The sequence below is a fragment of the Heteronotia binoei genome, chromosome 15, assembly GCF_032191835.1.
Source record: "Heteronotia binoei isolate CCM8104 ecotype False Entrance Well chromosome 15, APGP_CSIRO_Hbin_v1, whole genome shotgun sequence".
Classification (NCBI taxonomy): domain Eukaryota; kingdom Metazoa; phylum Chordata; class Lepidosauria; order Squamata; family Gekkonidae; genus Heteronotia; species Heteronotia binoei.
Genome location: NC_083237.1, coordinates 40,241,332 through 40,385,054, shown reverse-complemented (window position 1 = coordinate 40,385,054; position 143,723 = coordinate 40,241,332). Strand labels below are relative to the sequence as shown.

The following is a 143,723-nucleotide window of genomic DNA, read 5'->3' as shown; positions in this document are numbered from 1 at the left end:
TGAAACATGCGAAAGCGAGTAGCATTAACATCGTCCTCCAATGGGTTGGTAAACATATAGGAGCGGTTTAAATCCTGTAATTGGGCTAATACTATTTCTGGAGCTTGAAAGGGGGCGGGCAGGAAAGACATAGAGGAAACAGACATGGGGGGTTCATATACAAGTGTAACATTAGTACCATGATGCCAAAACATATACGCAGCGTGTCGAACCCACAAATTCTGAGGAGGAGACTGATTAACTAGTTCTGCATTGACTGGAACCAACAACAAACAATAAAAAGGTTTTGTGCTCAGAGCATGTCACAGGAAACAGCGGAGGGGGATTCTCCCCCTTTCTGTTTTTCAAGAACAGCCAGGGCAGCGTTCAAGGTACGGTTGGCACGCTCCACAACAGCTTGACCTGTGGAATTAAAGGGAATACCGTAGAGATGCCGAACGTGCCAGTGGCCACAAAATTCAGCAAAGGCGGAGCAACAGGAAGCAGGGCCATTGTCTGTGTTGAGGGTGGCAGGACGACCCATAACAGCCATGGCGCGGACAAAATGAGAAATAACCCGTTTCACGTTCTCCCCTCGTTGATAAGCTTCTTATACTGGGGTTGGAAGAGGATCTTCTGCCATGGACCTATTGGGTATGTGAAAGGCCTAGGGGAGGGTGAACTAAAGAGCCTGCCCACCCCCCCTAGCACCCAATGAAATGTGTCTGTATGGTTGCCAAAAGGGAATTCTTCCTGTAACCCAGCATAGAATTGGCAACGGTGCTGTCCTGCCGGTATCACCGATGGTCCATACAGCAACAGGGGGCTTGAGGAAAAAAACCAAAAAGGAACCAAAAACATTCACACATGACAACATGGAGATGACTCCGTACCAGTGTAGGGAGCAGTGAAAGCAGATCAAAAATGCATACATTCAACCATGAAGAAAGGAGTCTTAAAAAGTTATTAGTGAAGCGTCTTCCTGTCCAGAGTATGGTGACCAGTGAGCTTTGACGTCACAAGCGTACATATGTCACGTTAGGGGCCTGCATTGGGCAGGTTTGCCTAGTACACTAAGCATTCAGGACTTCAGGAGGCTTCTTCCTTGTCAAGGGAGGAAAGTAACATACACAATACAGAAAACACAACCCAAAATATTCTTTGTTGCAACATAAAACTTAAAATAAAACATTGTGCACAATCCAGGAAAATGACCATAGTTTGGGGCGTCCCCCATATGATGAAAATAGTTCCATAAAAAAGAGACAAAAGAAAACCTTTGCTATAGCCTTGGAATATAATAAATTGTCAAAACAATATAAAAACTTCAAAAACAAAAACTGAGGCCTCAATAGAACAATGCTAGCTAGCTTTATATGATAGGTGAGCTAGATCAGAGAAATTAAAAACCTGGACATAAGTGAGGTGATCAGGTCCCACTAAATCCAGTGTTTCTCTGGGCTAGGTCAGCTAAAACGATCTTGGCATGGGGGTCTCACATGTGAGCATAGAGTTCAACAAAAACTTAACAAAACAAGGATTCTGAAAAGGAACATAATGGTTACACATACATAAAACAATTCTTAACAGGACTATCAACAACCTTTAGAACTACTGAGCATGCATTAGACTTGATTTGCAGGTCCAGATTCCCTGCACATCTATATTGAAAGAAAAGATGAGCAAACTTAACAAAAACAGTCACAAAATCCTAGAAATCAAATTATGGTTAATACCTTGATAGACACACTAAAACAATGCATAAAAAGAGAAAAGATGTGTCAAGGCATCTGTAGGACCAAGATTAAAATGCTGAGTTGTTGCAAGGACAAGTCAAAAGAAAGACTAGAAGCACGAAAGCATATCCCTTTAAGAAGAGACCTTTTATGGAGTAAAAGGTAGAACTAGGATGATGGCACAATGCTCCAGGTGTAAGGCTTGTGCCAGAGAATGAGTTTCCTCTGTGCATACACAGAGTGCAAAGAATGTGTTGCTGGAAGGCAACACGCTGTCAGTAATACCAAGGAGACCAAAAGTTGAGCATAAGACAACAAGACTTAAATTAAATTTTTGCCTTTATTGAGGCAAAAATAACACAAAAGGACATTTAGTAGCAAGAAGAAAATCATGATCAGAAATGAACCCTGAGGGATCTACATTAAGAATCTAACAGGTTATGGCTCATTTCCTTGAGAACATGGAAAATAGAAAAGGGTGTTCACTCAGAAAAGTCTGACTCTAACAAGATATACTGAGCCCACAAGGTGGGGCCTTTTAAGAACATGTGGATACCTCTTTCCACAGGCAGACTGGATTAAACAACAATTAAAACTCAAGCTGCACCAAATAGCTAGAAAGGGGAAGATTGATCATAGATGGAACATAACTACAAATGACATGCAGAGGGCAAATGAAGATATCAATAGTTGAAATACATTTGAGGAATCCAGATTTCTAATGGAGACCAAGAACTTTCAGGAATTCTGCCAAAAAACAAGAGTATGAGGTCTGGAAGCTTAAGAGAGAAAAAGCACAGGGAGAGGGTAAGTTTACCCCAAGGAAATGTACAGATGTCCTATACTGCTTGTAGGAACCAAAATTTGTGAGGTAAAGTTTAAAACATTGCCCTGTATAAGAAAACTACTAGAAATAACAAAAAGGATTCTCTATGAGGTGCACCATTTCCTTAGAACAATGGAAATCATAGGCGGACTATTTTAAAAGGGTTTACCAGTCACTAGAAAATTATTAACCTAGGAGAACTCCTGGTATTAGGGCAGTTTACAGGCAGAGGAGTCTCTCCAGCGGAGAAGGATTAGCTGTAAGTAGAACTTTGGGATGCCAGCTCCAGGCTGGAGATTCCTGAAATATTGAATCAGATGTGAGAATCACAAGGCGTGCAGTTCATTTCCTTGGACACCTATTCCCTCCAGAGGCTTTAGCCTCAATGTATTGGGGAAAAGGCTATGATTTCGGGAGAGACCTCCAGGTCCCACCTGGAGACTGGCGACCTTACAAAAACAAAGTAGTATGCACATCTTCCATCCAGGTATTTCTCTGGCTGGGGAGAGGCTGTCTGTGAGAGACTGCAATATTAGGAAAAGGTTTGGTAATGAAAGACTTTTGAAATTATGTCTTTTAGACCCAAAATCAGGAGATGAGAATTCAAAATAGCACAAAAATATTTCCACACTATTTCCACCCTCGCGCCCCCTTATGGGGAGCGCATGAACAACAGGAGTATCAGAAGGAAACGAAAAAGGGAGTTGGCTCCATGCCTGCACAAGGAGCGGCACCCCTGGGGGGGGGCCTCCTCGCAGGCAGGGATGATGAACACTCCCTGCTCCCCCATTTCCCGTAAGGGTAAGATCAACACTGCCTCAGCAGGAAATTCAGAGGGCAGAAGGACGGGCAAGGTGACTACCTCTCCTGGCAAGGGTTGCTTAACAGCAGACGCAGTCACCAAGGTCCAGAGGAGCGACTCTCCCTTTGGGCTTGGGCTAGGAGAGGGCCCGCCTAAGAGTTTTTTCGCTCCGTATTGCTTGATGGGACAGAGCGGCATTGATTGGCCCAATGATATCCTTTACCACATTTTGGGCACTTCTTGGAAGGTCTGTTAGCTGCAGTACCTCCTTGTACAGTGCGGGAGCGACACTGAGCTTTGTAGTGGCCGGGTTTCCCACATTGGAAACAATTGCCAGTGGGTAATTGCCAGTGGGTTTCTTGGGTCGCCCCCCACCTCGGAGGGCAGCTGCCAGTAAGGCCATCTCGTGCTGCTTAGACCCAACCTCTGCACACGCGGTTAGCATGTCAGCCAATGTATACCCAGGGCGGCTTATAACTGAACTTAGCACCCGCTTGCAATCAGTGTTAGCATTTTCATAGCCTAATTTAACCAGCAGTTCGCTCTGCGCCTCGATGTTGTCGAGCTGCCGCTGAATAGCCTCTCGGGCTCGAGCCAAGGAGCATTCTAAGGGACTGAGAAGGATGGCGGGAGAGGACTGGGGCACTGGGAGGACTGAGCCCAGCGGCTCACTGGGTGACACAACCGTCTGGGGAGCTCCTGCGGGAGCTGAGGCCTCTGACCAAGGGGCCAGGGCCGGGTAGAGATAAGGAGGGGGTTCCCCCGACGTCTCAAGGGGCTTACAGAGGATGTTATCAGTCGGGGTGAACTGGCAAATAGCATGATGAATCTGCTGCCAGGTTATGAGCAGAGACATAGGAGCGCGGGGTTCCTGTTTTAATTCCGCTCCGATTTTCCCCCAGTCACTGGGTTTCATGGAACCACATTGTGGATACCATGGACACTGGCAGTCTATCTCCCGCAGGAGCTCAAGGATCTCCTTCCCTGACGGGCATCTGTCTGGCTGCTGTGACTGACATAATTTCCTTAGTTCATCTGCATGCACTACCTGTTCCTTAGACAACGTTTCCCCCATACTCACCTGAAAGGAGGTGCACCGTGGAGACCGAAGGGTCGGGTGAGTAGAGGCCGGGAGCTGATCTGCTGTGGGAGCTGATCACGTCGGGGTCACCAGCTGTGGGAGCCAAGAAGCTGTGGGAGTCAAGATGCTGTGGGAGTCAAGAAATCAGACGAGACGACCATGGGGTAAAGAGCTGCTCCTTGAGCCAGGAGCGCTCGCTTTATTTATCCTCGGAAACCAGGCGTTGGCTCAGGTAATGATTGATGACCTTTTTTGCAACAGTGCAGTGACGGGGCAAAGTTCATGCATACGAAGCAGTTTCGGTTGGGGCTCTGCAGGGTACAGGCAGCACAGGGACCATGTGGTTTGCCAGCATGGCCTCTGATGCTCCTCCTGTACCCCTACATTGTATCATATGGTTACATTGTTGCCACCATTTTACACATACCTTCAGGCAAAGGAAGACACAAAGCTTTCTCAACATGTACTTCCCATTTGATGGCAGTAAGCTTGTTCTTAGGGACAGGTTTTTTCATGTATGCCCAACCTGGAGCCATTTCCTCTCCCGATCAGGGGAAAGTAGTGTCAGTCTTTTACACAGTTGTCATTCCCATGTTGAATCCCATCATCTACAGCCTAAGGAATGTTGAGGTGAAAGAGGCTGTCATCAGACAATTCACAAAGAAACTTTTTTTCCTATTGAAACACATGTTTTAATGATCAAATATGGTCTCAATCATTTCCTGGCTACCTTAGTGAGAATTAGATGCAATCCATACAGTTAGGCTTCTAAATCCCTCTGTAGTTGATGGGATATTCTAAACATGATTAGGACTGCAGCCAATGTGATGCATATGCTTTATTAGACAATGGTTAAATATAATCTTCCTATTTACCATTTTGCATCAGCATTTCTGACAAAGCTATCTGATGTAGCATTTTAATGTCAGTTTCCATACTGCATGCAAAGTTCAGTTCATGTGACCTCTATATCTCCATTGTGTCCAAGAATGTTATATATTTAATTCAATCCATGTGCTTAGAACTCACTTGTATTGTCCTTCTTTGAATAAAAGGGAAACATAACTTGAATTCCAGAATGTAATGTCACTGATAAATCAAATTTATGAGTGTTTCCTTGAGAAAGGATGTGGGAACCTATGAAGCTTATAGGGGGCAGGGATTCCAATAATCCCCCTCCTGCAGTGCTACCATCTCCACCATGCATCCCTCCCTTCACACAGATTTAGAATACAGGGCATCTGTTGGGAGACGTATTGGGTTGAATGGCATGGAGAAATGTGACTGTCAGGCCAGCCATGGCAAATCTTTAGATGCATGTCCACTCCACAGTAGTCCTCCCTACACACAGGAAGAGTCCTAGAAGTTCCTGGTGATTAGAAAGCCTCCATGCCCTGAGCTGCTATCCAGGGACTCAGCTGAGTGTTCTGTCATTGGTCAGCACTCATGGCAGTTTGCCACCTCTCTTGCCACTGCATTCAGCAATGGCAAGTGGTCACAACTATGATGCACAGCTGGTCACTTACCAGGGAGAAGTTGGCAGTCTACACATGTAGGAGCTGTATTCTGCTCCCAGAAGGGTGTCTGGCAGCAGGACCAGCCAAGCCAACACATTGCACAGCTGGGCTTAACTGCTTCTGGCAGCTGACAGGCCACCAGAAGCACAGAGACCCTTCCCTTCTCATTCTCCCCTCCTGCCTTGTGAGTAAGAGGAGAGAAACTGGGCTGACAAGCCCAGTCTTCCTATTTCTTGCAGCCAGCTGAAGACATCTGCAGTCAGCTGTGAGAAGCAGCCAGATCCTTCTGCGCTCATCTTCCCCTCCTGCCTTGTGAGCAAGAGGAGAGAGAGAGAGGGTCAGCAAGCCCCGTCTTCCTGTTTCTCACAGCTAGCGGAGGAATCTCCTGCAAAAAACAGAGAGACACTTCCCCTCTTGGTCTCCCCTTATGCTCTGCGAGCAAGAGGAGAGAGAGAGATGGGGCAGCAGGTCAAGTCTTTCTGCTTCTTGCAGCCAGCCAGAGAACTATCTGGCCACCTGTAAGAATCAGGGAGACAACCCAATGCCTGGCTTTTCATCCTCGCCTCCATTTGTGGGCAGCCCTCTCCCTCCTAGTGATTAAAATTGCATGGGGAGGATGGCAGCTGGCATCCCCACACAATTTAAATGGCCTGCTGATCAGCTGGTCAGTGGGCCCTTTAAAAAGGCTGCTTCAGCACACCCCTCCTACACAATTTGAATTGCTGGGAAGGGAGTAGGCCATGGCAGAGGCCACAGTGAAGGCGGGGAGTGTAGGCTGTATATTGGGGGCCCTGCCCAGAAACTGGGGAACAGGGTTCCCTCAGACCCCACCCCCCAGCCCCATGGCTACAGGCCTGGGTATTTCTATGTAATAATGCTAAGCATTTCAACTGCTGTGTTTTATATATTGAGAAACAAATGGGAAACCAAAGTATTCTAATGACTCATGACTTTGTTTTCCTGAAACAACTCTTATACGAATATAAGTTGCAAGCTCTTCAGCAGTCAATGTATGTCAAGAAAGAATAAATTTAACATATAGTTCAGACTTGGAAAATTACTTCCTACTTGTTTCTACTTTTAATTGCTTATAAAGGCGGTAATTAAAATTAATATTTTATCCAGATTGACCCTTAAAACTCTAATACTTCATTGTTATACTGGTCTTTTTTGACATATCTAGAACTGAATCCAGTAGTACTTTAGAGATAATCAAGAGTTTTCGGGATATAACCTTTCAAAACTCAAGGCTCTCTTCATCTAACATCAGTGGGATACTCTTATTCTCCACTCAAGTCAATAAGTAAGTGAAATGTAGCCCAGTTTGGAGACTGGGATAGAAGTCACCCCTTTACTCCCCAACTTTTCCATCATACAAGATTTTAGAACCTCCCAACCTCTTCCTTTTCTCTGACCCCCTTCCTTTGGTTGCTGCCAACAGTTAAAGTGACTAAGGATTATGATTTTGTAGTATGGGCATGTAGTCAAGGCTCTGGGTAGGAATCCAGGAAATATATCTTAATTAAAACAATGTACACTTCTGGAGTAAATGCAGTTCCAGGACAAGGATGTAGACTAAACAAGGCAAGAAACCATAGAAAGATTGCTGAGTTATGAGCATCTGCTGTCTGCTCTCTCTTGGAGTCTACAGATGAGTGGGCGCATAGAGTGGATGCAGTCCTTCTGCATAGTTTCACACACAGTTCCACACATGCTCTCTCTCTCTCTCTCTCTCTCTCTCTCTCATACAAACATATAGAAGGGACAGTATTCTTTCTGGACTCCCTCCCACGTAAAAAGGACTAATCTGTGCCTTTGGAGACCACGCCTGCCAGGCCCAGCTAATAAGTGCTATAAAGAGATAAGTGCTATAAATGTATCAAATAAGTGCTGTAAAGTCAAGCCTATATAGTTTGGTTAGGCTTTTCCCAGCTTGGGAGTCTCTTCAGAGCTATTCAATAACTTTCTTTCTTTCTTTCTTTCTTTCTTTCTTTCTTTCTTTCTTTCTTTCTTTCTTTCTTTCTTTCTTTCTTAATGAGCATAATTATATAGAATCAGTCCCTCAAGAGCTAGGAGATAAGTTATATCTTAATAGACTGAAATATCTGAAGCTAATTCGGCCCCGCTCAGGCCGCGCCGCAAAGCGGCTGCAGCCGTGGGGCCGCTCTTCGCTCCCCTGGAAGGATGGGAGGCTGCTGGGTAAGCTTCTCGCCCATCCGGGTGTTTCGGGCGGGCGGAGCATTGGGGCTATTTGTAGACTCGACCCCGCCCTCCCAGCGCAGTCTAGATGCCGCTCTCGGCCCTCCCACCCACCCTGTGTAGTACAGGTTTGACCGGTCGCCTTATTAGGGGCCAGGTAGGAATTTTTCATCTCACCTGATTGGCCTGAGGTGGGGTGTTTTTTTGCCTACCTTGTACTGCTGACAGTGGTGTGGAAGTTAGGTAGTGTAGTTTTTAATTTTGGACACTTGGCAGAAGGTGCAAGGGGTTTATACCTTGCAGGTGAGCACCCAGGCATCTGCACATGTTAGTGCAGTCGATACGCAAGAGCAGCAGATGGGCTTTACGGCTCAGTGCTGTATAATGCGGATCGTAGTCATGCTTCCTCCTAAATCCGCCTCCTTCTGGGTATCGGAGCAGAAGTTTAGGGAAGGGTTTTGGCCTGGCCGGCCCGGCATTAGCCATAATCTTATGGCTCGTGCTGGGGGCAGGGTGACTCGCCCTTCGTTGGACTTGGCAGGGTCTGAGGAAGACCCCAGGGCTTGTTCCACTGCAGGTGCCCTTGCCGTGTTTGTTGTGTTAATTAAATAAAGTGGCCCATTTCCCAATATTCTGTGTCAGCCTCTTTATTCCAACTGGGGGGGGGGGGCAATTGTGGTCACCATCATTGTATACTAGATTGTGATTTTAAATTCTGATAAATTTTATATATACTTATATGCATATTTTATTGATATGGCTGTGCTGTACCTCGCCCTGAACCCATTCACAGGAAGGGTGGGCTAAATTCCAATAAATCAAAAATCAATCAATCAATCAAAGTGGTTTACATATTCTCCCCTTTTCCATTTCATTCTCACAACAATGCTGTGAGATAAATTTGTTGAGAGGCTGTGACTGGCCCAAGGTTGTTCAGTGTATTTCTATGGCATGAGTGGGTTTTTGAATAAGGGTCTCCAGAGTCCAGGTCCATAGCTACAGTGGGGCCCAGGTCCAGGCTTTCAAAAAACTTCTTCCAACTGTATGGCCGCTCCATTGGAGGGCTCCTAATCTGTCTCCATTGCTCACCACCACTCTGAACAAGTAGTAGCATTGCTGCTGGTCTTTTCACTTTTTTCTCTCCCCTTCCCTAACACAGTGTGCAGAGCAAAAGGGGAGGAGGGAGTCAAGAGGTCTCTGTCTTTCTGAGAGAGGGGCACATAAGAGAGGGGTGGGGGGAGCAGAGCTGCTGTGACTGCCCAGGTGAAGGGAAGGCTAGCTTGTGGATCTCAAGGCACCTAACAGTGCTGAGAGCCCAGGGCAACCAAACCGGGTGCTCCCCCTCACAACAACAAGTCCTGCTGTGGACCCCACCAAACATGAAATCATGGCTACAGCCCTGCCAGAATCCCAGATACTAGTCCAGCACTCTTAAGCACTATACCACACTGGCAATGGGAGTAATCAAGTATACAGGGAGATCGGATTCAAGAAATCCCAACAATGCCCCATAAATCTTGTTCTTGGGGAGTAAGGAACTGATGAACAGGATTGGGTGGGGGCATTTCAGGCTGCAGCAGGAAGTGAGAAAATTGTGTTCTCTGTGTGAAAAACCTTCTTGCCTGTGAAAAACTTCAGGGTGAGGTATAATCCACTCTCTAGAGCTTTCTCAGAATTATAATTTACAATATACAAGGTGATGACTACTTCAAACTACTGCTTAGTTTTATGGATGGCCCTGGAGCGGGAATGTAAAATGCATTCTGACCTTCAGATTTCCTTCTCACCTTTAGACTTAAGTATTCAATTTTAGGAACTATGGGTCAGATTCTAACAACGTTTATGCTTGGTCTTAGCCATTTCATCTTCTCATTACATTCCCCAACCTGCAAGTCCCACAGAATCCAACCTAACTTTTGTTGGTTTTGCTTCCTAGTTTTCATTCACTAATGAAAAAGCTGGAGAGTCTAATCCCATACCACCACTACTGCCATCTCACCTACTTCTTGGAGTTCTGACAGAATTTCTGTACATGTGCCTGAGGGACTGAGGGAAGGTGACTGGGGAAAAAATTACAGTGGTCACCCTCCCAAGCTGATCCTGACCAGTTCTTCACAAACCTACACTCTAAAACTTTCTCAGAATTAGAGTATACAATTAATAAGGTGATGACCAGTTCAAAGCCTGTCTAAGTTTATGGGTATCCCTGGATGGGGGAGATAAAAGATTAACTCTGGCTTTAGGGTTTCCTTCCTACCTTGAAGCATAAATATTCAGTTTTAGGAACTATGGGTCAGATCCTACAAGCTTTTATGTTTTGTTTTGGCCATTTCATCTTCTCATTACATTCCCATCCTATGTCATTTTTGTTTGTGTAAATCCTACAAAACCCAGCATCACTTTTTTTTTTGCTTCCTAGTTTTCAATCGTTAATGAAAAAGCTTGTTGGTCTAATCCTGTATCACCACCAGTGCCATCTCACTACTTTTACTGTTTCCTTGGCTAAGCAGAAGAACATTTCAAATTTAATAAGGTGTGATTGCATAAGAAGGGGGATAAAATCAATTATGATGACAAGAAAGTCTGTTACATTTTCAATCTTGGAAGAGGGGAAAGAACAGCAAGAAATTGTTCTCTTTAGGAGCTATTGCATTATGTTTCTCCAGAGACTGTATGTTCTCCTTTGAGAATATGTAGCTTCTACAAATGCACAGATGAGGTAAAGAATATTGCCACAGCTAATTTGTTTCCCAGTAAGCATACATTAACTTTACTTGGAGGAACTGCACAATCTTACAATTTCAAACCCTTTTCTAGAGTCTACTGTTGTTGACCAGATAATGCAGTATACACTGATATGGAGAGGGATCCTGGAACAGCATTTTACTACAGAAGAGACAACTAGAGTTTAGAACTCCGATTTAATGGTGGTGGGGGGGTAGATTTAATATACAGGTTTTGTACATGCAGTCAAATAGAAAAAGATCTGCTATGGGAAAGGACCAAGGGGTTCACTGGCTGTAAGAGCCGGTATATAATGTGATTTGAATCCCAACTCCATAGCAATTTTGTTGAAACTGTAAACAAAACAGAGTTGTCCATGTAATACACAATTTGGTTTAAAGACTTCCTTCCTGCAAAACTGTGACCAACTATAGAAGGAATTTGACAACTGATAAGAAATGTAGACTGCTGGGGAAATTTGAAAGGATATATGTGCCCCTGTGGTTTCCTCCATTAGAACAAGACCATAGTGACTGAGGGTTACAACTATGGAGTCTTTTTACATGCATGTTATCTGTGATCATTGTAACATGTTCCATTTAAACCACTGTGGTAAGTTATTGTAATAAAGATACTAATAGGTCACCACCCAGTATTCATCAGGGTTATCTGTTTGTTTGTTTTAGGGCAAACTATTATAGCATCCCAGTTACAAAGTCACAGAGATGTGTCCTCCTCTCAAGAAGTGCAAGTGCAAGTCTTGCTCCAGCACAACCAGCTTTCTTCTAGAGGAAGAATCTGTTCACCAGCAGAAGATTCTACAGTTGGGTGAGTAAAGTGGTAGGAGAAAACAAGTTGGATCCCACTAATTTATAGAGTTATCAATTTACCTCCTTACCACAATCCCTGTCCCATATGGCTTTTGTCTGTGCAGATTCTTTGATTCCCAAATAAGACTTTCCCTCCTTTTCTCATCACAACCCTCCCTTCCCCTCAAAAAACAAAAACCTTGTGTATTCTGCCTTTACTGCATGCATTGTAGGACATCACTAGATTGGAGCAAATCTGAATTTGAATAGGAAAAATGCAACTGAATGATAATCTACACACTACTACCAGTTGCTTGGGGTGGGAGTGGGGGATAGGTTTTATGTTTTTTTGTTTGTAAAAGATGGGAAACTTTCTGAATGTCTTTGGTTAATGAAAGATGGATTTATTACTGGATTTTTGTTTCAGATTTGGACATTTTGATCCATTAAAATCACCATATCTCTCTCTCTCTGATTGTTTCACTAAAAGATAGCCTCTCCCAGTTCTGGAGTGCAGTTTGCATACTGGTGAATCTAGAATTTGACAAGAGAGAGTAGACTGCAATCCCAGGAACAATTTTTGGGGAGTGAGATCAACTGAAAATACCGAAGTAGAATTCTGAGTACACTCATTTAGGGTTCCTCTCTTAAACCCTTGTGAACATGGAACTATAACAAAGCTAGTTGATTTGTTTTTTAGCATAGCTTTTTAAATGACATCTAAAAGGTGTTCATTTCTATGCTCCAGTCACACTTAATGGCTTGTTTTTTTTTAATATATTCTTATACTGACTATTGCAAACGGTGATGAATCTAAATGGAATTGTGCAAAGGGTGATAAGAACAAAAGAACATAAGAGAAGCCATGTTGGATCAGGCCAATAGCCTATCCAGTCCAACACAGTGGTAAAAAAAAAAAGGAGGTTCACAAGTGGGGCTAGAAGCCCTTCCACTTTGCCCCCCACAAGCACCAAGAATACAGAGCATCACTGCCCCAGACAGTTCCAATAATATGCTGTGGCTAATAGCCACTGGTAGACCTCTGCTCCATATTTTTATTCAACCCCCTCTAGAAGCTGGCTATGCTTGCAGCCGCCACCACATCCTGTGGCAGTGAATTCCACATGTTAATCACCCTTTGGGTGAAGAAGTACTTCCTTTTATCCATTCTAACCCTTACTGATCAACAATTTCATTGAATGCTCACAAGTTCTTGTACTGTGAGAAAGGGAGAAAAGTACTTCTTTCTCTGCTTTCTCCATCCCATGCATAATCTTGCAAACCTCTATCATGTCACCCTGCAGTCGACGTTTCTCCAAGATTAAGAGTCCCAAGTGTTTTAACCTTTCTTCATAGGGAAAGTGTTCCAAATCTTTAATCATTCTAGTTGCCCTTTTCGGGACTTTTTCCAATGCTATAATATCCTTTTTGAGGTGCGGTGACCAGAATTGTACACAGTATTCCAAATGAGACCACACCATCAATTTATACAGGGGCATTATGATACTGGCTGATTTGTTTTCAATTCCCCTAATAATTCCCAGCATGGCATTGGCCTTTTTTATTGCAATCACACACTGTTTTGACATTTTCAGTGAGTTATCTACAACGACCCCAAGATCTCTTTCTTGGTCAGTCTCTGCCAGTTCACACCCCATCAACTTGTATTTGTAGCTGGGATTTTTGGCCCCAATGTGCATTACTTTGCACTTGGCCACATTGAATCTCATCTGCCACGTTGACGCCCACTCACCCAGTCTCAACAGATCCCTTTGGAGTGCCTCACAATCCTCTCTGGTTCTTACCACCCAGATTATCTAAAGGAATGGTACTTAGTGGTTCTGGAGCCATATGTGGCTCTTCTAAGAACTGTACTCCAATGTGGGACATGTCCCTTGTTTCAGGGACATGGGAAAGTCCATTAGGCTGTGGGGCTTAAGGTTGACATGGCAAGTGGTTCCCTCCCTGAAACAATTGCAACCAGAGGAACATGGAAGCTGCAAGCCTCCCTGAAATTCAGTTCTGGATGTAACGATGGCCATTTTGGTTGATGGTAACTTCAAATGTGATTTTGTGACCCATGGAGTGAGTACCACTTATCTAAAGTGTCCTTTACCTTTGTATAATATTAGCATGATTATAATTTCATTTAATAGAATTTTAATATTGCCTTTTTCACTTTTTTAGTTACATCATATTTCTGACAGCACGATTTCACGAGCAACTGTACTTCTCATCCAAGACAACATTGGATTGCATAGCAGGATTATTTCCTTTGCTTTTGGCATGTGATGTTTTTTGGTAGCCTACTTAGTACTCATGAAATAACTTGTGAAATATGTTTGTGGGCAAGAGAATCTTAAAAACATGACACACACACCCCTTGCTTAAAGTTATGGAAAACCACACTGTGGTCACAGAATTCATCTTGGTAGGATTTATGGGAAAGTCAGAAATGCAATCAGTTCTGTTTGTTCTCTTCCTGACAATGTACCTTATCACAATGATGGGTAACATTGGCATGATTCTTATAATTAATGCAGACTCCAAACTTCATACCCCTATGTATTTCTTTCTAAAGAACTTATCTTTCTTGGACATCTGCTATTCATCAGTCATCACTCCCAAGGCTATCCTTAGTTTTGCAACGGGGAACAAGACCATTTCCTACAATGGGTGTGCAACCCAGATGTTCTTCTTCTCTCTTTTTGGGACCACTGAGGCTTTCTTTCTGGCTGTGATGGCATACGATCGGTTCATTGCTGTCTGCAACCCACTGCTTTACCATGTCATTATGTCCAAAAAGACCCGTTATCTCCTGGTAGCAGTATCATACTTTTTTGGTTGTGTCAATTGCTGTACTCAGACTGGCTTTACATTCACATTGTCATTTTGTGCACCCACTGAAATAAATCACTTCTTTTGTGATGTCCCAGCTATCATGAAGGCTTCCTGTTCGGTTACTTTTGTGAATGAAATTGTGCTGCTAGTGGTATGTGGATTAATCATTGTGACCACAGCCATAATTGTTCTTGTATCGTATGGTTACATTGTTGCCACCATCTTACTCATACCCTCAGGCAAAGGAAGACACAAAGCTTTCTCAACATGTACTTCCCATCTGATTGCAGTAAGCTTGTTCTTTGGGACAGTTTTTTTCATGTATGCCCAACCTGGAGCCATTTCCTCTCTCAACCAGGGGAAAGTAGTGTCAGTCTTTTACACAGTTGTTATTCCCATGTTGAATCCCATTATCTATAGCCTAAGAAACATAGAGGTGAAAAAGGCTGTCATCAGACAATTCAGAAATAAAGTCTTTTCCTATTGAAGGAAGGATCAAATTATTTTCAATCATTTTCTGGCTAGCTCCATGAAAATTAGATGCAATCTACACAGTTAAACTGCTAAATCCCACTGAAGTCAACAGGCTATTCTAAACATGGTTAGGATTTCAGCCAATGTGACACAAATGCTTTATTAGACAATGGTTAAATATAACCTTCCTATTTACCATTTTTCATCTTCAAAATTCTGTTCAGCATTGGGTGAATGTGTTTCTGACAAAACTATCTGGTGTAGCATTTCAGTGTTAGCTTCCATCCTGCTTGCAAAGTTCAGTTCATAAGTTTTATATTTCTCCATTGCGCTCAAATAAATTATATATTTAATTCAATCCATAGGATTAGAATTTGTTTGCATTGTCTTTCTTTGAATAAAAGGGAAACACAATATGAATTCCGGGATGTAATGTCATTGATAATTAAATTTATGAGTGCATTTACTAGAAAGGACAAATGGGAACCAGTGAAACTTACAGAGGTAGGGATTCCCATACTACCCCTCCTGCAGGGCCACCACCTCCAGCAAACATACCTGGGTACAGGGCATCTGTTCAGAGACCTATTGGTGGCTTGGATGGCATGAAGGTGGCTGGCAGACTAGCCATGTCAGCTCTTCAGATGCATGTCCACCTCACCGTAGTCCTGCCTACACCCAGGAGTAGCCCCAGAAGCTCTTGGTGATTGGAAAGCTTTCATTTCCAGGCACTCAGCTGAGTGTTCCCTCATTGGTCAGCACTCATGGCAGTTTGCCAACTCTTTTGCCATGAATTCTGTAGTGCAGACTGTAGTGTAGAGCAGAGGACACATTAGGGACAGGTTGGCTTTGTACACATGCAGGAGTTGTATGCTGCTCCCAGGAGAGCGGCTGGCAGCAGGGCCAGCAAAGCCAACACAATGTACAGCTTCTGCACTTTAATAGCCCTTGTGGTGGTGGTGACTGTTCCCTGGTGAGCCTTGGATGTTGGCCAGCCAGATTTCATCAAAAGGAGGCCTACCCATCTGCCCAACTTTCCATTTCTCTGTTTTGGTCAATTCCCACTGCTATTTTGTCCACCCACCTGTCTTTCTGCTTGCTGCTTTGGAAACAGTGACTGGCAGTGGGAAAGTTATTCTTCCTCTTCAGACTTTACCCTCATGTAGCAAGAAGCGTGGATATCACTGGTGGTCAGATCAGAGGCGTCACTAGGGTGGGTTGCACCCTGGGGTGTAACTGATTCAAGTCACCCCCCCATTGGGCATCACCCCTTTTGGAGGACTGCATCACCCCCTCCGCACACAACCCCGCCCACTTCACATGGCCCCTCCCTCATCCACCCTCTGGTCACATGACCAGCCCCCGTAATCCAAGATACCAGTTTTGCAGCATTTAAGTTTCCCCCACTCACCCACACGCTTTTAGCTGAGCCGGCGGCAGCGCGGCCCCGGTTTCAGAATCCCGGCCAGCCCACACACAGCAGCAGCGTTCTAGTCCCAGGGCCAGCCCCTTCCTGTTGGGGGGGGTCATGGGTCAGTGCCTGGGGCCAATGAGAATGCTCTGGGGGAGCCCCCTTGGCCCCGCCCTAGTGACGCCGCTGGGTCAGATGACAGTTCCTCAGCAGTTATTCTTCCTCTTCAGACTTTACCCCCATGTAGCAAGAAGGGTGGATATCACTGGTGGTCAGATGACATTGTGTAATTGTTGTTATGCTGCTGTGGGGGGGGGGATATAACTCCCCATTTTTTTTAAAAAAAGTTTTCTTTTCTTTTTTTTGCAAACCTGGAGTGTCCCTCAAGTTTGTAAAACTATCTGTTGCCCCAAGGCTATTCCTTTATTCTTCACTTTGCTTGAGTATAGTGGTGCCTTCTCAGCACCTTGCTGACCTGTGGTAATAAAAAAGACCCTCTTATGCTATTTGTGTGGGCACCGGCATGCAACAGGGGGGACAATAAATCACTAAATCCTCCAAACCATATGAGTGTTGAAAAAACAAACAAATAATTTTCATAGCTCACTACAGCACCAAGAATGGAGGTACAGCTCTCAAAATGGAAAAGGGCTATGTTTTCTAAGACAGCGGTCCCCAACCTTTTTGGCACCATGGACCAGTTTTGTGGAAGACAGTTTTTCCATGGACCAGGGTGTGTGGGGGGGTGCCGATAGTTTCGGAGTGATACAATTGTGCACTTTATTTCTATTAGTTTGGTGCGGTAGTTAAGTGTGCGGACTCTTTTCTGGGAGAACTGGGTCAGCCATAGCTCTTGCAAGAGTTGTCCTTGTAAGTGCAGCTTCTGTCAGAGCTCTCTCAGCCCCACCCAACCCCAGGCCCCCAGATACCCCCAGAATGATTCTCTATTATACCCTGTGGGGACTATTGACTATAATGGTTCCTATAGGGTATAATGGAGCTGAAAAAATTGGGATTTCTGAAAAATCCCAAATCTGAATATCAATACTGATATTGGGATTCAGGAATATCAGAAAATACTGATTTTGGGGGGTTCAAAATACCCAACCCCCCAAAATAGTTATGGTGGTTTTTTTTGCACACCCCTACTGCCAGCTCAGTGTGGATGCTTCTAAGTTTTTTTCAAGAGTGAAAGGTGATTAAAAAAAAACCCTAGATAAATTATGTTCAAGAAACTTTTTAGTAATGGAGTCATTATTTTTTGACAACTGCTGGGTCCCCAAGGAAGTAGGACAAAGTTTAGACAAACTCTTCTGTAACTTTATGACTGACATATCTTGGAAGTAACATTAAACTCCAATTACCCAGCATATATGTATCTCCAGAAAGCTCTACGTTTTTGGCACATGCAACAATCCAGTCTTGACAAAGCTACTCACCCAGAGGAACTTTATTTCTCTACATTTTGGAACAACAGGAGCGTTCTTTGTTAAGATGTTGTTTTACTCATTCTCCATCCATTGTCTTTGAAAAATGATTTTTAGGGAAGTTTGTACAATGTAAGCAACGTAAGTAAACATTTGTGAATGTCTCATGCTGTTGTAATGCAAGATGTGGAATTATATGCCAGTCTCCTTTTCTAAAGATACCCTTTGATTTTTGTGTCATGCAGTGTTTGCATTTATAATTCCACATCAACATGTGTGCGAGAGCAATTGTGGTGGACTTTGGTGCATAATATTTGGTATGGTATTTAATTATATTTGTTTATGCATTCATTTATTTGACATTCTGGCCTTTTTAAAAGGGAAATAATGAAGCCCCCTGCTAAATTTATCCCTCCCCATAGTTTTGTGTATTGCTCTGTGTCCTTTTCTTCTAACTTCTATTTTCCTGATGGGAATCCATTTACACAATGCCAGCTTCTGGGAACAGACTGATTTATGCTCTTCCTTTTCATGTAGTCATATTAAAAATAACCGCTTCCTTCCACAATGAAACAATGGTCCACTGCTTCTGGTTCCATTTAGGTTTTGCAGCTTGTTTTTAATGGTAAATCCTGTCCTCCATGAATTTGTCAGATCTGCTTTCAATGCTTTCTAAACCTGACTGCATCTTTTGGCAACAGCATCACAACCAATTAAAGTTATATTTCTCATCCTTTCAATCTACATTTTAAAATCTTAAAGCAATCATTCTAAACACTGATTCATGATTTCAGTATTCCAGCTTTCATAATTATTTTGTAACAAGAGGCCTTTTAAAGCAAGTCTTGTTATCTTGAAGTCAAATTCTTCTAAAGTACAAGTTTTTCAAGTGACAGCAGCATGTTAAAACTGAATTGGACAGTGCTAATAGTAGTGAGTAAAAACATGAGGAAATAAATGCTGTGAAATATGTTTAGCTGAGGCTAAATAAACAGGAAAACAAACAAAGATCCGAGGATAACTATAGAAAAGTCAGGTTGCTTTCTGCCACAGCAGCAAGTTGGATGGGGATATAAAGTGATACCTCAGTATACAGAAGAATTTTTGATTACTACACTCCACTATACTTATTACCAAAATTACTGATTCTCCTGTCATCACATGTCCCTCACATGTCCCTCACAGTTCCAAACGGCAGCAAGATATAGACCTCAAACTTAGTTCCCTGTATAATTGCATTTTGGGCATGAAGGGATATGGGAATTGACTATTCTTGATTCTCCAAATTGAGAATTCACCTTTGTTTCAGTTTCCTGAAATGGGAAGCCCAAGCAAAGTAGAGCTGAAATCCTAGGAACACTTTCCTGAGAGAAAGCCCCACTGAATAAAATGGGATTTACATTTGAAACACCCTGTTTAGAATTGCTCCCCAAGAAATATAATGGTCATTTTTTTAATATAATTTGTGTGTGTGTGATTTTTTTTCCTGAGGTTTTTTCAGTTATTTCAATAAAATTTAGAAATTTTCAGGAATATTGGGGGGGACGGGGCAGATCCTGGGGAGGAAGGAATTCTCTTTTGGAATGAGTGTATTTTAAAAAAATAAGGTCAAAACTCAGAATGTGTAGCATCAAGGTTTTATCTAAGATAGTCTACAGTCTACACACTAATGGCAATTTTTCTGTGTACAAGACACATGCAACATATTTTCAAATGTATGTTTATTGTTTAAAGTTGAATAATTTGGAGTTAGAACCCTCAGAGTTTTCTCCCAGTCTTGCCCAGTTTCTCTCTTTTTAACAGGCATTGTCACATATGGCTTTTGTATACCCAGGTCCCTCAATCCCAGTATAACCTTTTTTTGGCATGATCAAAAGGAGTCTTGTCTTTTTTCATCAGCAGAAATACTGGCTTTAACTATTGTAAATAGTTAATCTACTATAATAGATATGATGACAGCACATTCTTGAATTGTTTAACTTTTCAGTGTCAAAAAGTTAACTTGATATTCAGATATGCTGCAAGTTCCACTTTAACTGTATGAGACCCTCTACAAATACCACACTGATTCTTCTTTACTGCAACATTTATTTTTTCCTGCCTCTTGGATGGCACACATTGGCTGATAGCAGATGGCTGGTTTGGGGCAGCTTGAAGCCACCCCAAAAAGCCAGCTGGAAATAGAGCACCCCAGAGCTTCCGGATGGCACTCAGAAAAGGGGTGGGCCGTGGGTGCCTGGGGAGCACCTGGAATGCTCATGTGTCCTGTCTGTGACTTTCTGGGCACTTCCTGGCCTTCCAGATGGCCAGGGAAGTGCCTTGGAGGCAAGCCAGGGGTGGGACATGAGCAGGATGTGGATGGGAGACAGATATGTGCATGTGGGCATCCTTTTTTGGTCCGCCTGCCTCTGCCCCTGGCAGCTTTAAATGCACATCGGTTCTCAGTCATCAAGAACCTTTCTGCTAAGTTAACATAGGGTATAGTAGTTTGCAGCCCTCCATCCCTGCAGTATTGGGTTATTTGCAGAACAAAGTTTGAATCCAGTGGCACCTTTAAGACCAACAAATTTTCATTCAAGGCATAAGCTTTCATATGCAAGCACACTTCTTCAGACACAGTGTGTATCAGTTCTGATACAGATACTGTTTCTGAAGAAATATGCTTGCACATAAAAGCTGATACCTTGGATGAAACTTAGCTGGTCTTAAAGGTGCCACTAGATTCAAACTTTGTTCTTTTGCTTCAGACCAACACAGCTACCCACCTGAGTTATTTGCAGTTTGCTTGAAGAAAACTAAGTGCTATCCTAAGGAAGTCTATTCAGGATCCTTCTCAGGTTTATTTAGTTGGGCTCAATCCCAGGAATGGCTTCTTAAAATTGCATTGCAATTTATTTCAAAATATGCCAAATAGTATGATCATATATTTATATACCATTCTAAATGATGCAATTTATGTCATTAAAGCAGTAAAACAAGTATTGACTGGATTTAAAAAAAATACATGAAAACATAATATATACTTCAATTTCACCAACATTATCACCTCCCCAAAAATATGGGGAAAATGGGTTTTCTCCCCATCATTCCCCAATTTCTGGAATTTTTACATTTCTAGTGGGTTAAAAAAAAGAGTTTGTTTTGTTTTGTAACTAGCACTATAATTCTAATTTCTCTCTCAGCATTAGAAGGGAAGGCAAGATTCAGAAGAGAACTCAAACTGCATATTAAGATTTTAACAGAAATCACATCTCATATCCTAAGTAGAAAATCCACCCCATCAAGGTAGCCAACTTCCTAAGGAAAAAAAAAGTTCCTTCCCTTTAGTAGAAGCTTATCTTCTTTCCCTCTCTCTTTTTTCCCCATAAAGCCACAACTGACTTATGGCAACACCATAAAGGTATCAAGGCAACAGAAGTTCAAAGGAGGTTTGCCATTGCCTGCCTTTGTGTAATGATCCTGGTATTTTCCTGGTGGTCTTCCATCCAAATACTAACGCAAGGTTGCACCTGCTTAGCTTCCAAGATCTGGAGACAGAAGGCTAGACTGGGCTATCCAGTTCAGGGCAAGTTGTCTGTTAGGTGATGTTATTTATCTGATTCCACTGAAAGCTTCAGCTGAGATCAGGCATTAGGTCTTGTTTTGCAGCCCAGTGTCTATGGTACCCTGACTTTAAAACCATACTCCCTTATCAGGACAAATTATCACTGGCAATGTCTCCATCCTATCTTCTTATCGCTCTGGCCTGTTTTGGATTTGCCCAGCTAAACTAATATTTCATACTCGTATTTCAGACTCTCTTCCATTGTTGACAGTGTCCTTCAGAAGTTGGAATGTTCATGAAAATCCATTATCACAGGTAGCATAAAATGTCTTCTCTGTTACAATTTGAGATCAAGCTGCTATGGATCACGGCTGGGCTGCATAACAATTTCATTGGTTTGTGTATCGAATTGGAAAAGCTTTAAACCGTTGGGTTTTGGCTCTGCTTAAGAAAATCAGTGGGCGTTTTCGCACTTAGCGTTTGCTACCGGTATTTCGCGGAGGAAATATGTCCGGATCATTTTCCTCGTTTTCGCACATTGCCTCTTTTGCGCATCGACTTGAGTTCGATGCCCTGTCAATCATTTTTTTTTAAGCGCAAGTCTGGTTGCGTTACTACGTAACAACGTAACAATGAGCGGTCACAGCGGTTCCTTCCCCTTCTTTTCGTGGGCAAACCACATCACGTGTGCTGCTTCTGCTTATGGATTGGCTGCAGCTGTAGCATCCTCCACAGCCCTTTATGTATTGACAGAAGCATTCACAGTGGAGAATCTGGATAACGAGACTATGGCATGTCTTTATTCCAGAGTGGAGGTTTTGCTTTTGTGTCTGTACGTCGGATGCCAACTGATTAATGCATATGCAAGGAGTCTCACTTCCATGAGAAGCCTCCCAGCACTAGATTTCCCCCCCCCCAACACTTATGTCCGCAGGGATCGACCCTGATTTCATAGTTCCGTATGACCAAATTCCGAAGTTGTGAAATATCGCAATAACGCTGACAGCCTGAAGAGAGAGAGAGAAATCGAGGGGTAATCGAGAGAGAGAGAGGGTGTTTGTGTGTGTGGCAGCTTCTTCCCTTCCCAGCCTCGCTCCCTCCCAGCCTTTCCACAAGACGCGTCTGTTGAACACATGCGAAGGTTGGGCTTGGAGAACCCTCTTTGGCTCCCCCTTTCCCCGTCCCGGTCTCAGAGTCGTCATGGGAGGGAGGTATAAAATTTCAAGGCAGAGGAGTAGAGAGAGGCAGTGTGTGCTGTAAGCCAGCGATTAGCGATTAGGAGCTGTGCAGCAGGAGCGGCAGCGGAGCCCAGGCGAGCGAGCAGGGGGCCAGGGTCCGCCTCGAGCTGCGCGACCCTGTAAAACTACAGGAACAGCATAAAACTACAGGAACAGTGAAGTGGCAATTGAGGCTATTCCAGGTTTTTTATTATTATTATTTGTTTATTTCAAAATATCGCTATTACGCAAGAAATATGAAGTTTTTTTAAAAAAAATGGCCGTGCGGGCACTTTTGGGAATGCCGTGAACGGCTGATGATTGGCCAAGGATGTGGATGGAGTGGGAGGACAGAAAGGCAGAGGGTGCCGCCCACAAAGCAGTCGATGCGGGGTGGATGGATTTCCCACAGCAAACTCCGCGGAGTGGATCCGGTGTGGATCCGCAGGTTTTCGGAAACTCCGGAAGCATGTGGATCAAGATACTCCGGGGTGAAACCCCTGAAGCCCCGGAGCAAACCGCAGCCGCGGAGCAACATGTGCGAAATCCAGGAAAAGATCCGGAGGTAAATGGGATGCCACCCCGGAGTAAACGCTAGTGCGAAAACGACCAGTGTGAAAAGTTATCAATATAACTACTTCAAATATTATTCTGTGCTTGATGTAATATGACTGTAAAGAATTCATGTGCAAGAAAGCATGACATAGAGCTTTATTCTGAATTTTTTTTTCCAGCTCTACAACAATATAATCCAGGATGCAATGGACAAACAAGACACAAGTAACTGTATTTATCCTAATAGGTTTCCCTGGAAGCCTTCGACTACAGTTAACACTATTTACCATCTTCATGATTGTGTATGCATTGACAGTTATAGAAAATGTGGTAATAATAACACTAATCCGGGTGAATGTCAGCCTTCATAAACCTATGTACCTTTTCCTGAGTAATCTTTCTTTTCTGGAGATCTGGTATGTCTCTGTCACTGTTCCTAAGATGCTTATAGGGTTTGTGTCAGAGAAGAAGGCTATTTCTTTCCCTGGTTGCATGGCCCAGCTCTACTTCTTCCTGGGTCTCGCATGTACAGAATGTGTACTCCTAGCCGTTATGGCCTATGACCGCTATGTTGCTATATGTAACCCACTGCGTTATCCAGCTATAATGAGTCAAGAGCTCTGTATCCGCTTGGCAGCTGGTTCATGGCTGAGTGGTTTTTTCATAGCTATGGGGAAAGTCTTCTTCATCTCCCGCTTGAGCTACTGTGGACCCAACACTGTCAACCACTTCTTCTGCGATGTCTCCCCACTTCTCAACTTGGCCTGCACTGACATGTCATTGGCCGAACTTATTGACTTCTTGCTGGCCTTGCTCATCCTCCTTGCTCCACTCTCTGTGACAATTGCATCCTACTTCTGCATCATATCCACAATTCTTCGCATCCCTTCAGCCAAAGGGAAGCAAAAAGCTTTTTCCACCTGTACCTCACACCTTCTAGTAGTCACCATTTTCTATGCTGCCTCCCTATTCATTTATGCCCGGCCAAAGGCCCTCACAGCATTTGATTGCAACAAGCTAGTGTCTGTTGTCTACACAGTCTTAACACCACTGCTGAATCCCATCATCTACTGCTTAAGGAACCAGGAGTTCAAGGAGGCTCTCAAAAAGGCAGCTCATAGACTCTCTTCTGAGCACTAAGGGTTAAAGGCTTATCAATAAATGATTTAATGCAATGGTGGTGTATTAAAAGAAAAAAATGTCTCTGCATGTGAGAATCTGCTTCAAAAATCGCTATACTGATGAAATACCTCAAAAGTGAAAGCAGTGTTCTTTCACAAATTCACAGTGCTAACTAAGTGTACAAAAGTGGAACAAGTAATCTGTGGATGGGGCAGGATAACTGTGCACATCTACCTCTCTCATAGTCTTTTGCATAAAATAAATGCAGCCTCTCTCTACATAACCTTGAAAAAATACATCTTGAAAAAATAAAGAGCTGATGACACAGGACACCTATAGTTTGTACTCATTTAGGACTTCCAGTTGTTTGGTCATTTTTTGACCCTAACCTGTGAGCTGCTCTAAGCCCGCCTTCGGTGGGGAGGGTGGGATATAAATAAAATAAAATAAATAAATAGTTGCTCTATGAAGGGATTGTTTACTGTTGTAGCTTAGTCTTACCTGTTTTTGTTCCTCTTCTCTCCTATTTGATATTTCTTAGTAACCTCATATTTATTACAGCCTAGAAAACAACAACTAATGTACACTGTGAAAGCCTTCGATAACATATAACCTCATATTTAGTTTTTGTTTGAAAGTGGGTGATCTTAGTTACCTTGAGCAGTTCATCTTATCCTGTCTTCTGAAGTGCTAGGTCTAACTTTGTTTGAGTCTAAACTCAAGTGATTTATTATTAATAAATGTGTGAACAGCAAAGAAAAGGGGGAATGCTGATGGGGGATATCCAGTTATTCTCATTTCACAAGTTGTTGGAGAGAGGCACAACCCTCAGCAGGAAAGAACACCTCAATTGTCCAACGACAGTAAAACTGAACCAAGCTCACCCTCAAAGAAAAGTTTCAGCTTTGTTCTACTTTTGGGTTATGGGCAGCAAATCCTGGGAGAAGATTATTATACTTCTGATGCACCTGGGGATTGACAACCCTAGCAAGCGCTAAAATCACAATTTGCTCGAATAAACGCTTGCTTTTTATCCTAGACCCTGGATTGCTAGTTTATAGTATCTCTTAGCCTTTATGCAGCTAAGCAATTGGGATGGTTTCCTATGAAGACTCCACACTCTGCAGCTACTTTACTCACATGCCCATCCAAAAAGTCCGGGGAGAGGGAGGGTCTCTCTGGATGCTTCCTCCGGCCACCTCTTCCTCTTCCACTCCCGTGCAAATGTCCCCTCGCCTCTTCCCACAAACCGATTTGAAGAATTCCTGAGCTCACCTGTTCTCCTGCTGCTGCAAAGGTGAACAAGCCAAATTCTTCTTCCAGCCCGGGAAAAAGAGGAAGCAGAGAGGCGCCACTGCAGGACTCCATGTTCCCCCCAGTCCCCCTCCAGATCTCTGGTGGGGGCCTTCCCTGCTCCCTCCCTCCCCGGCACCCTCCAAGGGAGAGGGAAGGTCAGAGGAGGCTGCACTGCTGAGAGAGGAGAGGCTCCTGGAGGCGCCAGGAAACAAAGGCCAGGCAGTCCAGGCAGGCGTCTGGCCAGCGCCCCCTCCTCTCCCCTTTCCACTTTGCTTCGCTTCTCTTCTCCTCTCCTCTCCTTGCGCATCGGCGCCGCCGCCTCCTCCCACCTGGCCGCTCGGTGGTGGGCTTCCAAGTGTGGGAAGGGGGGGGGACGAGGCTCCGCACTGCTCCCGCCGCTGTGGGTTGGGGCTGGTGGGCCTCGGCCGGCGGTGGCCGGCCTCTTCCTTCGCCGGGGCCTGGTGGGACGGAGGGAGAGGAGACCCTCTGCCGCCCTCCTCAGGCAGCCTGTAGCTCGGGCTGCAGCAGCGGCGATGGCGGCAGTGGGTGGCAGGGGCGGGCAGTGGCTGCTGCCTGTGCCCAGGCCGGCGGCGCTGGTGGTGGTGGTGCTGGTGTTGCTGTGGCGGCGGCCGGGCACTGTGAGGGGGAAGCACCGTTCCCCTCCCGCTTCTGGATTTTTGGAGAGTGGGGGAAGAGGCTGCAAATTCGGGGGTCCCCCGCCAGAGTGGGGGGGGTGGGAAGCCTACATGGATCCCCTGCCCCCAACTGCGAATTGGCAACCCTAACGCATGCTGTGTGCCTGGGTTAAGATTTAACCTTATACACCTGGAGCTAGAAGCACCTCAATGTCACTTCTCCACTAGAATCAGGATGGAGGGATTCAGGAGGAAGGGAATCATGTTAATAAGGTGCAACAAGTCTAGACCTAGGAACTGATCTCTCTTCTTAGAAATTAAGCTTTTGGTTCTATTGTTTGCTTGTCCATTTTTAAAACAGTTCCACCTAGAGATACAAGGATGCAATAAGGAATTCAGAGAGGGGCAATTCACAAGAAATCTAGAGATGTCCCAGTTCCCCTGAAGGTTTCTGCTCTTGACATACTCACCCAGGCTTTGCAACTGGCCTGCAGGATAACAGTGGATAAGGGTAGGAACAGTTAACACTGGTGTTCTTGTGAATGTGGAATGAAAAAACAGGTTCTGGTGTGAGTTCTACATTTAATTCATGAAAATACTTTCTATTTCGGTGTGGCTCGGTAGCTTGGATTGAGGCCTATATATTTCTCTGCACTCCAAACCCTCCATTTTTCTTCAAAGAAACTGGAGATCAGTTGTAATTCTAGGAGATCTCCAGGTCTAGGGTTGCCAATCCCCAGGTGGGGGCAGGGGATCCCCCGGCTTGGAGGCCCTCCCCCCACTTCAGGGTCATCAGAAAGAGAGGGGAGGGGAAGGAAACGTCTGCAGGAACTGTATTATTCCCTATGGAGACCTTCCCATAGGAAATAATGGAGAATTGATCCGTGGGTATCTGGGGCTCTGAGAGGGCTATTTTTTGAGGTAGAGGCACCAAATTTTCAGTATAGCACCCAGTGCCTCTCCCCAAAATACCCCCCAAGTTTCAAAAATATTGGAGCAGGGGGTCCAATTCTATAAGCCCCCAAAGAAGGTGCCTCTATCCTTCATTATTTCCTATGGAAGGAAGGCATTTAAAAAGGTGTGTGGTCCTTTTAAATGTGATGGCCAGAACTCCCTTGGAGTTCAATTATGTTTGTCACACCCTTGCTCCTTGCTCCACCTCCAATGTCTCCTGGCTCCACCCCCAAAGTCCCCAGATATTTCTTGAATTGGACTTGGCAACCCTATCCAGGTCCCACCTGGTGGTTGGTAACCCTAAAGTTGTTACAGATGTGAGTTAACAACTTCAGTGAGAACTGGGCTTTTTGAGAAGTCATGACCTCACTTGACCTTTTTCAGCAGCCACAGAAGCATTTTTAACGATTGTACAGACTACATTTCTGACTCACAAAATAGTGTGGACACATGATAATAGGCTTATATGTTCATGGGGCACTTAGATGTTGTCAGAGCTGGCTATCCTACAGAGCACAGCTGTGTCTGAGTCAGGTAGATACAAGGTTTGTCATTATAAGAGATGTATGAAGTGAAGCTAGCCTGAAATAGAGAAGATATACTAATGGACTGCTGTGACTTGCAGGTCAGCGTAAGAAAAATGTGGTCTTTATTTAGTAGACAAATGGTTCAAGCTGAGACTGGTCAAAGTAGGGTTACATGGCCAAGTGAAACCTCATTAAATAATTGCTGAGTAAATGCACTAGGACACTTTTTTCTGACCACTTGTGGCCAAATTTGCTTAACATGAGAGCCACAAAGAATAAATGTCAGATGTTTGAGAGCCACAAGATATGAATGCCAGATGTTTGTGAGCGGCAAGGCAGGAAGGAAGGCAGGCAGGAAGGAAGGAAATAGATGGGGGAGGGGAGGAAGGTGGAGGTGGAAACAAAGCAACTTTAACTTTAAATGCATTCTCCTAGTCGCTTATTAAAGAGAGAAATACCTTCTCCAAGCTGGCCGACAGGGCAGTAGGGGCTTTGAGAGCCTCACAATATGTATGAAAGAGCCACACGTGGCTTCTGAGCCACAGTTTGGCCACTCCTGATCTGTATTATGGAGTGCAAAATGTGGTAGGCATCATATCCCTTTGGGTGAGCCAACACAGGGGCTGTGCAATCTTATCCAAAGGTAGTCCAGTCCAAATAAATTGATTTAAATTGATTTAGACTGAAGTAAATCTGCACAGGATTATGCTGTGGATCTGGTGGACAGGATTCCCAGTTTGAGACTCCTTGCTTCTGGTTGTTGCTCATTTTGTTTGCTATGGGTGTGTATGTCACATTGATCCCCCTTCTTTCTATATGAATTAGCAGTAAACACATATATTGAACATATGAACATATGAAGCTGCCTTATACTGAATCAGACCTTTGGTCCCTCAAAGTCAGTAGTCTTAGACTGGCAGCAGCTCTCTAGGGTCTCAAGCTGAGGTTTTTCCACACCTATTTGCCTGGACCCTTTTTTGGAGAGGCCAGGGATTGAACCTGGGACCTTCTGCTTCCCAAGCAGATGCTCTACCACTGAGCCGCTGTCCCTCCGCAATATGAATTGTTCCCCTATTGAGAGCAGTAGGGGAACAATTCCTATTCATTTAAATATATAGTTGGCTAAGATTGCAGAATAATTTTCAGTACAAGTTCTGGTTGTAGTAGAAACTTGATTCAGTGGATGTAAGCCAAAAGAAGTGGGAGAAAAGAAGTAGAGGCCAAGAAAAGTTCATGAAAAAACATTCCTACCCTTGTGTAATTAACATCTCTTTGAAAGCAAGGATGTGATGCATAGCCATATATATCCATTTCTGCTGTTCAACCATACACCCATACAACTTCAACAACAATCCTCATCCCAAGTAAAGATGTTATTCTCCATCTGTGGCATATATAATTTCTCTCTTTTTGTCTTTGTTTTTCTGTCCATACTTTGTCACCTTTCTCCTTCTGAGTCAAGTTTTGAAAATGAGCGATCTTTTATGGTTTCATCACCTAGGTAAGTAAACTGCAATCTTTGTATCACGAAAGGTTTATAGCACAGATAATTATGGATTATTTACTTAGTTCCTGTTCTCATTGTACCCAACTTACTATACCACTGGTTCCATTATTTTTTTCCCTTCCTGCCCCCTGATTGGCAACCAGTTATGTGATTGGCAATTATGTGATGGGCAACCATAATTTTCAGAATATATGACTGGAATATTATGATACTCTGTTCCCAGAATATAAAAATTATTTACTCCAAATGTAGGTAGAATTTTTAAATTGACCCCTGCGAAAGAAAGTGTGTTTCTCTTTTGTGTGTGGTGAGCATTTTGCAGTAAATACAGTGAGAGAAGACGGTTCCCAGATAATAGATTTTGTAAATATTTCAGACAATAGTCTTTTCAATATGATCACCACTTTTACACCCCTGACATTTTTAGATAAGCAATATTGAAATATCATGTATCTAATCAGACATCAAAATTGGTTATATAGTAGACACTCTGAAAGAATCTCAATATTATAACATGTTAGAATTTATTTATGTTCCCTAATACTCAATAAACTGCCATATGATTCTTTCCTATTTTTTTAAATTTCTATTTTGGCTCAATAAATGTCTACTTACTCATGTTTTAAAATCCACATTTTAATGTCACTCTGGTTTCTTTTACAAAGCTTCTACTATTCCATTCCAATGAAGTGTAGCTTGAGAATCCTTTGTTTCTTCGCTTTTGATACTTTCCCACCTTTAAAAAAAATCTTGCTTCTAATTAACAGCCTCAAATACTGTTAAACTTTCTGTCTTTACTTCTCTAGGAAATGCCACTTCATCAGTCAATTTTCAAGAGAGTTTCCATCCCTTCCATTTTATATTTTTTACATATTTTTGTTATAGCATTGTGTCTTGTATAGAGATGTGAGGGCCCGGAAAAAAATTGAAACATTTGGGAAATAACCAGTTTTTTTTTTCCTGAAGCCTTTTTTGTTTTGTTTTTTCCTCGAAAAATTGGAAAAATGGAAAAAAAAGAAAAGAAATTGATTATGGAATGTTTTATTTTAACATGATGAATAAAATATTTTAAGACAAGGTGTTCATATGTTTTCCAAATCATTTCTAAAAAAATATGTATGGTATCAGATAATTCTAATGTCTGTGCACTGCGGACAAGCAAGTTCTAGGTGATGGCCATTCATTGAAACTCAGTCCTACACTCCCTTCTATACACTTCCCCTCTCTATGAGAATGAGATTTTAATTTTTATTTAATAGTGGAGAGGAAATATGAATAATTGTTACTTCTGGATTTTTAAAAATTGTTTTGTGGAGGTTTTTTTTTCTGTTCCACATAAACTAGTAAACAGTTCAGGAGATTGTTGCTCCATTTGTTATAATTGCAAATAAATATTATTTTAAAAGTAAATTCTGTTTGTAGTAATTGTTTGGATGCACTATATTGTTAATATGCTAGCTGCGATAATTTCACACCAAGTAAAATTGTCATATTTTATGTTCCTAAAGTAACAGAATGACTTTTCATCTGGAAAAGAAAAAAAATAAGTGCTAATGTAGCTTTTTTTTTTCAAATTTTCAGAAAATTTCTGTTTTTTTAAAAAAAAATGGAAAAAAACTGGGTTTTTTTCCGAGCTTCAAAATTTCCAGAAATTTTACATCTCTAGTCTTGTGTCTTCCTTGATGAATTGGTGTTCCTGTCAGACACTGGAATATAACTACAGTAAATGCTTAGCATCACTGACTCCATTTTCTTAGCATTGATACTAACCATGAGAAAGCTTGCTGCATATCAAAGTAGAGGTATCAGAATGTTACTAACAGTAGATGTGAACATTCCTTTCCCTACAAACGAACCAAAGATACTTTCCTTTGAAGATAAGTGCCTCAGGGCTGGCAATTTGGCCATCTCTGTGAAGAAGAAGAAGAAGAAGAAGAAGAAGAAGAAGAAGAAGAAGAAGAAGAAGAAGAAGAAGAAGAAGAAATTGGATTTATATCCCGCCCTCCACTTCGAAGAGCCTCAGAGCGGCTCACAATCTCCTTTACCTTCCTCCCCCACAACAGACACCCTGTGAGGTGGGTGGGGCTGCAGAGGGCTCTCACAGCAGCTGCCCTTTCAAGGACAACCTTTGCCAGAGCTATGGCTGACCCAAGGCCATGCTAGCAGGTGCAAGTGGAGGAGTGGGGAATCAAACCCGGTTCTCCCAGATAAGAGTCCGCACACTTAACCACTACACCAAACTGGCAATAACAAAGAGATAAAGGGAAGTACACATGTGAAACCTAGCACCCTGACCTAGCAATGTTTAGATGTGTGGGTTTTTTGCATAGCAAACTTTGATGTAGAATTCTTTAAGATATGTGCTTATATGCAACACTGTATCAGTTCCAATCTTTCTTCGTTCAGATGCTATGGATTCTCTAATAAAGCCTATACTTTGTATCAAATCGAAGTCTGGTTGATTTGAAGTTCCATTGTCTGACATTTTGGAACTGATCCACGTTTTGAAGAGTTTATCTGTGCCAGCTACTTTTAAGCCAGATGGCTGCAAAATTTCCAGATAACAGAGAACCTACTGAAGCAGCGGAGGAGCCGAAGACCCCCCACACACACGTTACTGGGACTAGGGACACAGGGGGATCCCCGCTGCATTTCCAGATGATCTTCCTCACTCCAAAGCAGTGGAAGCCCCGCACCTCGACCACCTTAATGGATGAGGTGCCGAGTCGATACGAGAAGCTACTTGCGTGGCCAGACCAGGGTGAGAACCTGGGAGGTGACAATAACCCGAAACGAGGGGCGACGGAGGAGGGTTGAGGCCGGGGGGTCAAGTCGGATGGAAAGGATGGGAACCCCCCAAAAGGAGAGGAAATCCTTGAGCAGATACGAAAGGAGATGAGAGGCTGGGCCAAAGACCTCCAGAACGAAATCCAGGCCAACACAGTGCACATTGCTAGAGAGGTGCAATGGCGGCTTGACCAGCAAGGCAGCCAGTGGGGCCGTCCACCCCACGAACCGTTGGGCCCGGGCCCTGGGACGGGGGAAGAGGCAGAGGGATGGATGTCACTTTTGACAAAGACCCCGAAGAAGTTGAATTCTTTACGATCCAGGGCAATAGCTACATGCACTACTGGGAGAATACTTTCCCTGACGAACCCAGCAGGGTGGACTATCTTGCCTCGAAACTGAAAGGGGCAGCTCGGAGATGGTACGTGAGCCTGTACGAGAGTCGGGCCCCTGAGCTGACCAGTGTAGGAGGGTTCCTGCAAGTGATGCTACGCCAGTACCAAGACCCTCTCCAAGAAACCCGAGCCCTGGCCGCACTGCACGAAATGCAACAAGGGTCAAAAATTGTGAGAGAGTACACTGCAGATTTCAGGGCCCACTGCACGAGGGTCAGAGGCTGGAGCGAATCGATGAAGATCAAAGCCCACCAGAGAGGCCTCAACGCAAGCCTGCTGGACCAAGCCTTTCACCAAGCCCGCCCGACCACGCTGGTGGGGTGGATGCAGCTAGCCGGGGAAGTGGAAACCAATATGAAGCACATAGCCCTGCAACGCCAATAGCAGAAAGGGGCGAAGGGGGGAAGAGAGACTCAGCTGGGAGCAAAGCCAGAGGTAAAGAAGACCCAAACCCTGGGAGGGATCCCCAAACCACCAGGGGGCCGAAAGTATTACTGCTGTGGAGACCCGGGGCACCTGGCCGTAAATTGCCCGGAAAAGCCTCGAGCCCCTCCCCCTGAACCCAAAGCCGACGGCGGCCGGCCCAAAGAAGACACCAGGAAAGCCCAAGGAACCCAGTCGGGGCAACGCCGCCATGTTGATGGCGATTGACGAGGATAGTATAATTACTGAGGATCTGAGCAACGAGCCGGTGAAAAACGAGAACGACCTGCACTGATGGGTGCCAGGTGGCAGGTCGCGGAACTAACGGCACCATTACAGGTGAGAATAACTGGGTCCCTACTTTTCGTTCCCCTGACTCTATTAAATCCGAGACAAGAGATTCATGCAGGCCTGGGCCTTGGTCGATTCAGAGTGCACCCGAGAGATCATAACCCGATGGTTGGCGGATGCCCTGGGATTGGCATGGAACACCCTCCCCCACCCGATCCAATTTGAACAAATGGATGGGTCGGCCATGAGGGGAGAGCCATGCATGGAGGAGATCCAGGGGCTACCGGTGGGGATCGAGGAACATTGGGAGGTAGAAGTATTCGTCATCGCCCCATCGTCCTCTTTCAACATGGTGTTGGGGGTGGGCTGGCTGGCGAGGCAGCAGCCGGATATACAGTGGGGGGTGCAAGCTATAGACTTCACGGATCGACAGTGTGTGCACCACCACTGGCTGGGAAAGTGGGGGCCCGCCCCACCCCCTAAGAATGAGACTATGTGTGTGTCAGTAGAGGAGATCAGGTCGATACCTAAAGAGTATCGGGACCTGCTGAGGGTGTTTAGCAAGGAGGAAGCCAACGAGCTGCCACCCCACCGCCATACCGACTGCGCAATTGAACTGATCCCGGGGCAGGAACTCGCAAAAGCAAAACTGTACTCCATGAGGTGGGCAGACAAGGCAGAACTGAGAAAGTTTATTGACAAAAACCTCAAAAGAGGATTCATTAGACCCGCCACAGCCCCTCACGCTGCCCCAGTCCTCTTCCAGAAGAAGAAGGACGGGAGTCTTAGACTTTGCACGGACTTTCGCGGGATAAATGGGATCTCAATGTCAAATGCCTACCCCATCCCGTTAATTAAAGACTTGCTAAGTACAGTGTCAGAGGGGTCCATTTTCACTAAACTGGACCTAAGGGATGCCTTCTTCAGAGTAAGGATTAAAAAGGGGGACAAGTGGAAGACGGCGTTCAACACATCGATGGGGCAGTTTGAATACTTAGTGATGCCATTTGGCCTTCAAGGGGCCCCAGGGGTGTTTATGAACTGTATTAACGAAGTGCTCAGAGAATACCTGTACAAGGGGGTGGTGGTGTACCTGGATGACATCATTATCTATTCCAAAGATCTGCCATCCCATGTGCAGCTGGTTAGAAAAGTGCTCTCCACACTGTATGAGCACAAACTGTGCGCAAAGTTGTCAAAATGTGAATTCCATCAGACGGAGCTGGATTGCCTGGGGTTCCGGGTGTCGGGGAAGGGATTGGCTATGGACCCAGCCAAAATACAAGCCGTGCTGGACTGGGAACCCCCGAGGACACGTAGACAGCTACAATCTTTCCTCGGCTTCGCAAATTTCTATAGGGGGTTCATCCAAGGGTTCACCCAGGTGTTGCTGCCCCTGACTGACCTACTTAAGACTAAGGGAAGGGGGCCGGAGGCTAAGAAACCCGGGGCAAAACTCTGATGGTCGCCGGAGTGCCAGAGGGCATTTGAGGAACTTAAGAGACTATTCATGAGTGAGCCCATCTTGGCCCACCCAAATGAACTTAAGCCCTTCGTGCTTCCGATATAGCCGTCAGAGCAATATTAATGCAGAAAGACGAGGAGGGGCGGTTAAGACCGTGCGCCTATATCTCCTGGAAATTCTCCCCAGAACAATGGAACTGGTCGGTGTGGGACAAAGAGGCGTTTGCAGTAATGTTTGCCCTAAAGACTTGGTGGTTGTGGTTGGAGGGGGCGAGAATCCCGTTTGAGATATGGACTCACCATAAAAACCTAGAGGCCCTGACCGGCTGGCAGAAGTTAACCGCTAAGCATATCCGATGGGCTGGCTTCTTTGCCAGATTTGATTTCATCTTAAGACACATCCCGGGGGCAAAGAACTTTCTGGCCGATGCACTATCCCGGCTTCCCCAGCACGAAAGTCAGAAGGAGGAGGTCATAGACTCTCTGATTCCCCCGGGGCGGTGACTACTCGCTCCAGGAGAAACCTAAAGACTCCAGAGCCGGGGGGGGGGGCAATAGACTAATCGAGGAGATAGAGAAAGAGGGCGAACAAAGACCAGATGGGATTGTAAAGGGTGAAGGGGGGGGTTGGTATCACGAGGAAAAACTGTATGTGCCCCAAACCCTCCGCTCCGAGGTCCTGCAACATTGCCACTGCAGCAAAATAGCAGGGCATTTTGGGTATGTGAAGACGCTGCATTTGGTAAATCGGCAGTTCTGGTGGCCAAAGATGAAGAAAGACCTTTCTGAGTTTGTGAATTCCTGCCCGATTTGTATCATGGCAAAAAAGAGAGGAGGTAAAACAGCTGGCCTCCTCCAGCTGACCCCCACAGCCGCGAGACCGTGGTTGGTGGTGTCCATGGACTTTATAGTAGAACTCCCAGTATCTCAGGGCAAAACTGTGATCTTGGTAGTGGTGGACACTTTTTCTAAACAGGCGCATTTCATTCCTTGCAAGCAACTCCCCACTTCCAAAAAGCTAGCCTAATTATTTTTCCAACACGTTGTTAGATTACACTCATTTCCGGACAAGGTCATCAGTGACCACGGGCCACAGTTCATTGCCAACTACTGGCGGGAGTTTTGCAAGCTGGTGGTCATAGAACAGGGTTTGAGTTCTGCGTACCACCCGCAGACGGACGGACAGACGGAACGCGTGAACGCCCTTCTGGAGCAGTACCTAAGGTGCTACGTAAGCTATCAACAAACTAATTGGGTCAAACTACTGCCTTTTGCCGAATATGGGTACAATAATAGCTTGCACAGTTCAACCAAAGCAACACCTTTCCAGATAGTCCATGGCTACGAAGGGAAACCGTTCCCGCTGCTGCCCAGCCAAAAGGAAACAGCGCCACCTACCTCTTGCCAACAATGGTGGGGAGAAATAAAAAAGGGGTGGGCAGTCATCCAAGAAAATCTAGAGACAGCCAAAAGAGGCTATAAAGCTCATTTTGACAAAAAGCATTCCCCAGAATGGGACTTTAAAGTAGGGGAGACGGTGTTCCTATCTACCAAGAACCTGCCTTTGCCGCAGACCTGTCGGAAGCTGGCCTACAAATATCTGGGGCTCTTCAAGATCAAACGGGTGATCAATAAAGTGACTGTTGAATTGGAGCTACCTAAAATGTTTAGTAAAGTTCACCCTGTGTTTCATTGCAGCCTTCTTCGTCGAGACCCTGGCGGCTCGTTGTGGCACCCCTGCCCTCCAGAGCCTCCACCTATTCAAGTGAAGGGCCAGAGTCACCATGAGGTGCAGGAATTGTTAGACGCCAAAATAAAAAGGGGGGGGGGTATTGCACTACTTGGTGCGCTGGAAATATTTTCCTCCCAGCTGCAATAAGTGGGTCAAGTCATCCAACCTCCGTGCTCCTATGCTTCTCAAGAAATTTTACCTACTGCATCCAGACAAACCCCGAGCAAGAGCTTGGGGCGGGGGGCAATATGTCAAACACTGGAATATAACTACAGTAAATGCTTAGCATCACTGACTCCATTTTCTTAGCATTGATACTAACCATGAGAAAGCTTGCTGCATATCAAAGTAGAGGTCACAGAATGTTACTAACAGTTGATGTGAACATTCCTTTCCCTGCAAACTAACAAAAGATACTTTCCTTTGAAGATAAGTGCCTCAGGGCTGGCAATTTGGCCATCTCTGTGAAGCAGCAATAACGAAGAGATAAGGGGAAGTACCCGTGTGAAACCTAGCACCCCGACCTAGCAATGTTTAGATGTGTGGGTTTTTTGCATAGCAAGCTTTGATGTAGAATTATTTAAGATATGTGCTCATATGCAACACTATCAGTTCCAATCTTTCTTCGTTCAGATGCTATGGATTCTCTAATAAAGCCTATACTTTGTATCAAATCGAAGTCTGGTTGATTTGAAGTTCCATTGTCTGACAGTTCCATCCACAACTGTCCTTGTTCTCTGTTTCTGAAACAATTTTAGTTACATTTTACATACATATTTCCTCTGTCTGTTTTTAATCAAAATTTTAGAGTGCTTTCTTATACCCCGTTGTTTCAGTTTTTTTCTCTTTTTAAAAAGGGCATATATTTTCAAATGCATTCTTAATCTGTTTTACAAACGTTTTTTGCACTTTCATATCAGTTTTGATCTATCTCATAGGAAGGCCAAGTACTGAATTTAAAGTTTATGCTGTGTTGTTGTTGTTTTCTTTTCCAGTCAGTAGTGTGGCATTAAATATTACTTTGAGGTCAGTATGTGCATATTCTTATTTCTTTTTAATACCCTAAGTATTATTTTCTTTCATGGAGTTCATGCTAAGTAACTTCTAAATAGTTGGGTGCTCCATTTCTTTGTAACAAATATGGTTCTCAGCCCTCTCCAATGATTTCTATTTGTGCATTCATCTGTCCACCCAAGGTCATTCCCCCCCCCAGGTGTATGTCCAAAATATCAGGGGGCGAACCATGCCTCCCATGAAATAAGAGAGGCAGCAGGCCGGGCCAATGAAGCCCACAGTGACCCTGCCACACAACTGTGGCCCCCTCACTGAGGCCCAATTGCAAACCAACTGAAGACCTCCAAGCAAAGTGGGCTGCCCAGAAAACAAAACTGTGCCTGTAGATGAGGATACGCAGCCTCTCCTGGCGAACCTGGAAGGAAAAAACAGTCAACCAAGAACCAAACATGCCTGTCACGGCCAAACCTTGTTAAGAAAAGGTTAGCCGAGCCTAAACTGGAGGGAGCAAAGGGTGCACATATGAGCAGTAGGCCGCAGAACGCCACCTACTGACCCTCTGTATTTCAGGGCCTGGGTACCCCATCGCTGCCACAGTGGAGGCCGCCCCGATTCTAAACAAATGGGTTCTAAATTTGACCCCCTTTAGCCCCAGCTTATCCAACACCCGAGCAGTTACCGCCCAAAATTGGAATTTGGTAAGTGGAGACCCATCATGATGACAAAATAACGGACCCTCTGCCTCCCCCCTTATCGAAACATACTTCTGCAACGCACTAACCGGGCACAATTCGGACTCACTACACGGTCCGAGTATAACAGCTGCACCCTTGCCCCCTTGGTCCATCTTGGACTGCCTGACCATTAACACCACCTACTCCCCTTTAAAAGTGATGTCACTGGTCCTCAAGGCACAGTTAGACTGATCCTTACGGGACTGAGCCACCAGCTCACTAACTCTCAAAGCCCCGAAAAAGGCTGTTAGTGCTGCTGCATGAAACAAGGCAACTTCAAAGGGGGAGACACAAACCTTTGGCCAAATCTGACCCAACCCCTTAAGCATGGCAGGTGAAATAGGCTGACGCTGGTCAGCCCTAGACCCTTTTTCCCTGGACCAACCCTCCAGCATCTTCTTGACTCTGAAGTCACCGGTGTTTTCCATAATTCCACGGGCCTTACTAACAAATGCAATTGCCACCAGCTGCCCTCTTATAGACTTAACTGCCAAGCCCCTCTCTTTTTGATATACTAGGAACTGCATCAAGTGGGGCACCGACACCGGCCAACTGTCCTGTAGTCCTGCTTTGGTTCTAAACCCTTGGAATTGCTGTATGGCTCACTCATATGCCCTTCGGGTACTTGGCGCCAAGGCTAAACTGATTGCCCTACCAGCTTCGACCCTCCAAGCTGCCACAGGTCTTGAGGCATCCTGACCGGCAATGGGTCAGCTTCTGGCTCCAGCTGGCAAAAACTCTCCATCTGTTGGCGAGACAGAGCGTCCGCCACACTATTACTAACACCCGGAACGTGCCTGGCCATAAACAGCAAATTCAATTGAAGGCAGCACAGTGTGAAGGCTTGGACCAGGCTCATTACTGGGGCAGATCTGGAGGACAATGAGTTAATCACCTGAACCACTGCCAAATTGTCACACCAAAAATTCACCATATGGTTGGCTAATTGCTACCACAATAGGAAAAAATTCCAAAAATGTTAAGTCTCTGCAGAGCTGTCCAGCCAACCATTCCCTGGGCCACCTTTCGGCACACCAATGCCAATGGAGCCAGCAGCATCAGAATTTATCTGGAGGTCAGCTTCAATACGCATGTCCTCCCTCCAAAAGGAAACCACATTGAACGATTCCAAAAACCTATCCCAGACCTCAAGGTCCCTGCGCATTCCTGTGGTTATCCTCATTTTGTGATGAGGTAAGTGGAGGGAACCCATTGCATCGCATAGTCGCCTAAGGAACGCCCTCCCCGGGGCGACCACCCTACATGCAAAATGCCCAACAAGCTACTATAGCTCGAGCAAAGACACCTTCTTCTGCCCCCTAAATGCTGCAATTCGTGCCCGCAAATTCTGGACCTTGTCTTCCGGAAGCCGTGACGTTTGCCTACAGGTGTTGATGCCCAAAAATGTTAAAACTGATGACAGGCCTTCAGTCTTTTCGTGCACCAGTGGAACCCCAAGCTCAGCTGCCAGCTGAACGAATGCCTCCATTAATCTGGTGCATTGACCAGAGTCCACTGGGCCCACGAAAAGAAAGTCGTCAAGGTAATGAACCGTCTCGGTCAGCCCCGCCTTAACCTGGAGTGCCCATTCCAAAAAGGAACTGAAACGCTCAAATGTGGTGCAAGAAATTGAACAACCCATCGGCAAGGCCCGGTCTATAAAATATTTACCGTCGAACATAAACCCCAACAACTCAAAATCCCTAGGGTGGACAGGTAACAAGTGAAATGCCGACTTAATGTCGCATTTTGCCATTTCAGCACCCGGACCACACCCACGCACCACTTTAACCACCTGGTCAAAGGAAGTGTATCGCACTGAACAAAGTTGGTCAGGGATGGCATCATTCACCGATTCACCTTTAAGGTATGACAAGTGATGAATAAGGCGATACTCCCCGGGTGCCTTTTTCAGCACCACCCCTAGAGGGGACACCATCAGGTTAGGCACCAGAGGTGAATCGAAGGGGCCAATCACCCGACCTTCCCTGCATTCCTTAGCAATTTTTTCCCGGACAACCTCCTCCATTCCCTTAACAGAACAAAGATTGGATGCCATACTCGGTGCCCTAGTACCCTGAAATGGGTTCTGGAACCCATGGGTAAAACCCTCCAACAAAAAGGTACTGTCCGCCACTAAAGGATACCCCTTCAATAACTCCCTAAGTACTTTCACCCGAGTGGGGCTGGGACCCTTTACCAGGTTGTGAAAAGTTACCCCCACCCCCAGTTCGCTTGGCACCGCTTCTGGTTTTGGCTTTTGTGCAGGATGAAAATGTGTGTGACCCCCCGCACAACGGGCACTCATGCTTGAACTTACACGCTTTCCTCGAACAAATCCCTTGGGACGTAAACTCCCAACATAACAGCCGGGGTTCAACCGACTGGCCCACCACATTGCGGGCTACTGGTGTGCTCTGCAATTTCTGTACAATGTGACCGCTGTCTGCCCGATCGCCCGCATTGGGTTTTGCGGGGGACATCAGCTGGAGCCACAACTGTTGGTTAATTTGGTTCCATGGAAGAGTCAGGTTAATTGCCGCCCTCATACGAAAGGCTTCGTCGTACTGCAACCACGCGGCCCCCACAAAGTCAGTGTAGGCCCGATAAATGATATTGCAGTACTAAAATAGGGGTGCTGCCCTAAACGGCTGTGCCAGCACAATAACCCCAGCATAAATCAGGAAACCAGTTGGCTCAGGTCCTGTCCACCTTCCTGCGCTTCAGCTTTTCTTTCTCTTTCTCATTGAGATCATCCTTTTCCTTCTTCTCAAGCTCCCTAAATAATAAACTAAATATATCCACATATTCCCCTCTTAAAATTTTTTCACGTGTAGCAGGGGTCAAATGGTCCCCCAAAGGCATTGCAGTATCACCAAAGGGAATGGCCTGAAACGGGACTGACCCATAAGGATTGGGGAAATAGCCCCAGGTGGTCCACTGATCACTGGGCCATCCCCCTGTCTGATGAGGCATCATCTGTCCACCCCATGAAAGGACCCCAGTAGCCGACTGACCTAACACACCCTGTGAAACTGCAGGTGCCGTAAACGCCCCCCCCCCCGAGGCAGGGGACACCCGCTTAGGCCCACTTGACCCATGCTCTGCTGAGAAGGCCCGGGCACGGCCCAAGATGGACCAGGTTGCTTGGGATACGACCACAGCGCCCCCTGCCCTACTGGGGGGGAAACCCCGCTGACATAGCCCCCCTTGAGGTGTTGTAGGGGGGGCCCAAGGCCATGTTTCACTTGTTGTTGTTGTTGTTGTTGTTGTTTTTTACATTTTAAACCATGTTTATTACACCCAAGTGCAAAAACAAATACAACAAGTAGGAACACAAATACTTACAAATACATACAATACATATACAAACACATTCCATACATCCTCCAGCTAAATCCAAACTCCCTCCACCCCACAAACATACTCCCAAACATCCCGGGTACGAACAGAGATTTATTTATAATGTTTCTATTATTCCAGTATTAGTCCTTTACTTTTTACCCGACAATATATTGGTTCCCAGCTCTCTTTACATTTTTGTAAGTTGCCTTCACGTAATCTTGTAGTCATTAAATCCGACTCCGCAGCTTCCATAAGTTTAACAATAAATTCTTCCCTAGAAGGAATTTGAGGCGTCTTCCAGTATTTAGCAAATAATATTCTTGCAACAGTAACAATATACATTAGTACCTTAATCATTTTAGGTGGGAAATTCTCTCTACAGATATTCAGAAGAAATAGTTCTGGAGAATGGTGTAACTTAATTTTTAAAAAATTTTGGGTCCAAATATTAATTGACACCCAATATTTTTTAGCAAACTCACATTTCCACCAGACATGGAATAATGATCCTTTGGTCTTTTTACATTTCCAACATTTGTTGGAGTAGTTGGGATATATTTTCGCTAGGCGGTCTGGTGTTAAGTACCAACGGTAGATCATTTTGTATAGATTTTCCTTGAACAAAGCCGACGTAGTTAATTTTACATTTCGTTTCCATATTTTCTCCCAGTCATCCAAACTAATATTAAACCCAAAATCTCCTAACCATTTTATCCAAGATTCTTTAACTACCTCCCCCTGCATTTTCTCTCGTAGTAACCATTCATAGATTTTAGAAATTAATTTCTGATCTATCAGGATAATTTGGTCAAGGTCGTTTAATTTCTTAGGAAACCCTCTTTCTTTATCATTTTGATAGCTTGCTTGTACTTGACATTTCAGCCACCAGTCTAATTGGGCCATTTCTCCCGTTCGCAAGTTGTTCTGTTTGTCTAATAAGTTTTGGTAGTCACTTAAATTATTCCAGTCATAAAGATTGGGGTGGGTATGAGCCTCCACTGGTGATATCCATAATGGAGTGTAGGAATAGAACTTTCTAATATCCATCCAAGCCCTATAGAGGGATTTTCTTATTTCATGCCTCCAAAACAAACTGTTTGGTGGAGGGTTTTGGTACCAAAGATATCCGTGCCATCCTCTCCCCAAACCTGCCCCCTCCATGGTCAACATTCTTTTATTTCTCAATGTAATCCACTCTATTAGCCAAACTATACGACTAGCCTTATGATACAAGTTCCATTCTGGTAAGGCCAACCCACCTCTCAGTTTACTGTCTTGCAGTACTTTCAATCTAATTCTGGGCTTTTTGTTCTGCCAAATAAATGATAGAATTATTTTATTCATCTGTTGGGAAAATTTCTTCGGGAGCATAATAGGAATCATCTGGAAAAGGAACAATACTCTTGGCAACACATTCATTTTAATAGTTGCAATCCTGCCCAGAAGTGAAATATGCAAATCTTCCCATCTGCTTAAGTCCTCTTGAATTTCTTTTATTAATTTCTCATAATTGTCCCGATACAAGTCTTTAAGGTCATTAGTCATTTGAATTCCTAAATATCTCACTTTTTTTCCCATATGCAAATTCTGACTGGGTTTCAAATTGATTAATTTGTTCTTTATTCATATTTTTTGTGAAAAATTTCGTTTTCTGTACATTAATCTTGAGTCCCGATACATATCCATATTGTTTAAATGTTTCTTTCAATTGTTCAATAGATGAGTTTGGGTCTTCTAAAGTACACAACAGATCATCTGCAAAGGCTTGAATCTTCAGCTCCTCTCCCCTAATTTTAGTACCTCTTATTCTATCTTCGTTCCTTATTCTTTGCATTAAAAGCTCTAACGTTAGTATAAATAATAGTGGCGATAGGGGACAACCTTGTCTTGTACCCTGCGCTATCGCAATCAAGTCTGTTTTGGTATTGTTAAAGCTGATCCTTGCGTTTTGTTCTGTGTATATAGTTTCCACCAGTCTACGAAAGTTTCCTCCGCAACCTACTGCCTCCAACGATTTCAATATAAAATTCCAATTAACATTGTCGAAGGCTTTTTCTGCGTCCACAAATATTAGTGCCACCTGCTTCTCAGGATGTTCCTTATAGTATTCAATAACATTCATTAGAAATCTTACATTCTGTTTCATTTGTCTACCTGGCACGAAGCCTGTTTGGTCTTCATGGACAACCGCATTTATGACTTTTTAAAGTCTGTTTGCCAGCACAGTAGCAAAAACTTTATAATCACTGTTTAGCAGGGAAATAGGTCTATAGTTCTTTACTTCCGCTGGATCTGTACCTTCTTTGTGTATCAAGGTAATAAGTGCTTCCTTCCAAGATGCTGGTATTCCATAATTTTTTTGTGTGTCTTCAATTACGTTTTTGTACGGGATAAGCAGTTCTTCTTCAAACACTTTATAAAATTCAATGGGGAGGCCATCCGGTCCTGGTGCTTTATTCGACTTTTGTTGGTTAATCGCTTCCCCAATCTCATGCATGGTTATTGGTGCTTCTAATTTTTCTTTTTGTTCTTGTGTCAGCTGTTTTAATTTAGTCTTTGCTATATATTCTTCTTGTAACTGGTTAGGGATTTCTTGACCTTTATATAATTTTTGGTAAAACTTTTGAATTATTGTTTTCATCTGATTGATTTGTGTTGTCTCTTTCCCTTCTTCATCTTTAAGTAATTTTATGATTTTTTTTACTTCTTTCCTTTTTTAGCTTGTATGCTAGCCATCGGCTGGCTTTATTTGCACTTTCAAAGTGAGTTTGTCTCATCCATTTCATCTTCTTTTCTACTTCTTCCATTAATATTAAGTTAATTTGGTGTTGAATAGCCGAAATCTTTAATCTTATTTCTTCTATATTCTTTATCTTTAGCTGCTTCTCTTGTTCACTTAATTTTTGAACCAGTTCCTTATAGGTCTTCAAACGTTCTCTTTTCCTTCCTGCTGTATATTTTATTGCAATCCCACGAAAGAAGGCCTTAAATGTATCCCAAATGATGTGCATGCTGGTATCCTTGGTTAAGTTGTGCCGGAAGAATTCCTTTATTTCTTTCTTTGTTGCCTCCAGAAATTTTGTTTCTTTAAGAATTTGCAAATTAAGAGTCCACCGTGAGTTCTTCAAAGTTCCTAATAAATTGATCTGGATTGGATTGTGATCAGCGTACGTACTAGGTAGGATATCCGCTTGTCGAACTGATAACATTAAGTCGGCCGACAGCCAACACATATCGATTCTCGACCAGCACTTGTGGGCAGATGAATAGTAAGTATAATCCTTGGTTGATGGATTCTTAGTTCTCCACGCATCTAATAAATTAAATTCATCAGCTAATTTTAAGAAATCTTTTGGCAAACTACTTCGCAGCTTCCTTTTTTTTTGTTCTTCAAATTTTTTATCTTTTTCTGTGTCGAAGACTGCGTTATAATCGCCTATAATGCAACAATTCTTAGGTTCGAATTCCATCAATTTTTTATGCAGGGTTTTGTAAAATTTTGCGAGGTTTTCATTAGGGGCATAAATGTTAACTAGTATCAATTTATTTCCGCAATACTCTATCTCTACCATCACTATTCTTCCCTTATTATCCGTATATAAACAACTAGATTGGATAGACTTGGATACATATATAGCTACCCCTTTCTTTTTTCTTTCTGGATCAGATGAATGGTAGAGCATACCTAATTTCTCATTTCGCAGATATTTTGTATCTTTTTCTTGAATATGCGTCTCCTGTAGACAAATTATTGAAGAAGATGTTTTTTTAAGTTGTTGGAATATCCTTCTTCTTTTTCCTGGGTCATTTAGGCCGTTAACGTTAACTGATATAATTTGCATTTCAGTCCTGGTATTCATTTTAACAAGTCTATACTATCAGATACTACTTTCTGAACTTTTTTAGTTTGGGTCCTTGTCTTTATTCCTCCTTTCCACAACTTCTGCACAGCACCCTGTTCTGATTTACTCCGACAGTCTTGTTCTTCTTGTTCTTCTTGTTCATCTCCCGTCTCAGATTCATGGCTACTTAGATCCACATATTGATCCCAGAATTCCTCTAATTTTTCCAACGATGTTATGTTATGTCTTCTAGTTTGATATATGAAGAAAATCCCTTCCGGAATTAACCATCTAAATTGCACTGAATGTCTCATCAACCAGGTTGTTAGTCTACGATATTTAGTTCTACGTTGGCGGACCTCCCAGGGCACATCTTTCAGCACTTTTATGTTAGCATCCTTCCACTTCAATCCCTGCTCTTTAACTTTTTTCAAGATTTTTTCACATGTCGTGAGATGGGTAAATTTAACTTGTACCTCTCTTGCCAAATTATGTTTCCTCGTATAGCTGGAGGAAATTCTTTTGGCCCACTCAATATCTCTCCTTCCCTCCTCCAGCCATTGATCATCTTCAAAGGTCAGCAGTTCCAAAATTTTCTCTATTATATTTTCGTCCTTTTCCTCTGGTATATTTTGGAAGCGTAATATATACGCTGCTTTTTCCATCTCTAACTTTATTACTCTTTCCTCCAATTTGGTCACAGTTGCTTTATTTTCTCTGGTTATATTGGCCACCTCCTTCTCACTTTCGACTATTTTATCCACTTTAGCAGCCAAACTGTGAACTTGTTGAGTATTCGCTAATAGCTGTTTTTGGAATTCCTCAACTTGTCTGTTTGTTTTTATTATCTGACCCATTAAGTCTACTTTCATCGCCTCTAACGCTTCTTGGTTTTGCCTAAAACCAGCCGTCACTATATTTTGCAGTTTCTCAATAGCATCTTGATTTGTTGTTTCTGGTATTGGTTTCCCCCCTCCCCCAGGAGTTGGTGAGGGGGTACCTTGCCCAAACTTTTTAGGACCCATTTCTGTTTCTTAGATACTTTCTGAAACAATTATTAACAGAATTCTCTTACTTCCTATATTTACCTCCTCCGTCTCCTTACTCAGGGAGTATGCTTAATTAATTAATTAATTAACTAATCAATTAATCCAGTTAATTTCCCAAATCCCAAATCCTTATATAATCAACAACTATTCAATTCATTACATTAATTTCTATTCCTTAAGTGACACAGTTACCTTGATCTCCTAGTACATTAATTAATTACAGTTACCCTAATATCTTAATTTACCCTTACAGAATTAACTATTTTTTCTATTATATCAGTTATTACATCAAATATATAATACTTTCCTTACCACTATACAGCAATTATATATGGAGCAGTTAAACATTCAACAATTATATACACAACATTAACCAGTTCTCTACCTTTCAGTTTAACTTTCCTTTCTACAACATATTAATTATTAAGTTCATGTTTTCTTGCGTCTTCCTCTTTCTCCTTCTCCTTCTCCTGCTCTTCTTCTTCCACAATAAGATACCTTCTTTCGTGTTTCCTTTCTTTCTGCAGTTATTGTCTTTGTCTTTGTTATCCTTGACCACACAAATTGTTCCAACAACTTCCAAACAGTCAAAAGCCCATCTTCAGTGGGGAGACAGCCGCAGCGCAACCGCTGCTAAAAACCCTCTCCCCACCCTTTGCCAAGTTATATCTCCCAAGTACTGTGCTTAAATTTCTTTCTTTCTTTTTACACCATTCTAGACCATTAAATAGTTTTCAAAAATCCTATATATGTTCAAACGCCTCTCTCTTTCCGTCTCGTACTTTCACTTAAATCACAGCAACGCCGCCATTAATCTACTCTCCACATGTCAAAGTCCGACGATTTATCCAGTCAATTTCTCCTTTCCCTTCTGTTCTTCCTTTCTTATATCTTCTTCCTTTTTCTTCCTCTACTGTTGTATTATATTATATTGTTCACCTTAAACCTTTCTATCCGTTTCTCCGGCTCCAATAACTCACTCAGACTGACAGCCCCTTCGCTTCATCATACAACCTCCGCCATTACGACCGCTGTTCGTCGTCAGCTTCCCTGTCTTTCCAATTCGGTTCCACCTTCCCCGTCTCCACCTGGCTAAAGCGACTAAATTTTATCTTTTAGTCTTCTATCTTCCTCCAGCACAAATGCACCGTCCCTAACTCCGCCTTAGCCCAAAATAGTCTCGTACCTGCTGTATTTCTTGCCAACAATCTCGTTCGCCATTCATCCGCTTCTTTCTGCTCTCCGCTCTCTGCTCTCAGTCTGCGCCTCCCGACCGAGCTCGGCACTAGCTCGGCCGCTGGGTCTCCGCCGCCGTTGAAAATAGGTGAGAACAAAACTTCGTGTTTCTATTCTTTTAGTCGTTCCTTGTAATGGATAGAAGATATTGTCTCTGTTCGTTCCCTTCTCCGGTGGCCCGGTTGGTCACTAAAGTGTTGCTAGGCATCGGCTGCGGGGACAGGCTGGGATTGAAAGAGGAGCCTCCGCTCCCCCCCTCCCCAATCCCAAGAAGCTCCCCAAACTGCGATACGTCTTCTGACTTTTCTTTAGGGGGCACTTCCCTTCGGAAAGTCCCCCCAAATGCCCAGCAAAACAATGCAGTTCCCGGAGCTCGGGAAAGGCTCAGCCGCACCACGCCATAAACCGGAAGTCCTCCATGTTTCACTTGTTGTAGCTGCCAATACTTACCCTCAACCCTGGGTGGTGTCAGCTTGTGTTCAAATTGATACTAACCAGAATGCCTAAATTGTTGTATTGCTTACTAACCCTGTGAACTGTAGCTATAATTCAGCTGTGAGAGCAGGGGGAGTGGGGGGGGGGAGAGGAGCTTGGCGCCAAGAGCTGTAAAGGTGTTTGAAGTGCAAACTATGTGACCGGCTTTCAGCCGCTGCAAGGCTGCCTGTGGGGGAGAGAGAACGGACGCGGCTAGCTATGCAAGATATCAGTGTGTGAACCTCGCACCTTTTAGAAGTAGAATGCAACTGTATTGTGAGAATGATTTAAACCCCCTAGCTTTGATCCTGGGCCATAAAGGCCAGCTAGTGTGTGTGTACCTTATCACTTTCAAAGAACTCTCATAGCAGTAACATGTATGTATCCAATAAATGAAACTTATTTTCAAATGAAAAGAGTCTATCCATTGTTGGAGCGTCCATGAACCCTATGCTGACAGGTGGCGCCACCACAACAGCCACTGGTGCCAACTGCTCCGGCCGCTCTGGCTTGACCATAAGTTCCAGTACTTCCACACCACCTTCGTCTTCCTCCTCAACATCAGGTTCCTTCTCCAAAGGTTGCACTCCAGACTCCTCCCCGCTGCCTCCACTGTCTTGCAATGCAGAGAGCCGTGCAAGTACCTCCCATTCAAACATCGTAGTGCCAGACCGTCCAGTGACCCTAGAGCACCCAGTCCATCCTGATGTCTCCCCAGCAGTGCCCCTTTGCCGTTTTAAGGCCCCCAGCTTATCAATGATAGCCAGCCGCAAGCGATTCGCTTCCTCAGCACCATCATCAGGGGCAGTTTTCTGCCCCCTCTTCCCAGGTGCATTGGCAGGCTGCTTCCCCTTGGACTTACCCTGCCCCTTCTTTGGCCCCATGTCAGTTGAAAAAGGGGGGTGGAGGGGGGGAAGCAAAAGCACTGAGAGGGCACCCTTCTCCACTGAATAAACCCCTACCAAAAACACAAGGAAGGGGATGGGTGGGAGTAGAAAACAAGAAGCTGCAAAGCAACCTTCTCACAACTGGGCTGCAAGCCCCAACACTCCCTCCGCTGGCAAAGTGTGTGGAACAACCAAAAGCCTGTTACCACCCTCCGTTAAACTCCCAAGCCCCGACAAGCCTGCAATCCCAAGTAAGGGACTGACTCTGACGCAAGGCAATGAGCCGCTGGCCGCCCGTTGCTCCTGACAGGCCTTTTCCGCTCCCCAGGTTGCAGACAGGAGGCTCTCAGCAGCCCGACACTCGCCGACATGAGGCTCTTGGCTCCCGGCACACTCACAGCACCATGAAAGGAACTGCCCAGCCGAGAGCCACAAAGCAAGCGCGTGGCTCAGGGAGGGGCCAGGACTCTTATAGTCCTGGCGCTCCACCCTCCAGGAAACCCCGGATGGCCAGGAAACGCGTCGTCTCCTCCTCCGGCAGAGAGGCAAATGTGCCCCCCCCCATCTACGGCCGCTGTTGTGGCGTGGCAAGGCATGAGCTGAATTTCCTTCACAGGCTGCATGGCCCAGCTCTTATTCTTTTGGTTCTGGCATGCACAGAGTGTGCCCTCCTAACAGTTATGGCCTATGACCGCTATGTTGCCATCTGTAGCCCTTTGCGTTATCCTGTCATAATAAGCCAAGATTTTTGTATCCTTTTAGAAGCCAGTTCATGGCTGAGTGGTTTTATCATAGCCACAGGAAAGACCTTCTTCATCTCATGCTTGAGCTACTGTGGACCCAACATCATCAACCACTTCTTCTGTGATGTCTCCCCAATTCTCAATCTAGCCTGCAGTGATTTGTCATTCATTGAACTCATTGACTTCCTGCTGGCCTTGCTCATTCTCATTGGACCACTCGCTGTAACAATAACTTCTTATAGCTGTATTATCTCTACTGTCTTGCACATTCCTTCAGCCAAAGGGAAGGGAAAGGCCTTTTCCACCTGTGCCTCACATCTTTTGGTAGTCACCGTTTTCTTTGCTGCCACCATTTTCATCTATGCCCGACCAAGGGCTCTCACCTCTGTTAATGCCCACAAAGTTGTGTCTGTTGTCTATACAGTTCTAACACCACTTCTTAACCCAGTTATTTATTGTATGAGGAATCAAGAATTCAAGGATGCCCTCAGAAAAACCATTAATGGATCTTCTTTAAGACAAATAGGCTAATGTTCTAAGAGCTCTATTTAGGCAACAATATAGAAAAGATGCTACATTCTCAGATACCATAGAAATTTGTATTCCAGTGTTACACATATGTAGATTAGTTAGACAGTTAAAAAAATTACTACAACACTGATTACTTGTGCTCCATGTAACATAATATTCAAAGCTGTATAACTCTTGAGAGAATGCATTAGAATCCTTTCTGACTATCTGCATTTTAGATTGCTAAACACATCTCTTTGGATGAGCCATCACCAGAGTTTAGAGAGTTAAATGACTAGTGGTACAGTCCTATTCAGGGACACTCCACATCATGCAAATTTATTTTAATTTGTTTATACTGGAATAATTCTGCATAGGACCATATTGTGGATCTGGTAACTAACTGCAACCTCTGGCAACTAAGAGAAACCTTTTAACAGCTTTATTATATGGCACTAGATGTGGAAGACACCAGTTTTCTTTGAGTGAACCATCACAAGGGCCTAGAGAGTATGTAATACTATTCAGAATTTCTCCAGCCTAATGCAACTCATTTTAATTGTTTTACACTGAACTAATACTGTATGGAATTATACTATGAATCTGATGGCTAGGATTCCCAACTTGAGACCCCTTGTTCTTGGTGGCTTTTCACTGTGCTTTGGTGTGCATGTGTGTGTCATTTGTGACATTTGCCCCTCCTTCTTTCTGTACTACCCTTTACACATTTGCTATGTGCACACAGACACAGAGCAATAGGTCAATAATATGTCTAATATATATGTCTATAATATATATGTCTCATTTTGACAGGATGATTCTCAATGTGTGCTGTAGAGGTATAAGTTTGCTCCAGCCGATGGTAAGACAAAAGAAGGAAGGAGAAAATAAGTTAAGGCCAAGAACAGTTCATTAAAATGTTTATTGTCGTTTCATAACTGGCACATCTCCAAAAGCAGTGGTGTGATTCACAACCATATATATCAGTCTCTCATGTTCTTATACACAACCATCCACCTTCAACATGTTCTTCTTCCAGTGTAAAGGTGTTATTCTTCATCTATGGCATACATCCTTTTTTTGTAATCATTCTTTTATTCCTTTATTCTATACTTCATTTGGTATACATCATTTCTCCTTTTTGTCTTTGCTTTTCTGTCTATACTTCTCTGTTTCTGGGTCAAACTTTTGGAAATAATCAACTTTCTGTGGTTTCATCATCCATGTAAGTAAACTGAAACCTTTCTTTCACTAAAGATTTGTAGCATAGATGATCATAGATGATCTACTTAGTCCCCCTTTTCACTGTGCCCATTCTACTGCATCACTGGTTCTCTAATTCTTTCACCCTTCCTCCTACCAGGGTGCCAAATAACCATATAATATACTTGAGTGGAATGAAATAGTGTAAGCATTATGAAATTAAATTAGATTAGTATATAAAAGAGAATTTTAAACTATGAATAGGTGTATGTTTATTGAGCCAAAACTACATATAAGGTAGAAAATAATCATATGACAGTTTGTTGAGAGTGTTGCTAGAGCATATAATTACGCCAACATGTTAAAATACCCAGAAACCCACAGAGTGTCAGGCATATCTTCCGCCTACACTATTATTTGGTACTATTGGATTATGGTCCTTGGTAAGAACCTCTGCTTTAAAGCAATGCCTATTTTATTCCTTACAATCCTATTCCTTTTACTTACATTTTAAAAAAATGGAGGGATGAGTTGAATAAATATATTCTTCAGAACATTCCATCATTTCCTTGTTAACTCAACAACTCTCAACTCCATGCCTCCTAGAATATATCCAGTCCTTGTAAGGAATTTAATGTATTGGATGCAGGTGTCCCATTTTGTTTTAGTCAATTTAGAATAGATTTAATGCTCACAGGAAATTTGGGGTGTGTAGGATAGAGGTCTAATTTTCTTTTGGTCAGATTAATCTGCATATCTGGGGAAGAATATGTGAATGATCTGATTTTGTGATAGGCAACGAATTACTTTTATAGCTAGATACAGCAAATGTATATCAATACTTACAAAACCTTAATGACAAGATTATTCCCATTTTACTATTTCTATTATATCCTCCCCCTTTTTCCTATATATATTAAATAGAATTCTATATTAATTTTAGTATTGCATCAACTATTTTTCACTATATATATATTATGTTACCCTATTTATTTCTGGAATCTGAAAACAATGTATATTTTGGTAGAATTTTTAAATTTACTCCTACAAAAGAATGTGTGCTTTTTCCTGGTGAGCATTCTGCAATGAACTCAGTGAAAGAAATGAACTCAGAAAGAACTCAGAAAGAACTCAGTGAAAGAAATGATTCCTCAGCTGAGAGATGTTTTAAAAATCTTGGAATATGGTGTTTCCATAATGAGCAACACTTTTACACCCCTGGCATTTTCAGGTGATCATTATCGCTGATACACATGCACCAAATTATTGACATCAAAATGGACTATATGCCTGACACTCTGTGGGTATCTGGGTATTTTAACATGTTGGAGTAATTATGTGCTCTAGCAACACTCTCAACAAACTGTCATATGATTATTTTCTACCTTATACGTAGTTTTGGCTCAATAAACATACACCTATTCATAGTTTAAAATTCTCTTTAATATTCCAATCTAATTTAATTTCATAATGCTTACACTATTTCATTTCACTCAAGTATGGTTATTTGGCACCCTCTTACTTTTTAAAAAAGATCTAGTTTCCAGTTAACTGTCTCAAAGACCTTTTTTCCTGCTTTTGTAGAACATGCTATTTAATTTCCCCCTCAGTCTGTTTTGGAAACAACTTCCTGTCTTTCATTTTGTAGCTTCCCCATTTTTATACTGTTATTAAGGCCTTCTGCCTTTTTCAGTGAATTTGACAGGAGGCCACTGCCCACAGCTGCCTTTGTTCTCCGTGGGGTACAGAAATAACTTTGCTTAAGCTTTACAGAAAGATTCCTGTTGCCTATTTTAATCAATTTTTTTAACAGTGATCTCTTATTATACCATATAGTAGAGGGTTTTTTGTCTCTGTGTCTTCTATCGTATCTTTTAAAACTGTCTTTTAAATCAGTGTCACAAGCATTAATGAACTCCCATCCAAGTTTATTTGCACTTTCAGGTCAGTCTTGATGGATCTATCTAATAATTCTACCAGCTAACTGAATCTGAATGCTGGGTTGTTTTGTTTACTTTTCAGTCATTGGGGTGGCATTTATATATTGTTACCTTTTGAGGACAGTATGTGAATATGCTTATTTTTTATGCCATTGTTATTTTCTTTCACGGAGTTTGTAAAATGTAATGTAATGTAAAATTTTATTTATATCCCGCCCTCCCCCGCCGGAGCAGGCTCAGGTGTTTATGCCAAGTGTTTCCTAAACACTTAGGAGCTTCTTTTCTGCAACACAAGCATGGCTGTTAACACACACACCCCAAAAAAATTATATTTCTGTACTCACATTTATCTGTCTTTTTTTAAATTCTCCTCTATTTTATCCTCACAAAAAACCTTGGGGGAAAATGATACTGAGAGATGGTGACTGACTGGCCCAAGGTCTTTCAGTGAACTTCATGGCTGAAGTGAAATCCCCCCTAGTCATGACACAAGATTGAGTTGACAGGGTTGCAAGGTTCCCCCTGGCCACTGGCAGGGGAAGGGGGATGTAGGGTTGCTAGATCCAGGTTGGGAAGCTCCTAGAAATTTATGGATGGAATCTGGAGAGGCCAGAAACCTCAGTGGGGTTATAATGCCATAGAATCCATCCTTCAAAGCAGCCATTTTCTCCATGGAAACTGATCTTGGCAGTCTGGAGATAAGCTGTAATTCCAGGGGATCCCTAGGTCCCACCTAAAGGCTGGCATCCCAAGTTGATATCATTCATTCTCCTTTAGCTCCTGTAATTTCTTTTCTATCTCTAAACAATTGCTTCTTCCCAAACTTGGCCATCTTCCCTGTGATTTCTGTTATTGTCTTGTGTTATTCATTTTCTTGTTCTCTCCCTCCCCCACCCCTCAGTGTATATTTTCTCTGTAACCCTTTTAACCATTTTGCTCTTGCTTCCTCCCCCCCCCCCTTTATTATTCCATATGTACTAGTATCTATTTTATATAATATTGTCATTATATTTTCCTTTTAGAGTCTCAGTTATTGGACTTCAGATCAGTATATCCATGACAAATATGGGCATCAGCTGGGGTCACAGGATGGTCAAAGAATCTGCCACCCTGCTATATTCAATTTCCATGGAATATCCAAGAAGCAGTCAGAGGCAATATGACAGAATTATATGGCTGTACACTTCACATTTTAGAAACAAAGGGGGCCTCCTGATTGTGCTGTTTGCAAAATAACAGCAGCTCATGCTGTCTCATGAGTATGGGAAAAGAGGCCAAACTACCAGGAATTTTGAATTGTAATAATATTCTCCTCCCCAACCCAGTGCCAGGTCAGAAGCATAGTTTCAGAGTCGCATATCTATGTACTAATGGTAAAGAGTGACCTCCCCACCCCCCGAATTGGTGATACCTAAATATGTGAATCAGTGATAAACAGATTTTCCTGCCAACTTGTGGAACTCCTCCAGTTTGCAGGAAAAAAAAAATTAAACTGAAAATAAAAGCTATAGGGGGGTTAAATTTCTCCTAAATACAGTTGTCTTTTCCTGCACATTGAAATGCACTTAGGAAGCTCCTCCAGTTCAGCAGCCAATTCAAGTGGAAGAATATGGCAGCAGTGGCTGTGAGCCCAGCCATAGGAGAGGATGCTGGCTGCTCTTCTGGGCCTAGGCATTCCAATCCTGGGCACAGCAGAGGATGCTGGCAGTCCAGTAGCAAAGGAAGATGCTGGCAGCAAGGCTTAATGCTAGGTAGTGGGACCTGGAGCCTCATCAGGCTCAACAATGGGAGGTATATGGGCTTCCCCACTATGAGTCTTGTGAGGCCCCTCTTGTTTCCATAGATTATTCTTAAAAGGCATGTGAAGAAAACATACCATGCCAGGAAGGTGATGTTAGAACGTAAGGATTATGACACATGCACTCTCTGTACTAGAATGGAAAGTCTTTGAATAATAAAACCTTGCACAAGGTAAAACATGCCATCATATGTATGACTACATCAAGGTGGTTTTCATTTTACAGATATGTATATGTGCTTGTACACATTTGTAAAGCTCCATGTAAAGACAGTATCAGTAACAATTGTCAATGCAATAGCATGAACATTGCTTTTGCGTTTATTAGTTCACCGATATGTACATGTGCATTCATGAAATGCCAAAGAACAGAAAATATCAATTACTCTTTTATAGAAAGAAAGAGGGGGACAGATGAGTGGGTGGATGGATGAATGGCTGGATGGATGGTTGGATGGATGGATGGGAAAATATGTGGATCATAAAAGGAAACTGCAAAATTCTCTGTACAAAAGCAGAACAATTGGAATTCCTAGGGCGTTTTCGCACTGACCTTAATCGGCAGCGACGCCCCTCTTCAGCGCGCAGGATCTGCCCGGATTTCGCACCAATTGCCGTGGAGCACCCAGAAGAGCTGGAAAGTCCCGCGGCTTTTGAGGCGCAAATGGAAACCGCCAAAAACCAGTTTCCATTTGCGCCGCAAAAGCCGCAGGACTTTCTGGCTCTTCCGGATGCTCCGCGGCAATTGGTGCGAAATCCGGGCAGATCCTGTGCGCTGAAGAGTGGCGTCGCTACCGATTAAGGTCAGTGCGAAAATGCCCCTAAAGTTTTTCACTTCAGAAACAATTGGAGCAATTAGGAATTCCAAGTCTGCAGAGGAATTTGGATGAAGAAAATTCTGAATCCTATTTATATTGTTCTGGTTGACATACTTACACAGCTTTTCACCTTTCAATGTAGGCCTAATTTTTTTAAAAATGAGATGTTACAAAAACTGGGCTTCTTAATAAACATACAATTGGCTATAATTTTATATAGCATTTGATTTAGAATGTTGTTTGATTTTGAACATTCAATATGGATAGGGTTATAATATCTTCCCTTTGAATATTTTTTTCAGTTCTGCAACATCAGTAAGTTATCTAAGATGCAACTGGCAAACCAGTCACATGTGACAGTTTTCATTCTGGTGGGGTTTCCAGGAAGTTTAAAACTGCAGCACTTTTTATTCACAGTTTTTCTGGTTTCCTACACCCTAACAGTGTTGGAGAATTTGATCATCATTGTACTAATCTGGGTGAACATCAAGCTTCATAAACCTATGTATATATTCCTGGGAAATTTTTCTTTCCTGGAGATCTGGTATGTCTCAGTCACTGTCCCCAAGATGCTTTCAGGCTTTGCTACACAGAAGATGGATATTTCCTTTACAGGCTGCATGGCCCAGCTCTTCTTCTTTCTGGTTCTGGCATGCACAGAGTGTGCCCTCCTAACAGTTATGGCTTATGACCGCTATATTGCCATCTGTAGCCCTTTGCGTTATCCTGCCATAATGAGTCAAGATTTCTGTATCCGTTTAGCAATCGGTTCATGGTTAAGTGGATTTTTTGTAGCAACAGGAAAGACCTTCTTCATCTCACGCTTGAGCTACTGTGGACCCAACATCATCAACCATTTCTTCTGTGATGTCTCCCCAATTCTCAATCTAGCCTGCACTGATTTGTCATTCGTTGAACTCATTGACTTCCTGCTGGCCTTGCTCATTCTCATTGGACCACTCATTGTAACAATCACTTCTTATAGCTGTATTATCTCTACTGTCTTGCACATTCCTTCAGCCAAAGGGAAGCGAAAGGCCTTTTCCACCTGTGCCTCACATCTTTTGGTAGTCACCGTTTTCTTTGCTGCCACCATTTTCATCTATGCCCGACCAAGGGCTCTCACCTCTGTTAATGCCCACAAAATTGTGTCTGTTGTCTATACAGTTCTAACACCACTTCTTAACCCAGTTATTTATTGTATGAGGAATCAAGAATTCAAGGATGCCCTCAGAAAAACCATTAATGGATCTTCTTTAAGACAAATAGGCTATTGTTCTAAGAGCTCTATTTAGGCAACAATACAGAAAAGATGCTACATTCTCAGATACCATAGAAATTTGTATTCCAGTGTTACACATATGTAGATTTGTTAGACAGTTAAAAAAATTACTACAACACTGATTACTTGTGCTCCATGTAACATAATATTCAAAGCTGTATAACTCTTGAGAGAATGCATTAGAATCCTTTCTGACTATCTGCATTTTAGATTGCTAAACACATCTCTTTGGATGAGCCATCACCAGAGTTTAGAGAGTTAAATGACTAGTGGTACAGTCCTATTCAGGGACACTTCACATCATGCAAATTTATTTTAATTTGTTTATACTGGAATAATTCTGCATAGGACTATATTGTGGATCTGGTAACTAACTGCAACCTCTGGCAACTAAGAGAAACCTTTTAACAGCTTTATTATATGGCACTAGATGTGGAAGACACCAGTTTTCTTTGAGTGAACCATCACAAGGGCCTAGAGAGTATGTCAGTCAGTCAGTCAGTCAGTATGTAATGCTATTCAGAATTTCTGCAGCCTAATGCAACTCATTTTAATTGTTTTACACTGAACTAATACTGTATGGAATTATACTATGAATCTGATGGCTAGGATTCCCAACTTGAGACCCCTTGTTCTTGGTTGCTTTTCACTGTGCTTTGGTGTGCATGTGTGTGTCATTTGTGACATTTGCCCCTCCTTCTTTCTGTACTACCCTTTACACATTTGCTATGTGGACACAGACACAGAGCAATAGGTCAATAATATGTCTAATATATATGTCTATAATATATATGTCTCATTTTGACAGGATGATTCTCAATGTGTGCTGTAGAGGTATAAGTTTGCTCCAGCCGATGTAAGACAAAAGAAGGAGGGAGAAAATAAGTTAAGGCCAAGAACAGTTCATTAAAATGTTTATTGTCGTTTCATAACTGGCACATCTCCAAAAGCAGTGGTGTGATTCACAACCATATATATCAGTCTCTCATGTTCTTATACACAACCATCCACCTTCAACATGTTCTTCATCCAGTGTAGAGGTGTTATTCTTCATCTATGGCATACATCCTTTTTTTGTAATCATTCTTTTATTCCTTTATTCTATACTTCATTTGGTATAAATCATTTCTCCTTTTTGTCTTTGCTTTTCTGTCTATACTTCTCTGTTTCTGGGTCAAACTTTTGGAAATAATCAACTTTCTGTGGTTTCATCATCCATGTAAGTAAACTGAAACCTTTCTTTCACTAAAGATTTGTAGCATAGATGATCATAGATGATCTACTTAGTCCCCCTTTTCACTGTGCCCATTCTACTGCATCACTGGTTCTCTAATTCTTTCACCCTTCCTCCTACCAGGGTGCCAAATAACCATATAATATACTTGAGTGGAATGAAATAGTGTAAGCATTATGAAATTAAATTAGATTAGTATATAAAAGAGAATTTTAAACTATGAATAGGTGTATGTTTATTGAGCCAAAACTACATATAAGGTAGAAAATAATCATATGACAGTTTGTTGAGAGTGCTGCTAGAGCATATAATTACGCCAACATGTTAAAATACCCAGAAACCCACAGAGTGTCAGGCATATCTTCCTCCTACACTATTATTTGGTACTATTGGATTATGGTCCTTGGTAAGAACCTCTGCTTTAAAGCAATGCCTATTTTATTCCTTATAATCCTATTCCTTTTACTTACATTTTAAAAAAATGGAGGGATGAGTTGAATAAATATATTCTTCAGAACATTCCATCATTTCCCTGTTAACTCAACAACTCTCAACTCCATGCCTCCTAGAATATATCCAGTCCTTGTAAGGAATTTAATATATTGGATGCAGGTGTCCCATTTTGTTTTAGTCAATTTAGAATAGATTTAATGCTCACAGGAAATTTGGGGTGTGTAGGATAGAGGTCTAATTTTCTTTTGGTCAGATTAATCTGCATATCTGGGGAAGAATATGTGAATGATCTGATTTTGTGATAGGCAACGAATTACTTTTATAGCTAGATACAGCAAATGTATATCAATACTTACAAAACCTTAATGACAAGATTATTCCCATTTTACTATTTCTATTATATCCTCCCCCTTTTTCCTATATATATTAAATAGAATTCTATATTAATTTTAGTATTGCATCAACTATTTTTCACTATATATATATTATGTTACCCTATTTATTTCTGGAATCTGAAAACAATGTATATTTTGGTAGAATTTTTAAATTTACTCCTACAAAAGAATGTGTGCTTTTTCCTGGTGAGCATTCTGCAATGAACTCAGTGAAAGAAATGAACTCAGAAAGAACTCAGTGAAAGAAATGATTCCTCAGCTGAGAGATGTTTTAAAAATCTTGGAATATGGTGTTTCCATAATGAGCAACACTTTTACACCCCTGGCATTTTCAGGTGATCATTATCGCTGATACACATGCACCAAATTATTGACATCAAAATGGACTATATGCCTGACACTCTGTGGGTATCTGGGTATTTTAACATGTTGGAGTAATTATGTGCTCTAGCAACACTCTCAACAAACTGTCATATGATTATTTTCTACCTTATACGTAGTTTTGGCTCAATAAACATACACCTATTCATAGTTTAAAATTCTCTTTAATATTCCAATCTAATTTAATTTCATAATGCTTACACTATTTCATTTCACTCAAGTATGGTTATTTGGCACCCTCTTACTTTTTAAAAAAGATCTAGTTTCCAGTTAACTGTCTCAAAGACCTTTTTTCCTGCTTTTGTAGAACATGCTATTTAATTTCCCCCTCAGTCTGTTTTGGAAACAACTTCCTGTCTTCCATTTTGTAGCTTCCCCATTTTTATACTGTTATTAAGGCCTTCTGCCTTTTTTCAGTGAATTTGACAGGAGGCCACTGCCCACAGCTGCCTTTGTTCTCTGTGGGGTACAGAAATAACTTTGCTTAAGCTTTACAGAAAGATTCCTGTTGCCTAATTTTAATCAATTTTTTTAACAGTGATCTCTTCTTATACCATATAGTAGAGGTTTTTTTGTCTCTGTCTTATATCGTATCTTTTAAAACTGTCTTTTAAATCAATGTCACAAGCATTAATGAACTCCCATCCAAATTTATATGCACTTTTAGGTCAGTCTTGATGGATCTATCTAATAATTCTACCAGCTAACTGAATCTGAATGCTGGGTTGTTTTGTTTACTTTTCAGTCATTGGGGTGGCATTTATATATTGTTACCTTTTGGGGACAGTATGTGATTATGCTTAATTTTACGCCATTGTTATTTTCTTTCATGGAGTTTATGCCAAGTGTTTCCTAAACACTTAGGAGCTTCTTTTCTGCAACACAAGCATGGCTGTTAACACACACACACCCCAAAAATTATATTTCTGTACTCACATTTATCTGTCTTTTTAAAATTCTCCTCTATTTTATCCTCACAAAAAACCTTGGGGGAAAATGATACTGAGAGATGGTGACTGACTGGCCCAAGGTCTTTCAGTGAACTTCATGGCTGAAGTGAAATCCCCCCTAGTCATGACACCAGATTGAGTTGACAGGGTTGCAAGGTTCCCCCTGGCCACTGGCAGGGGAAGGGGGATGTAGGGTTGCTAGATCCAGGTTGGGAAGCTCCTAGAAATTTATGGATGGAATCTGGAGAGGCCAGAAACCTCAGTGGGGTTATAATGCCATAGAATCCATCCTTCAAAGCAGCCATTTTCTCCATGGAAACTGATCTTGGCAGTCTGGAGATAAGCTGTAATTCCAGGGGATCCCCAGGTCCCACCTAAAGGCTGGCATCCCAAGTTGATATCATTCATTCTCCTTTAGCTCCTGTAATTTCTTTTCTAACTCTAAACAATTGCTTCTTCCCAAACTTGGCCATCTTCCCTGTGATTTCTGTTTACTGTCTTGTGTTATTCCTTTTCTTGTTCTCTCCCTCCCCCACCCCTCAGTGTATAGTTTCTCTGTAACCCTTTTAACCATTTTGCTCTTGCTTCCTCCCCCCCCTTTATTATTCCATATGTACTAGTATCTATTTTATATAATATTGTCATTATATTTTCCTCTTAGAGTCTCAGTTATTGGACTTCAGATCAGTATATCCATGACAAATATGGGCATCAGCTGGGGTCACAGGATGGTCAAAGAATCTGCCACCCTGCTATATAAAGTTTCCATGGAACATCCAAGAAGCAGTCAGAGGCAATATGACAGAATTATATGGCTGTACACTTCACATTTTAGAAACAAAGGGGGCCTCCTGATTGTGCTATTTGCAAAATAACAGCAGCTCATGCTGTCTCATGAGTATGGGAAAAGAGGCCAAACTACCAGGAATTTTGAATTGTAATAATATTCTCCTCCCCAACCCAGTGCCAGGTCAGAAGCATAGTTTCAGCGTCGCATATCTATGTACTAATGGTAAAGAGTGACCTCCCCACCCCCCAAATTTCTCCTAAACACAGCACTTTTTATTCACAGAAAATAGAAAATGCACAGAAAATATCAATTACTCTTTTATAGAAAGAAAGAGGGGGACAGATGAGTGGGTGGATGGATGAATGGATGGACGGATGGTTGGATGGATGGATGGGAAAATATGTGGATCATAAAAGGAAACTGCAAAATTCTCTGTACAAAAGCAGAACAATTGGAATTCCTAGGGCGTTTTCGCACTGACCTTAATCGGCAGCGACGCCCCTCTTCAGCAGAAACTGCAAAATTCTCCATACAAAAGCAGAACAATTGGAATTCCTAAAGTTTTTCACTTCAGAAACAATTGGAGCAATTAGGAATTCCAAATCTGCAGAGGAATTTGGATGAAGAAAATTCTGAATCCTATTTATATTGTTCTGGTTGACATACTTACACAGCTTTTCACCTTTCAATGTAGGCCTAATTTTTTTAAAAATGAGATGTTACAAAAACTGGGCTTCTTAATAAACATACAATTGGCTATAATTTTATATAGCATTTGATTTAGAATGTTGTTTGATTTTGAACATTCAATATGGATAGGGTTATAATATCTTCCCTTTGAATATTCTTTTCAGTTCTGCAACATCAGTAAGTTATCCAAGATGCACCTGGCAAACCAGTCACATGTGACAGTTTTCATTTTGGTGGGGTTTCCAGGAAGTTTAAAACTGCAGCACTTTTTATTCACACTTTTTCTGGTTTCCTACACCCTAACAGTGTTGGAGAATTTGATCATCATTGTACTAATCTGGGTGAACATCAAGCTTCATAAACCTATGTATATATTCCTGGGAAATTTTTCTTTCCTGGAGATCTGGTATGTCTCAGTCACTGTCCCCAAGATGCTTTCAGGCTTTGTTACACAGAAGATGGATATTTCCTTTACAGGCTGCATGGCCCAGCTCTTCTTCTTTCTGGTTCTGGCATGCACAGAGTGTGCCCTCCTAACAGTTATGGCTTATGACCGCTATGTTGCCATCTGTAGCCCTTTGCGTTATCCTGCCATAATGAGTCAAGATTTCTGTATCCGTTTAGCAATCGGTTCATGGTTAAGTGGATTTTTTGTAGCAACAGGAAAGACCTTCTTCATCTCACGCTTGAGCTACTGTGGACCCAACGTTGTCAACCACTTCTTCTGTGATGTCTCCCCACTTCTCAATCTAGCCTGCACTGACTTGTCATTGGCTGAACTCATTGACTTCCTGCTGGCCTTGCTTATTATCATTGGTCCACTCATTGTAACAATCACCTCTTATACCTGCATTATCTCTACTGTCTTGCATATTCCTTCAGCCAAAGGGAAGCGAAAGGCCTTTTCCACCTGTGCCTCACATCTTTTGGTAGTCACCATTTTCTTTGCTGCCACCGTTTTCATCTATGTTCGACCAAGGGCTCTTACTAACGTTAACGCCAACAAGCTTGTTTCTGTTCTCTATACAGTTCTAACACCACTTCTTAACCCAGTCATATATTGCATGAGGAATCAGGAGTTCAAGGATGCCCTTCGAAAAACCATTAATGGGCCTTCTTCAAGACAAATAGACTAATGTTGTATGACCTTTATCACATCTGTGCAACAGATAAGGTGCTATGTTTTCAGGATTGTGGGGAAATTTGCAGTGACAGGCAATGGGAAACTACCTCTGAACATATCTTGGCTTGAAAACCCTTTGGGGTCACCATAGATCAGCTGTGAATTGAAGAAGAACAATTGCATGGTAGTATTATGCATATCCAAATTTCTCAGGCTGTTTGAAAATACTACAAACTGCTTACTTGTGCTCTGTATAAAATGCTTTTCCTTCCTGTGGACAACATAGCTTACATGTATTTAGAGATGGGTGTTATCAATTGAATTGTGTTCATTTCCTTGATTGAGCCATAGATATGGTACTGTAGCCAATTTACTTTCCCTTCCCTCTGGTATTCATGTTACTAGAAGCACTGCAAATGGTCTACAGTTTTATTTTTAAATCTGAAAATAGCAATATTTTGAAATCTGAATGTAAGAGGCCACTTTGTGATCCCACCTAGAGTTGTATTTAAGCAATAGTATGTGGAAAGTATTAAAAAAGTGATGCTTTTGAAAAGCGGAGAAAGGGCCCAAGTGCATGTGACTCTGGGAGTTCCATGACCGAAAGCTCCCAAGCTTCTTTCATACCAAGCGTATGAAATCATTAGAAAAATATAGGGGGGAGGGAGATCAGCCTTTTCATGGACCATTTTCCCTATATGAAATGGCGATCTACAATCGATATTTACTTTGTGAGTCATACTGTATGTTTGACCACAGCAATTTGGTGTGGCTCAACAACACAGCTATTTGGTTTGACCACAGCAATTTGGTAGGTCCTTATTTCCCAGCATAGCGCCCTGTGGCACAGAGTGGTAAAGCAGCAGTACTGCAGTACTGTGATCTGAACTCTCTGCTTACGACCTGAGTTCTATCAAAGTGAAAGCTGGTTCAGGTAGCCGGCCCAAGGTTGACTCAGCCTTCCATCCTTCCGAGGTTGGTAAAATGAGTACCCAGCTTGCTGGGGGGAAAGTGTAAAAGACTGGGGACGGCAATGGCAAACCACCCCGTAAAAAGTCTGCCGTGAAAACATTGTGAAAGCAACGTCACCCCAGAGTCAAAAACAACTGATGCTTGCACAGGGGAACTTTCCTTTCCTTTCCTTTCCTATTTTCTAGCATTGCAGCACCGGGGGGCTTTTTGAGCAGGAAAGCACAGAAATGCAGTTCTGTTTGACTTGGCATCAGAGTGTGTGAATGAATATGCAAATGAGTTCCTGCTGGGCTTTTTCTACAAAAAAGCCCTGTGAAAAACAACTGTGACATCAGGGTGTGTGGCCTAAAATGCAAATGAGTTCCAGCTGGGCTTTTTCTACAAAAAGTGTAGTAAAAAACAAAATCTCATATTCTTGAACTAGAGCCAAGTTTTTCATAATTTGATGTCTTCCATTAGCAGTCTTCTTCCCATTGTTTAAAATGTGCATTTGTTCTTGCAGGAGATATGGAAGGAATGTTTTTGAGATGTGATAGAAATTCTAAACCAATTGATGGGAGAAATCCAGCTGAGGAGCAGGAAAATAGTGAGAAGGGAAGATTTAAGTGCCTCTTCTCCTCTGATTCTATGCTCCAAACTACTCTCTCTTGGGGCTTTAAAAAAAAAAAAACCTCCACCAGTAACCCAGTACCACTTGCCTACCATGTTTAGCACGTAAATATATGTATTTAGATGTACACAGGGGTCATTCCATAGAAAAAGGGATGCAGGGGCACATCAGCACAACTTATTTGCATAGTTATGAGTTCATTTGCATATGCCATACACCCCTGACAACACTGGAAGATGTACTAAATTATATCAGCTCAGCATCTACCTTAAAATACTTCTTGAATTATAATTGTCATAATAAAACCTTACTCTCATCATACTTTTTAAATTAATTTCTCCTATGTGGCCTTGGTGGCATGATGAAAATTACCATATGTCTGCTTTATATATATATTGGTTATTTTCACATATTTTGTGTGTGTGTGTGTGGGTGGGGGAAATACTAGAAACTTTGTCAAATCTTACAGTTCAGCAAAATTTTCTGAGCGGGGTTTGAACAATGGAGCCCAGAAGCATTTTTTTAGGGGTGGGGGGGTGGGGAGAAAGAGCAAAATAAATTTAGAGGTTCCAGAGCATCGCTCCTGCCCAAAATGAGGCCTGGATGTACATATCTACAAACACACAAAATAAGTATGGTATACATTTTTAAGTAATATGCATCTGTACAAAGAAACACATGATGGATTTACAGTGCAATCCAAAACAAAATTACATCATGCTAAATCAATTTACTTCAATGGGGTTAGAAGGGTTAGGATTGCGCTATTAATTGCATCCCCATTGGAATAAAGAGGCAGACAAGAATGTTGGGAAAAACAGGCCACTTTATTAACTACAACTCAACATGGCAAGGTAACAGCAATAGGACGAGCCCTGAGATCTTCTCCTGACCCCGCCAAGTCCTATGAAAGGGCGAGCCACCCTGCCCCCAGCCTAGCCATACTAATGTGGCTAGAACCAGGCCGGCAGACCACACATGCCCTCCCCTTACCCCTGCCGCTATCACCAGAAGGAGGCGACCAAGGGGAGGCATGAAATCCAATCCGTATTCCATGACATTGAGCCGTAAAACCCATCTGCCTTTCCTATGGATTGCCTGCACAACACAGGTGCTAGGCCTGGGTGCTCACCGGTAAGGTCTAAACCCCTTGCTCATTCCGCCAAGTGACCAAATTACCTACCTCCCTAACTGCCACACCACTACTTGCAGTACAAGGTAGGCGAAAAACACCCCACCAGTGGCCAATTAGGTGAGAGTGAAAAAATTCCTACCTGGCCCCTAATAAGGTGACCAGTGGAAACCTGTACTACTGCAGGGTGGGTGGGTGGGCCAAAAGCTCCCTGGAATTGCACAGGGAGAGGCGGGGTGAGGCTATTTATAGCCCCAGCCCCGCCCAACAAGAACACCCAGATGCCCGGGAACGAGGCCTCTGCATCCTGCCGGGGCTGCAAAAAGCAACCCCAGGGCGCACAGCCGCTTTTGCGGCTGGGGCGGGGCCAAATTTTCTTGGTCTTACATCCATCTTATTTCCCTTACCTGTGTTGAAATATCAGCAACAATTTCTCCATCTCAATCATAGGAGGGAAAAAGATATCACCAAAATCCCCCACTTCATGCCACTCTTGAATCTAAAATCTAGAGTTGCCAAGTCTGTGTTGTTAAATACCTGGAGACTTTGGGTGGTGGATCCAGGAGACGGTAGGGTTTGAGGAAGGGAGGGGCCTCAGCATGGTACAATGCCATAGAGTTCACCTTTCAAAGATGCCATTTTCTCCAGGGGAGCTGTTCTCTGCCAGCTGGAGATAAGTTGTAAAAGTGGAAGATCTCCAGGTCCTACCTGGAGGCTTGCAAAAATACTAAAGTCCCTTCATGTTTCTTGGAATGGAGAACACCCAGAACCTAAGGCAACTTGGTATGTCTGATCTACCAGATATAGCTAATATATAATTTTACAATTTATAATTTGAGTGTAGAGCTTCTCAGATATATCTTAAGCCATTCACCCATTTGGAAAGAAGCTTTGCAGATTTGCCTCCCAGAGGAAAACTACACAGGATGTTGGGGATGAATGAGTAGAACCTCCGGTAAATAAATTAGTAGCAAAAATCAGCTGAGGGGCAAAACATGAAATGGAACAATTGAATCATGAAGGGCATATGCTTTATGCTCTTACACCATTTTCTCAAACAAAAAGGCCCACTGCTTTGGAGCATTTAAGCCCTGGTACATAAGAGGATGTAGAACAGGGTATCCAGTCCTCAACATTATATTTGTCCAATTTCAGTGAACAATTGAATAGAATACTGTCCATATGCTTTCCCTTAGAGAGTTATAAATAAAAGTAACAGAGATTAACTTTTAAAAACATGAACACTGAAAATCAGTCCAAGGATCATATCTGGGAGAAGACAAGATCCCAAGAGGAATTAATGACTTCAGCATTGTTCCTGTCTGCTGTTTTGAGTATTTGAGTCACATCTCTTCAAGCTAGATAAAGCAGATTTATGACTTGAGGATAGAAAACTCCCACAGATGCACAAGGTGTGTTTAAATAATTGATTGTTAGTGAACATATCCCACAGGTTTTTGCTCTGGAATATGGGTTAGGTCTCCCGTGTGCAGAAAGATTCAGTTGAAATAGCAGCAGCAAATAATGCTGCACATTTTCTATGGCTTGGATTGTAAGAAATCAGCATCATGCTGAGAAATTTTAGGTTTAAGAAAAGAAGGCAATAAAAAGAGATAAGAGTAAGTGGGCAAACAGGTAGACCACCTTTGGAATTGTTTGCCAAAAATGTAATGATTTTATGAAGCATTTGGAAATTAGAACTTCAACAGCAAGCTATATCAGACTATTTCTTTAAGGATTTTGCTGTTGAAATCATAATACTAATCTAGTGATTGGCACCTGGATTGCATTATTTTTGCATCCCAAGGATGTTTACTCTCTTCTGAAGGTGACTATGTATGTATGTTTGTGTGTGAGAGTGTGTATTTAATGATAACACATTAATCTTCAATATCAAGTTTCATTATATATACTGTTTTATTATTTAAATAAACATAACACATACAAATGAATGTTCAGAGTTGAGCAGTGTTAGAAAAGGGCAACTACAAGAATGAAGAATAAGAAGAGTTGGTTTCAATACTCCACTTTTCTCTACTTTTTAAGTGGCTTACAATCACTTTTCCTTCCTCTCCCCACAACAGACACCTTGTGAGGCAGGTGGGAATGAAAGAAATCTTAGAGAACTGTGACTGGCCCAAGGTCTCCTGCAGGCTTCATGTGAAGGAGTGAAGAATAAAACCTAGTTCTCCAGATTAGTGTCCACTGCTCTTAAGCGCTAATGTGACCAGTTTCTCACTAGCCTTATGCATGCTTTCACACTCCTCTTCTCAGCAGGTCTTCTGTTGGATTTCACACTATCTGACCCAGGGCTGCAACTAGCTTCTCCTTTTTCATGCAGCAAACAGAAACTAGTTTTTAGAGGATCTAAAGGTGGAGGAAGTTGCAGCTCTGGGGAAGACAGTGTGAAATCTGACAGAATCCCCGCTGAGAAGAGCAGAGTGAAAGCAGCATAAGGCTAGTGGGAAATTGGTTTGGCTCTCATGGATCAAGGTGCTGGAACACTTCCTTTACAAAGAAAAGGCTAAGAGTTTGAGAACTATTTTTTAATTAAAAAAACAAAACAAATCGACTAGGATGAATGGTATACTTAAAAAACCTGCAATTTATATAGATTAAAAAGAGATAAAATGTTTACCCAATATACCACTGTCTTATGAAATTCACTACCATGAGATATGATGGGCCATAATGTAAATGCCTTTAAAATGGCGTTTGAAAAAAAATCATGAAAAATAGATCCATTAGTTATTAGAGCTAAATGGAACATGTGTGTTCAATAGCCATGTAGCTCTGAATAGCTGAACATAGTGATGAGTAAAGAGTGATATAGTGGTTAAAATGTCAGATGAAGATCTGGGCGACCCAGGTTCAGTTCCCCACACTGCCATGGAAGCTTGCTGGTGACCTTGGCTAGCTACATATTCTCAGTCTAAGGTATCCCACAGAGTTGTTGTAAGGATAAAATGGAGAGGAGGATAATGATATAAGTCCCTTTGGGTGGAGAAAGGCAGGGTATAAAGGAAGCAAATAAATAAATGCCCTGTATCATAAACTGAAGCATTTGGCTGGCGTCTGTAAGAAACTGGATGCTGAACTGGACAGATCTTTAGAACAAAGCAAAAAGTCAAGTAGCACCTTTAAGATCCACAAACTTTTATTCAGAATGTAAGTTTTCATGTGCATGCATTACATTCTGAATAAAAGTTTGTTGGTCTTAAAGGTGCTACTTGACTTCTGCTTTGTCCCACTGCTTCAGACCAACATGGTTGCCCACCTGGATCTATCTGGAAAACTCTTTGGTTGCCTGATACAGCATAGCTCTTCAGTGTTCAACCATCTTCTTTCATTTGCATGCACATTAAAAAATAACTTCTAAAGCACAAGGGGGGGGGTGGATTTTTTTTTTTAGTATAGTAAGTGAAAGAGGATGTATCCTATTATTCAAAGTAAAATAAAAAGCAAGGCTCTGTTGATAGATATGCCCCTTCCTCTCTTCCTCCCTCATTATAATGAAAAGTCATAGAAGCAACTGCATGAGTCAATCAGTTGCTCTACAAGGGCTTACTTTATATGCTTTCAAGCAGTTTTTCCCACAAAGCTGCACATATGATCAATGTTCCCTCTAAGATGAAGAGTCTTGTGAGCAAAAATTCTACTTTGTGAGCTGCTGGCATTAAAATTGTGAGCTACTGCATCAATTATTGTGCTCTGGGGTCATCTTTCCTGAGCTAAGACAAAAATCTGTGAGCTACCTCATGCTAACTCAGCTTAGAGGGAACACTGCATATTATATTATTTTCATAAGATATCATAATGGACCTTCCCTTTACTCTAACTTATTCTTTAAAGTGGTTGTGAAAACACAGCTGTACTAGGAGACAGAGATGGTATGAAGGTACAAAAAAATCTTAATACTCTGCAATATATAAGATAGACAGGATACATTTAATTCAAAAAGCCTTTAAAAAGCCTTTTTTTTCTTCCAAGTTCATACTTTATATTTGATTTGTGTATTAAAAGGCTGAAATCTGAGAAAACATTTGTGGATTAGTTGTGATCTAACAGCCCCAATGCACATTCACAGTGCACATCAAGAAAAAAAAAAAGACAGTAGATTCCTTAGGGTGTCTGCTCAAGTGTTTTTGGAAAATGCATCCACCCCTTTCACATTAAATATTTTATATGGGGAATACTTGAGTGACTTTGAACATCTATAGCAGGCACAACTGCTGCATAAAGCATGAAATCTTTTAGATAAAGCATACATTTGTTCTTTGTTGTCTACTTGCATTGCTCCAATCCCTAATTTGAAAACATATTGTTATATTTCTTGTCTGTTCAGTCTTATTTTGCTGTTTTGTAAATTTTTCCTGTGGCGCAGAGTGGTGAAGCTGCAGTACTGCAGTCTGAGCTCTCTGTTCACGACCTGAGTTTGATCCTGGCAGAAGCTGGGTTCAGGTAGGTTGACTCAGCCCTCCATCTTTCCGAGGTCAGTAAAATGAATACCCAGCTTGCTGTGGGGGAAGTGTAGATGACTGGGGAAGGCAATGACAAACCACCCCGTAAAAAAGTCTGCCATGAAAACGTCATGATGCAATGTCACCCCAGAGTTGGAAACGACTGGTGTTTGCACAGGGGACTACATTTACCTTTAAAATTTCCCCATTTTTCAAATGTTTCTCTCTCTCTCTCCCTCTTTCTCCCTCTCTGTTTTTCATTCACATGAAATTCCTAAAATGAAATGCATCTGATGAAGTGAGCTCTTTTCCACCAAAGTTCATGCTAGAATTGTTTAAAGTATGTCTTTAATATGCTGCAAGACTCATGATTGCAAAAAAATCAGACTCGCTCTAGTAAATATTGGCGGTCATTATTCCAATCACACACACCTATGGATGTCTTACCAATGGTAACCAGCGTGGTATAGGGCAGGGGTGGCCAACGGTAGCTCTCCAGATGTTTTTGCCTGCCTACAACTCCCATCAGCCCCAGCCAGCATGGCTGATGGCTGGGGCTGATGGGAGTTGTAGGCAAAAAACATCTGGAGAGCTACCGTTGGCCACCCCTGGTATAGGGGTTACCAGAATTGCTGTAAGTCTGGGGTCACCTGGGCTCAAACTTCGGCTCAACCATGAAACTCAATGGACAACCTTGGGTCTGTCACTCTGCTTCAGCCTAATTTAGCATTGTGGGTTTTAAATGAAATGGTGAAGATGTAAGCACATTATTGTGAACATGTTTGATGAACAAAGTGATAACAATAACACAGAAGAGAGATGGGAATATTCACAGTGTGTATCTATCAGACAAAAATAGCACCTAATGATCAACCATCAGATAGTCCCTATAACAAATACAAGACATACAGCATGCCAATTAATCACTAGCTTGACAATATTAATGTTGTTTTCCTTCCCTTTTCTTTTCCTCCTTCTTCACAATTTCACTGGCCAGAGAAGATGTTGGTATGGAATCGGCCAACAGAACTGTGGTAAAGGGTTTTATCATCCTGGGCTTTTCTGCTTCTCCACAGATCCGCATTCTGTCCTTCATGCTAGTCTTGGTCACCTATATTCTCACAGTAACTGCCAATGTAATCATCATCTCAGTCATTAAGACAAATCATAAACTTCAGCGTCCCATGTATTACTTCCTGGGTAATTTCTCCTTCATGGAGATTTGGTACACAACGTCCACTGTGCCCAAGATGCTAGAAAGTTTCCTGGTTGGTGAGAGTACTATCTCTGTGGCAGGCTGCATCTCCCAGCTTTACCTTTTCTTTGCCTTGGGCTCCACTGAATGTTTCTTGTTAGCAACTATGGCCTATGACCGCTACTTGGCTATCTGCCGTCCTCTGCATTATCCAACACTTATGACTCTGCAAATAAGTACCTGGATGGTGACAGCAGCCTGGGTGGCTGGATTTCTTGCCCCCTTGGTTCCTATTGTCCTTATTTCTCAGCTTTCATTCTGTGGGCCTAAGGAAATCCACCATTTCTTCTGTGATGCTGGGCCCCTGCTGAGGCGATCATGTGGTGCTGCCTTTCTCAGCTCAACACTTGTGACAGTGCTGGCCTCCATGGTCATCCTCAGCACCTGTTTGCTCACTATGGTGTCCTACACCTTCATCATCTCCACCATTCTCCATATCCCTTCAGCCAGTGGGAGGCAGAAGGCATTTTCAACTTGTGGCTCTCACCTCACTGTGGTGGTCATTTACTATGCCACAGTCATCTTTATATATGTACGGCCGATCTCCCCTACTGCTTCTGAACTGGACAAAGTGGCATCAGTCTTTTATGCAGTAGTCACCCCACTTCTGAATCCAATAATTTATACCCTAAGAAACAAGGAGGTTAAGGAAGCTCTGAAGAAGTTGGTGATCAGGAAGCAGGTGTTTGTGAAGAACATTGGAACTGTAATCATGGTTTGCTGGTAGAAAAAAGTGGCATTATACAGGCAAGAGAGAAAGTCCAACACTATTTTAATCACCTTTACCCAGCTACTGCTCCCAGAATCCTTTGGCAAAAACAGTGTCAGAGTGATATACAACTAATTTCAGCTTGTTGTATAGGTAGCAGACAGCTAGCTCAGCCTACTGTTACCTGAATTGCCCTAAAAATAGGGTTCTGGGGAATTTACTGTGCTGGGCAATCAGGCTTTAGCGAGATCTTGAGAATCTGTATATACAGAAGGTGTCTGCTTTGGAAATCACCCAATGACGAGGAGATTTGGTCTAATAATGGGGGGGGGGCGTATTATAGAATAAAGGCAAACATACAAGGGTATAAAATCACACAACACACATATAGTCCAAATGAAAATAGGTTTGAAATAGACAGGGGTATACACACGGGTAGACAAACAGGGTAGTAATTACCTATCATAGTCTTCGAGAAAGGCTCCAATGGCAACAAAAAAGGGAGTGGGGGAGATGACCCTCAACTGATCAGGTATCGGAGGTGTATCTAAACAGCAGGGTGAGGGTACTGCCAGATACGCATGTGTGGGGAGTTGGGTCAGAGGTTATAAGGACTACCTTGAACCCTTAGGGAGTAGGAGGTCCAGGGGATTATGACACTGGGTCAGATTGGACATGATGCGGTACCACATGGTACATTACCTCAGAAAAGAGAAGGCTCCAGAATGACAGTTTGGGCCAGGTATGGGTGGACGGAGGTGATTAAAACAAGTCATACAAGCTTATCTAAAAGTGACAATAGAGGGCCAAATTGGTACCTAAGGCGACACCCAATCTACACAAAGAACTCTGGCTCTGGGTGAAGATGGTCTTCCTCTTCTTGCTCTTCTGGCTGGCACCATCCTTTATCTAAAGTTCCATTTGACAAAGACTTGGGCGGTCCAGCAGGATCCACGCCTAGTTAAGCGTGATTGCCTTATGTAGATGTTTGAAACAGCTGTTGAGTACGTGAGCCTCTCACTTCTCTTTCATAGAGTCTGGCAGTGCAGGAAAATGGTTGCTGATGATGTTAGCCTACTAACATGGCTTTCATGGACAAGGCTGGAAACCATTTGCCTGGACAGTTCCTGGTGGCGCGACTTCTTCCACTGCAACGGCTGAGATGGTGCATGCACAGAGCGGCTGGGAACCCATCTGTACTTCTGGGTAGCACTCTTCCAGAGATATAGAGTGCTGTTGTAATGCTGAGGCTGTTAGTATTCACATTAGTCTATTATAAAATGGTAGGTAAAACCCACATTTCACAGCAGATGTGTGTGAGTTGAAACTCCAGGCACCCTGGCAACCAGACGGGTGATTATGATGTTCGTATATAACTGAAATTAGGGGTCTCTCATTCACACTACCCTGATCTTGACAGAGTTTGGAAGATGAATAGGATCAGCCATAGTTAGTACTTGGATGGGAATACATCAAGGAAATACTGGCACAGCTATGCAGAGGAAGGCAATAGCGAACCACCATCTGAGCATGTCTTGCCTCAAAATCTCTAGGTCAGGGGTGTCAAACATGTGGCCCAGGGACTTAACCAGGCCCCAGGAGGGCTCCTATCAGACCCCAAGCAACTCTCTGTCATCTGCTTCCTTCTCCCTCTCTCTTGCTTTTTTTCTGCATCACAGCTTGCTTTGCCAGACTTGCTCAATCACATAGGAGCTACAGTGCAAAGGCTCTATTTTCTCCATTGGCTGAGGCGCCTCCATTGGGGAGGAAGGGGGGAGGAATGGTTTGCTTTGGCAGGTTCTCTCAATCGCACAGCAGAGCTACTGAACCAGGCCTCTCTTCATTTTATTGGCTGAGATTTCTCCCCCTCCTGGTCCCCTGGGGAAGGAAGGAAAGACCCAGAGCTTCCTTTGTTCAGCTCCCTGGATTCCATGGGAGAGAAACAAAGAAAGCACCTTTAAGACCAATGAGTGATGTTTTAAGCACATTTTAAGTTTTTTTTTTAAAAAAATATTTAATTGTGTTTGTCTGTGTCCTTTATTAAGTTTATATCTCTGATAACTGGCCTGGCCTGATGAGGTCTAATTTATGTCAGATCTGGCCCTCATAACAAATGAGTTCAACATCCCTGCTCTAGGTGCTGGGGTCACCATGAGTCAGTTGCAATTTGATGGCACACAAGTTGTCAAGTTATTAGTGTATGTTTATTACCATATCATTACCAATATGAATATTACCAATACTTACATTGGTATGTAAGTATGAAAGGGCAGGACTAATTAAATTGTTTTTTTATTACAAGAAAGGTTTGTGGAAATGGTGAAATTCTTTTCTTACAGATGTATTTTATTAAACAGAAAATATTTAATGAAAGGCATTAAAATATCTGTGTGAATTTTCCTTTCCCCACATTCTACAGGCAGTGGCTAACTTGACCTTGGCGAAAATAGATCTATGTTCTTCTCTGGGTCAGAGAAGTAGCAAAGGAGGTGGGGGGGGGCTCTTAATTCTTATTAACCTAGGCTTTCCTGAAACTTTTTGCAGTCCTTCCTACATCCATGAGGTTTTTGTCATCTTCTAGACATATTATTTCAGGACATGAGTTGTCAGATGTCATATCCTATAGAAGCAGATGTCAAGACTATTCAGTTCAGGACATGGAGTCAAGAGTGGAGGCATAAAAAAGATGTACTCTTTTTGAACTTTCCATTTCATCTTGCATCTAGGATTTCCTAGGCTATAACTGGCAGAGTGAACCTGACACATTGTGCTTTGCACTGGACAACCAGAGTATAGGAACTAGACAGGCATACTGGCTCAGCAGGTTTTTTTAAAACAACAACAACAAATGATGAGAAGTGTTATTTCTTAAATAGTATCACAGTAAGAATATAATTTTATTTCTATTTAATATCCCTATTCCATTAAAACAAAATACACACAACTGTGCCAGTTTGTAAAACATCTGAAGTTACTAGGAACATTTTCTAAAATCTGAGAGATGACCAGAATTTTGAAGTACACCTCCTCAAGGCTTCCTTCACTTCCTTATTCCTCAAACTATATATTAGGGGATTGATCATTGGTGTCATGACAGCATAGAAAAAGGAGAACACTTTTGATGAACCCTTCAGTAAGGGGCCTTCTGGAAGGAGATACACAATCATTAAAGTGCCATAGAAAATGGTAACTACAAGAAGGTGGGAGGAGCAGGTGGAAAATGTCTTTTGTCTCCCAGTGGTTGAGGGGATTCTTAGGATAACTGATATGATGCAAATGTAAGATGTTATGGTCAATAGAAATGGAGGTAAGGTGAATACAGAACACAGCATTAAGGCTACCTCCATTACCAGAGTTATGTCACTACAGGCCAACTTGCTCAGTGGTACAAAATCACAGAAGAAATGGTCAATTACATTGATGCCACAGTACGTTAACTGTGAAAGCCATACAACTACTACTGAGACTGAAAAACAGCCACTAATCCATGAACCAGCAGCTAAAATGATACATACCTTGTTACTCATAAGGAACTGATATTGGAATGGTTTGCAAATCGCTAAATACCGATCATAAGACATTACAGATAAGAGACAAGTTTCTGCAGTCACTAGAAAGCCAAAACAATATAACTGTACAAAACAACCTGGGATGGAAATGGTTCTATTCCCTGTCAGGAAACTCACTAGCATTCTGGGCAGGATGGTTGAAGTGTAACAAATCTCTAAGCAGGACAAGTTCCCCAGGAAGAAGTACATGGGAATGTGAAGATGCCTGTCAGTCACAACTAGCACAACAATAAGAAGATTCCCCATCATGGTAATGATGTAAATTACTAGAAATAGCAGGAAGAAAAAAATCTGCAGTTCAGGATGATCCCCAAATCCCAGGAGGATGAGTTCTGTGATGACTGTTTGGTTTATCAAGGGTTTTACCTAGAAAAAAACAGCAATGAAAGCATAATTATATAATGTGCTGTCAAAGATGGGTCTGTTGTGCAAACCTAATAGCTTTTCAGCCTTTTAAAAAAATGGCTGCTGAACATTCCAGTGTTTAACTGTAATCTTTACAGGCCCACAAGCAGTTTTGAGTCAAACAAGGAACTGTTCTTCCATTGCTAAGATTAGTTATTTTTTAACTCTTTGGCTATATTTGTTTGCCTGGTAAAAGAATGATGTGCTGCCTTGTGAGCTCGCTGGACATGTAAATGCTTATCAGAAAGAAAGCTAGAGACTGTGGCTATACAAAACCTTTGTTGCATTCCTCTCTGTAGACAAATGGGACTCCTATGGAAAGATGGCAGCTTTTGAGGAGGAGGAGATGTGTAGGCTGTGCCTACCAGTTAGTGGAGATGGTTGGTCATCACTATGCTTTTTGTATATGAGGAGGAGGAGCTGGATTTATGCCACATTTGGAGTCTCAGAGTGGCTCACAATCTCCTTCCCTTCTTCTCCCCACAATAGACACCTTGTGAGGTAGGTGGGGCTGAGAGAACTGTGAGAGAACTGTTCTTGAGAGAACAGCTCTGAGAGAACTGATCCAAGTAGGAATAGGGAATCAAACCTGGTTCTCCAGATTATAGTCCAATCCACTGCTCTTAACCACTATACCAAACTGGATCTCAATAGTGTGGTGGTGGTGTCAGTGTGTAACACAATAGTTACTGGATAGCAACTTCATTGCAATAGACATTGTTTGAGTGATTGTCAGTATCCCTACATTGTCTCTTCTTTTCCTTCTGGTATTTTTTTTTTTTTTGGCTTCCTACTTTGCTGTATCAGTGCTGTATCATTGCAACTAGAAGCATATAGTCATGGGAGAAGATTTCTATCTGGATGAAGAATTGTGTGTGTATAAAATTGAGCAGTGCAAATGGAATAATTACCCCCATCTTACTGCATCCTACATTATCAACAGTGACCACATCACTATTTAAAAGTAGGAGAGTAACCAGGAATCTGTGTTTAGACTCCATGTTCTTCCATATAGATGACTGGTGTTGGCATCGATTATCACAGTGGACTGTTGTCTATACAGTGACTAAATGTTTTATGTATATGCAGTTGTATTAAGGACAGCATATTGTGTGACAATGTCTGATGGAAGTTCTTTGCATGTAACCAATGATTGTTTGCTAATTTTAAAGCTTTCACAACTAGAAGATTTTCATTCAAGTTCATCTTCAGGGTTCAGGATGGCTCACACAGTATTACAACACTCCCCTACAATGGCTCCCTCAACTATAGCACCCTGTCCTCAGTCTACAACACTAAGATGGAGTATTTTGGAAATTTTAGGACTACACAAATGACCTATTTCCTGGCCTAGATAGCCCAAGCTAGCCCAGTTTCTTCAAATCTCAGAAGCTAAGCAGGGTGGACCCCAATTAGGGTTTGGATGGGAGCAGGGGTCGCTTTGTAGGAAAATAGGTGGTGAAGCTCACCCAAGGATTGTTATGCAGCTGCACCTACTATTCAATTGACAAGGTGGGGGGGGGGGAGAGGGAACCCTCAGAAAAGTTCAGGAGCTGTGCTCCGGTAAGCTCCTGCTGAATTCGAGGCCTGGATGGGAGGATACCAAGAAATAACAGGGTTGGTATGGAGGCAGGCAATGGCAAACAACCTCAGAATTTTTATTGACTTGAAAACCTTGCCAAACTATCATAAATCAGTTGTGGCTTGAAGGCAATAATAATAATAAAAAAGAGCTACAGCATATTTAGCAAAAGTACTCCCTGTTGCAGGGGCAAGTGTAATAGTTACTGCCACCAGAAATATATGAATGAACGAAATTTGTCAAATGGTAGTAGTTCAAAAATGCCTGTTTTACGAAAAATAAAAAAATAAAGCCTCAATTAAAAAAAATCCTAATTGGCAATCTGGTTTGAAAGTTACGGCATTGGTTTGAGAAAGGTGTTGGTGATTTCAATGTTTGTACCCAGACCAGTATAAATCTGTACTTAATGCTATCACTAAGCAATGAAGTTTTCTCTGGTTGTAGTGCAAAGCATCACCTGGGCTGACCTGAGCATTGATATCTGTTTTATATGACAGTGTTTCATAAAATGGTCTAGTTACTATCCTCACCCACAAATGATTTATTTAAATCTATAACTGAAAAGGGATTTCAACCAAGCGTAATTGTTCAATCTTACCATTGTCATCTCTATCATACTGATAATAACTTTAAAAAAAAACATGTATTTCCTTTGCTTTTTAAGCTAAAGAAGAAACACTAGACAATGTGTGGTGAATACACAGATCTATCACCTTAAATTATTCTACTAATCCAACTAGCTAAAGAAATCATCTTAACAACATGACTGTCAAGAAATTTTGCATGAAATAGTATCTTAATTGCTATGGATTGCATATATTTTTGTTCATATACTTACTGCATTCATTGAGATGATAATCAAGTATGTGTCTCAATATCATGACAGATTGATACCTGGGGAAAGCAAAAATGTTTTCTAGTGTATTGATGTGAGGTGTTTTATTTTCTACAAGGAAAAATAGTGTCACCAGAGTGTCAGTCCATGTGGACATTCCACATGACTTACAAAGGGAATTAGCTGAAGAGCTTTGTATTTGTCATGAACGTGACAGTATTCACCATTGGCCTACCATGCCTCAGGGAACAGCATTATGGACTTCATGAGCTACAGTTCCTAATAACTAATTCTGAAAATCAGGCAAGTAGTCCCAAATTGTTCTGCCTGGCTTTACATTGTCATACAGTCCAGAAAAAACTTACTCCAAATTATGAGCCAGACTCAAGGTATGTAGAAAGTTACACCATTTTTAAGAAAACCAAAGTTTAAATCTGAGTGTAAGTTTCATGTGCATGCTCACTCCTTCAAATACAGTACACTCGGAGAAGACTCTCGGGGACGTGCTAGATGAGCCCCACTCTGAACATGGCAGCCCTGTTGCTGCCAGGGAGCATGAGGGTCAGGGCACCATGCTAAGGACAAGGGGAATGTGCCCTCAGAAGGGACCTCTTCTTCAGTTGCTGAGTGGGTATCCTTTCAAGCCAAGGAACCATCCCTGGGCAGGGGAGGGTGGGGTTCTTGGTAGCTGGTGATTCGATCCTTAGGCAAGTAGACAGCTGGGTGGCAAAACCATATACTGACCGTATGGTGACTTGCCTGCCTGGTGCGAAGATAGTGGACATTACGTGTGTTGTAGATAGGCTGATAGGCAATGCCGGGGAGGAGCCAGTGGTCATGGTGCATGTTGGCAGCAATGATGTGGAGAAATGCAGTCATGAGGTCCTGAAGGAAAAAATTAGGCTGTTAGGCAGGAGACTTAAGGCCAGGACCTCCAAAGTAACCTTCTCAGAAGTACTATCTGTTTCACGTGCAGGGCTGGAGAGACAGGCACAAATTAGAAGTCTCAATGTGTGAATGAGATGATGGTGTAGGGAGGAAGGTTTAAGTTTGTTAGGCACTGGGATGCTTTCTGGAACAAGCAGGAGCTATACAAAAGAGATGGTCTCCACTTGTCCCCAGAAGGAACTGCTAGTGCTTAAAATCAAAAAGGTGGCAGAGCAGTTTTAAACTAAATCTTGGGGGGAAAGCCGACAGGAGATGATATGTCTCTGGTTCAGAGGACTCATCTCAAAGAGATGAAGGATTATGTCAAGCATGTCTAATTCTGATCTATAATCAATGGGTTTATGGCCTTGCCCAAAGCTGGGTCTGGAGAATGTCAGGGGGGGACCTAAGCCCGATAGTTTGTTATTCTTTCCTGTTTATTACCTAGCTGTATAACCATTACTTAGATGTAGTGAGAAGGGAACCAAGTAATCAGTGCCTTCCCAGGGAACTTCTAAAAGGGAGTACTGGCCATCTGTGCCTGGCAAGGTCAGAGCCCGATAACGCCCTAGGAATGTGAATAGTTTGACACTGTCTGTGTGAACGCTCTTATCCCGTCCCCCTCCCTTGGGATTCTTTTGAAGTAGTCCTTAAAAGTATTGCATCTATGTAACAGTTTAATTCTTCTCAAGAAATGGCTCCGGCCAAAATATCGGTCTATCAATAAACGTAGTCTTTGTATCAACTTCGACTCATCATTGAACCCGCATGCTTGACAGGTTAGCTGTTACTTTTCTACTGGGTAATGGATCAGAGTTGTCCACTGAGATGGTGACAAGCAGTATGGACTGTCTGCCAAAGTCTCGAGGCAGCAGGAGGAAGGTTGTGGGCCTAACTTGCCTGGGAAATTATAGATGTCTGTATACAAATGCTAGAACTGTTCGAAGTAAAATTGGGGAGTTGGAATGTTTAGTGTTGGGGAAAAACATAGAAATTGTAGGAAATTCAGAAACTTGGTGGAATTAGGAGAATCAGTGGGACATGGTGATTCCTGGATATAAATTATATCGGAAGAATAGGGAGGGAAGGGTTGGAGGTGGGGTGACTCTGTATGTCAGAGTGGGTCTCTCTCTCTCAGCTTGGCTTCGCGAACGAAGATTTAAGAAGGGTGCAATAGTCCACGTCTGCTGCAGGCTCGCTGGTGGCTGACAAGACCAATGCGGGACAGGCAGGTCCGGCCACAGTGGCTGCAGGGAAAAGTCTGATTTAGGGTTGGTGCTGTAGCAGTGCGATTCTTCCTCAATCTCCTTTTGTCCTCAAGACCAGCTATGCATGCATTCTCAAAAGAAGAGACAGCCTGGTGGATGGTGTGCCTCCATGCTTTGCGATCTGAGGCTAGGTCAGACCACTGGTGTTGGTTGATGCGACAGGTGCCAAGGGATTTCTTCAAGGAGTCCTTGTACCTCTTCTTTGGTGCCCCTCTAAAAAGACGGGTCAGAGAATTAGATTCCCTTCTAGAAATGCTTTGGGTCGAAATAGAGGGCCCAAAGGAAATTTAACTATGGGAGTTTGTTATCTCCCACCAAATCAAAAGATAGAGGATGATTATAATATGATGGAAGGATTAAAGATACTGGCTAAATGTAAAAACTGTGTCATAATAGAGGATTTTAACTATCTGCAGATTGATTGGGTCAATATGCGTTCTGGTCGAGAGAAAGAGACTTAGTTTCTAGACGTACTCAATGACTGTGTTATGGAGCAGATGGCCACAGAACCTACCAGGGTGGGGCGATCCTGGATTTGGTCCTAAGTAATGCCCAAGACCTGGTGAGAGATGTAAAAATGATTGCACCGCTTGGGAGCAGTGACCATAACATTATTGATTTCACCATTTGTATAAACAGGGAGTTGCCCCAAAAGACCAGCATAACCACTTTTAACTTTAAAAGGGGTAAATTCTCTGAGATGAGGAGGCATGTGAAGAGGAAACTGAAAGGAAAGGTAAATACAGTCAAAATCCTTGGGGAAGTTTGGAGGCTATTTAAAATGACAATCCTAGAAGCTCAGATAAAATATATACCACAAGTTAGGAAAGGCACAAACAGGTATAAGAAAAGGCTTACCTGGTTAACAAAAAAAGTTATGGAAGCTGTAAAAGGTAAATAGGATTCCTTTAAGCGGTGGAAAGCTAGTCCAAGTGAGAGTAATAAAAGAGCACAGGCTGTGGCAAATCAAATGCAAGACTGTGATCAGGCAGGCAAAAAGGGACTATGAGGAGCATATTGCAAAAAACATAAAGACCAACAATAAAAATTTCTTTTTATATTAATTAATTATATTAGAAGCAGGAAACCAGCCAGGGAGGCAGTGGGGCCTTTGGATGACCAAGGGGTAAAAGGATTACTGAAGGAGGATAGGGAAATGGCTGAGAAGCTGAATGCATTTTTTGCCTTCGTCTTCACTGTGGAAGATGAGAACTGTTTGCCCTCTCCAAAACCGCTAATTTTGGAAGGGGTGTTGAAAGACCTGAGTCAGATTGAGGTGACGAGAGAAGAGGTCCTACAGCTGATAGAGAAATTAAAAACTAATAAGTCACCAGGTCCAAGAGTTCTGAAAGAACTCAAAGGTAACTTGTGAATCTCTTGACAAAAATATGTAAACGTTCATTGAAATCTGCCTCTGTTCCTGAGGACTGGAAGGTAGCAAATGTCACCTCCATCTTTAAAAAAGGTTCCAGAGGAGATCCAGGAAATTACAGGCCAGTAAGTCTGACTTCAATACCGGGAAAGTTGGTAGAAACCATTATCAAGGACAGAATCAGTAGGCACATTGATGAACACAAGTTATTGAGGAAGACTCAGCATGGGTTCTGTAAGGGAAGATCTTGCCTCACTAACCTGTTACATTTCTTTGAGGGGGTGAACAAGCATGTGGACAAAGAGACCCAATAGATGTTGTTTACCTTGACTTCCAGAAAGGTTTTGATGAAGTTCCTCATCAAAGGCTCCTTAGTAAGCTTGAGAGTCATGGAGTAAAAGGACAGGCCCTCTTGTGGATCAAAAACTGGCTAATTAATAGGAAACAGAGAGTGAGTATAAATGGACAATCTTCGCAGGGGAGGACGGTAAGCAGTGGAGTGCCGCAGGGCTCAGTACTGGGTCCCATGTTCTTTAACTTGTTCATTAATGATTTGGAGTTGGGAGTAATCAGTGAAGTGGCTAAGTTTGCAGATGACACTAAATTGTTCAGGGTGGTGAGAACCAGAGAGGATTTTGAGGCACTCCAAAGGGATCTGTTGAGACTGGGTGAGTGGGCGTCAACGTGGCAGATGAGGTTCAGTGTGGCCAAGTGCAAAGTAATGTATATTGGGGCCAAAAATCCCAGCTACAAATACAAGTTGATGGGGTGTGAACTGGCAGAGACTGACCAAGAGAGAGATCTTGGGGTCGTGGTGGATAACTCACTGAAAATGTCAAGACAGTGTGCGATTGCAATAAAAAAGGCCAACACCATGCTGGGAATTATTAGGAAGGGAATTGAAAACAAATCAGCCAGTATCATAATGTCCCTGTATAAATTGATGGTGCAGTCTCATTTGGAATACTGTGTACAATTCTGTTCTCAGAAAGTATATTATAGCATTGGAAAACGTCCTGAAAAGGGCAACTAGAATAATTAAAGGTTTGGAACACTTTCCCTATGAAGAAAAATTAAAACGCTTGGGGCTCTTTAGCTTGGAGAAACGTCGACTGCGGGGTGACATAATAGAGTTTTACAAGATTATGCATGGGATGGAGAAAGTAGAGAAAGAAGTACTTTTCTCCCTTTCTCACAATACAAGAACTCGTGGGCATTCAATTAAATTGCTGAGCAGTCGGGTTAGAACGGATAAAAGGAAGTACTTCACCCAAAGGGTGATTAACATGTGGAATTCACTGCCACAGGAGGTGGTGGTGGCTACAAGCATAGCCAGCTTCAAGAGGGGATTCGATAAAAATATGGAGCAGAGGTCCCTCAGTTGCTATTAGCCACAGCATATTATTGGAACTGTCTGGGACAGTGATGCTCTGTATTCTTGGTGGTGGTGGTGGTGGGGTGAAGTGAATGGGCTTCTAGCCCCACTTGTGAACCTCCTGATGACACTTTTTTGGCCACTGTGTGACACACAGTGTTGGACTAGATGGGCTATTGGCCTGATCCAACATGGCTTCTCTTATGTTCAAATGTTTACTGTACCTGAAGAAGTTTGCATGCACACAAAAGCTTATGCCCAACTTTGTTGGTCTTAAAACTTTGTTCTTTTGCTTCAGACCAGCATGGCTACCCACCTGAATCACTCTATTCAATGAGAGTGAGAAGGCCAATCTGTTGTTGTTCAGTTGCACAGTCAAGTCTGACTCTTTGCGACTCCATGGACAAAGTCACACCAGGCCCTCCTGTCTTCCACCATCCTCCAAAGTCTGCTCAAAAGGCCAATCTACATCCAACCAAAATAACGGAATAATCCCAACATACTGGGGGGGGGGGGGGGGATTGGAACTATCAGACAGAGTGAAGGGAAATTAAATCAATCACTCAACTCTGGATCAAAGAATAAATTGAATCACATTTAGCTAATATAAGCAAATAAATCTTATTTTTAATACTGAGAAATACATCGCTCAGGTGTTTTTAAAACAAAAGTTATATCTTGATACAACCAACTGAATCCTCCAGCAAATACTACAGTCCAAATCTCAAACTGTTGGTTTTATACATCTGTACTGTTTTTAAAATAATTTTGTACTATCTTTTTAAAACTGTCTTGAGGACCCTCATTGGTTACAATGATGGGCAAGTATATTTTTTGCCTGCATGTACTCATAATGATCAAAATGTGCATCATGAGAAAGCACTTCTAATGCATTGACTAGTTGTGGCAATTACAGCCAAAACTGATTGATAGCATCTGCTCTGAGATTTAGCACACCAAGGTAACCCATGCTTTCTGCCCTCTGCTCCCCATGAACCAAACCACAGTTTTGTGGTTCATTACCATCCCTATTGGTGTTCAATTAATAGGAGTAGGGCTATGGAAACTGCCACACACTCATGTACTCTGCTTTGCTTTAATTGTCTATACCTGCTTGAAAACGGTTCACCATGAGTTGATGACCAGCAGTTAGAGAAGGCTTCTGATGCCTTAAAAATTAAAATTGAAAAAGATAAAGGTGTCAACTAATGGTTATTTGCCAGGGCCAACTTCCTCTCTTCCCCTCTCTTTCTCCCTGCTCCTGCTGCCTCTGGAGGCAGAAAAAAATGTTCCTAAAAATCCGGGCAGTGACTTGAATGACCCAGGCTAGCCCAAACTCATTAGATCTTGGAAGCTAAGCAAGGTTAGTCCTGTTTAGTATTTGAATGGGAGATCACCAAGGAATTCCAGGATTTCTACACAGTCAGGCAATGGCAAACCCCATAACTGAATGTCTCTTGCCTTGGAAACTCTACAGTGTTGTTATAAGTTGGCTGCACTACCACCACCTCCAAATTTGTGGGACAAGAAAGAAATGTGTCCCAAAATGATAAAGATAGTCTGGAAAGTTCAGGATGATGAAGAGCAGGACCTCCCAGAAATTTGGATTCAAAGTTAACACAATTTTAATTGAATACCTACCTCTAATGGATTTCATTTTGGAATGCTCCTTTGCATTCCATGCAAACAGAGAACCAGCACAGCAGGGAGAAAACCCCCTCCACATATCTGAGTTTGCTGTGAAGGTTTCTATTTGCCGGGATTTTTCTAAATGCAAAAGACTTCCGAATTGGAAGCCATCACTAGTAGGGGTGTGCAAAAAAAAAAAAAAGTGAATTACATTGATTCAGAAATACATGGGCCCAAAAAATACGGAATACCGTGTATTTACGATTACCATACTCAGAATAGCCGCATATATGGTAGGTGCATGGCTATTTCCAAATATACGACCCCATTATACCCTATGGCCATTGAAATCAATGGCAAAATAGGGTATATTGGAAGCCTCCTGGAGGAGAGGGGGTTTGAGGGAGAGCCCCCAAATTTGCAGGGGACCTGCAGGGGACTCTCCCCTATGAACCCCACAAGTCCCAAAAAGATTGAGCCGGGGGTTCCATTCCAGGGGCACCCAAAGAGGGTGCCCCTATCCCACCATTATACCCTATGGGCCATTGAAATCAATGGCAACATAGGGCATACTTAGAGGCTACTGGGGGGCAGGGGGTTTGAGGGGGAGCCCCAAAAACTGCAGGGAACCCGTAGGGAACTCTCCCCTATAAAACCCCCCAATTCCCAAAAAGATTGGGCCAGGGAGTCCCTGTATTTGGGTTCCCTAAAGGCCCATTGTCACCAATGATGGTGAAAGCCCAATTAGCCACTTCCTCCACTATAATTGCTGTGGGGAAAGGGGCTCTGGACAGAGGGGGGTTTGAGTGAGAGGCCCCAAAACTGCAAGGCAGCTTCAGGGGACTCCCCAGCATGAAACCCCTCTGGCCCAAAAAGAATGCACCCATCTGTGGGCACCCCAAAAGGAACACTGCTCCCAATGGTGAGAAAAAACCAATTAGAGCCACTTTCTCACTGTAATTGTCGTGGGAAAAGTGGCTCTGGGGAGCAAGAGGTTTTGAGGAGAGCCCCCCAAACTGCTGTGCAGCTTCAGGGCACCCTCCCACACAAAACCCACAAGGCCAAAAATAAAATTGGACTAGGGGGGCCAATTCCTGGGGCACCCGAAGCCAAACCTAACTTCACACCAAAGAATCTCTATAGGACCCAAATGCACTACATCCATCTATCTACTCTATGAACCCTGCAGGTCTGGAACCAATATAAACCCAGTTGCCAATGTCACTGCCAGACAAAACACAATCTGCTCAAGGTCTGCTCTGCAGACCTGGCTGCAGCAAACCCAGATGCCAGCTCTCCAGCCCCGCCCCAAACAACACGGGGAGAGCTGGCCAAGCACAACAAGCCTGCTGGTTCTGGGTCTCTCACCCAGATGCCAGCTTCCCTGCCACAGAACACACAATCTACAGATGCCAGCTCTCCAGCCCTGCCCCAAACAAAACAACTCTCAAACAAGAGAAGTGGTGGACCACACCTAGCTCCACATCATTCTGTATCTGACACAAAGCAAGAAGCATTTAGACTTACCTTGAGTGCTGGATGGTTGGCTTGTCCAGGCTCTTTTGCATTACCCAGGGTGCACCATGAGGAGGCAAGCCAGAATTGCACCCCAAATGGGGAAGATCATTGGGAGGGCCACAGATTGTGTGAGAGGAAGGCAACCATTTCTTCTCTCTCTGCTCAGCAGTAACACACCAGCATCACTGTCCCATTAGAGGGACCTCAGCATTGGTATGGATGCTGGCTGCCTGTCATCATCACTGGCACCTCCCTCTTTCAAGTTATATACTGCCTTCCTAGATCTTAAAGGAGCTTTTGACTCCATAGATAGAGGCCTACTTTGGGACAAACTGAATAAAATGAATATTGATAAGCGATTACTTTTTCTTATTAGAAAATTGCATACCTCAACAACTTGTCAGGTCAAATGCTCTCTAGCTGGAAAGTTAACGGCAAAAATTCCATCTAATAAGGGTGTTAAACAGGGCTGCATTCTAGCCCCCTCCTTTAACCTTTTCCTTAATGATCTAGCACTGACGTTGTCTGGTGCCGACGGTCACAGCCCTAAACTCGGTCCCACTCACGTGCCACTGTTACTGTATGCAGATGACACTTTACTAATGTCCTGCATGCGAGTGGGTTTGAAGCGTCTTTTTAGCCGCTGTCTAGAATATTTTGAAATCAATAAGCTCCAACTTAATTTTGAAAAAACAAAAATCCTTGTCTTCTCAAGAACGTGGCAATTATTCAAATGGGATTTTAATGGAAATAGAATAGAGCAGGTCAGACACTTTAAGTATATAGGTATTCATTTACAATATAATGCATCATGGACTGTACAGTGAAGGTCTGAAACCAATATGGCTAAGGCCAGTGCCCAGGCTATCTGTCGTTTTTTCTACAATAAGGGCAACCAATTTGTGCCGGCTGCTCTGAAAGTTTTTAAGGCCAAAACATGTGTGCAACTACTATACGGTATGCCATTATGGATTGGTGCATTTGATTATTCTTTGGAATGCATCCAATCCAGATTTCTCCATAAAATTCTGGGAATGCCGTGTTGTGTGCCTTATGCAGCCCTATGCCTAGAATCGGGGCAGGTTCCACTTGAAACTAGGGCATGGCTTGTAACTGTTAAATACTGGTTGCGAATACACTATAATTCTGATCCTTCCAGTCTTATCACCCAAATGCTTTCAGAATCTAGATACTCTAATTGGCTAGACTCCATCAAGAAAAAGATCAGCACTGTTGGTTTATCTACAGAGTCATTATCTATGCTCTCACAAATAGAGGCATTTCGTATGATTAAAGCCAGAATCCTGGATATTGAATTACAAAATCTCCACAGTGCCGCTAATAAAACTTGTTCTCCTGTGAGTCTAGGGTTTTCGTTTGATGTTGGCCATATGGCTTCGTATCTCTATTCTTTGCAAAGTCCTCAACAGCGTAAGGCCTTTTCATTGGCAAGATTTGATGTTATGCCATCAGCAGTTCTATATGGTAGATTTCATAATATACCCTACACGGCCAGACTATGTCCGTGTAAGTCCGGATCTATTGAAACCATTTCACATATTCTTTTGTACTGCCCTTTTTATGTAAGTATTCGTTGTTGATTTTTGGATCCTATTCTTCTAAATAAGATGGGTCTGGCTGATCCAGATAAGGTCCAGCTTGTTCTGAAGGATGTTACTCCTGACATAACTGTGAATACTGCCTCATATCTGTACTGGGCCAAAAAGATTCGTCAAGACAAGGATCAGTCTTGTTGTTTCATTTAACTGTGATTGTATGTAACTGTGTTTTAATCCTGATGTACAGTATCTTAACCTATTTATTGTTTCTTAACCTGTTTTTATATGCCATTAAAGGTTGATACTGATACTGAATAATGGGGAATTGATCCGTGGGTATTGGGGGCTCGGGGGGGGGCTATTTTTTGAGGTAGAGGCATCAAATTTTTAGTATAGCATCTAGTGCCTCTCCCCAAAATACCCCCCAAGTTTCAAAATGATTGGACCAGAGGGTCCAATTCTATGAGCCTCAAATATGTTTCCCCTATCCTTAATTATTTCCTATGGAAGAAAGACATTTAAAAAGGTGTGCTTTCCCTTTAAATGTGATGGCCAGAACTCCCTTGGAGTTCAATTATGCTTGTCACACCCTTGTTCCTGGCTCCACTCCCAAAGTCTCCTGGCTCTGCCCCCAAAGTCCCCAGAGTTTTCTTTAATTGGATTTGGCAACCCTAGCAGGCCTTCTTCTTCATCACACTTCGGCCAGAGGTCAGAGTGCTGGAAGGTGGCTGTGGAGTGGCCCTATGCACAGGTGGGGGGGGGGAGACCTGGGTCCTCCCCCTCCCCTCCACCCCTCTAGTCTTCTCCTTGGCCTTGCCCACAGGGCCCCTCTTCTGCTGCCTGTCACTCATGTCACCCTTGGCCAGTCTCACACAACCTGAACTGAGAGTGGGTTTTTTTTTACAAACCTAACTCACTGCACTGTATCCTGAACCAACAGGTGCTCTGACTTCTTTTTTAAAACCCTCCCACCTAAACTTGTTTGTTTTTTTCTTTAGTCCCTAACCTGTCCTTTTTGGGTTGAGGTAGTAGTGATCTGGTAAAGTTTAGGAGACTAGGTGATCCTGCCTCTACCTGGCTACAGTTTTTAAAAGGCTACCTTGAGATGAAGGCAATCCTTGTTATATCCTTCTAGTGAAATTTCTCCTAACTAGATCCTGAGACAAACTGGATTTCCTTGCAAACTAGAAATTAGGTGTCCCCTATAACATGAGAGAAGCTGTGGTTTACCCTATGGAAATCTAAGGATGCTTGGCTGAAAGCAAGATGCACTGCAACCCTAGTCTCTTTAAAAGGGAGCCTGATGTGGCCTAGTAGTCAAGCTGCCTTTTATGAGAAACTGAAAATCTTTTTAAATTGCCCCTATCTGGCCTAGTTGAATTTTGAAAGAAGATAAAGCCCTAAACTGGATTAATTTTTTTTTTAATTTCAAAAAACACAATCCCTAAAAACACCCTTATTAGTGGGGCAGCCTATTTAGTGGCCCTAGGCAAACTGAAAGCAGCCTCAGACTCCAAGAACAACTCTATAAAAACCCCACCCCACACAGCCCACACACCAACCCTCTCACACCAACCAGTGGTAACTTAAAAAAACCAAAATGTGACAGAAAAAAACTTAACTTTTAACCCCCCCCCCCCCAAAAAAAAAACAGAACCAGTAAAAGGGACAACGGGAGAAGGCCAAGAAACTCAACTGTTAAAAAAGTGGCCTTTTCACCAAAAAGAAACCTCAAGCCAAATCAGTCAACAACACCCCCCCCCCCAAAAAAAAAAAAAAAAAAACAGAACCAGGAGAGGGACAACAGGACAGGAGGATGCAAAACCTGCAGCAATGGAGAATAGATCCAAACAGAAGGCCAAGAAACTCAACTGTTAAAAAAGTGGCCTTTTAAACAATGAAAATTAGGCCAAACAACCCCCTCCCCCCCAAAGAACCAGAACCAGAAGAGAAAAGGAACAATGGCAGCACAACACAGCAACAACAAATCAAACACAGAATCCTTTTAAAACAGTAAAAAACCGTAACTTTTAACAACAACAATAATAACAATAATAATAATAATACTTTTTATTTATTTCCCGCCCTCCCGACCGAAGCAGGCTCAGGGCAGCTCACAACATATTAGTTCAATACAATATAAGAAAATCATATAATTCAATAAATACTACATTATAAAACCATCATTTAAATCAACATTCCAATTAAAATGAACAGTTATGGTGCTAAATTACAGGTTTTTAATAAATTGATGGCGGAATACAACAGCAGTGAATCTATCATTAGCTCAGCATTCAGCGAAGTCCATCTTAAAAGGAGTAGTCTTGCAGGCCCTGCGGAATTGCTCAAGACTCTGCAGGGCCCGCACTTCATCCGGAAGTTGATTCCACAGGTATGGAGCTGCGATAGAGAAGGCCCTTTCCCTTGTGTTCTTCAATTTGGCCTCCCTCGGCCCAGGGATATTCAGCTGGTTCTTTCCCCCTGACCTCAGTGCTCTCTGGGGTTCATATGGGGAGAGACGGTCCCTCAGGTAGGCAGGCCCTCGACCATATAGGGTTTTAAAGGTAATAACCAGCACTTTGTACCAAACCTGGTATGCAACCAGCAGCCATACAGGAACTTTACCAACCCCTCCCCCCAAAAAAACCTTCACCCTAACCCCAAGAAATCCAAGCCACCCAAATCAAGAAAAGTAAAAGGACACTGCACTTTTAAAAGTCCTCTCACTAAAGTAAGAAATGGGCAAATTGGCAAATCCCCCACCCCATCGCAGGCCCCCACCCCCAGCAGAACCCCCTAACCCCATATAAGCTACCCAGTACTCACCCACCCAAATCTGGATAAGTAAAGGGACTCTGAATCTTAAAAAGTCCTTTTACTAACTAAAATAAAAACAAGAACCCCAAGACTGTCTTACCTTAGACGTCTTCTCCTCTCTAGGCACTGGCAGGTCAGGCAAGGCTGAGAAAGAGCAGCAGCAGCTGAAGCCAAGGGCCAGCGCAGCACAATCTCTCTCTCACACCAACACACCAGCAATGGAATGGAGTCCAGCCAGGCAGACTCCTTTAAAAGGTTCTCTGGCCCTACACAGAGCAGTTTCAAAAAATAGCACTGCTCTGTGATTGGCCAGAGAACACTGTTTACTTGGATACCCAAGTAAACAAAAGAACAACAATGTTCCTGATGGCTGAGGAATTAGCCCAGTCATCAGCTACACAACAGCCCTGCAAAGCATGCATTTGCAGTGCATTTTGCAAATGCATGCTTTGGATTGGCTGCTGGGGCTCCTCTCCCCCTCCCTCCCTGATCCCAGGGAGGCTATGAGAGAGGCTGGAAAAGGTTTCCAAAGGCGGGAAAGAAAGCAAGCAGCTCCCCTGAGGCTGCAGAAGCTCTTTTTCTGCCTTTTCCATTGACTTCCTTATACTTCTGAATATTGATATGGAAGTATACAGTGAGCCATATACGGTTCCCGTTTAATGGGCTGAAAATGGATGAGGAAGATACGGTGCCATATGCTTCCGAATCAAGGATGATTCGGTGGTCTATGCGGTTTGGTCGAACCGAATGCACACCCCTAATCATTAGTATCCTTCAGTGTTGTGGTCCATTCTAGAAAACCAGAATTATATCAATTTACCATCTGGCATGTGTAAGTGAGGAACTGGTTGGAAGCTTCCAAAATGTGATTATCTACCTATCATTTGGCATGGTTCAGTCCATTCTACATTTTCAGTATTTGACCATCTCATTCCCAACTCTAGCATGACCAAGAGACTATGGATAAGGATATATAAGCATGTGGACATAAGATCAAAGGGAAATGCACTACATTCCCATAGTCAGTAATGGCTGTGGTCATTTCTTCAAGCAAGGTTCTTCCAACTGTCTCCAAAATATGGCCAGTAAGTTAGATACCCTTCCCTGCTACTTCTAGCCCCCTTTCCCATGTGGTTTTTCCATACTGCAGTGTCCACATGCAGCTGCTGGTGTCACTCACAAATTCTTTTAGAGCTGTTCTCTCAAGAGCAGTTCTCTCAGAGGTCTCTCAGTCCCACTACCTCAAATAGTGCTTGTTGTGGGGAGGGGAAGAGAAAGGAGATTAACTGACCAAATACAAAATGGCATCAAATTCCCTGTGCAGATCATTATGTAGTCCTCACATAATGGGCAAGGGTTCTATCTCATTGAGGCAGCTTGTTCAAGCTAGCTGTGGAAAAAGATAAATTAACACAGAGGGAACACACTATACAGTAGTAGCAGTTCCCTTTGGATATTGCTTCTTTAACCCTCTTTCCAATTCATGTGGGTCCAAGTAGATCTCATTAAAGTATGCAGATACTTATTAAAGTATGCAATCATGGGTTTTTCATAGAAATCTTGAGAGATGGCTGCATAAAAAGTATCTACCTCTGCACCATTAGTGTAGAGAATGAGAAAGGTGAATACTATAATGTTATATGCAGCATGAATGCATTGCATAATTAGGCATCTTGACTGGTAAAGGGAATAATCTCAGAGTGACTAGTTAAGAAAAGAAGCTACCATTGGTGCAACATTGATTCCGGACCTTCTTAGAAGTGAGTTGAACGTTTTTCAGATTTCCTACATCCATAAATGCTATAGCTGAGTGGACAATGCTCTGCTTGTGTAGATAGGTTCATTCTAGGCTTTAGTTAGAAGAAGAACCTTTTATTTAGAAAAAAATATATTGTTTGTGTGTTTGTGTGTGTGTCTAGTGACCCTAGGAATTAATGACCTCCACAATATTCAATTCAGTTCAGTTTTATTATTACAGTCAGCGACCAGATCCAACAGACAAAAGCATTATCAGGTAAACAGATATTCAAGTTAAAGTCCAGTTAAAATAAATTAGAAAATTTAACAAAAAACCTCTATATAAAATTACATAGTAGAAAGAGAATAAAATATAAAATACATAAAATAACATCTAAGATAACTGTATTAAACGTTTGAACCTGAAATAAAAAATCAAGAACCATACTATAGACCTTGCGATGATGTCTAAATCAAGGCACAAAAGGGCAGTGCTGAAATTTATTGTGCACTTTGATCAATAGCTCTAAAACATTGTACTTAAGAACGTAAGAGAAGCCATGTTGGATCAGACCAATGGCCCATCCATTCCAACACTCTGTGTCACACAGTGACCCAAAACGTGTTAACAGTCTTGCTCAGGTCTCACAAACTGAGTTTAGGGTTAAGTCTAGAGTATATTAAATCAAGCTATTACTTCATCACAATGCATTTTGCTTTCTTTAAAAAAGTGCCCCCCCATCATTAATAAATATAAAATATGATGCTTATATGTGTTTCTAAACTGTAAAACAAAAGGACAGTAATGAAGCCAATATTCACAAAATGTATTTCCTTACCCTTAAATGTTTATCAGGGGAAGGAGGTGGAGTTCAGGAATTTCCAAAAAGTAGCCCTACACCTTAACTAAAGGTTTTTGAGTTGGATCCTGAGAGCTGACAATAGAGATCCACTCGTGCTGCAGGATCTGGTTGCTGTTGTTGTTTTTGGCAAGTTTTTCCACAGAAGCTCTTTATGCACTCACATTCATACAGTCAAACTGCTCCTGAGGGGTAAGGATTCTGCCTGAGTGGAATAGCCAGTGGTAAGGGATAAGCTGAAAGAAATCACACAAGATGTTCAGGCCGCAGCTATTTGTCCGATTGCAAGGGACTATTGCACCAAATGCTCTGACCTGGATGGCTCAGGCTAGCCTGATTTCATCAGAAGCTAAGCAGGTCAGCTCTAGTTGGATTGGGAGGCTTCTGAGTTGCTTCTGAGACGAAGACAATGGGAAACCAACTGTGCTCATCTTTCTCCTAGAAAACCCTACAGGGTCTCCGTAAATTGGCTGTGATTTGGCAACACTTTCCATCACAATAGCACCGATTGCATACATGCCACTTATGGAATTAGATTCAACTAGATTTCCTTCTGGAAGAAAAGAAAGGTGGTTGTTCTCTTTGACCTTCAAAAATCAATGCTGGGAATCATGGGTCCTGCAAATGCTATAAAAGATGGGATCTGAAGAAGGGGAAATGGGCAAGACTGGGTGAAAAAGCCAGCTGGATCCTACACATGAGGTTCAGTGGTAACTTCTGGTTAAATTTCAAGATGTAAAAATTTCAAAACCAGATTTGGAGCATACACAATTTTCTAGTTTTGTGCTTTGTTTTGTTTTTAAACCAGGCATTTTTTCCCCTCTTGTTTTATTGAAGTACACTTGCCTATTGTGGAATAACTGGAGGAAAGTAACTGGGCAGTCAGGGGAGGCAGGTGGTAGGAGATACATGAAAATATATGTGCAGTGTACTCCTATACATATTTACACAAAACTAAGTCCCTTGGTGTTTAATGGTGCTTGTTATCAAGTAACTGTTTTTATATGTTTATAACCCTAATTCCTCAGCCTAGCAAGGTGTGTAGGCTGAACTTGGGCAAAGCATGCTAGAAGAAACTAGGTCAGTAGTCTCTCGGCTTGGCTTCACGAACGAAGATTTAAGAAGGGTGCAATAGTCCACGTCTGCTGCAGGCTCGCTGGTGGCGGACAAGACCAATGCGGGACAGGCAGGTCCGGCCACAGTGGCTGCAGGGAAAAGTCTGATTTGGGGTTGGTGCTGTAGCAGTGCGATACTTCCTCAATCTCCTTTTGTCCTCAAGACCAGCTATGCGTGCGTTCTCAAAAGAAGAGACAGCCTGGTGGATGGTGTGCCTCCATGCTTTGCGATCTGAGCCTAGGTCAGACCACTGGTGATGGTTGATGCGACAGGTGCCAAGGGATTTCTTCAAGGAGTCCTTGTACCTCTCCTTTGGTGCCCCTCTATTTCGATGGCCGGTGGAGAGTTCGCCATACAGGGCAATCTTGGGAAGACGGTGGTTTTCCATCCTAGAAATATGCCCTGCCCAGCGCAGCTGCGTCTTCAACAGCAGTGCCTCGATGCTGGTAACCTCTGCCCGCTTGAGAACTTCAGTGTTGGTCACAAAGTCACTCCAGTGGATGTTGAGGATGGTGCGAAGGCAGCGCTGATGAAAGCGCTCAAGGAGTCGCAGGTGATGACGGTATAAAACCCACGATTCGGAGCCGTAGATGAGGGTTGTCATCACAACCGCTTTGTAAACATTGATCTTTGTGCCTTTTTTCAGATGCTTGTTGCTCCACACTCTTTTGTGCAGTCGGCCAAAGGCACGGTTTGCCTTTGCCAGCCTGTTGTCGATCTCCTTGTCGATCTTAGCATCTGAGGAGATGATGCACCCCAGGTAGCTGAACTGCTGGACTGTCTTCAGAACTGATTCACCCACAGTGATGCAGGGAGGGTGATAATCTTCCTGGGGTGCAGGCTGGTGGAGAACTTCTGTCTTCTTCAGACTAACTTCTAGGCCGAATAGCTTGGCAGCCTCTGCAAAGCAGGACATCATATGCTGCAGAGCTGATACCGAGTGGGAGACGAGTGCAGCATCATCAGCAAACAGTAGCTCTCGGATGAGTTTTTCCATTGTCTTGGAGTGGGCCTTTAGTCGCCTCAGGTTGAACAGGCTGCCATCGGTGCGATAGCGGATGTAGACACCATCGTCATCATCTAGATGTACTGCGGCTCTTTGAAGCATCATGCTAAAGAAGATCGTAAAGAGAGTTGGCGCGAGAACGCAGCCTTGCTTTACACCTGTGCCTATTGGGAAGGTCTCCGAGAGGTCGTTGCAGTGTCTGACTTGGCCTCGTTGGTCTTTGTGTAGTTGGATGATCATGCTGAGGAACCTTGGGGGACATCCTAAACGTTCCAAGATTTGCCACAGGCCTTTCCTGCTAACGGTATCGAAAGCTTTGGTAAGGTCGACAAAAGTCACATACAGAGCCTTGTTTTGTTCCCTGCATTTCTCTTAGAGCTGCCTGAGAACAAATACCATGTCGGTGGTGCTCCTGTTAGCTCTGAAGCCGCACTGGCTCTCTGGGAGGAGTTCTTCTGCAATGGCGGGCACAAGTCTGTTTAGGAGTATTCTGGCAAGGATTTTGCCTGCGATGGAGAGCAGGGTTATCCCCCGGTAGTTGGAGCAGTCTGACTTTTCCCCTTTGTTCTTGTATAGGGTGATGATGATTGCATCGCAAAAGTCCTGTGGTAATTTGCCTTGTTCCCAGCAGGTGACAAGTACTTTGTGAAGTGAGCTATGTAGTACTGTGCCCCCATGCTTCCATATCTCTGGTGGAATTCCATCAACTCCTGCTGCCTTGACACTTTTCAGTTGCTTGATGGCTTTAACAGTCTCTTCTAGAGTGGGGATCTCATCCAACTCTGTTTTCACTGGTTGAAGTGGGGTGAGGTGAATTGCTGAATCTTGAACTACGCGGTTGGCACTGAAGAGAACCTGAAAATACTCCGACCACCGGTTCAATATGGATGCCTTGTCTGTGAGGAGCACTTGGCCGTCTGCACTACGCAAGGGACTCTGAGTCTGATATGATGGACCATATACTGCCTTCAGGGCTTCGTAGAACCCTCTTAAATCACCAGTGTCTGCACACAGCTGGGTTCTCTCAGCAAGCTTGGTCCACCACTCGTTCTGAATGTCTCGAAGCTTGCACTGGAGGTTGCTACATACAGCGCGAAAGGTTGCTTTTTTCCTAGGACAGGAGGGCTGAGCAAGATGTGCTTGGTAGGCAGATCTCTTTTTCGCCAGTAAATCTTGGATCTCTTGATTGTTCTCATCAAACCAGTCCTTGTTCTTCCTTCTGGAGAACCCGAGGACTTCTTCAGAGATCTACAGGACGGTAGTTTTTAGGTGTTCCCAGAGTGCTTCTGGAGAAGGGTCTGTGGGGCAACTGGGGTCCTCAATTCTTGACTGGAGTTTTGCCTGGAAGGCAGCTTTAACTTCGGCTGACTGGAGACTGCCAACCTGAAACTTCCTCCGAGGGATACCTCCTCTCCTGGGTGTGGGTTTAAAGTGAAGACGGAGATTGCAGCGTACAAGACGATGATCCGTATGACATTCTGCACTGGGCATTACTCGGGTGTGTAAGACATCTCGAAGGTCTCTCTGGCACACCAGAATGTAGTTGATAAGGTGCCAGTGCTTGGACCGTGGGTGCATCCAGGTTGTCTTCAGACTGTTCTTCTGCTGGAAGATAGTGTTGGTGATGGTGAGCTGGTGCTCCATGCAGAATTCTAGCAGGAGGCGCCCGTTGTCATTGCAGTTGCCAATGCCGTGTTTGCGAAGTACTCCTTTCCAGGCTTCCGAGTCTTTACCTACTCTGGCATTGAAGTCGCCAAGGATGATCACCTTGTCCTCTGTAGGGGTCTTCCGTACGAGGTTGTGTAGATCAGCATAGAACTTGTTCTTTTCTGCAGGATCTGCTTGAAGGGTTGGGGCATACACACTGAAGAGTGTTGCATGCTGCTTGTTTTGAAGTGGGAGGCGCATGGACATGATGCGATCTGAGTGACCTGTTGGCAGGTTTTCGAGTTTGGAGGCAATGGAGTTCCTGACCATGAAGCCAACGGCAGAAAGGCGGCTCTCAGCCTTTGACTTACCTGACCAGTAGAGGGTATAGCCAGCACCGTGTTCTTGAAGACTACCTTCCTCAGGGAAACGGACCTCACTGAGAGCTGCTATGTCGATATTCAACCTGAGAAGTTCGTGGGCAACTAGAGCAGAGCGTCGTTCAGGGCGACCACTGTCTACTGTGTCAAGCATGGTTCTGATGTTCCAACACGCAAGCTTTAGTCTTTGCACACTTTGTGAGGCAGGTGCATGCCTTTTCTTTGTTGTTATTTTTTGACCGCAAGTAAGGATGCCCGTTGACCGCGGCTAGCCAACTGGGGTGGAGGAGACGAGCTTTGTTTAGGCCACCTTTTCTAGGCCCCTCTCCGTGTGGAGCAAGCAGTGCTGTCCCTAGATAAGGCTGCTTGGTCGTTCAGGGTGCTGCCGAAAAATGCTTTCGTCTCCGGGTTAGCATCAGGCGACCAATACCCTGAACCGCCTACATGCAGGATCGGGACTGCGGCTTCCAGTGGCATCTTCCACCTGCCGTTTCGCCCCTTGCCCATCGCTGCAGGACTTGATGCGTTGTGGGTTGTGTATGTGGATATGCCCTTCAGGCCTGCGCAGAGGAATTTTTTAGGTGAAGCCCAGTGTGCGCGGTACTGGCTCCACCCTTTCACCTGGGGGTCATCTGCCATGGCCCAGTAAGCCGGGACGCCGGCAGCGAGTCCTCCAGGTGGTAGGTGTTACATTAACGAGCTCTATCTGCCCGGGTTTGATGTTAGAGTTTTCCTTCTCTTAGGCTGGCAAGGTTGGTGGGCCCAGCCTGCCCATCCGGTTATACCGCCGGACAATTCGGTCGCACCATGACGTAGCAAACTCTGTGAAAAACAGGGGGGACCAGCGAGAAGGTGTTGCTACGGATGCAGTAATGCAGGAGAGGCCATTGTAGTGACCATCTGCCAGGCATAGCCAGACAGTGACCACGCGGCATTCACTACACCGGGAGAGGAGAGGCTATGTATTGCACATACACTTTCCCTGGGGGGGGTAGGATATCCAGAAGGAGCCCGCCCCCCAACCCCCCCAAACCAGGTCAGTAGTACTGAGAGCACAAGCTGTGGGAGCAGGATGCAGGATCAGTGTGAGGTGTGTGCATGAATATACATCCGGGACTTAGTAAGTAAAACAACAACAGTAGTATCTTGTGTTTTGGACATAGTGGTTGCCAAAGTAAGTATGCAGGGGTTTATTTTGCAGCTTAAGGAAAATCCAAAAGCTTTCAGAAACTAGGTAAATTTAGCTTGAAAAGCAGAAGGCTGAGAGGGCACATAATTGCACTATTGATGTAATGGAATGTTTGTACATGGAAGAGGGCAAGGGATTGCTTTTTATAGGGTTGCCAGCCTCCAGGTGGGACCTAAAGGTCTCCTGCTTTTACAACTGATCTCCAACTGGCAGAGATCAGTTCCCCTGAAGAAAATGGCTGCTTTGAAGGGTGGATGCTATGGCATTGTACCGTGATGAGGCTCCTTGCCTCCCCAAACCCTGCCCTGTCCCAGATAATCCCCACAGTCTCCAGGTAGTTTCCAACACAGACCTGGCAACCCTAGAGGACAAGAATAGGTGAAATGGACTGAAAATTAACAGTAGAGTATATTTCAGGTGAGACATTTAGGAGAAACTTCCTAATGATAACAGCAGCTCAGAAATGGAACCAGTTACTTGGAGTTGGGGCTTGCCAGAGATTTTAAAGTAGAAGCTGGGCTATCCATCTCTCAGGGGTGTGCTGGCTCTGGATTTCTTTTATAAGGCATGGGCTTGGACTATAGACTTCCAAAACAAGAATCCTATAATGGTATATGCCTTTTGTTTTGTTTTGCTTTGCTCTGCCATTGCTTTTACCCCCACTCCCAAATATGAAAAAAATCACATACTTAAATTAGCCTAAATTTAAACAAGAATCTGATTCTTTTAAAAAAGGACTATTAATTGACTGTCCAAACTGAGTAACATCTATGTTTTGAAACATCATAATGATGTTATAATTTGATACTTGAATCTAAATATATGAGCACACTGCATCCCAAATTTGGTATTTTGAGACTAATGGAAGTGGGCGAAATATGCTCAACTAAAGTCATGGGATTTCTCAATATCTTCCTTTATTTTAGTCATTTCATATTATTACATGACAAGATTTACCAATTCTGTTTTGTAGGTGTAGGATCCTGTCATTGATATATACTGATAACTCCTCAGGAGATGGAGAATCAAACAATCATCTCTGAATTCATCCTCCTGGGGTTCCCTGCTGGATTTGAGATTCAGCTTTTTCTTTTTGTGGTCTTATTCCTCACTTACATACTAACAGTCCTGGAGAATCTCATCATTATCTCAGCAGTTAAAGGTAACAAGAACCTCCACAAGCCAATGTACTTCTTCTTGGGAAACCTGTCTTTCTTGGAAATCTGGTATATCAGTGTCACACTTCCAAAATTGCTGGTAGACTTCTGGTCACAGAGTAAAATGATCTCCTTCCAGAGTTGCATGGCACAACTTTACTTCTTCATCTCCCTTATGTGTACTGAATGTGTCCTCCTGGCTGTCATGGCGTTTGACCGCTATGTAGCCATATGCAATCCACTTCGTTATCCAGTCATTATGTCCCATAGATTGTGCTTCCAGCTAGGTTTGCTCTCCTGGGTGTGCGGCTTTTCTGTCTCTTTAGTCAAGGTTATCTTTATCTCTAGGCTCAGTTTTTGTGGTCCTGGAATCATCAATCACTTTTTTTGTGACATTTCTCCTGTACTTAACCTTTCTTGCACCGATATGTCAGTGGCTGAGCTGGTGGATTTCATTTTGGCCTTGGTAATCCTCTTAATCCCACTCTCCATCACAATCCTGTCCTACCTGTTCATCATTATTTCAATTTTCCGTATTCCCACAACTCAAGGAAAGAAGAAAGCTTTCTCAACCTGTGCCTCACATCTTACTGTGGTCATCATCTTCTTCTCAACAACAGTCTTCATGTATGCTCGGCCCAGAAAAATTCACCCCTTTAATCTCAACAAAATAGTGTCCATCTTCTATGCTGTGATCACTCCAGCTCTCAATCCTCTCATCTATTGCTTGAGAAATAAAGAAGTGAAAGAAGCTTTAAGAAGAAATTTAGGTAGGAAACATCCAGTTGGATAAGCCACTGAAGGCTGGTTTCCAGAGGACAGCAGCAACAAACTAGACAAGATAGTAGGAAAGTCAAAACCAGAAGGTGCTGTTTTCTTCATAGACATTGGTCTATGTATACCAGGGTGATCTTGGTGGGAGTACCTCACAATAAAATTATGAAGAGAGTGAGAGTGATTATAAACGCAATCAAATAACTTTATTATATATAAAATAAAAGATATAAAAATGTAGAGAAGCTACACTAAGCAACTGAGAACTGATTCTCTATGCAATCACATACACAAACCACCAACCATTGCTTACAGGACTTTGTACGTAATGGTAGTAGCTATTCATCACTGGAAACATACTCTGATAACTAAGTTGTTTCTGTCAGTTCCCCATGAATAAAATTTCCACCATCTTCCTGCACTGGTTGCATATTTCAGATGAAGAATCCATTTGCTGTTCTTGTACATGTCATTATAAAATGACAAGGGATCTTGGAGGTTTTTGCCATCTTTTGGGCATTGAGCACAGTCACTGAGGATGTATGTGTGTGGGGGAGCTATTTGTGAAGTTCCTGCATTGTGCAGGGGGTTGGACTAGATGACCATCGAGATCCATTCAAACTCTATGAATCTATGCCAGTTAGGACTATCCATAAAAAAAAAAAAATTCTGTCAGTTTCTGTTGTTCCATTTACTACAAAAGGTTTCCATACATGGAACAGGGATGGTACTGTCAAGTCTGATGTTTCAATAACGAGACCTTCTTGATAAAAAAGTTTCTAGTTTATTGTAACGTTGCAAGACTGTAAAAGCAGATTGAGAGACTGGCAAGCATACACAAAGAGCAAGCATTTAAGGTATACATCAAAAGGATTCCTTGGGGGGGGGAGCACTCTATGCAGGGCACATTCACACATCATTGTTGCTTTATCGTTCTCAAGCTTTGGCTGGCCTTGGGCGCTTCCTTAGCACCGGCTATCTCTAAGAAGGCACCATAATCTTGTTCCCATATTCCCATTTCCAAGCATTGCTACATAACAAAGGAAGGGAGGGGGGAGGGAGAGTTTAGCTAGCAGCATCTGAATACAGAATGGTTTTTACCCAGGATCCTTTTCCTGAACCAGAGTTTGTGACTAAACTAATTAAGCATTACAGCAGACTTGACAGGTACTTGCCAATGAACAATGCTATCATTCCATGAATTCAACTAGAAAGTTAAGATAGTGAAAATGCAAAGAGAATTTTGGGATTTAGAACTAGGTCCCCTGCATATGTCAAAATAATGTGCAGAACATCATAAATTATTTATCTGTTGAATTCTACAGATTAAAGGGACCTACTGGTACCCAAATTGGACCCATAGACAAGGAAATTAGCTGAAAAACGGCTTCACCCCAAGGATCTTCAGGAGATCAATGATAATGCGATTCTTTCCTATTGACATCTCATGAGTGGGAGGCCACCATCTTTTCAGCTTCTGAAAGAGGAAGAAAGGAAGAATCTTCTTTAACCACTCATATAGACCAAGATTGTGATTATAGGTCCCACATAGACAAGAGCTATGTGTTATTGAGTAGACTTGGACAATATTGAATGAAAATGCTGGTTGGATTCACTCCTATGTGTTTGTTTATTCATTAAAGAACCCAGCATTCAACCAGGAAAGGAGCTCCCAGTTCAGCTGAAGTTTAGAAGGACAGATTTGGGATTTTGGGTACCTTGGGTCAAGAAGCCATACATTAGTCCTTGAAGTAGTGATTGCAGAGGACCTAGAATGTGATAACTGAGGGACTACACCAGAGTCCTCTGTCAATAAGGTAGTCCATACACCATCCAAAATAATTCTTGATAGCTTTTTTTTTTAAAATACATATTAAACATCTACGGTATATCCTTTTTTGTATTTTTATGTTCATGTATGTGCATGCACACACACAGCTGGAAGTCATGTTGACCTCTGGTGAGTGAACCCTATTGGGGGCATGGAGGATATTCAGGGAAGAGGCTGAATAAAGTCTGTCTTTGCCTCTCTACTGCTGGTATTTCAAGGAGGTCTCCATCCAAGTTCTTGCTAGAGTCCACCCTTCCAGAATCGGGCTTGCCTGGGCTATCTAAGTCAGGGCATTTATTTGTCTTAATGACAGAAACAGTAACAAGTTACCTGTAGGGTCAGCAAAGAACAAATGACACATTTACTTGGATACTAGATACTTTCTCAGGTGATAACTAGCAAATGCCCTTGAATTGTTATGCAAGGCTTCCTTCCATCTCAGGCCCTGAGAAGGCGCCGGCTAGTTCCTTCACACCAGTTACGAATCACAGTAAGGAAAGGGGGGAAGGGAAGCAACTATGGCAGAACATTAGCAGCAGTGGATCCATTATGATTTTAACAGGGCCTATTGCTTAGGCCATGATCCCCCAGTCTTAAGTCATTATTAGTCGATCTTGACACACTTCAATGGGAACCCTAAACAGCTTACATCATTCTATTCTCCTCCGTTTATCCTCATAATGACACTGTGAGATAGGTTAGGTTTAGTGTGTGTGACTGGCCCAATGTGACCCAGCAAGCTTCCATAGCAGAGTGTGGATTCAAACCTGAGTCTCCTAGATCCTAATCTGACACACTAGCCATGACACAACTCTGGCTTTCAGTACCATACTGGTATTGTTCTATGTGTGCAAAGTATAAGGTAGAACAAAATGCCCAATGATAGAAGGGCCAGATAAACTGTTGAATTTATCATTAAATCTAATTCTGAACTATGCTTTAGAGTGTGTGTGTGTGTTTTTTAATCCACACAATGGGACTATGAAAAGATTGGAGATTTTTCTACAAAACTAAAGGAAACCCTAGTTTTGTAGAAAAGAGGGTGAATACAGGGGTTGCTAATACTGCAGTACAGCCCTCCTTTCCTATTCTTACAGATACTCTACTTATCAATGGTACCATTATATGTTTTGGCCCATGAATAAATGACAATTAATTGTCTTGAAGCTGTTACTATACAAATAGGGCCAGCAAAGAGTTCCTTAGAGTTAGCACAATTAGCCAATATCCCTAGAGCCTGAGCAGCCTAAACCCACTAATGAACATATAGTTATCCATAAAAGAACCAAGGACCACTCAATGCAATCACCTTGCCAGATCATATCTCTCCAGTTCTCTTTGACATAGTAAAAAAAAAATGACTATAGTTGTTTTTTTTTCAGGTTTCATATTTCTTGTTGTGAAAATGAACATCGGAAGTTTTGTCCAGAACTCGTGAGCCCCAGACATTCATGATGTAGGTATTGCTTCAGGCTTACCCACTTGAATCCATTTTTTTAAGAGTTGCTTAGTTTATGTAATTAAGTGGGATACAAAGATTTACTTCGAATATTGTTTCAAATATTTCTGTTGATTTACTAAATTTATGCTAATTTAGGGTACCGGATTCGCTTCAAGGTGCCAGTCATTACCTTTAAAGCCCTATATGGCCAGGTTCCTGCATACCTTAGAGACCGCCTTTCTTTGCACATGCCCCAGCGAGCACTTTGGTCAGGGTCTCAAAACCCATTGACAGTCCCCAGCATCAGAGAAGCGATATCTTGTTTTACTGCCTTTTTCTGAACATCCCAGGTTTCAGTAATTTATTCAGCCAACCCAAGGACTTTGTTTCAGATCTGGCTACAAAGAACTGACATTGAGCATATGTGGGGTAAGTCTCTGAACTGGTTTTAGAGACAGTAGTAGATTTATTCCAGGTATTTTCTATTTTACTGTGTCATGGTGTAGATAATATTGTTTATTCGTTACCCATCAAAGGCCCTAGAAAAGAGGTAAATTATACAGTGCGTAAGAATATGCATTTATTATCTTTAAAGTTGTGCTTTCTTAATCCATTTATTTTGTTACCTGGTGCATGTGTCCCATTTAAGACTGTCTCTAGCCCTTGTTTCAGACTGTGGATGAATATTCAGTGCCAGCCTTTGATCATGGGCTCAAAAGCAAAGTGTTAGAAGTCACAGCATACTAGCAGGCAAAGGATAATTAAATACAAGCCATTCCCCATTGTCCACAGAGGATCCAGATCAATGGAAAAACAAAGGTGAACATTAAAGCTCTTATTCCTTCTGCAAAACTATCTTGCTGATGGACTAAAAAAGCAGGGAAAGCCTGCTTATTCCCAATTCCCCCCTCCATTACTTTCGTCTTTGGTGATTTTGTTTTGTTTTGCAGATAAAACACATGTCCTTGTGGCAGAGAGATGAATTCAGAAAATCAGACACTGGTCACCGAATTCATAATTCTTGACTTCCCAAATACACATGAAGTAGAATTGGTGTTTTTCTCTCTCTTTCTCTTGATGTACTTGCTGATGTTTGTTGAGAATGTGATCATCATCCTAGTGATATGTTTGGACTATTGACTTCACACCCCTATGGACTTTTTCATTGTTAACCTTTCTTCATTGGACATTGGATTTACCACAGTCACTGTGCCTAAAATGCTGGTCAACATTGCTACAGAGAAACGAACAATATCCATTTCTGGCTGCTTTATCCAACAATACCTCTTCTACTTCCTGGGTTCAGCAGAATGCTTTTTGCTGGCATCTATGTCTTATGACCGATACCTGGCTATTTGCAATCCACTACACTACACTACTTTGATGAATCAAGAGATGTGTTCCCAGCTGGTCTTTGGTTCTTGGTTGGGTGGCTTCCTGGTTCCAGTATTGCCCTCAAGTTTCCTTTTCTGGATGCCTTTCTGTGGCTCAAATGTTATCAACCACTTTTTCTGTGATGCTCCACCTCTTTTGAAGCTCTCTTGCAAGGATATCTTTGAGGCTGAAATAGTCAATTTCATTGTGGGGTTGCTAGTGTTGCTAACCTCTTTCACCTTTGTCCTTGTGACCTACTTCTTCATTGTAACCACCATCTTACGCATCCCTAGCAGTGAAGGGAGGAGGAAGGCATTTTCCACTTGTGCTCTACACCTTACCATTGTCATCATCTTTTTTGGCAGCACCATCTTCATGTACATCCACATTAAGACAATCAGTGTCTTCAACTTCAACAAAGTAGTATCAGTGTTCTACTGTGTTGTGACACCTGTCCTCAATCCCATCATCTATAGTCTGAGAAACAATGACATTAACAGGGAATGAAAAAGATGTTCCACAGGAAAGGACCTAAGGGATAATGTAACAGAAATTTTCCATACATGTAGTTTCTACAGGGATGGTACTTGCCAATGAACAATGCTATCATTCCATGAATTCAGCTAGAAAGTTAAGATAGTGAAAATGCAAAGAGAAATTTGGGATTTATAACTAGGTCCCCTGCATATGTCCAAGTAATGTGCTGAACATCATAAATTATTTATCTGTTGGATTGTAAAGACTAAAGGGACCTACTGGTACCCAAATTGGACCCATAGACAAGGAAATTAGCTTTTAACGTGTTCCAGAAAGGAATGATGCAGGCCCTTGGTCTATGTGCACCAGGGTGGATTTTGGTAGGGATATCCCACAGTAAAATTATGAAGTAGTATTTTATAAAATACTCACCAGCCGGCGCGAGAAACAACGAATAAGCCCCAACCACGAGACCTTAGGTGCACCCGGAGCCTGCAATTTTTTCAGAAATACCTGGCGCATCTACATGACTGGGCAAACCACGGACACCTGGCCCTGGACCTTGCACTGCGCGCTTTACTTTACTCTGCACTTTACTCTACTTTACTCTGCACTGACTAGCCGACTATTGACTGTGATCTGTATATCTATCGGTGGCTGCTAACCCACAAAACTGCACTCACATTGCACTTTAAGATCTGCCAACCCACTCCGGAACTGAATAGTTGGTAATTTATTACTAATTAACTCATAGATTGATTATTATATATTTGAATTAGATTATACAAACATTTAGCAAATTGATGGGAATTGGGGAGGGGTAAATTAATTGCTCTTAGAATAAGTTTTTATCAAATATATACAGGGAACTGGAGGGGATTTTGGGTTAATTGGAATTGGGGTCTAATTAGACGGAGTGAGGAAGGTGTGTAATTGGCTGCCAGCCTGATAACGGTTTCATTGCAGCTGCTGCCAGCGAGGAATGGCTGGCTCAGGGATTCCGGTGCTCCTGGGGAGGGGGAGGTATGGCGGTGGGAGCAGATATTATAAGGGAGGTGGACAGAGACAAGTCGGTGCTCGGCCCCCCTCCAGTCTGCGGCCCATCCCAAGGGTGACAGGTAGCAGGACCAGGAGTAACCCGCCTCCGTCATTGGTGTTATGCAACGCCAGGTCCATTAATAACAAGACCTCAATTCTCCGAGAGTTCATGCTCGAGCAGAATGCGGACCTGGCTTGCGTGACCGAGACCTGGATCCGGGAGGGCGATACAGTGGCCCTCTCGCAAACAGCTCCCCCAGGTTACTCGGTCTTCCATCAATCGCGGACTAGCGGGCGGGGGGGAGGAGTGGCATTATTTGCACGGGAGGCTGACTCCTTTAGGGCGCTCCCGGCCCCAAAGATTGAGGGCATTGAATGTGCCGGACTGGCGTGGGGGGATGAAGAGGGGTTGGCGATTTGGCTGGTGTACCGTACGCCTAACGCACCGGCCAACGCCTTGCCGTCCCTGCTTGAGGCGGCGACAGGCTGGGCGCTGGAGCACCCAAGGTTGATAATCCTGGGTGACTTCAACGTCCATGCCGATGACCCGTCCTCCAGCCAGGCGATGGACCTAGTGTCCTCCATGGCGACACTGGGACTCTCTCAATTTGTTGTAACCCCCACCCACCAGGCCGGGCACATGTTAGACCTGATCTTCGCGGCCGGGATTGTAGTGAGCGATATAACCACAGAGGTTGTGCCATGGTCGGATCACTTCGCCCTCAAGGCCCGTGTAAATATGCCCCCCCAAACCTGTTTAGGCGAGGAGCCGATTATGGCTCGCCCGCGGAGCCAAATGGACCCGGAACGGTTCCAGATGGCCCTGCGGGACTCCTGGCCCTCTGGTGACTCTCTTGATGGCCTGATAGAGACCTGGAATAGCCGGCTCTCTGGGGCCATCGAGGAGATCGCACCTCGGCGCCCTCTGCGACCTCGGATTAAGCTGGCTCCGTGGTATACCCCGGAATTACGCCAGCTGAAACAAGGCCTTAGACGGCTAGAGAGGCAATGGCGACGCACTCGTGACGAGGCGACTAGAACATCTTATAGGAAGTTTATGAAATCCTATGAGATGGCAATCAAGGCTGCAAAGAAAACATACTTTGCAGCTAGGATTGCATCTGCAAATTCGCGCCCAGCCCAATTATTTAGAATAATTCGGAATTTGACTACATTGCCTCAAGGCAATTCTAAAGCTAAGGAATTGGAAATTGGCTGTGAGGCTTTTGCGAAATTCTTTGCGGATAAGGTCCAATCGCTCCGCCAGGACTGCCCCGCCAATTTGGAGGCAGTAAGTGGACTCGAAGCCCAATGCGTGTCTTCTGATTCAACTCTGGATTGCTTCGACCCGCTCAGCTTGGACGAAGTCGACAGAATTCTTGCCACTGCACGTTCCACGACTTGCGATCTGGACCCTTGCCCCTCCTGGCTAATTAAGGCCTGCCGGGAGGAACTAAGATATCCTATACGGGATATTATAAATCGATCCCTTTCAGAAGGTGCCTTTCCAACACCTCTGAAAGAGGCATTGGTCCGCCCTCTCTTGAAAAAACCGTCATCAGACCCGGCCGAATTGGCACACTACCGGCCGGTCTCAAATCTGCCTTTTTTGGGCAAGATTATTGAGAGGGCCGTGGCAGCGCAGTTGCAGGAATTCCTGGAGGACGCTTCCGTCCTAGACCCATGCCAGTCCGGCTTCCGCCCGGGCCATGGGACAGAAACAGTCCTGGTCGCCCTCATGGATGACCTCCGACGGCAACTGGATCGAGGCGGCTCGGCAGTATTGCTGCTGTTAGACCTATCGGCGGCGTTCGATATGGTCGACCACCGGCTGCTGACCCGTCGCCTCGCCGACGCAGGAATTCGGGGGCTAGCCTTACAGTGGCTCTCCTCCTTTCTTGAAGGTCGGGGACAAAGGGTGGCAATTGGGGGGGAACTGTCTCAGAGATACCCACTTCATTGTGGAGTGCCTCAGGGAGCAGTTCTCTCCCCGATGCTGTTTAACATCTTTATGCGTCCCCTTGCCCAGATTGCACGGAGGAATGGGCTGGGTTGCCATCAATATGCAGATGACACCCAGCTCTATCTATTGATGGACGACCGGACTGGTGATGTCCCAGCAAACCTGGACCGGGCACTACGAGCCGTGGCTGACTGGCTCAGGCTGAGCGGGCTGAAGTTGAATCCGGCGAAGACTGAGGTCCTTTGCATGGGCCGCGGCGAGCCAGGAGGGGAGACTATTCTACCGGCCTTCGACGGGGCGCCACTGGTACCGGTGCGCAAAGTCAAGAGCCTGGGAGTGCTACTGGAGTCCTCCCTATCAATGGAGGCCCAAGTAGCTGCCACTGCTAGATCCGCCTTCTTTCATCTTAAGAGGGCGAGGCAGTTGGCTCCCTTCCTGGAGCGCGCCGACCTAGCAACTGTGATCCACGCAACGGTCACTTCGAGGTTAGACTACTGCAATGCCCTCTACATGGGGCTGCCCTTGTACCGGACACGGAGGCTTCAGGTAGTCCAGAACGCGGCGGCCAGGCTGTTGGAGGGACTACCACGGTGGGAGCCTGCACGGCCTGGGCTGCGTAATTTGCACTGGCTGCCGGTTGTCTACCGTGTCCGATATAAGGTGCTGGTTATCACCTTTAAAGTCCTATATGGCCGAGGACCTGCCTACCTAAAGGACCGCCTCTCCCCGTATGTACCCCGGAGAGCACTGAGATCTGGTTCCCAGAACTTACTAACAATCCCTGGGCCAAGAGAAGTTAGGTTGAAGGCCACTAGGGAGCAGGCCTTCTCGGTGATAGCCCCTCGCTGGTGGAACGATCTACCAGAGATGGTGCGAGCCCTGCGGGACCTGAACCAGTTCCGCAGGGCTTGCAAAACATTTCTCTTTCAGTTGGCATTTGAGACAACATGTGGTAATTGAATTGATATAGAACCGGATCAACGAATGAACAGATATTTAGCCATCCTAAATACATCTGGATTACATCATTCTAGCACCTACCTTAATATATCTTATTATATTTTATTTGTTTTTATGTATTTTAAATAACTATTTGTAATTAATGTCAAATTATTATGTTTTTATGAATCATGGGACTCCCGTGTCTGTTATACTGTCCAATAAGAATCATGGGATTCCCGTGCCTGTTAGCCGCCCTGAGCCCGCCTGGCGGGGAGGGCGGGATATAAAAATAAAATATTATTATTATTATTATTATTATTATAAAAGGGGAAAGGGGAAAAACAGATAACTTTTAGGGAACGGACATACAATCTGAAATCTTGGGCTAGAGGTGTATGAAGATCCAGGGGCAAACACATCTATATCTAAGCACCTGTGTGAGAAGGAATAAAAAGAGTCTTGCTGGGGTGTTCAGGTAGTGGGAAAACCTGGCATACTTTCCACTAAGTTTAGATGATCTTTTATAGGGATGGGTCCCATAACTAGACATGAGAACTCACGTTCCCAGGAACATAATTGGTCCAAGATATGATTTTTGAATTTGAACAGTTTAAAGGTGACTGCTGTCAAAATCAGGTGGGAAGTGAAGGGAACCTAACATTTCAAGGTAGGATGGTGGCTGGGGAAATACTTGACATTCCAAGGTGGGGTGATCTTCTGAAGATCTGTTGTAATCCTGGGAGAATTTCAGGCCCCACCAGAAGGTTCACAACCATATGGCTGATGCAGGGTACTAGGTCAAGGCTCACAGGAAGACCTCACCATCATCAGCAGGGTCTCCTGGACCCCATCAATGGCATGATAGCGACTCCTGATGCCAGCTCTGTTTTATTTATTTTGCAGCATCAGTGAGACACAGTAAAGGCATAAAAAGAAGTAGGGCAAGCACACCATCATGTTTGAAAGACATTTAGTTGGTTTTGCACAAGTGTCAGTTATTGGAAAAAGAATAATATAAACACTGAAAATTATGGGCCGTAGGGGATCAGGGATCTTTTTGTTTGTTTGTATATCACTTTTCTTACATAATGACTTACTTCAATCAGGTGAGTCAGTCCCTCAGATGAAGCCATAAACAAAGTAATGAACTGAAGAAGATTACTGTCAGCGTAGGGACATTGAAGATTTCAACAAGGAACAGCCTAGCTTTGTTGAAAACAAAGTTTTTGTTTATTGAATACAGCAATGCATACCAGAACACAGGGTCGTTGATACTAATAACGAAAGGGGTGCAAGCATGAGTATATAAGGATACACATCAAAGGCTAGGGGGTTTAAATCATTTCCCACCATGGACCTGGGACTTCTAGGGTGAGAAGAGCCAGTGCAGTTATCTGTTATCTCCCACCTACAGAGCCGCCTCTCCTACGCCTGGATGGCCTTGCTTGTCTCTTCCAGGCGCCTGGGAACGACGAGATGTTTTACATTTCAAAGGCCGGCTGGTGTTCTGGCCTTCCCCCCCTCTAACAGGCTCTTTACAATTCTAGGGTTAGTGTAGCAAAAGGCCTAGGATTAGTTCACAGTAAATAAACAGGTCAAGCCATAAACCAAAGCTTCAATGTATACAAGCTGACAATTACAAATAAAAATGTAACACCCTCTCCCCCTTCTGGTGGGATGAAATCTGACAACACTTTCTAGCTGAGTGTAGCTTTGTTTTCTCAAAATAAAATCCATCTCACTGACTTCTATGGTTTGGGTTTTGGGGACAATTAAACATAATTTGTTGGCTAGCTTCCAAAAGAATCCCTGGTAGTTTTGTCTGAATGTGGTACAAGAAATGTGCTGAAATGACCAAAACAGTTTCAAATTTCATGTAATTCATAAAAAAGGACAGTTAAGGATTTCAATATGATTCAATTACAGGCTTTAATTACATATGCATGGTGCACATTCAACAGAAGCTGATACATGTTTTGCCTGCAGAACACCCAAGAGCCTGGAACAGGCAAGTTAGATTAATAAGGCCCTAATGAATTGCTAAAATGTTACAATTCTTTATCAGACAATTGGTAAAAACTGGTTAATACATTGGTAAATACTGGTTAATTTAGTGGTGTGGGTGTATGTTATGTTGAAAATAAAAAGGGGAGACAGCAGAGGGTCAAGCCCATAGCCAGAAAAGTCTCAGTGTTGGGGCCCTGGGGCAAACTGGTGTCCTGATGTCACTGGTGTATCCTGAGCAGGAGGAACTAAAACTGGCAAAGAAATTCTTCATTTGTTAGATTTTAGAGAATGCCATGAGATATAATTCTGATATCTTAGAATGAACTATGCCACTGAAGATTGCAGGTTCTGGATTAGGGTGCTATCAATTTCATGTTGAATGTGTTTGAGGGTTGAGCCTCCCATGTTCCCATTTGAGCTGATCATCTGATCTTACAGGGATCTTACACCACTAAATTAAACTTCTAAAAGGTCCTATTTGCAGCATAGATTCCTACAGGGATGTATTAACCAGTTTTTACCAATTGTCTGATAAAGAATTGTGACATTTTAGCAATTCATTAGGGCCTTATTAATCTTGCATTTCTTTCTTTCTTTCTTTCTTTCTTTCTTTCTTTCTTTCTTTCTTTCTTTCTTTCTTTCTTTCTTTCTTTCTTTCTTTCTTTCTTTCTTCCTCCCTCCCTCCCTCCCCTTCCCTTCCCTTCCCTTCCCTTCCCTCCCCTTCCCTTCCCTTTCCTTTCTTTTCCTTTCCTCTCCTTCCCTTCCCTTCCCTTCCCTTCCCTTTCCTTTCCTTTCCTTTCCTTTCCCACCCCTGCATGTGCAATGTGCTACCAATCCAAGCAAGTTGCTTAGGCCCAGAACAGGCAACTTAGATCAATTAGACTTTCAGGGATCTCGTCACAATATTAATTAGACAATTGGCCACATTTTATTAACATCTGTACGATGTCATAGTGCAAACAAGAGCTTTTCTTTAATGTTAAAATAAGACAAAATCAAATAAAAATAGATCCCAGAGGCAGAAAAGGGAGAGGTATTTATGCAGCTTCTAAATGGTATTTCGAAGTGTGGTTATATAGGTGTGCTGGAAAATGAAAGGGGGGAGACCAGAAGGGAAAAGTCCAATCATCTGCTTTCAACCCGTCATCTAATAACTTTGAAGATAAATGCCCAAACCAAGTTTAGCAACATTACATTCATTTTACTACTACCCTTGAGGTAAGCTGTCTTTATCACACATCATATATTGATTAAACATGCATCATTATACATATGCCACCATCTGTATAGTTTATTACCATTAAATACAGAGCACTGTGTGCAGAAAAGTATTTCCAACTACACCATGGTCCGTTTAGTGATATCATCTGTATAGTGCCTAGTTTAGAGGTACTGAAAAACGGCTTCATCCCAAGGATCTTCAGGGGATCAATGATAATACGATTCTTTCCTATTGACGTCTCATGAGTGGGAGGCCACCATCTTTTCTGCTCCTAAAAGAGGAAGAAAGGAAGAATATTCTTTAACCACTCATATAGACTCATTCTTTAACCACTCATATAGTGGCCAGTGCAGCGCTTTCAGCACAGGCTGAATGGAGGAACTCCCATTAACAGCCTGGCTGCAGCATTCTGCACTAGATGAAGTCACCGGATTTGGGACAAGGGCAGTCCCATGTAGAGCATTGCAGTAAACGAGTCTCGAGGTGACCATCGCATGGATCACTGTTGCCAAGTCATCGGCGTTTCTGAAAGGGGACCAACTGCTTTGGTATCCACAGATGGTAAAAGGCTGACTTAGCAGTGGCAGCTACTTGAGCCTCCATTGTTAAAGAAGAATCCAAGAGCACTGGTAAACTTTTAACCTTGGGCGCCAACGTGAGCTGGATGTCATGGGTGCTGGGGACCCTGTAGAGGAAGTTGAGCCTGCAGCAGAAACTGTGCCCCTGCCACCTGCACCAGTGCCCCTGCCTCCTGCTGGAGAAGATCCCAGCCCCCCTGCCTCGCCCTCTCGGGTGGCGCGTGTGCGTGACCGCCTCCGTCAGGACCTCAGGGATCGGAGGAGGGCGGCACGCTCACAAGCAAGACGCTCCCTGAGCCCTGAGTTTTGAGAGGATTCTGGCCCTTCTAAGAGCAAGGATGCTTGAGTTGCAACAGGATCCTGGCTGCCTCTCTGAGCCAGCAATTAGCCCAAATGGGCAACAGCCAGCAGAGGGCTATATAGCTGTAGGCTTTGGGAGGAGGCTTTGTGGAAGCAACTAGTCATCTACCTGACGTCCTAGCATCCACTTCGGCTTTTGACTTTGGACCTCCTGACCTTGGCTTGACTTCTGGACCCCCTGACTACGGCTTCTGAACCTCTGACCTACGATACCTGGACAACGATTTGGCTTTGGTACCTTGGACACTCTTGCTCACCGGTTACAGACCTTGGACTGCCCCTGGACTTCGCCTGGCCTGGCCCCAGCTCGTGACACTGGACTCCACTGAAGGTCGGTAAACGGATTTCCAATCCCAGACTGTGGCAACTCAGATACAGGACTATCGACTTCACACCCCTATGGACTTTTTCATTGTTAACCTTTCTTCATTGGACATTGGATTTACCACAGTCTCTGTGCCTAAAATGCTGGTCAACATTGCTACAGAGAAACGAACAATATCCATTTCTGGCTGCTTTATCCAACAATACCTCTTCTACTTCCTGGGTTCAGCAGAATGCTTTTTGCTGGCATCTATGTCTTATGACCGATACCTGGCTATTTGCAATCCACTACACTACACTACTTTGATGAATCAAGAGATGTGTTCCCAGCTGGTCTTTGGCTCTTGGTTGGGTGGCTTCCTGGCTCCAGTATTGCCCTCAAGTTTCCTTTTCCAGATGCCTTTCTGTGGCTCAAATGTTATCAACCACTTTTTCTGTGATGCTCCACCTCTTTTGAAGCTCTCTTGCAAGGATATCTTTGAGGCTGAAATAGTCAATTTCATTGTGGGGTCGCTAGTGTTTGTCCTTGTGACCTACTTCTTCATTGTAACCACCATCTTACGCATCCCTAGCAGTGAAGGGAGGAGGAAGGCATTTTCCACTTGTGCTCTACACCTTACCATTGTCATCATCTTTTTTGGCAGCACCATCTTCATGTACATCCACATTAAGACAATCAGTGTCTTCAACTTCAACAAAGTAGTATCAGTGTTTTTTTTTAAAAAAAAAAATTCAAATGATTTTATTAATGAAAATTCTGAAAATGAACGTATCATAGATAAGTATAAAAGTTACATACATTAATAAAAATAACCAATACAATAACACACATTAAACATAGAAAATAAAGGAGAAAAACCAATAGTAGGCTTACATAGTTAAATATATTAAAGTAAATTATAGCCACAAAAAATCTTTATATAATTTAGATTTGTTGTAAGAATTAATATAAAATGGATCACTATCAATTTTTTCTAAGATAGGGAACCAGGTCGCTATGTACTTGGAATAAGCCTGGTAGGGGTCGATAGTGTCTAATGTCGCCTGGATTTTGTCCATTGCTATATGGTCCCAAATTTTCAGGAGCCAGGTATCAAGGGACAAGTTGTTAGCGTTTTTCCAAGATTGGGCTACCGTTGTTTTTGCAGCTGTTAAAAGTTTGGCAGTTAGAGATCTTTTCGAAGGTGACAATTTAGAACCGGGCCAATGATTAAGAAGTATCACAGTGGGGTCTTCAGGAATTATGGTATCCAATAAAGTTGAAAGGTGAGAGCAGATTGCAGTCCAAAAGGGTCTTATTTTGGGGCAATCCCACCAGCAATGAATGTAGGAGGCTTTGAGACCACAGTCTCTCCAACAATCAGGGGAGTTCGAGGTGACCATATGTGAAAGTTGGGTAGGAGTAAGGTACCAACGGGCCATAAGTTTGAAGTTCTGTTGTGAAATATTTATCAGTGTTCTACTGTGTTGTGACACCTGTCCTCAATCCCATCGTCTATAGTCTGAGAAACAATGACATTAAGCAGGGAATGAAAAAGACGTTCCACAGGAAAGGACCTAAGGGATAATGTAACAGAAACTTTGAATCTGAAGAAGTACTAGGTTTTAGGGCTTTTTTATTCATTTGCAGGAGTGCTTTAAATGGGTTGCAGTTTTTGTTTGCAGTAGAAGAGCAAGGTTTGAATGCAGTAGAACCTTAAGAACCAACAAAGTTCCCAAAGTTTTCAAGAGTCAAAGTTCCGTTTGTACAATCTGATGATGGAAGCTTTGAGTCTTGAAAAGTTGTACTTTGGAAATCTTGAAAGTGCTACTGGATTCAAAGCTTGTCGATCCCCTATTCTGATGAAGTGTGCTTAGAGAGCACACGAAAATTTATGTTCTGAATAAAACTTGGTTGGTCTTAAAGGTGATACTTGACTCCTGCTTTGTTCAACTTGTTCTCATATGTTGCAATATATATGTTAATGACATAAATTGTATTACCAGCACAATGCTAGAATTAGACCTACTTCTCTCGGACTTTAGAATAAGATAAGATTCTTTGTAGAAGAGGTCAGGGCTTTTTTTGTAGATTAAGCCCAGCAGGAACTCATTTGCATATCAGGCCACACACCCCGATGCCAAGCCAGCCAGAATTGCGTTCCTGGGCAAAAAAACCCCTGGAAGCGGTTGCAAGAAAGCATGACCAGAACATGCTATTATGGTTAAGTGGGACAACATGGACTGAGAGGAGATAACATAGTTGCTCAAAGATGACATTATGGAAGATTATGAGATCATGATCTGGAAGAGTTTGAAGCATTTGCATGGGCTTGGGTGGATTTAGTCTCTTGTTTTAAAAAAATGAGCCTGAATGAGAGTTGTAAAGATGGAAGGAGATACTAGAGGAAATGAATAAGGATTGTTCAAGAAGGGCTAATTAAACAAAAGATCGACCCCTTCCCAGTCAGGCTGGCTTTGCCGGCTAGAGGCTGGGGGCCGCTGTTGCTCTCCCAGAAGGAGGGAAGGCTGGCCCCCGTCATCTCTGGCATCCGGGGATGTCTTGTTGGGCATGGCGTCGGGGCTATAAAGGCCCCGGCCCTGCCCAAATGTACGCACTTGTTCTTCGGCTCTCAGCGGGTGACTTGGGTGAGGAGGCCCAGCTACAGCAGGCCATCATTGGACAACTGGACACTTTGGAGCAACAGAGGGGTGCTGTAGGGGCTCCCACATGGGAAGGGCGCTGTAGGGCAACAGGCCATTCCTCCAAGTTGCCTTTTGAAAAGGAGGTATTGGCTCGCCTTTCTGCGTTACAGGGCGTGGTCGTCAGCTTGGATATGCAGCAGAATTGGACCTGGAAGTGGAGATGGACATGAGAGAGGCCCCTGGCAGGGAGCCTGTGGATCCTGGAGCAGGAAGGGCTGTGGTGGAGACAACCCCGGCGGTGGCAATTGCTGTTACCCCTTCAGGGGTAGCTGGTAAGTCCCCATTGCAGCATCAGCTTCCACTTGGCCATGGGGCCTCCGCCAGCCGTCGGTTATCCACAATACATTGGGTATGGCGGTGTCATCACCTGGGCAGTTGGCCCCTTCTGGGCAATACAGTTAGGCAGGACCTTCTTGGGCTTGGGGTGCACCTTGTACCCCACTTCAAAGCCAGAACATGGTCGGTTCTGCCTCACAGCCCCCTTTGCAGTTGGTGGCTACACCAGTGTCGCAAGGCACCTCTACTTCACAGGCAGTGCTGGGCAGCAGTTGCTGCAACAAGCAGCATGGCCGGGGCATCCTTGGGGTATGTGGCACTATCCACCGAATCCTTATGGGTCCATACCGTTCCAAGTGCTGCCGTATGGCGACACTGCATTGCCCTTGGGTGATCATTTGGCAATGGCCACACGGGAGAAAATACTGGGTGAATATGCAGATGTTTTCAGTCTCCTATTTAGAGATCTAGAAAAGAAAGACAAAGAGGAACTAGATGACAAGGAGAAGGAGAAGCTGGAACGTAGAAAGGTGGACAGGACTTGGGCCAATTGGCTACCAGGTTTCCTGATTTATGCGGAGGTGATAGCAAGTGTGCAACCTTTTCCAATATTATGACATAGTGCACCGTGCATATACAGACTTCATCGGGGCTGCATGGTTGCAATATGACGAGGCCTTCAGAATGAGGGCCGCAGTCAATTCCAGTCTTCCCTGGGATCAAATTAATCAGCAGCTCTGGCTGCAGTTGATGTCCCAGGCGAAGCCCAATACATGTGATAGGGCAGATAGTGGGCATTTGGTGCACAAGCAGCAGAACACAGTTGGTGCCCACAGTTCGGCGGGCCAGTCGGTTCAACCCCAGCTGTTATGCTGGGAATTTACCTCCAAGGGCGTGTGTGCTAGAAAAGCCTGTAAATTCAAACACGAGTGCCCGCTATGCGGAGGGTCACATGCTTTCTCAGCCTGCAGCAGTTCAAAAACCAAAGGGAATGCCAAGTGCCCCAGTGGTGGGAGCAATCCACAGCTGCCTGGAAAAGGGGCTCAGTCCCATACATCTGAAGGTACTTAGACAGTGGTTGGGCAATTATCCCTTGGTTGCCGACAGGGCCTATTTACTGGAGGGATTTAGTTTTGGATTTAGGATTCCATATCAGGGACGATTCCCTTGTATGGCCCCTAACCTTCATTCAGTGGTTGGGATGGAACACTTGGTTAGGGCGAAAATAGCCAAGGAATGTTTGAGGGGAGGGTACTTGGCCCCTTTGACGCTCCGCCAGTGCCTAATTGAAGGGTGTCTCCCTTAGGGGTGGTGCCAAAAAAGGCGCCAGAGGAATACCATTTGATACACCACTTGTCATACCCCAAGGGTGGCTCAGTGAAAGATGGCATTCTGGACATTCTCTGTTCGGTCAGGTATACTTCCTTTGACCAAGCGGTCAAAGTGATACGGGGTTGTGGTGTGGGGGCTGAAATGGCAAAATGCGACATTAAGTCAGCATTTCGCCTGTTGCCAGTACACCCGGAAGATTTTGATCTCCTGGGCTTCTCCTTTGAGGGAAAATATTACATGGATAGGGCCCTACCCATGGGATGTTCGGTATCTTGCGCCTCTTTTGAGCGGTTTAGTTCCTTTGTGGAATGGGCGCTTCGGATTAAGTCTGGGTTGAACAACACGGTGCATTACCTGGATGACTACCTTTTCGTGGGCCCGGCAGGGTCTGGGCAATGCAACAGGTTGTTACGGTCATTTGAGGACCTGGCAGGGGAGCTAGGGGTCCCGTTGGCCCATGAAAAAACAGAGGGGCTCAGCTTGGTGATTACCTTTTTAGGCATCGAGCTGGACACTATTTGGCAAGCTTCACAGCTGCCTGCAGATAAAGTGGAGGGTCTGAGGGATCATTGAGCATCTCTTAAGAAGCAGCGCAAGGTGTCACTTTTAGAGCTGCAGCAGTTAGTGGGGCATCTCAACTTTGCATGCAAGGTTGTTGTGCCTGGTAGGGCCTTCTTGAGGCAGCTATGGGACGCCATGGGGTCCCTGCAGCTTCCTTATCATAGAGTTTGGATGAACACAGTTATGCAGAGGGACCTGGAGGTTTGGGAGGAATTTTTGGAATCCTTTAATGGGATTTCATTTTGGCGGGAGGATTTGAAGATAGAAGTGGGGCTTCAAATTTCCTCTGATACAGCGGGGGCCACTGGTTTTGGGGTATATTTCCGGAAACACTGGTGCACTGAGCAATAACCCGTTGCATGGTTGGCCACTGGACTCTGTCGGGACCTCACCTTTTTGGAGTTCTTTCCCATTGTAGTGGCGGTTTGGCTTTGGGGAGAGCAGCTGGCCAACCACACAGTTCATTTCTGGTGTGATAACATGGCTGTTGTACATGTTATCAACTCCCTGTCATCCAAGTCTCCAGCAGTTATGAATCTTGTATGGGCATTCATGTTGTGATGCCTTCGTTTGAACATTCTGTTTCTGGCAAGGCATGTTCCGGGAGTGCGCAATGGGGTGGCAGACGCTCTATCTCGTCAACAGATCGAGCATTTTCGCCAGCTCTCTCCGGATGCGGATCTGCAGCCAGTGCGAATGCCACTGGACCTTTGGCAGCTTGGGAAGCTGAAGCCGGAAGGGCAATTCGATTAGCTCTGGCACCGAGCACTCAGAAAGCTTATGATAGGGCGGTGGTGCAATTCTGAGTTTTTAGGAACCTGGCTGGGCTTCCGGATAGCTGGCCGGTCCCAGTGGCTCACATATTGCAATTCTGCATTCATCAGAAGGGCAGAGGGTTGGGGCTCAAGTCAATTAAGGGACAATTGGCTGCACTGTAAATCACAGGGCCTTGCTGAGGGCACTGGCAATGTCAGAGTTAGGAAGATGCTGGAAGGTTGGGCAAGGGAATGCGGGTCACGGGTATATGCCCGGCAGCCCATATCTCCTTCAGTGTTGAAGGGGCTTTACAGGGTTTGGCCTGACGTATGTTTATCTTCCTTTGAGGCCGCACTTTTTCTTGCAGTCTCTTTGTTTGCCTTTTTCAGCGAACTGTAGATCAGTGAGTTGGTGGTGCAGTCGAAAAAGGATACGTCTGAATGGGCGCTTCAGGCTAAGGATGTCAGATATGAAGGGGAGCAAGCTTGGTTGACAGTAAGGTGGTCCAAGACAGACCAGCATCAGAGAGGCATAGTACTTACAATTGGGCGGTATGTTTCACCGGAGCTGTCCCCTGTCACTGCATTGGAGCAGTATATATTGCTCAGGGGAGAGACCGATGGCCCCTTGTTTCGCCATAGTGGGGGTTCTCCCCTAACTAAATAACAATTTTGGGCAGTGACCGGTAAGGCACTGGCGAAGTTGGGGTTAGGGGAGGTTAAATTCAATACACATTCGTTCCGAATTGGCGCTGCATCCACCGCGGCAGCTATGGGCTACACCCCTCTGCCCATACAGCAGTTGGGCCGTTGACGGTCAGGTCATATGTGCATCCGTTGGCTGTTCAGTCAGATTGTGGGGGGGTGGGCAGGTAGTAGTTATTTTGTCGGTTGGCATTTATTTTCTGGGTTGTGACTCTTTTCTGTTTTTCAGGTGCTGTGGCTCGTAGGGAGAGGCGTTGAATCCTCATCTGTGGGCACAATATGATTTTTGGGCTGCCCACCAGTCAGAAGATCACCAGTTGGCACCCAGCTAGGTCTCAGTGAGTAGGCGACTGTGGAGTGGCTGGGTTGCCACTGCCTGCGTTGGCCAGGGATCATGCCACTGTTGTTCCGTGGGAGGAGTGCGCCTCCTCCACACATTATGGTCATCCACCTTGGTGGTAATGACCTTGGGTTTATGAAGGGGAAGGCCCTTTCATTGCAGGCGCGGGATGATATGCGGGCCATTAAGCAGAGATGGCCAGGAGTTCTGTTGGTGTGGTCAGCAATTCTGCCACGCAGAGTCTGGTGGTATGCTTTGTCCCCTGATGGGATAGAACGCGCCAGGCGCAAGGCCAATAGGGCCTTGCAGAAAGTCATGGAGGGGGGTTTATGGATATTTCTCCCCCATCCAGCTATACGAGTCGAGGATGCCGCCTTGTATAGGTCAGATGGGGTGCATTTATCTGAATTGGGTAACCAGGCCTTTTTGGAAGAGATTAGGCTGGGGTTGCAGTCGGCTCTGGGCCGTCCGGTGGGCGCTAATGCCTAAGCAGAGGCTTGGCATTGGCATTGGCGGTGGCAGGATGAGGTATGGACTACAGTGTTTGTTCAGGGGAGCACCTATGGCCCTGCACCAGCAGGTGCAGGTGGTCTGTACGAACTGCAGATGGGCTTTACGGCTCAATGTGGGGAATGCAGATCATGGCAAAGCCTCACCGGGGCAGATCTTTCCAGAGGGATTGATGCTGGCCTAGGTGGAGGTGGAGTTTGGGCCTGGCCACTCAGCACCAGCCAGAATATTGGGCTAGTGCTGGGGGCAGGGTGGCTCACCCTCTAAGGACAAGTGGGGTCCTGTGGTTGACCCCATGGCTTGTCCTGTTAGGCCTGTACCCCTTGCCATTCTAGTTGATTAAGTTATCTTTAATAAAGCGGCCCGGTTTATCCAACATACTGTGTCAGCCTCTTTATTCCGACTGGGGGGGGGGGGGCAAGAGGATCGAACTATTTTACCTTTGTACAGATTGGATGAAAATTCACACATTTGTGATGTGACAGCCAGATCATCATGAAATGCAGGGGTGAAATCTAAGCCAATACAGATATTTGGAATTACTTGTAAGAAAGTGGTACTTTTTGCTCTCTACTTCAAGTTTCCAAGAAAAAACAGTACAAGTAAGAAATGTAAGTTACTTTTACTCCTGATGCATGGATTTACTTGCCATCACAGATCACAGACATTCCTTATCACCTGAAATGCAGTACTTCTCAAAGGAGGCCATTCATACATTCAGTTGCAAGCAATAAGAGATTGAGGGCAGTGACATAGATCATGAATCTCTGTTTCTGTGTAATGCGGCTTCCATCCAGAAGCAGGCTGCACAGCCTTGCTTCTGGGGGCCGTTTTGCCTCCTCACAATGAGGAGGAGCAGATAGGGCAGCATCAGAGGTGGGGGCGGAGCAGGCACGCCTAGAGGCGGGCTCCGCTCCCTCCTCTCAGTCTTCGCCTCGTGCTTGGGTTCGAAGGAGCTCATTGCAGCTTCTCCCCAGCTAACAACAACAACAACAACAAAATTTTATTTATATCCCACCCTCCCTGCCGGAGCAGGCTCAGGGCGGCTAACAATTCAAGTTTAGCTATACAGATAGATAAAATTACAGTTAAACAACATGAACATTTAATTAAAAATCTGCTTAAGTTTTAAAATTAAATTAAATTAAATTAATAAAAGTGCTAATGCTATGTTTACTTTATGTTTGCTTTTATGATGGTGGTTTCCTTAGCAATTTCCATTTTCATCAGCGAAAGCCAGTTGGAAGAGGAAGGTCTTGCAGGCCCTGCGGAACTGTTCAAGGTCCCGCAGGGCTCGCATTTCCTCTGGAAGTTGGTTCCATAGGCTCGGAGCTATAGAGGAGAAGGCCCGATTGCGGGTACATTGCAACTTCACCTCTCTCGGTCCAGGAATAGTCAACAGGTTTTTCCCGGCTGACCTCAGTGCTCTCTGGGGTTCATATGGGGAGAGACAGTCCCTAAGGTAGACAGGTCCTCGACCATATAGGGCTTTAAAGGTAATGACCAGCACTTTGTAATGGACCCAGTATATAACTGGCAGCCAGTGCAGTTCGCGCAGCCCAGGCTGTATGTGTTCCCATTTAGGAAGCCCTAACAACAGTCTGGCCGCTGCATTCTGCACCAGCTGCAGCTTCCGGGTTTGGTACAGAGGCAGCCCCATGTAGAGGGCATTACAGTAATCCAGTCTCGAGGTGACCGTTGCATGAAGCACCATTGCCAGATCTTGGCGCTCTAGGAAGGGAGCCAACTGCTTTGCCCGCCTTAGATGGAAAAAGGCTGACTTGGCAGTGGCTGCAATCTGGGCCTCCATTGATAGTGCAGGCTCCAGTAAAACTCCCAGGCTCCTAACCCGGTGCGCCGCTTTTAGCGGCGCCCCGTCGAAGACAGGGAGAGGTATTTCCCCTCCCCGAGCGCCCCGACCTAGACAGAGGACTTCTGTCTTCGCTGGATTCAATTTCAGCCCACTCCTCCTCAACCAAGTTGCCAAATCCTGCAGAGGCTAGAGGCTGTGGATCACCTGCCCTTGTTTCTCACTTGCAGTCATAGCGGCTTGGGAGCCGTGGATGTGTAGCGGCATGTGGAGCATCGGGGGACCTTGGCGCGGACAGCGGAGCATCACTGAGACGCAGTGGTATGCAGCCAGCCTCTGCAGTTTTGCGTGGTCGGTGTTTTCCTCCCCCCCTTTTTTGTGGAAGGATTTAGGTAAAGGCGGCACTGCGCTTTGTGGCGCAGATTGAAAGTGCTCCTTGGGACCCCTTCCCTCCACACATCTTATTATTTGGCATGGAGGGGACTTTTTTAGGGGGCTGCTGCTTTAGGTTTTGCTGAGGGTTACCATCTTTTCCACGCTCTCCCCTCCACCCCCCCCTTCTCGCCCCTAAGGTGTATCTGCTCTGGACTATCTGTCTTTCTGCCTGCTGTTGCTGGAGCTGATCGGTGGCTATTTTGTGGAGCTTGCAGGCAGCCATTGTAAAGGCTATTTCTGTGCTTGTTAGCTCTTCCGCCCACTGTTGCTAGGGCAGAAAATCAGCCATTTTTGTAATTTTATTGTAGGTGGCCATTTTAAGGGCTTTTATTCGTGTACTGTTAGACATGCCTAAAGGGCAAGAAAAGCCAAAGGGCAAGGCCCCTGCTCCTAAACAGCCCAGGCAGCCTGCACCTCCTAAGCACCCTGCATCACAGCCCTCGTCATTGGATGAAGATTACAGCATTTTTGAGTAGCCATGCCTAAAGGACAGGGCAAATCCAAGGACAAAGGCCCTGCACCGAGACCTCAGCAGCCTATTCCTAAGCGCTCGGCACCTTTGCCTTAATCGTCTGACAAGGAGGATGGCTCTTTTGAGCAGTCTGTTTTAGACAGAATAGCCACCTTGGAGGGTTCGTGTAGGAGGCAGACGGTTGTATTGGGTGGTCAGGCTTCTAAGGCAGATAAGCGGGCTGCCAAGAAACGCTTCCAGGAGGAAATCCTTAATCGCTTGTCTTTCCTTGAAAGCAAAACAGAGGGGATGTCGTCTCTTCCAGCGGAGGTGCCTGCTGTGGATGCCATGAAGAATTGGCAGTTGGGTAGGGGTGAGTTTGCAAAACACACTACCACAGCTTGGCCCTGGGGGCAGTCTGCCACCTTTGGGCCAGTTGTTAATAGCCAGCCTGCAGCTTTTAATAATCCCCAGCCTTGGGCTTGGGGTCTTAAGCTGGCTAACCCTTATGGTCCTTGGGGAGGCCTGCCCAGCCAGTTCCCGGTAGCATCTGAGGCACCATATGGTGGCTGGGGGATTTCTTATCCTTGGGGTCCATCATATTCTGCCATGCCTGTTAAGGCTTTACCTTTTGGTGATCTGGCCTTACCTCTTGGTGATCACTTGTTGCCGGCTTCCAAGGATAAGATATTGAAAGGTGAATTCATGGATTTGGACGACCGGGAAAAGGAGGCGTAAAGTGGATAGGACATGGGCGAACTGGGTGCCCGGGTTAATGATTTACGCTGGAATTATTGTCCGGTCACAGCCATGGAGGGCCACTTCCCTTTTTCAGTATTTTGACATCATTTACAAAAGCTACACCAGCTTTACCGGCCTGGCCTGGCTTCAATATGACGAGGTGTTCAGAATGAGGGCAGTTTTGAACCCAACCCTTTAGTGGGATCAGATTCAGCTGCAGCTGTGGCTGCAGGTTATGTCTCCAGCACGACCTAACCTGGGTGATAGGTCAGACAATGGGCATGTTGTGCACCTCACAGCCACTGCTTCTGGTGACCGCAGCAGTTCAGGGCAGGTGGTTCAACTCCACCTGCTTTGTTGGGAGTTTGGGTCCCAGGGGGTGTGTGGTAAAAAGAACTGCCCATACAAACATGAGTGCCCTCTTTGTGGAGGGTCTCATTCCTTCACGAATTTTTCCAAGGGTAGTTTCAGGTGGGGACAGCACAAGCAGGGCCCAGGCAGCGCAGATAAGCCATTTGATAAGCCATTTGATAAGCCATTTGATAAGCCATTTGATAAGCCATTTGATAAGCCATTTGATAAGCCATTTGATAAGCCATTTAATAACCAGCCCAATAAGGGCAACGGTGCTTGATGCATGGCTCCGTGATTATCCAAAGGATGAAGATCAGCTTTATTTGTTAAATGGTTTTAGGTTCAGGGCCCCAAAAAGCCATTAGTGGCCAATAACTTGAAGTCAGTTATAGGGATGGAGCACATAGTTCATCAGAAGATTAGGAAGGAATTAGCCGAGGGTAGGGTGATTGGCCCATTTTCCACACCCCCTGGGAGTACCTTGAGGTTTCTATGTTGTGTATTGTGCCTAAGAAAGCCCCAGGAGAGATCAGATTGATTCACCATTTATTTTATCCCCATGGGGAATCGGTGAATGATGCCATACCAGAGAATGTGTGTACTGTGCGGTACACATCTTTTGACGTAGCATGTGGGAGGACCTTGTACTATGGAGGAAGTTTTTTAACCTCCTTTAATGGTGTCTCCTTTTGGAGGGCTGAGTTACAGTTGGAGGCTGAGCCGTAAATAGCATCAGATGCAGCTGGGTCCCTTGGGTTTGGCATTTTCTTTAGCGGACACTGGTGCACAGAGTATGGTGCACAGGAATGGGTAGATGCGGGGTGGAACAGAGATTTCACTTTCTTGGAGTTCTTCCTGATCTTGGTAGCTGTTTGGTTGTGAGGGAATGAGTTTGCAAATCACACAGTCCACTTTTGGTGTGACAACTTAGCCGTGGTGCATGTTATCAATTTCCTCACTTCCAAATCCCACAGGGTGATGAGGCTGGTGCGGGCCTTCACTTTCCGTTGCCTGAGGCTTAATATTTTATTTTTTTGCCAGGCATGTGCCTGGGGTGGCTAATGGGGAGGCTGACATTCTCTTTCGCAAACAGATGCAGAGGTTTTGCCAGCTGGCCCTAGATGCAGATCTTCTTCTAACAATGATGCTCCCCAGGATATGAATTATTGGCGGGTCGAGGCTGGCAGAGCAATAAGTCTCGCCATTGCTCCTAGTACCAGAGAAGCGTACAACAAAGTTTTGGGAGCAAAGTTGATTACAAAAGGGGTGGCCCCTTCTGGTGGAGCAATTACTTCACTATAGTGTATTTTTAAGGCGCAGGGGGTTAGCAGTACGATCTGGTTATCACCTTTGAAGCCCTATATGGCCTATGACCTACCTACCTTAGGGACCGTCTCTACCCACATGTTCCCCAGAGAGTGCTTAGATCTGGTTCCCAAAATCTACTAGTAATCCCTGGGCTGAAGGAGGCCTGTCTGAAGTCAATGAGGGATAGGGCCTTTTCAATCACAGCCCCCTGTTGGTGGAACCAGCTACCGGAAGAGGTGAGGGCCTTGCGGAACCTTGGGCAGTTCCACAAGGCCTGTAAGACGATCCTCTTATGGTTGGCATATAACTGACCAGTACCTGAAAAACTGTGAACGAATGGTTGTGAGAATACCACCGAACTGTTAGATTGTTTTCTTGTTTTACGTTTTAACTGCTGTAAATTATTCAATGTATTTTAATATTTATTAATTTTATTGTTCTGAATTTTATGCTGTAAGCTGCCCTGAGCCTGCCTCGGTGGGGAGAGCGGGATATAAATTGAATAAATAAATAAATAAATAAATAAATAAAATGTTTGGGGCCAGCTGTCTGCATTGGCCTTTGCTAGTGCGGCTTTGGATTTCCAGGAAAATACTGGTGACTTCCACATTAAGAAAAGGTTGAAAGGTTGGTATAGAGAAGTTGGGCCCTGCCGGGATTCTCGGCAACCATTTTTCTCCTGCAGTTTTTAGATGTTTACAATCAGTCTGGGGCCAGGTGTGCATGTCAGAGTATGAAACGCTGCTCTTTCATGCTGCCTCTCTCATGGCATTTTTCGGGGCTCTTTGGGTGAGTGAGTGGGTGACTCAGTCTGAAAGGGACATGTCGGGGAGGGCCTTGATGGCCCATGACTTTCATCTGGCTGACGGATCTGTATATGTTACAGTTCATTGTTCCAAGACCGATCAGCTGCAACGGGGGGATACTATTAGTTTGGGTTCCTGTTCTGATGTCGAGATCTGTCCTGTAGCGGCTTTAATGCACTACAGTCCCTTGACGAAGCATCAGTTTTGGACTGTGACGTGCAAGGCCCTTGCTATACTGGGCCTGTCGGGGGTTAAGTTCGGCACCCATTCCTTCCGTATAGGAGCAGCATCTACTGCGGCTGCCCCAGGGTATTACCCGCCTTCCATTCAGAAGCTGGGTAGGTGGCGTTCCTCAGCATATAAGGGCTATGTTCGCCCTTTTGCACTGCAGTAATTGGCACCATGTTATTAAGGGGCTATGGAGAGCTGGCATCTGTAGATTGTGTGTTGTGTGGCAGGGAAGCTGGTAGCTGGGTGAGAGACCCAGAGCCAGCATGCTTGTTGTGCTTGGCCAGCTCTCCCCGCGTTCTTTGGGGCAGGGCTGGAGAGCTGGCATCTGGGATTGCTGCAGCCAGGTCTGCAGAGCAGACCTTGAGCAGATTGTGTTTTGTGTGGCAGGGTTCATAGAGTAGATAGATGTATATAGTGCATTTGGATCCTATAGAGATTCTCTGGTGTGAAGTTAGGTTTGGCTTTGAGTTCCCCAGGAATTGGACCCCCTGGCCCAATCATTTTAGGACTTGGGGGGGGGTTGTAGGGGAGAGTCCCCTGCAAAATTGTGGGCTCTCCCTCAAATCCCTCCCCTCCAGGCGGCTTCAAATATACCCTATTTGCCATTGATTTCAATGACCCATAGGGTATAATGGGGCCGTATATTCGGAAATAGCCGTGCATCTACCGTATCTGTGGCTATTCTGACTATGGATTTCAGAAATATACAGGATTCCGTATTTTTCCCCCCGTATACTTCTGAATTCGTGTACTACCGAATTTTTTTTTTTTTTTTGCACATCCCTACTTTAGAGCAGGGGCCATTTTGGCTGCACCTATTGTCAGCTTCCCTGAGGGCTTTCCTCCTTACAGGGCGGTGGCCATTTTAGGTACTGCTGTGGCAGCACCCATTTTAGGGGGAGGTATGTTGTGAGTTTCCTGCATTATGCAGGCGGTTGGACTAGATGATCCTGGAGGTCCCTTCCAACTCTATGATTCTATGAGTTTCTTGCATTGTGCAAGGTGTTGGACTAGATGAACCTGAAGGCCCTTTCCAATGCTATGATTCTGTGAGTTTCCTGCATTGTGCAGGGGTTGGACTAGATGACCCTGGAGGTCCCTTCCAACGCTATGATTCTGTGAATTTCCTGCATTGTGCGGGGGGGGGGGGGGGGGGTTGAACTAGATGACCCTGGAGGTCCCTTCCAACTCTATGATTCTATTATTTTGGGACAATTTTGAGCAGTTTGACTCTTAATTGGTATTGTTCATAATGATGTAAAAAAGGGACTGGGAAATCCACAGGTAAACACCCAGCACCTAAAGCTCCTAGGGCCTTGCCTAAAAGGCCTGCCCCCCCCCCCCCGCTTTATCAACCTCGGATGAGGAGAGGGGATTAATGCAGCCATTTTGCAAAGGCTTGGGGTGCTGGAGCAGGTGGCTAGCTTTCTGCCTCCCCCCCCTCCCTCCAGGATTCAGACATAGGTTTGGGAAAAATTCTAAGGTTGCATTGCAAGCAGATATATATTGACAAGGTTGTCTATCCTTGAGGGCAAGTCTGCTGGAAGCATCACTGGAAGAGCCGGGGGTCCTGGCAGTTCAGACGGGGGTGCAGCTTCATCCCTGGTGGATGCTGGATCAGGGCTGGCAGTGGTACCAGTTGGATCTATGGGTAAGGCTGGAGACACTCCACAGTCATACACTGGGTTAGCTTGGCCGTGGGGTCCTGCCGCTCCAGCTGCATCTAGCGTAGCCACAAGGGGCTCCTGGTATCTCCCCCTCCTCAGGCATGGGTACACAGCAAGCTTGGTTTTGTCCATCAGGGCAGTTTGGCCCCTATGGGCCCTGGCCTGCGGCTGGGCAACAAGGCTTGTCAGGCTCTTTTTTGGGGGGGGATGGGGCTTTCCTTCCCCCTTGGGTGCTTCTTATGGGTCGGTCCCCTTAACTGCCTTGCCTTTTGGCATTACCTTTAGGCGATCATTTGTTGCTTGCAATGATAAAAAAGGATTTTAAAGGGTGAGTACGTAGATATCTTCTCCCTCCTGTTCTGCGAGTTGGAGAAGAAAGATAAAGAGGATTTGGATGACAAAGAAAAATAAAAATTGAAGAAGTGAAAAGTGGACCGGACTTGGGCCAATTGGCTGCCTGGGTTTTTCATATATGCTGTTGGGATAGCATACGCCCAGCCTTGGAGAGTGGCTTCACTTTTCCAGTATATGAATATTATTTATAAGGGGTATACAATGTTTAATGGGCCCGCCTGGATTCAATACGACGAAGAATTCAGAAGGCTGGCTGCTTTATACTCTTCTCTTCAGTGGGATCACATCCACCAGCAACTTTGGCTCCTGGTCATGTCCCCTGTGCATACAAATTTGGGCAACCGCTCTGATAGCAGTCATATGGTGGCCAGGACATCTGCGACTTCATCATCCTCTTCCCAAAGTATGGCAGGGCAGGTGGTTTAACCCCACTTGCTCTGCTGGGAGATTGGCTCCCAAGGAGTATGCAGTAGAAAGGCTTGCCAGTACAAGCACGAATGCCCCATGTGCGATGGCTCTCACTCCTTTAGTAACTGCCCCAGAGCCTGGCCACATAAGGGCCATAAGAAACAGGGTGAGGGGGCTGTAATTACCAAGCTGTAAAAGGGGCCCAGTCCAATAAAGGTGGGACCTTTTGAATGGTGGCTGGCCAGATATCTGCAACGGGTTGATAAGGCTTACCTGTTAAAAGGTTTTATGTTTGATTTTAGGATTCCTTTAAGTGGCAAATTTGAAGGAAAGGATTGATTATTTCGTTCTTAAGGGGAAGGTTGCTTTGCTCGAACTTCAACAGCTGGTTGGGCATCTCAACTTTGCTTGCAAAGTTGTGGCTCCTGAACGTGTCTTCCTGCGCAGGTTGTGTGATGTTATGTCAGGTCTACACCTCCCACAGCATATAACTCGGGTTCCCAGCAGCATGAGGGCAGCCCTATTGGTATGGCAGGAGTTTTTGGAGTCCTTTAATGGAAGGGAAGGAGGATTTGCAGCCCATTTGAGTGCATGTTGGAGGGGGCGGGGCTTGGCTGTTGTAATGGCTGGACAACTGCCCCCCTGCTTCAGTCCCTCGAAGAAGATCAGCTCATTGGAAGCGTTTTCTGTTGCTCCAGGCTAGCTTGGGGGTTTCTCGGAATGCTTATCAGCGATTAGATCACTGATAATCAGGGAAAGAGCGATGCTACGGACCGTTCTGGAGTGCTGGGCTAGTCTTGGGCTGTCAGTTGGGATATCAGTCTTTGTGGGTGGAAGTGGAGCTCCACTGACGGCCTGTTCTTAAGCGGTTCATTATCCACCCCACCCCCCTGTTTTCACTGAAATTGTGTGGCAAGGGTTTTTTCTGTGGTCACACACACCCCGGCTAATTGTTTTTCCTTTTGTTAAAGGGAGTGGGTGTCAAGTCTGTCAAATGGCCTTCAATAAACTGAAACGCCTGTTCACCAGTGAGCCGGTCCTGAGCCACCCTGACGAGCAACGGCCCTTCATTGTGCAATGTGATGCGTCCAGTGTGGCTGTCGGAGCCATACTCATGCAGAGGGATGGGGAAGGGTGACTGAAACCCTGCGCCTATATCTCTAGAAAATTCTCAGGCGAGCCAAGGAACTGGTCAGTCTGGGACAAGGAGGCTTTTGCAGTAACTTTCGCCCTGAAAATGTGGTGGTCCTGGCTAGAGGGAGCCAAAGTACCTTTTGAGATTTGGACTGACCACAAAAACCTCGAAGCCCTTACGGGAAAAAGGAAGGTGAGTGAAAAGCAAATCAGGTGGGTGGAATTCTTCTCTAAATTTGATTTCACTTTAAGACACATCCCGGGGGTGAAAAACTTCTTAGCAGATGCGCTATCATGCCTCCCGCAATATGAGAGCCAAAGGGAGGAGGTGGTGGACTCTTTAGTTCCCCCCTCACAGGTGGCTGCCGTAGTAACCACACGGTCGCAAAAGAAAAGGGACCTAGAGAGACTAGTGACTGAGAAATTAGCCATGGAAACGGAAGGAGAGGGTGATGACCGCCCAGGAGACATCCAAAAGAAGGGGGACGGGCTGTGGTACAAAGGATATAAAGTATACATCCCCAAAAGCCTAAGGGCAGAAGTACTACAGTTCTGTCATTCCAACAGACTGGCAGGGCATTTTGGCTACATCAAAACGCTCCACCTAATCAGTAGGCAATTCTGGTGGTCGTCCCTAAAAAAGGACGTATCGGAGTTTGTAGCCTCCTGCCCCATCTGCATCATGGCCAAGAGAAGGGGCGGTAAACAGCCAAGCACCCTTGGTCGGTGGTGCCCATGGTCTTCATTGTGGAGCTACCGCCCTCTCATGGGAAAACAGTGATACTGGTGGTAGTAGACACTTTCTCCAAACAAGCCCATTTCATTTCCTGTGCCCAATTGCCCACCGCTAAGAAATTAGCCCTCCTTTTCTTCAATCACGTGGTCCGACTCCACTCCTTCCCCGATAAGGTAATTAGCGACCACGGCCCACAGTTCGTTGCCACAGAGCCAGTTTGGTGTAGTGGTTAAGTGTGCGGACTCTTATCTGGGAGAACCGGGTTTGATTCCCCACTCCTCCACTTGCACCTGCTGGAATGGCCTTGGGTCAGCCACAGCTCTGGCAGAGGTTGTCCTTGAAAGGGCAGCTGCTGTGAGAGCCCTCTCCAGCCCCACCCACCTCACAGGGTGTCTGTTGTGGGGGAGGAAGGTAAAGGAGATTGGGAGCCGCTCTGAGACTCTTTGGAGTGGAGGGCGGGATATAAATCCAATATCTTCTTCTTCTTCTCTTTTGAACACTGGTGGCAGGGGCCGAGTGGGAGCTGGAGAACCATCCAAGAAAACTTAGAAGTGGCCAAGGAGACCTATAAAAAGCAATATGATAAGTCCCATACTCCAGCTTGGGACTTTAAAGTGGGGGACTCTGTATTTGTGTCCACTAAGAACTTGCCTCTTGGCCAGCCTTCTAAGAAACTGGCATATAAGTTTCTGGGACCTTTCAAAATCAAGAGGGTTATCAACCAGGTGACTGTAGAGTTGGAGCTGCCCAAAATGTTTAGTAAAGTACACCCTGTATTTCATTGCAGTCTTCTCCGTCAAGACCCCGGGGCTTCGGTCTGGCATCCTCGAGCACCCACCCTGCAGCCTGTCCTGATTGGGAACCAGAGTCACCACTAAGTCCAAGAAATCCTGGACTCTAGGGTCAAAAGGGGGATCGTGTACTATCTGATCAAAAGGAAACACTTCCCTTTGAGTGAAAATGAGTGGGTGGCTGAGAAAGATATATCAGCCCCAAACCTAATCAAAAGATTCCACCAAAAACATCCCAACAGGGCAGTGGAAGCGGCTTAGGGGGGCAGTATGTCAAGTCTGTCTATAACTCTGGCTCAACCAAAGAGCATGCTGGGTAAAAACCAAAGTATAACCAAATGCTGCTAGCAAGCTTTCTCCTATCCCCCCTCCCTTCCTGTAGAAAGTGCCTCTGCTTTGAAATGGAAATGTGTGAAAAGCCTTATCTGTGCCTTCTCAGCCCAGGCTCTGGGGGAGAAGAAAGGAGCCTAGAAACATCAAGGCCACTTGGGCCTCTAATCAACATGAGAATGTATTGGTAACATCTATGTGTGAATGTTCCCTACGCAGTCCCCCTCCCGTAGGAATCCCTTTGAAGTATTCCTTATATGCAATGTATCTACTGTATGTACTTTAGTCTTTTCAAGCCTTGGCTTAGGCCACAAGTATTCAGTATCAATATAATTGTTTCTTTGTACCTACATCGACTCATCATTGAATCTGCAGACTTGACAGTGGGTGGTTTGTCCTTTCCCTTATTTTAAAGGGCAAGGGAAGAGGAGTTGCTTGGATTTCCTGGTTGGTTTGGGTGGGAGGTGTTTTTGAGCAGAGTCAACCATATTTTGCTTCCCCTTCTTTGTGTAGGATGGCGGTCATATTTGGTTCCCTTTCTTCTTGGTGGGTTGGTGGCCATTTTAAGAGGATTTTGAAGTGAAGCCATTTTGTGGGTCTGCTCTTATTTGAGCTTTGCATAGGCAGGCATTTTTACAGCTTCAGGGGCTGCTATTTTAGTTGTGAGAGGTGGCTTTTGGGGCGGCTTCATGAGGGGCCACTTGGGTGTATTTTGTGTGCCCTTATTGGCCCTGGGTATTGCAAAGATGTTAAGTAGAAAGGGGTCGGGAAAATCCACAGATAAGCAGCCTGCCCTGAAGGCCCCACCGAAAAGGTCACCACTGCCTTTATCTTCTTCCGACAATGAGGGTGAGGATGAAGTTAATGTAGCTATTATACAAAGGCTGCTGGTGCTTGAGGAAACGTCTGGTATTTCTCCCTCAGAGTGTAGGATTGGGAAAGGCTTCTAAAAGGGCACTTTAGGCAAATTTGTTAACCAGGTTATCTATTCTCGAGGGCAGGTCTGGTGGAAACATCACTAGCAGTGACATGGGTCTTGGCGGTTCAGATGGGGGATCAGTGCCATCGTCGGGAGCTGCTGGTCCTGGGTCAATGTTGGTGCCTATTGGAACTGTAGGTAAGGTTGGGGACTTTTCACAGGCTTTTACTGGGCTGGTTTGGCCTTGGGGTCCATGGGGGCAGGTCACAGCTGCTGCACCTGGCGTGGCTGCTGGGAGTTCTGTTTTTTCTCCCACCACAGATATGGGCTCGCAGCCAAATTGGTCTTGACCACCTGGACAGTGTGACCCTTATGGAGTTTGGCCAGGTGTGGGGTAGCAAGGTCTTGTAAGCTTTTTTATGGGGGGTTGGGGCTTCCCTTCTCCTTACAGGGTGGTCCCTTTTACCACCTTACCTTTTGGGGACGTAGCATTACAGTTAGGTGATCATTTGTTGCCTGTTTCAGGAGTTGGAGAAGAATAAGGAGTTGGATGATGAGGTAAAAGAAAAATTGAAGAAGCGCAAAGTGGATCGGATTTGGGCCAATTGGCTGCCTGGGTTTTTTTATCTATGCTTGAGTGATTGCATGTGCCCAGCCTTGGAGGGTGGCAAATGATATCCAATACATGGATATAATTTATAAGGGGTACACAATGTTTAGTGGGCCTGCCTGGATTCAATATGATGAGGAATTCAGGATGAGGGCTGCTTTGTACCCTTCCCTTCAGTGGGATCGCATTCACCAGCAGCTGTGGCTACAAGTCATGTGTCCTGCGTGACCAAATTTGGGCGACCGCTCCGATAGCAGTCATTTGGTGACCAGGTCAGCAGCAACCTCTTCAGCTTCAGCAACCTCTTCCCACAGTTCAGCAGGGCAGGCAGTTCAACCCCGCCTGCTTTGTTGGGAGTTTGGTTCCCTAGGAGTGGATAGCAGAAAAAACATGTCAGTTCAAGCATGAATGCCCCATGTGTGGTGGCTCTCACTCCTTCAATAACTGTCCAAAAGCCCAGCTGTGTAAGAATCAAAAGAAACCAGGAGGGGGTGGAGGTAATTACCAGGCTGGAAAAGGGATCCAGTCCGATAAAGGTGGGACCTCTTGAACATTGGCTGTCCAGGTATCCGCGAAGGGTTGATAGCATTTATATGTTGAAAGGTTTCAAGTTCAGATTTAGGATTCCTTTTCAGGGGCCCCGGGTCGGATTTTGGTCCAGGAATCTTAGTTCTGTTAAAGGTTTAGAGCAGGTAGTCAAGGATAAGATTGCCAAGGAGTTGGCGGAGGGCAGGATTTTGGGCCATTTTCTAATCCCCCTGTGCCTAACCTTAGGGTTTTCCCCTTGGGCATGGTGCCTAAAAAGGTGCTTGGGGAATTTCTTTTGATTCACCATCTATCCTTCCCCAAAGGGAAGTCTGTTAATGATGGGATTCCCAAGCATTTATGTTCAGTTAGGTATATCAGCTTTGATCAGGCTGTGGGCATGGTGCGATGCTGCGGTAAGGGGGCAGAGTTGGCCAAATGCGATATTAAAACTGCATTTCACCTTCTACCTGTTCATCCTGCTGATTTTGAGCTTTTGGGATTTTCCTTTGAAGGCCAATTTTACATGGACAGAGGGTTGCCAATAGGCTGCTCTGTCTCGTGTGCAGCTTTTGAATATTTCAGCACATTCTTAGAATGGGCTGTTTGTGAAAAGTTGGTTTGCAGGATGTTGTTCATTATTTGGATGACTACATTTTTGTGGGTCCTGCAGGCACTGGGCATTGCACACAGCTGTTCTCTGACTTTATCAAGCTGGCTTCAGAACTTGGGGTTCCATTGGCTAAGGAAAAAATGGAGCGTCCAGCCCAAAAATGTATCTTTTTGAGGATTGAGCTGATACCCTGGCACAATTGTCCAGATTACCTTTTCAAAAAATAGGAGATTTAAGGAAGACTTATGGGGTTGAAAAATGGTGAGATTTCTCTACCAGTGAAACGAGATTTGAAGACAAGAAAAGCAGGAAGTATTGGAGGAGAAGAAGGAAGTCAACGAAGTAAACAGCCTACTCTAGGATTATAATACCAGAGAGAAACATCGGTGGCCATTGTTGCTGGGAGGACTAAGTTTCAACATCATAAGAACATAAGAACATAAGAGAAGCCATGTTGGATCAGGCCAACGGCCCATCAAGTCCAACACTCTGTGTCACACAGTGGCAAAAAATGTTATATACACACATACACTGTGGCTAATAGCCACTGATGGACCTGTGCTCCATATTTTTATCTAAACCCCTCTTGAAGGTGGCTATACTTGTGGCCGCCACCACCTCCTGTGGCAGTGAATTCCACATGTTAATCACCCTTTGGGTGAAGAAGTACTTCCTTTTATCCGTCTTAACCTGTCTGCTCAGCAATTTCATCGAATGCCCACGAGTTCTTGTATTGTGAGAAAGGGAGAAAAGTACTTCTTTCTCTACTTTCTCCATTCCATGCATTATCTTGTAAACCTCTATCATGTCACCCCGCAGTCGACGTTTCTCCAAGCTAAAGAGTCCCAAGCGTTTCAACCTTTCTTCATAGGGAAAGTGCTCCAGCCCTTTAATCATTCTAGTTGCCCTTCTCTGCACCTTCTCTAAAGCTATAATATCCTTTTTGAGGTGCGGCGACCAGAACTGCACACAGTACTCCAAATGAGACCGCACCATCGATTTATACAGGGGCATTATGATACTGGCTGATTTGTTTTCAATTCCCTTCCTAATAATTCCCAGCATGGCATTGGCCTTTTTTATTGCAAACGCACACTGTCTTGACACTTTCAGTGAGTTATCTATCATGACCCCAAGATCTCTCTCTTGATCAGTCTCTGCCAGTTCACACCCCATCAACTTGTATTTGTAGCTGGGATTCTTAGCCCCAATGTGCATTACTTTGCACTTGGCCACATTGAACCGCATCTGCCACGTTGACGCCCACTCACCCAGCCTCAACAGATCCCTTTGGAGTTCCTCACAATCCTCTCTGGTTCTCACCACCCTGAACAATTTAGTGTCATCCGCAAACTTGGCCACTTCACTGCTCACTCCGAACTCTAAATCATTTATGAACAAGTTAAAAAGCATGGGACCCAGTACCGAGCCCTGCGGCACCCCACTGCTTACCGTCCTCCACTGCGAAGACTGCCCATTTATACTCACTCTCTGCTTCCTATTACTCAGCCAGTTTTTGATCCACAAGAGGACCTGTCCTTTTACTCCATGATTCTCAAGCTTTCTAAGGAGCCTTTGATGAGGAACTTTATCAAAAGCTTTCTGGAAGTCAAGGTAAACAACATCTATCGGGTCTCCTTTGTCCACATGTTTGTTCACCCCCTCAAAGAAATGCAACAGGTTAGTGAGGCAAGATCTTCCCTTGCAGAACCCATGCTGAGTCTTCCTCAATATCCCGTGTTCATCAATGTGCCTACTCATTCTGTCCTTGATAATGGTTTCTACCAACTTTCCCGGTATTGAAGTCAGACTGACTGGCCTGTAGTTTCCCGGATCTCCTCTGGAACCTTTTTTAAAGATGGGGGTGACATTTGCTACCTTCCAGTCCTCAGGAATGGAGGCAGATTTCAATGAAAGATTACAGATTTTTGTTAGAAGATCCACAAGTTCAACTTTGAGTTCCTTCAGAACTCTCGGATGTATGCCATCCGGACCCGGTGACTTATTAGTTTTTAATTTGTCTATCAGTTGTAGGACCTCCTCATTTGTCACCTCAATCTGACTCAGGTCTTTCAACACCCCTTCCAAAATTAGTGGTTCTGGGGCGGGCAAAAAGTTCTCGTCTTCTACAGTGAAGACGGAGGCAAAAAATTCATTTAGCTTTTCAGCCATTTCCCTATCCTCCTTCAGTAATCCTTTTACCCCATGGTCATCCAAGGGCCCCACTGCCTCCCTGGCTGGTTTCCTACTTCTAATATATTTGAAGAAAGTTTTATTGTTGGTCTTTATGTTTTTTGCAATATGCTCCTCATAGTCCCTTTTTGCCTGCCTGATCACAGTCTTGCATTTGATTTGCCACAGCCTGTGTTCCCTTTTACTAATCTCACTTGGACTGGTTTTCCACCGCTTAAAGGAGTCCTTCTTACCTTTTACAGCTTCCATTACTTTATTTGTTAACCACGCAGGCCTTTTCTTATGCCTGTTTGTGCCTTTCCTAACTTGTGGTATGTATTTTATCTGAGCTTCTAGGATTATAGTTTTAAATAGCGTCCAAGCTTTCTCAAGGGTTTTGACCGTATGTACCTTTCCTTTCAGTTTCTTCCTCACATGCCTCCTCATCTCAGTGTATTTACCCCTTTTAAAGTTAAACGTGGTTGTGGTGGTCTTTTTGGACAACTCCCTATTTATACAAACGGTGAAATCAATAACATTATGGTCACTGATTGGGACATTAAAAATTGGTGGAGTTAACAGATTTGGCAATTAAAAAATTACTACTGTTGAATAGATAAGAAGATTTGAACTGGTAAAAGGGTAAAAAGAATTTTTTTTTTAAGTGAAGCAAACTTTAAACATTAATATCAGAGCCTGGAAGGCTCAGAGGACAGTGAAATTGGGTGCATTGGAAAGCACTTTATCAAACCTGATGGTTCAAATTTAATTTGGTGAGATCAAAATCTTTGATTTTTTTTACATGTCAGACCCGAAACAAACTCGTGCTAGGTCTGGTTCAATAGAGAAAATGCAAGCCTAATTAGATGCAATGGAAGCTAGGATAATGAAAGGGGTGAAAGAAATGATAACTGCTTCTAAAAAAGAAATAAGAAAGGATATTGAGGACTCAAAGAAAGAATTAAAAAAAGAAATAGAGAATCTCAGAAATGACATTGTGGTAATAACAAAGAAAGTACAAGAAGTGGAAGAGAGAGTGAAAACACATGACTCCACCTTGCTAAAATTACAAGAAAAAGTGACAATTCATGACTGCAAACTGATGGAAACTCAGATCCGTCTGATAGGTGTATCTGAAGATGAAGAATCAGACCTGAAAGAATACATAATAAAAATAATTGCAGAATTTTTGGAGGAAGATCCTGAAGGGAATAGAAATATGTATGACTATATGTATAGAGTAAATTCACTCTATGCAAAAAAGAACTATCTGCCAAGATATGTGGTCATAAGATTTATGACAAAAGAAATGTTGGGAAAGATCATGAATAAAAACTTTGAAAAGTCATTGACAGTGGGAGGCAGTAAAGTAAGAATTATGAAAGAACTGCCAAGACAAGTGCTAACTGACAGAAAGGCATATAAAAAATTGACAGAAAAACTACGTGACAATGGAATGAGGTACAGATGGATAATACCTGAAGGTTTGAGCTTTGAACTTCAAGGGAAAAGGATTACAATCACAAATACACAGGAACTTTTATGAAGAAAATAAAGAATTTGCACCATGATGGATTAAAATTGATATCTTGGAATGTAAATGGACTAAGTTCACCACAAAAAAGAAAGGCAACGTTTCATTGGATAAAAAACCAAAATTGTAATATAGTATGTTTACAAGAAGTGCATATTAGACAAAAGGATTATACATTTCTATGGAATAAATAATTGAGACTAGAATTTTTTACATTGGCTGAACAGAAGAAGAGAGGAGTAGTCTTTTATATTAAACAAGAATTAAACCCGAAATTGGTATTTAAAGATAAAGATGGAAGATATATAGCGGTAGAAATTACTTTGAATGCCAAAAAAAAGTTGTTGTTGGGACTTTATGCTTCAAATGGTGCTAAAGACATTTTCTTTAAAAATATTACACAACATCTTGATAAAGTGACCTATGAGCAAATTTTATTGATGGGGGACTTTAACGGAATAATTCAGAATATGATAGATAGATCTGGGAAGAAAAAAAATGATAAAGAAGGGAAATTGCCAAAGTCTTTTTTTTAATTGGTTAAACAGGAGAGTTTGGAAGATATATGGAGGAAGTTTAATCCTGAAGTATGGGACTATACCTTCTTTTCAGCTAGACATAGCTCTTTCTCTAGAATTGACATGTTGTGGGGTACTAAAGATTTGGGACTTATAACAAAGAAAATAGAGATATTACCTAAAATAGGAGCTGATCATAACCCAATAATGTGGATTACAAAACTGTTGAAAAAGTCAAGAAGATGGAGATTAAATGAAGATTTACTACAAAATAAAGTAATAGTGACATCTCTAGAAAATGAAACCAAAGCGTACTTCCAAGTAAATGACAGAGAGGCTATAGTATTTCAGATGGTATGGGATGCCTACAAGGCAGTAATGAGAGGATTACTAATAACATTGAATAATAAAGACAAGAGAGCAAAAGATAAACAGTTGTTGGACATTCAAAACGAAATTAAGAAAAAATAAGGTGAATTAAGGAAAAGGCCAGGAAAAAAGAAAATTATAAGGGAAATTACAATATTGCAAGCACAAATGAGACATCTGTTAAATGAAGAATTGGAATGGAATTTGAAAAAATTAAAAGAGAAATCTTTTGAGGGAGCGAATAAACCTGGAAAATATTTGGCCCAGCAATTGAAGAAAAAGAAAGTAAAATTATTAATAAAATTGTGGCTGATGGAAAAGAGATGGTAGATCAAGAAGGAATAAAGAGAGCAAATTTTAAAAATATTATGCTAAACTATTTAAAGGTGTTAAAGTAAAGAAGGAAAAGATGGAAGCGTATTTGCAGAAGATTAAAATAGCACCCTTAACTGATTATATGGAAAAAGTTTTGAATGATCCAATTGAAAAAATAGAAATTGAAGTAGCGATTAATGCAATGAAAATTGGAAAGGCACCTGGACCAGATGGATTTACAGCAAAAAATTTTAAAACGTTTAAAGAAGAATTAATACCGAAACTTCAAAAATTAATGAATGTGGTAAGAATAAATGGGAAAATACCAAATACATGGAAGGAAGCAGTAATTTCATTGATTCCAAAGGAAGATAGAGATGTCACTAATGTATAGACCAATCTCATTATTAAACAATGATTACAAGATATACATAAGAATCTTAGCAGAACGGCTTAAACAATATCTAATAAACTTTATAAAGGAAGACCGAGCAGATTTTCTCCCTAAAAGGCAAATAAGAGACAATATTAGAACTGTTGTAAATATTGTAGAATACTGTGAAAGACATCCAGAGAAGGAAGTTGCATTATTCTTTGCAGACACAGAGAAAGCTTTTGATAATTTGAATTGGGACTTTATGTTTGCAGTAATGGAGAAAATAAAGTTGGGGGGAAACTTTATAAGAATGATAAAAGCAATTCTGAACAATGTGCAAGGTTATGTATAAATGCAGATCTTACAGAAGAAATGATAATCAGCAAAGGTACAAGGCAAGGTTGTCCGCTTTCACCATTGTTGTTTATAATGACTCTTGAAATCTTATTGATGCAAATACAAGATGATGAAGAAATTGAAGGGATGAGAATTCAAGGATTTTCCTATAAATATAGAGCATTTGCAGATGATATAATGTTTATAAATGAAAATCCTACGCAAGTAACACTTTTGTTGTTAGACAAAATACAAGATTTTGGAGAATTGGTGGGACTATATGTTAATAAAGAAAAGTAAAAAATTTTGTGTAAAAATATGCAAGTAAGTAAACAAAAGGAATTGCAGAGATTAATGGGATGTGAAGTTACCCCTAAAGTAAAATATTTGGGCGTGGAAATAACAATGAAGATCTGTCTAAAAACAATTATGAAAAGTTATGGTGTAAAATGGACGAAGATATGATAAAGTGGAACAAGCTTAAATTGTCACTGCTTGGTAGAATAGCTGCAATTAAGAAGAACATTTTGCCGAGAATAATGTATTTGTTTCAAACTATTCCAATTGTGAAAGACAGTAAACAATTTAATAAATGGCAAAGAAAGATTTCAGAATTTGTATGGGCTGGGAAAAAAACAAGGATTAAAATGAACGTTTTAACAGATGCTAAAGAAAGAGGAGGATTTCAACTACCAGTTTTAAGATTATATCATGAAGCAGTTTGTCTAGTGTGGATAAAATATTGGGTGATGCTGTTGAATAAAAAACTTTAAACGTTCGAAGGTCTTGGAAATAAATTCGGCTGGCACGCTTATATGTACTATGGAAAGAAAAAGTTGGATGGTTTTTTTTCTCACCATTATATAAGAAATAATCTACTAAATATTTGGATGAAGTACAAGAAATATGGCGATGAGAGAAAACCACTATGGATAGTGCCAGCAGAAGTAATAAGAATAACAGCTGAGACAGAGAGAGGAAAAAGGGATGCCATATAATCAATTACTATTACAATGAGGTAGCATAGTACATACTGAAGTGAGTTTTATGTGTTTTTATGTATTTTATATGTATTTTATTGTATAATTATAATTATTAATGTATTATTAATGTATTTAAATTGATTTTGTTGGTTTTTATGTTGTAAGCCGCCCTGAGCCCACCTCGGTGGGGTAGGGCGGGATATAAATCGAATAAAATAAATAAATAATAAATAAATTACTAAAAATACAAAGTGGTAAGATAGAATTGAAAACTGCTGAAGAGTTGAATAATAAATATGATTGGTTTCAAATGCAACAAATAAAAAGTTTGGTGTAAAGCGATGTGAAAACTGAAGGAATAAGACGAGAACAAACAGAAATGGAAAAAGTTCTGCTTGGAGATAATGAAAAATTAATTTTGAAAATCTATGTTACTTTTAAAATGGTCTACGGAAGATGAAGTAGTGAAATCTCAAATGATTAAGTGGGCAATTAATGTAAATAAAGGAATACAGATGGACGCATGGGAATATTTGTGGAAGAACTCTATGAAGCTCTCAACATGTCAGAGTATTAAAGAAAATTGTTTTAAGATGATGTACAGATGGTATATGACTCCTAAAAAGTTGGCAAAGATGAACAATAAGATGCCAGATAGATGTTGGAAAGGAAAAAAGCATGAAGGTAATTCTACCATATGTGGTGGACTTGTGAAAGTGCGAAAAAGTATTGGCAGATGATTCAACAAGAGATTTCTAAGATCTTGGGATACGAATTTAACAAAGTTGCAGAGACTTTTCTGTTGGGATTACAAATGGAAACATTTCCAAAAGAAGATTGAACTTTAATCTGGTACTTGCTCTCAGCTGCTAGGACATTGTATGCACAGTTGTGGAAGCAAGAAAAAATACCAGAGAAATGGGATTGGATTGTAAAAGTTATGACATGGAGTGAAATGGACAAGTTAACAAGAACCTTAAGAGACTATGATTTAGATGTATTTAAGGTGGAGTGGAAAAAGTTCAGAAGATACGTAGAAAAAGAGTGGAAAATAAAAGGACATTGGACAATTTTTGATAATGACTAAGTACAAGAGGGAGGAGGATATTAATTTTGGTTCTTATTAATTAAGGGTAACTTTAATATTAAG

At 43.6% G+C, this 143,723-nt stretch overlaps 10 protein-coding genes and 1 pseudogene across 10 annotated transcripts in view; 10 read left to right on the top strand and 1 right to left on the bottom strand.

The window, feature by feature from the left end:
* The window catches only part of LOC132583529 (olfactory receptor 9S13-like), a 6,949-nt gene extending 1,829 nt beyond the window's left edge, over nt 1-5,120 (top strand). The window contains 1 exon segment of the mRNA XM_060255158.1: nt 4,803-5,120. Coding sequence (XP_060111141.1) covers nt 4,803-5,120 — 318 coding nt within the window.
* Nucleotides 5,121-14,062: 8,942 nt separating this feature from the next.
* Nucleotides 14,063-15,001, top strand: LOC132584404 (olfactory receptor 9S13-like). The gene has a single exon (XM_060256276.1). The coding sequence runs from the start codon at nt 14,069-14,071 to the stop codon at nt 14,999-15,001; it is 933 nt and encodes a 310-aa protein (XP_060112259.1). The 5' UTR covers nt 14,063-14,068.
* Nucleotides 15,002-23,343: 8,342 nt separating this feature from the next.
* Nucleotides 23,344-24,282, top strand: LOC132583528 (olfactory receptor 226-like). Its single transcript, XM_060255157.1, has one exon. It carries the CDS (start codon nt 23,344-23,346, stop codon nt 24,280-24,282), a length of 939 nt encoding a protein of 312 aa, XP_060111140.1.
* Nucleotides 24,283-49,465: 25,183 nt separating this feature from the next.
* Nucleotides 49,466-50,130, top strand: LOC132583527 (olfactory receptor 6B9-like). Its single transcript, XM_060255154.1, has one exon. It carries the CDS (start codon nt 49,537-49,539, stop codon nt 50,128-50,130), a length of 594 nt encoding a protein of 197 aa, XP_060111137.1. The 5' UTR covers nt 49,466-49,536.
* A 6,067-nt stretch (nt 50,131-56,197) lies between these two features.
* On the top strand, nt 56,198-57,163 carry LOC132583526 (olfactory receptor 6B1-like). Its single transcript, XM_060255153.1, has one exon. It carries the CDS (start codon nt 56,198-56,200, stop codon nt 57,161-57,163), a length of 966 nt encoding a protein of 321 aa, XP_060111136.1.
* Nucleotides 57,164-62,234: 5,071 nt separating this feature from the next.
* Nucleotides 62,235-63,179, top strand: LOC132583525 (olfactory receptor 6B9-like). The gene has a single exon (XM_060255152.1). The coding sequence runs from the start codon at nt 62,235-62,237 to the stop codon at nt 63,177-63,179; it is 945 nt and encodes a 314-aa protein (XP_060111135.1).
* Nucleotides 63,180-71,350: 8,171 nt separating this feature from the next.
* Nucleotides 71,351-72,322, top strand: LOC132583524 (olfactory receptor 6F1-like). The gene has a single exon (XM_060255151.1). It carries the CDS (start codon nt 71,351-71,353, stop codon nt 72,320-72,322), a length of 972 nt encoding a protein of 323 aa, XP_060111134.1.
* A 2,969-nt stretch (nt 72,323-75,291) lies between these two features.
* On the bottom strand, nt 75,292-78,476 carry LOC132583523 (olfactory receptor 5J3-like). Its single transcript, XM_060255150.1, has 2 exons — nt 78,459-78,476; nt 75,292-76,239 (listed from the first exon to the last, which is right to left on the bottom strand). The coding sequence occupies exons 1-2, from the start codon at nt 78,474-78,476 to the stop codon at nt 75,292-75,294; spliced, it is 966 nt and encodes a 321-aa protein (XP_060111133.1).
* Nucleotides 78,477-100,097: 21,621 nt separating this feature from the next.
* Nucleotides 100,098-101,045, top strand: LOC132583522 (olfactory receptor 6B1-like). Its single transcript, XM_060255149.1, has one exon. It carries the CDS (start codon nt 100,113-100,115, stop codon nt 101,043-101,045), a length of 933 nt encoding a protein of 310 aa, XP_060111132.1. The 5' UTR covers nt 100,098-100,112.
* Nucleotides 101,046-105,276: 4,231 nt separating this feature from the next.
* Nucleotides 105,277-108,943, top strand: LOC132583521 (olfactory receptor 6N1-like; annotated as a pseudogene).
* A 2,237-nt stretch (nt 108,944-111,180) lies between these two features.
* LOC132583520 (olfactory receptor 6N1-like) lies at nt 111,181-119,449 on the top strand. Its single transcript, XM_060255147.1, has 4 exons — nt 111,181-111,198; nt 114,617-115,295; nt 117,379-117,540; nt 119,061-119,449. Exons 1-4 carry the CDS (start codon nt 111,181-111,183, stop codon nt 119,447-119,449), a joined length of 1,248 nt encoding a protein of 415 aa, XP_060111130.1.
* Nucleotides 119,450-143,723: the final 24,274 nt, after the last annotated feature.

Coding starts and splice junctions, on each gene's coding strand:
- LOC132584404 (XM_060256276.1), top strand. CDS start 14,069: ATGGAAAACCACACTGTGGTCACAGAATTCATCTTGGTAGGATTTATG.
- LOC132583528 (XM_060255157.1), top strand. CDS start 23,344: ATGCAATGGACAAACAAGACACAAGTAACTGTATTTATCCTAATAGGT.
- LOC132583527 (XM_060255154.1), top strand. CDS start 49,537: ATGGCCTATGACCGCTATGTTGCCATCTGTAGCCCTTTGCGTTATCCT.
- LOC132583526 (XM_060255153.1), top strand. CDS start 56,198: ATGCAACTGGCAAACCAGTCACATGTGACAGTTTTCATTCTGGTGGGG.
- LOC132583525 (XM_060255152.1), top strand. CDS start 62,235: ATGCACCTGGCAAACCAGTCACATGTGACAGTTTTCATTTTGGTGGGG.
- LOC132583524 (XM_060255151.1), top strand. CDS start 71,351: ATGGAATCGGCCAACAGAACTGTGGTAAAGGGTTTTATCATCCTGGGC.
- LOC132583522 (XM_060255149.1), top strand. CDS start 100,113: ATGGAGAATCAAACAATCATCTCTGAATTCATCCTCCTGGGGTTCCCT.
- LOC132583520 (XM_060255147.1), top strand. Junction 115,296..117,378: donor CAACAAAGTAGTATCAGTGT/TTTTTTTTAAAA, acceptor TCTGCGTTACAG/GGCGTGGTCGTCAGCTTGGA. Junction 117,541..119,060: donor TACCCCTTCAGGGGTAGCTG/GTAAGTCCCCAT, acceptor GCCTGTTGCCAG/TACACCCGGAAGATTTTGAT.